At 45.4% G+C, this 142,874-nt stretch overlaps 5 protein-coding genes and 3 long non-coding RNA genes across 13 annotated transcripts in view; 5 read left to right on the forward strand and 3 right to left on the reverse strand.

Moving 5' to 3' along the window:
* The first annotated feature begins 5,361 nt into the window (after positions 1–5,361).
* On the forward strand, positions 5,362–6,061 carry LOC146207888 (uncharacterized). The gene is made up of 3 exons (XR_014703349.1): positions 5,362–5,537; positions 5,724–5,870; positions 6,020–6,061. It is a non-coding gene; the product is annotated as an uncharacterized LOC146207888 (long non-coding RNA).
* A 67-nt stretch (positions 6,062–6,128) lies between these two features.
* On the forward strand, positions 6,129–7,754 carry LOC146207889 (uncharacterized). Its single transcript, XR_014703350.1, has 3 exons — positions 6,129–6,169; positions 6,310–6,443; positions 7,567–7,754. It is a non-coding gene; the product is annotated as an uncharacterized LOC146207889 (long non-coding RNA).
* A 524-nt stretch (positions 7,755–8,278) lies between these two features.
* LOC146207890 (uncharacterized) lies at positions 8,279–37,638 on the reverse strand. 2 transcript variants are annotated; one of them, XR_014703351.1, is made up of 2 exons: positions 37,513–37,632; positions 8,279–8,425 (listed from the first exon to the last, which is right to left on the reverse strand). It is a non-coding gene; the product is annotated as an uncharacterized LOC146207890 (long non-coding RNA). The 2 variants fall into 2 exon arrangements; XR_014703352.1 differs by lacking the exon at positions 8,279–8,425 and adding an exon at positions 21,398–21,621 and having other exon boundaries at positions 37,513–37,638.
* Positions 37,639–50,668: 13,030 nt separating this feature from the next.
* Zw (glucose-6-phosphate 1-dehydrogenase Zw) lies at positions 50,669–63,757 on the forward strand. Of its 3 annotated transcripts, none has more exons than XM_084591361.1 (11): positions 50,669–51,048; positions 51,714–51,751; positions 52,139–52,247; positions 54,960–55,177; positions 55,566–55,724; positions 56,397–56,522; positions 57,350–57,443; positions 60,083–60,299; positions 61,702–61,907; positions 62,374–62,543; positions 63,479–63,757. In XM_084591361.1, exons 1-11 carry the CDS (start codon positions 50,920–50,922, stop codon positions 63,558–63,560), a joined length of 1,548 nt encoding a protein of 515 aa, XP_084447487.1. In that variant the 5' UTR covers positions 50,669–50,919; the 3' UTR covers positions 63,561–63,757. The 3 variants fall into 3 exon arrangements, with proteins under 3 accessions (XP_084447487.1, XP_084447496.1, XP_084447478.1); XM_084591370.1 differs by lacking the exon at positions 50,669–51,048 and adding an exon at positions 51,221–51,369; XM_084591352.1 differs by lacking the exon at positions 50,669–51,048 and adding an exon at positions 51,376–51,536.
* Positions 63,758–67,807: 4,050 nt separating this feature from the next.
* mip40 (Myb-interacting protein 40) lies at positions 67,808–78,990 on the forward strand. The gene is made up of 10 exons (XM_084591380.1): positions 67,808–68,013; positions 68,147–68,198; positions 68,323–68,395; positions 68,795–68,851; positions 68,931–69,007; positions 71,045–71,199; positions 72,660–72,815; positions 74,077–74,150; positions 76,249–76,320; positions 78,775–78,990. Exons 2-10 carry the CDS (start codon positions 68,171–68,173, stop codon positions 78,818–78,820), a joined length of 738 nt encoding a protein of 245 aa, XP_084447506.1. The 5' UTR covers positions 67,808–68,013; positions 68,147–68,170; the 3' UTR covers positions 78,821–78,990.
* Positions 78,991–84,999: 6,009 nt separating this feature from the next.
* LOC146207893 (exportin-T-like) lies at positions 85,000–119,859 on the reverse strand. 2 transcript variants are annotated; one of them, XM_084591389.1, is made up of 26 exons: positions 119,569–119,859; positions 117,311–117,389; positions 115,167–115,249; positions 114,502–114,558; positions 114,353–114,422; positions 113,980–114,198; positions 109,820–109,903; positions 108,691–108,966; positions 106,754–106,833; positions 104,410–104,605; positions 103,846–103,908; positions 103,425–103,496; positions 102,727–102,855; positions 102,040–102,108; positions 101,530–101,649; positions 101,075–101,169; positions 99,733–99,904; positions 95,547–95,689; positions 95,355–95,454; positions 94,688–94,873; positions 92,265–92,472; positions 90,975–91,042; positions 89,727–89,891; positions 89,100–89,147; positions 87,660–87,788; positions 85,000–85,259 (listed from the first exon to the last, which is right to left on the reverse strand). In XM_084591389.1, exons 2-26 carry the CDS (start codon positions 117,368–117,370, stop codon positions 85,230–85,232), a joined length of 2,922 nt encoding a protein of 973 aa, XP_084447515.1. In that variant the 5' UTR covers positions 117,371–117,389; positions 119,569–119,859; the 3' UTR covers positions 85,000–85,229. The 2 variants fall into 2 exon arrangements, with proteins under 2 accessions (XP_084447515.1, XP_084447526.1); XM_084591400.1 differs by having other exon boundaries at positions 92,265–92,454; positions 119,569–119,858.
* A 70-nt stretch (positions 119,860–119,929) lies between these two features.
* On the forward strand, positions 119,930–130,952 carry RpL18A (ribosomal protein L18A). Its single transcript, XM_084591409.1, has 5 exons — positions 119,930–120,075; positions 120,853–121,032; positions 124,696–124,825; positions 128,614–128,723; positions 130,809–130,952. Exons 1-5 carry the CDS (start codon positions 120,058–120,060, stop codon positions 130,899–130,901), a joined length of 531 nt encoding a protein of 176 aa, XP_084447535.1. The 5' UTR covers positions 119,930–120,057; the 3' UTR covers positions 130,902–130,952.
* A 3,551-nt stretch (positions 130,953–134,503) lies between these two features.
* The window catches only part of LOC146207895 (complex I assembly factor ACAD9, mitochondrial-like), a 28,778-nt gene continuing 20,407 nt past the window's right edge, over positions 134,504–142,874 (reverse strand). For both annotated transcript variants that reach the window (XM_084591420.1, XM_084591428.1), the window contains exons 13-18: positions 141,573–141,652; positions 141,130–141,256; positions 140,134–140,211; positions 137,862–137,990; positions 136,662–136,734; positions 134,504–134,745 (exon numbers count right to left, since the gene is read on the reverse strand). In XM_084591420.1, coding sequence (XP_084447546.1) covers positions 134,648–134,745; positions 136,662–136,734; positions 137,862–137,990; positions 140,134–140,211; positions 141,130–141,256; positions 141,573–141,652 — 585 coding nt within the window. In that variant the 3' untranslated portion in view covers positions 134,504–134,647. The remainder of the gene's footprint in view (positions 134,746–136,661; positions 136,735–137,861; positions 137,991–140,133; positions 140,212–141,129; positions 141,257–141,572; positions 141,653–142,874) is intronic.

Genomic DNA, 142,874 nt, shown 5'->3' on the forward strand with positions numbered 1-142,874 from the left:
CCTGTACAATTTAAGAGTAAATTTGGGCGAGTGGCTAAAGAGCACTGATTCCTACAGTGATAGGGACGCTGTAGTCGAGCGAATTCTTTTGGATCAGTTTTTTAGCTGCCTCCCAGAAAAAGAAAGAAATTGGTTACAGGACCGAGGCGAACTTAAGTCGGCAACTGAAGCTGCCGAACTCATTGAGGAGTACGCTTCGCGCCGACAATTCAGCAACCCAGCAGTAGATAGGCTCCGCAATCCCAAGTTCAGTGTAAATAACCGTCAGAAAAGGCACTTTGCTAGATTTGCAAACGAAGAAAGGAATGCTTCTTCAGGCAAACGCCCTAGAAAGGACGGCAGTGAGAAAAGTGAGGAAGTGACCAACGCGCAGAACACAAAGAATAAGTTTGAGGCTAGGAAGCCGCTCACATGCTTTAGGTGTAATGAGCAAGGTCACATTGCCGTCAACTGCCGGAAAGAAAAGATTGCTTTCTCGTATGTCAGTGACTGCGATGAAAATATGCAGCTTTTAGAACCCTACCTGCATGACCTAGTAGTCAACGGGAAGCCTTGCAAGGTACTGCGCGATTCTGCCGCAACGATGGATGTTGTCCATCCGGCGTATGTGTCGCCTTCCGACTATACCGGGCAGTGTGCATGGATCCGCCAGGTAGTGGAGGAACAGAGTGTGTGCTTGCCAATCGCGAACGTGGTCATCGAGGGCCCTTTCGGCAAGTTAACAACCGAGGCTGCCGTTTCAGGAAAGCTTCCTAAGTGCTATCCGTATTTGTTCTCTAACAAATCGGACATGCTACTGCGAAAGAGGGGCATCCTTTTCGGAGACAGAGTTGTGCCAGCCTTAACACGTTCAAAGGCGCGAGAACTAGCTACACTGCTCATTCCAGAAAAATCCACAGCGGAAGAAACGGCAGTTAAAACAGTGGTCGATGCGGAAGATAGCCGGTCAGAAAACTTTGAGAGCGAGGCATCTCAGATAAGTCAACTAGAAAGTGAGCTTGATAAGACACGGAATGAGGACGTTCTTGAGAGTAACCTCTTGCCGCCAGTGTCTAGTAATCTCACGAGATTTTTAAGTGGAACCCGAGAGGACTTAGCTATGGAGCAAGCCGTGGTAAATCTAACGTTAAACATTCCCGAGGAGATGGGGGACAACTTGATTTGCCTCAGCGGAAAAGGAAGCAACGCTCAGGAGCTTCTCGGAAAGACGGACCAGAGAGGAGAACTAAAGAAATCCCAGCTGTCCGATCTGGGCGAAATAATAACAGAGTTTGAGGCCTGTTTCGTGGACAGGCCAGGCAGGACTGATTTGACTGAGCACGATATTGAGCTGACTTCAGACGTGCCAGTGCGATCAAGGTGCTACCGATTTTCTCCAAGGCAAAGAGAAATTCTGGATAGGGAAGTAACTCGCATGCTGGAATTAGGAGTAATAAAACCTTCGGAAAGCGATTATGCTTCGCCTATGATCTTAGTAGAAGCTCCAGGTAAAGACCCTAGGCCTGTGGTAGACTACCGAAAGCTAAATTCTCTCACCAGGGATCAAGTGTATCCTATTCCGAATATTGAGGAGAGAGTAGAACAGGTCAGTAGAGCGGCATATGTGACTACGCTGGACCTTACTCGAGGATACTGGCAAGTACCGCTCACTGAACGCGCCAGCAGATACGCGGCTTTCGTCACTCCGACGGGCAGCTACCAGCCAACAATGATGAGTTTCGGGCTCAAAAATGCTCCATTTTGTTTTTCCCGACTCATGGATAGGGTTTTAAAGGGGTGTGAAACATTCGCAGTGCCTTATTTAGAAGACATTGCGGTTTTTTCCGACTCATGGGCGGACCATATGGTACATCTAAGAGCTGTACTGAGCCTTTTGCGTCAAGCTGGACTAACCGTAAAGGCCGAGAAATGTTGCCTGGCAAGGGCGACCGTGGACTACTTTGGTCACAATGTAGGTCAAGGTTTCAGGAAACCCAGCGAGATTAAGATTTCTGCGGTAGCAGACTACCCGCGGCCGAGCACGAAGACGGAAATTCGAGCATTCCTGGGTCTGACTGGGTACTACAATCACTACATCCCTAACTATTCAGCTTTGGCTAGCCCTCTGACCGACGCTCTCCGCAAGACAGAACCGACAAATGTAGTCTGGGACGAACAAAAGGAAGCCTCCTTCGTAAACCTGAAGGCTGTGCTGATTAGCCGTCCGGTATTGCGAGCTCCAGACTATGGCCGAGAATTCACGGTCCAGTGTGATGCCAGTGATCGAGGGTTAGGTGCTGTTCTCTGCCAGAGAGATGACGACGGTAATGAGCACCCCGTGCTCTACTTGAGCAGAAAACTGAGTTCTAGAGAGAGGGCTTATTGCGCGTCAGAGAAAGAGTGCGCTTGCATTGTATGGGCCATTCAAAAATTGCAGTGCTATCTTGGAGGGGCCAAATTCACCGTAGAGACGGACCATTGTCCCCTGGCTTGGCTGCAAACTGCGACATCGAAGAACAGTCGCCTTCTTAGGTGGAGCTTGATTTTACAGCAGTACAATTTTGAAATAAGATACGAAAAGGGGAAGTTAAATGGGAATGCGGACGCGCTTAGCCGCTCTTTCTAAGCGGTCCGAGATGTTCCTCACCATGTATCCAAATTGATAATCAGGTTTTTTTTTTTTTTTTCGTGCGCTTGTATATGTGTGGCTATGTAAAGCAGCACGTTTGGTTTTCTAGGAATACGTGGGTCCCGAACGTCTTGAGAGTGGGCTTTTCTCGAACAACAATGGCAGTTTTCTTTTAACCTGGTCTCTTCAGACGGGAGCCGAGTGCTTGCTTCGACATGTGGTTGAGTTTCAGACAGCTCGAGCAATTTGGCCTACAACAATCGAGACAACGCGACAAGCAACAGCGAGCTTCAAGCGTTCACGTGCAGGCCATTAAGTCGTCTCTTCATGCAGCAGCTGGGACTGCTGCCCTCCGAGACTCTTCTGGCGGGGGAGGAGGCTGTTACGACCAAGCATCCGCATTTGCGCGCTCTATTGTTCGCCTGTGGGCATGGATAAGTGCTGTGAATATGTGGTGATGGTCCAATGGCTCTAAGTGAGCCTGTTTCCAGGAATCCTGTTTTGTAAGCCTGTTTTGCTTTGTGGACACTCTGCAAATGCCAAATTGACCCTGCCAAGAGAACGTCTGGAAAAACACAAAGAAACGTCCCCCTGCGGGAAATGCAGGAAGTGCTTTCTTTCTTTTGTTCACCCTTCCAGTCGATAAGCCCTATCGTCCAGTGAGGAATGTCTACTTTCCAAAGGAGACGACAGAGTGACATGTCCGCTGACGTGCAGGACAAGAAAGGAGCATGACGCATACAGCCATTAAGTGATTTCCCGGGAATGCAGGAAAGATTTGCAATTGTCGAAAAGGGACAATGTTGGGAGCCCTATGCGGCGCGCACGTGTACTTGGGTTTCTGAGAAGTAAATCCTCTTGCCGGAACCAGCTGCCTATCGATTCTTGGCTGAAGAATAGAAATGTACCTCCTCTCCTCGCCGTTCCCAAGCTTTTCCCGCCAACAAGTGATCACGCCCAACGAAACAATGCCGGACCAGTCAGTGCTTCAGACCATCAGTGCAGTGATGTGTTCGATTGGATGCCGATATCTGAGGGGCGTGCCCTGGATTTGGTTGGTCAGCATCTTCAGAGAGGGGCTGGACATAGGGGGGGTTTTAAGGACGCTGCAGAGCACGAAATGTCGCTCTGAGCCTGGGTAAACGGCTCATCCAGTCGCTTCTCGCTATGAACTCTTAACGCTTGCCATTTTGCTGATGTACCCTTCTTTTTCGTGTAAATAATCTTGTAAATAAGTTTCTCAAAGTGTCATTAAACCTGCTTGTACATATTTCACCAACTTCGAAGATTCAATCCTACTTCAACCCCGAGTCTCTGCACGCTACCAAGTGAAGGCCGGGTCGACGTAGCCCCAGCGTCACGACACCGCGCGCTAATTGAGCCGCGGCGGGTATGGTACACTCTGTAGTTGATCGCGAGTTGTCATGAACTTATGCTTGAATTTGTGAACTGGTAGGCGCTGATTGTCTGTTTGAAGCATACTTAGTATTAAGTGCCTAAGATTTGCGCGGTAACTGCTATGAACCTACGAATGTAATTGTCCATTTTTTTTATGGTTAAATGGTAACCTCTGAATTTAAACAACCTCATCATAAAGTTAACCTATAACGTAACCCTAAGCAAACCCACGGTAAACCGAAGAGATCACGTGCCTTTAAGGTTTGTATGTTAACCGTCAATTACTTTTGCCAGTGCCCTCGAAACCTATCAATCCTAAACGCCCTTAAATTCGTTTCGCAGCCTCCGTGAGTTTACATTTCGTACGGGGTCAAGAAAAGAGGCGGTGAGCTTTTATGAGCTTTCATCCGGATCCGGTGCACTTTGCCCTGCGACCTTCTACTGATTTTCATGCATCCCTAAAACAAATGGACAAAATATATTTTTGTCAGAAAGTTGCAGCAGTTACTATGTTGTTCAATCGGTATTTACCAGCTTGAGCTCGAGGTCACGGGCTTTAGTCGAGATACAGAAGCCGCATTATGATGGAAACCAAACGCGAAAACGGAAATGTGGTTTGCGATTAATATGACAGCCCGAGGGGTTCTAAATAACCCACGTACTGCTTTGGGAAGTATAAATCCGCATGGACTATGTAATCTCTGCAAAAGCACTCATAATATACAGTGTTCTGCAACTTAGACGGTTCCGATAAAGTTGCTGAACACTATATACGTAGCCAGGTCTTGCTATTTTGGCTAAATGAAGCTGCAGGTGTTCTACTGCCCCACACTTGGTTTATGTGGAAGATATTCGGTTAAAAGAACATCACATACATTCACTCCAAGCCATATTTTTTTCATGCAAAGAACTACAGCCGCTGGTATCAAGACGGGGGCTCTACAGAAGCCCTAGAAAAAGGAAAAGAAAATAAACTACCTCGACGCTTCTTGAACGACGAGGGAGGGGGGGGGGGGGGGGCGTGAAAAAGAAAGAAAACTGCTTCTCGCTGCGCGGGACCCGCTGCCCCCCATCGGTCCATCTCTTCTCCCTGCGGCAAAGCGGAAAGAACCACGGGGAGGCGAAAGGCATCGAGGCACCCTACCGCGGGGGGCGACAGGAATGCCGAAGCAGAGAGAAATAGCGGCGAAAAAAAAAAAAAAAGAATTGCATGCACCGCACACAGGAGATTCTCCTTGCTTTTGCAGCTTCTCTCCCCCCCCCCTCCTCCCTTCTTGAGGTCACGTGGCCAAAAGGCGGGAAAACACATCCCGCGCGAGCTAAGATGCGCGGCACCACTCAGTCGACGGCCAGCCTCCGTGTGGGCGCGATGCCTACTGCCTAATTTTATCGTCCGCTTTTATTTCGCGCAAATTCAATCTGTCTCAACCTCCTGCAGCAGTCAGCGTTTGAAAAGAGCAGCCCATATATGCAGCTGATGATTGCAGCCGCTCTGTACAGATTCTTCGTGCCGAAGTTCACCAAAACATGCGTAAGTACATGATCTTTCGGTCTTGATCAGAGGAGCTTTTTGCTGGATTCGATATTATACTGAACATAATAATGTATTGTTTTGGAGCATATGTTGTCTTGTTATATACTCCTTGCATCTTTCTTCATATATATATATATATATATATATATATATATATAATTGGTGTGGGCGCTGATCGCGCAGGAAGACTTGCTGAGCCGTTTGGAAACAAGGCTGCGGCTGGCTGCGGTGGCAGAATTGGCTCATTTTGCTGCAGTCTGGGTCCTTGGGTATCTCCTGTCCCAAAATGCTCGCCTTTTAATATGGAGGGACACTCACTATACCGATCAGGTAAGTCCAATTAGCACATATTTTGTTCGATACGACAATATACTGCAACTGTTTCTGGAGCGCGTATATATATGCGCATCTTATTACTACGTACATATTTTTTTTTTTTTATATAATCGATGTGTGCGCATTTCGCTCTGATTGCGCAGGAAGACGTGCTGAGCCGACTTGGAAACGATGCTGCGGCGGTGGAATTAGCTCTTTTCGCTGCAGTCCGAGATCCGATCTCCTCTGCCCCAAAACGCCCGGCTTTCAATTCTTCACATCGAAGTGCATGCACTGACATGTATACCGACCAGGTAAGTCTAATTATCGCTGATTTTCTTCTATACGATAATGTACTGCAACTAATTATGTATTGTTTTGAGACTTATGCGCATCTTGTTACTGTAAATGCATATTTTGTAATTGGTGTGCGCGCCTTGCGCTGATCGTGCAGGGAGGCGATATCAGCTGATCTGGAAACTGGCTTCGACAGTGGAAGCTCGTTTCGCCGAAGCCCGAAGTCCTTGGTCTCCTCTACACTAAAACGCTGGTCTTTCGCTTCTTCATGGCGGTGCACTTGCCGGACAGGTATTAGCGCTGATTTTGTTCAGAAAATTCGATTATCCGACTCACATCGATGGGACGCATGCAACCCAGTTAAATGTCAAATGCTATCACCGATATAAATATTGCAGCACCCCTCGCCATAGGAGCGATCAGAAGCTGTACTAGCATCATCGCTACTGCCAAGCAAGCTCGTGCCAGGACTGAGTACAAGATTTATGCCGTGTTTATTATTATTTTTATTTTTTTTTTTGCTGCTGTAATGATGTATATACGTGCAAATTGATGATTGAGTGATGCGGTATGCTGGCAAGGTAAGTGAGCCAGTGCGTTCATTTTGTGGATTTTGGAATTATATATGTGATGCACACAGACCTGAGCCGTTTCACATTGATTTTGCTCTGTGCGCTTGCTTTCTGGGCAAGCAGTTGTATTTTCATCGTGCGGATTATTTCCTGGTGCTTACATGCTCATGAGGTGTTCAGCTAACTTGTTTCAAGCTTTAAAACTTTAGAACGGGTTCTATAAGCTTCTAAGAGTTGGGCTGTCTAAATAGCCGTCTTGGCTGATGAGACAATTTTTAAAATAATTCTCGGTTGTTAAATAACGAAAATAAATCAGATGACTTATCGTTAAATATCCGGTCGCTTTTGCTGTAAAAGTTCCATCTAGTTTGAGAAAATTAAGCTGTATTCTACGGAATAAACTTATTGTAGGTTTCATGTAAATATCGCGGAAACTGTTTGTTCTGCCGCGTTGGAATCCCTCATACGCGCTCTATGACAAGCGCGGACACTTGGTTTTGCTAGAATTATTAAATTGCAGCATTAGCATGCAAGAACGCGCTTCGGGAGGATAAGGTTTGAGTGCGCTACGGTTGCAAATTGCAACATCATGACTCCAGCAAAACAAAGTGATCGCGCCTTTCTCGCGGATTCACGGATCCTGATTACCTATTGCGGCTTTGCGCTAATGCGTTTTCAGTAGGGTCGCATGAAGTCAAGCGCATAAAATATATTGATGTGATAGTGCAGTTGGTGGCAGTGAGCAGACATTATTTTTTCTACCTTTTCACCCTATATTTGCCTGCAATGTAAAAGTCTAGGCGAAAAGGACATATTTAATTAACACACTTTTCTTCATACAGCTGACCAAGATGGAACCTGCCGCAGATCCGACCAGTCGCAGACATCAAGTGATCGACAGGCTGCCAAAAGAAGGAGACCAAGCCTCAAGCCCATCTTCCATATGTGGCACACGCGCAGTCATGTATCCACGCTTATTAAAAAGCAAATCGCGAGCTTTTTCTGAACGCTGCTGACAAATAAATTTTTCACCAAATACTGCAGCTTTTGTTTCTTCATGGCATCAGAAAAGCTACTGCTTTTCTTGATGCATTTATATGTGCTACCCCGTTATATATGCATGGGCCACGATATATTAAATGCATGGCATGATACCTGGACGAGGGGCGATGCCGGCCACTAACCGGCGTCGGGAAGCAACCGGCCGACGTACGGTCTTTCGTCAGCAAAATGCTAGGGCTGACGAGCGACCGACCATTCAGTAACGCTGGCAGACGGCAGGCCCACGTGCGGCAGGTGGTCGATCACGTCGGGCCAGAAGGTCGGGCCGTAGTCGATTGCCGAAAATCGGCCGACGTTAGGTCAGTGTCAATCCCCGACGCCGGCCCTCATTCGAGTGCCGAAGGTCGGCCGGCCACTTTTTGGTCGGCGAGAAAGGTCGGCCCTACCTTTTGCCACACACTTTTTTTTGCTTGGGGAGGCGCCCGACTACTGTGCCGGAGTACCCGGGTTCGAACCCGATCTCGACGGCTGCGTTTAGATGGAGGAGGAGGAGGAAAAAACTTTATTTCACGAGCGAATTAGGACCCTTCAAGGGCCCAGGGCCACCGCATGGCCCTCACATTACGCGCATGTGTCCAGGTCACGTAGGGCCATGGCACTGGCACCCCGGTCCACACAGCGAAGTTGGATGTCCAGGTCCTGCAACGTAAGGAGGGTTTCGATGGAGGCGAAACAAATAGGCATCCGTGTGCTGTGCGATATCAGCGCACATTTAAGATCCCCAGGTGGGCGAAATTACTCCGTAGCCCTCCAGTACGGGATCACGGGGAATTTGTACGCAGACAGGGTAGCCCGAGGACATACAACCTACCGTGCGCCCAACAGTCTCGCGGCAGAGGACCTGATTCCGCTTGACCTCGACTACATCATAATGCTACAGCACTACAGAGGCTTGCGGAAAGTATATCCGGAGCCACATAAAAAGCTCAGCAACGAGGAGGCCATAGATTAACCTTCATTAACCTTCATTAACCTTCATTAATTTACATATATTACATGCGATGCATCCCACTACATCCAAAGATGAATGCCCATGGTGCGGTAGGACCACAACCCTGTACCACATAACGTGGGTATGCAGTGCACATCAAATACAAACAGTTCCAAATTCAAATGAAAGGCAGTGGGAGGCTTTGCTGGCCAGCTCTGATCAACACCACTTGCACATTATTTTTAAATGTGAGGCCACTGCGGACTATTGTAAGATATTGTTATCAACATACTGATAGAACTGTTCTAATCAAACCACATGTTACTAAACTCATGCTTGTAATTCTTTTGACATAGGCTCTCTTCACATAGTTTAAAAATTGAGAGCTTCGAAAGTGGTTGACCTCATTCGAAGATCGCGTGTTAAGTGGTTAAGGGGACAGGTAGGTCAACGCCGCTTGCGGCGGGGGCTAGCCTGCCAGCGGATATTATCTGTTATAGGCCGTCATTGCACCCGCCACCGCTTCTTCGGTGGTGGACGACAGCTTTTGTTGCGGCGCGCGTCTTTCTCTCCCCTCTCCTTTTTCTTTCTTCTCTCTCTCTTTACTTCCGGGTAACTGTGGAGCCGCCCGACTGCTGGAACATGAACGAGCGTCTGCAAAATTATACGGAGATTCTCGAAAATTACAGGTTAAGCAGGAGACTGGTGCCACCACTGGATAAAAGTCTAAGCAAATCTGGGAAATTCACAAACCCGGTCTGGGCATATTATGTCCAGATTGATGGACGACAGAAAAACGGATAAATGCAAGCACAAGGGAGAGAGGGACCCTCGACCACATAATCTGGGAATGTGCTAGCTCCCCAGGGGCTGAAGCAAATATAAGCCTAGGAAGCCCTGCTACGAAGCGAGGTCCCTGCTCCATAGCAACATGCCATCCGCCTAGAAAAAGAAGCCGCGAAGAACCAAGACCTCTTTGCCTGCTTCTGAGTGCGGAGGTCCCGGCTCCCGTATCTTAGGTCTGCGTGCCGGGGGCGGGGACTAGGGGGCCTCCTTATCTGGAGGAAGAATAAAGTTATCACATCACATCACGCAAATAAGAACCTGACCCTGCCGGGCGTTCGATCCAGGCGTCCGTGCGACGCCTTTCATTTGGCGCTGCCTCGAACGCCGCACAACAGAGCATACAGAAATAGACGCAGTACAGCAGGTATCAGCGGCGTTTAAAATTTGTTGACATCAAATAAAAGGCGCAGTCTCTGTCACAATTCTGCGCGGACACCTTAACCGAGCTGTAAAGAAAATTAGAAAGATGGCAGTGAAAAAAAAAAAAGAAGAGATGCCGTAGTGGAAGGCTTTGGACGACCACAAAGCTTCCTTCATGACAGTCAAGAACTGTTAGTGGAGTGTTTCTTGAAGGATTATGTGTAAAAAATTAAAAAAGCTGTGTGTAATTGTACATGCATGTCTTGCTCTAAACATTTGCCTCAATCTATGGAAAAAGTGAAACAGCTGATCAGCTACGCTCAAATTTCACATTAGAAACCAACGTAATCGTCCAAATGTTTTTCGACTGAGATAGCTCGATCGCTCCTTAATTATTTTGCATTCTGTATTCTCGCCGTTTGCTGCACCGGTTTGCCTCGCCGTCTACTTGCGATTTTGAAAGCAAGAGTGCACGAAAAGTGAATTCATTTCAAGCTGCACAAGTTGAGCAATCAAACCCAAAGGCTGGAATATATTAAACTGCCAAACACTGTGCGCGGCGCCCTCATTGTTTTCTATTACAAATTGTCGCAGACGCGTGAGAGAGAATTGCACGCATGGCAGTTCAGCGTCCCACTCTCTCGGGTTCACAGGAGCGTTCCAATCGCCAGCTGTGTGAAACGTGCTAGGCCAGAATTAGAGAACGCATTTTAACGGCGGGAAAAGTTACAGAGAGAACGCTTTTTTATGTTCTAACTTGGTTCTAACACACGGTTGTTGACGGCGCGTGAGCTCGGGCGTTCAGCAGGAGCAAATACATACGCAACGGGCACCACGTATGCAGCCCATTGTGAACAGCAAGTCGCGCATCGGAGGTGACTGTCTTCACCGCAGGAAGCTACTGAGCAACGGGTGGGCACGCTATAGACACGAGTGAGTGTGCGGTGCGTGCAGACGGGACGTCATGCGTTGGTAGAGTCCGGAAGCGAAAGCCTGCGCAACAAAGAAAGACACATCTTACAACGCAGCAACCCGTAGCGACGTCGGCGTACCGCCAACTTCATATGGCGGGTGGCGCAGCGCCGGAGATATGCAAGATTTCTTGGAAGCCATCAGCAACAGTCTGTGCTCCGTGGACGAAGACAGCTCCTACACTGACGAAGAAAGGGTACGCGCATCTGTCTATGCTATTTATGCATACCATATCCATAGGAAATATCTGCAATGGAGAAATGCGTAGGCCTGAGCGTTGCTGTGAACTGTCCGCGAGATGTGCCAACGGGATTCCGCAAGTGACAGATACTGCGTCTTTCCTGTCCTGTAAACCAATTATATACCGGTGAACTTTGATGTGTTGAGCGGAATGCTGATTGCGTTCGATAAGAGGCGCGTGATGTACCGCGTGCAGCAGCAACGCTCAGGCTTACGCATTTCTTCACTGCAGATTCTGCAGCGCTTCTCGGAATTTTCGAGACTGCAGTTGGTTTATTACTTTCTTTACATGCTTTCTGACCATTCCAGCCATTTATGCACGCAAATAACGCCCCTTCCCGCTCGTTCACATTCAAACATTTCAAATTTCCCGTCGCCGAAAGTTAGCCTTACGTCATCGAAAATAGACTACCACGTGACCACATTTGGACGTCGCCATTTCCCGTTTCAGCTATTTCGACGTCTGAGTGGCTTAATTGGCTCTAATGAATTAGATAATCAACCCACGTGTATAAAATCTCCCCAGCGAGGTTTTTTCATCCTCTATCTAATGCAACCACTTTTTTTTTTATAACTCGATTCGTTCGAACGTAATCGCGATGACAAATTCTGGTGACATGAAACACGCGATATAGCCTGTTACGTTTCTCCACCGAGAAGTGGGACAGCTGACGCGGCCACCGCATAGCAACAGGCAGAACCGCGAGCGGATCGGCCATTTCGACGCCGTTCATCGGCCGCGCAACGCTTCCTCCCGCCGGCAAGTCTCAGCGTGTTCCTGCCACGCGCCAAATGTGTGTGCGTGCGTGTGTGTGCAAAAGCTGGCCAAGCCTGGAGCTCGAGGGAAAGTGCGTCGCCCTCTCCTGTCTGCAGGAGGTGGAGGAGATGAGGTCGGAACACCTGCGATTGAGTCATTCGTCGTGAACCAACATGTTTGGCTCTCCCTTTCCTGTGAGGGTTTACCCTTTCTCTGTGAGCGGGAAAACCTATAAAAAGCAGCGGCCGACTCCGCTGGGAGAGAGACTACTTTGACGCGCCGTTGTTACGACGCTAGACACCAGCTGTGTGAGAGTGTCTGTGTTCTGTCCGGGTCAGCTTCTCTGCCCGCTTCTTCATGATGTTGCAGTAAAGGTTGTTTCGTTAAAAGACGCCTCGTCTTTGCTGGCACCTTTGATGCCGTCCGCCGTCCACGGAGCCGCCAGGCCAACGCTACCGAGGGGCGCGCGCGCGACCCCAAATGTAACAACTGGTACGCATCGGTGGGACGACCAAGCCGTAACCGTGGTTGGAGGGACGAGCCAGGCGATAACGTCGTCCAACAACTGGTGAACAGCGGTGAGACGAGGACGACCAAGCAGTGACCGTGGTCGGTGAAACGAGCCAGGCCTGACCGAGGTGCAACATCTGGTGGGAAGAGCGGAGATGTCCGAGGCGTGACTCGTGAATCAAAGCAGCTCAGCGGAAAGGGCGGGAGCAGTGCAACGAGCCCTGTGTGATGACTGGTTGCCTGCAGCGGAACGACTGCGTTGGATTCTTGGCTGCGAGTTTGGTGAGTGCGGGACTTTCTTCTACTGAGTTTTGCCAGGCTTTTGTTAAGTAGAGAACAGAGCTGGTAATTGTGTTGTCGTTGTTGCTGGGTTAATTGCAGCAAGGCAATTGTGGGCAGTAGAGAAGGCAGCATTCGGAACAGCCATGGATTTGGATTTGAAGTCGTTGCGCAAACCGAAATTGCTGGAGCTTGCGGAGGAGTTGGGTCTGAATTTGTCAGACAAACTCAGAAAACTAGAAGTGTTAAAGGCTATTCTTGAGTTGGAAGCTGAAGATGACGAGCTTTTGGAATGCCTTGAGATCATTGACGAACGTCAAGAGGGTCGTGAACGTAGAAAACGTCACGAGAAAGATGAACGAGAACGTCACGAGAAAGAGATGCGTGAACGTAGGGAACGTTTCGAGAAAGAGGACGCCCGCGTAAGGAAACTGATGCAGCTGGAGATTTCAGCACATAGAATGAGCGTGGAAAGGATTAAAGCTCGCAATGCCATTCAGTGTAACGGTTCAATACCGCGAGATGGTCCGCCACCGTTCCTCATTGCCGAGGATATGGCCGAGTATTTGGCAGACTTTGAGAATGTCTGTAGAAGTAAACGCTTCGAGCGAGATAGTTGGGCGCAGAAGTTGGTAGCTCTTCTCTCCGCTGAAGCGTCGGAAGAAATCAAGCGATTGGTTGGCGACCGCTTGAAAAATTACGATGCACTAAAAGAGTCATTGCTGATACGATATCGGATAACGCCTCAGGATCTTCGGAAAAGATATGAGAGCGAGAAACATTGTATCACGGCGTACTTTGATTTGGCATATCAGTTGAAAGCCGCTGTAAGCGAATGGCTAGACAGTGCGGAAGTTCCGGAGCAAATGGAACTTGCACCGGAGTGTGAGAAACAGCTTGGGGAAACGGCCGAGCAATGTGACCGCAGTAGTAAGCCGACCGATTCTCGAACAGAAGACCATCGTGTTACCTTGGTCGAGACACTAGCTGAGACGGTTAGCGCAGGCTTAATCGGTGAGAAGTCCGAAGTGACGCCGTTAAGCGAGGTGAACTGCACGCCGACCCAAATAGCTGTAGGAGATACAGTTCCATCATATGAGTGTGGGGAACTGGTAATAACTGAACCGTCTCTCGAGTCGAAAGCAGAAGCTTATGTAGAGCGCGACGGAGATGGAAATGAGCTAGAAAATGAGAAACTTTCAGTTTCCGAAATCAGCTGTGTCGTAGAGCAGGGCACGCAGAAAAACGAAGTACCGATCAGCGAAACTGCGCAGCCCGCGAGCTGTGATCAGCCAGGGCAGACCGACGAGGAGTGCGCGTCCGTTGAGAGAGCGAGACTTGCGAAGGCGACAGCGAACGACCAGAGCAGAGTCAGAATAGTTCGTGCTCCGAAACCACGCTAGGTTGTATTCGCGAAAGCAACCCCAGTGCGAACGCGGACGTGGCACACATGACCCTCACGCAATCCGAAGCGCCCCAGCTGTCGAAGGAGCTTGATCGTGCGCCGGTTAACGCTGAGCGATGCGGCTCATCGGAGGACCCGTGTAACGTAAGTGGCGAGCCAGAGGAAATGCCTAGCTTGAGGGCTGGCATAAGCGGTTGTTCGGATTTGACTGAAAGTGAGTCATGCGATGCAGCCGCGGCGCCGCCAGAGGAAATGCCTAGCTTGGGGGCTGGCGTGAGCAGTTGTTGTTCGGACTGGACTGAAAATGAGTCATGTGCTGCTGGCCGCGATGCAGACGCGGCGCCGCACTTTGACCACTCAGACGACACCGGTGTCCTACTAGCTCCGGTTACCGCTAGCTTGCCAGAGCTCGCGCCAAAAGAAAGTGGGACTAGAGTGTTCAAGTGCTGCCACCGAAAAACGCGGAAAGGCAGATGCGAGAAAGAATGCTGCCATCGTAAGGAGAGCAAACGCAAACGATTGCAGAAAGGAAGCAGAAGGCTAGTATTCCAGCGCTGCCGACGTAAAGCGCGAAAGGGCAGGCGCGAGAAAGAATGCTGCCATCGTAAGGAGAGCAAACTCCAAAGATTGCGAAAAGAAAGCGCAAAGCATGTGTTTCAGTGCTGCCGTAGAAAAAAAACGGAAAGGCAGGCGCGAGAAAGAATGGAGCAAGTGGAAGCTATCGCTCAAAAGAAAGCGACTATCCCAAAGGCAGAAATGCGCCCGTGCCTAGAAAATGCGTGACTGGTGCGCCAAGCGTAAGGAGAGGGATAGGTTGTTTAGCAAAGCTAGTGACTTATGCTCATGCGTTTCTTTGCACAGAAACAGGAAGATACGGTTGTTCCGAGAAACGGACAGCCGAAGTTTCAGTGAAAAGGGTGATCTCAACGGTAACGCCGATGGCTTAAGTCGGAGCCAATAACGTGAGAAGAAGCCCCAGTTTTCACTTGTTGTTTTTCTTCCTGGCATAGGATTTTGAACATTTGTATTGTATTATCTTTGTTTGAAGTGCTGTTTTGAAAATGCGATTTTCAAATTTGTGGACGCGTTCCAAGTGCTGCTAAGCTGCCCTTTAATATAGAAGGGGGCATCAGAGGGAAATAGTCTGGCATAACTTAGTGAAGATTGTGCCGTGCTTGCTGGCTGACCGGTTGAGTTTTTAGCGTGGTTGTGATGCTGTAGGTTGTCAGAAATCTCTCCTGAAGACAAGTTGCAGAATGCCTTGGAAACCCGGACTTGCCAAGGACTTCTTCAGGCTGTTTGAGCTCAAGAGAAGCTGAGTCGGACGACCCTGGCTAGCAGCAACATCCCGATCCCTCCGGACAGCGGATGCAGTCCCCTGCCCTTCGGGATCTCCCTCCCCCGGCGGGGCAGTCTGTTACGTTTCTCCACCGAGAAGTGGGACAGCTGACGCGGCCACCGCATAGCAACAGGCAGAACCGCGAGCGGATCGGCCATTTCGACGCCGTTCATCGGCCGCGCAACGCTTCCTCCCGCCGACAAGTCTCAGCGTGTTCCTGCCACGCGCCAAATGTGTGTGCGTGCGTGTGTGTGCAAAAGCTGGCCAAGCCTGGAGCTCGAGGGAAAGTGCGTCGCCCTCTCCTGTCTGCAGGAGGTGGAGGAGATGAGGTCGGAACACCTGCGATTGAGTCATTAGTCGTGAACCAACATGTTTGGCTCTCCCTTTCCTGTGAGGGTTTACCCTTTCCCTGTGAGCGGAAAAACCTATAAAAAGCAGCGGCCGACTCCGCTGGGAGAGAGACTACTTTGACGCGCCGTTGTTACGACGCTAGACACCAGCTGTGTGAGAGTCCGTATTCTCTCCGGGTCAGCTTCTCTGCCCGCTTCTTCATGATGTTGCAGTAAAGGTTGTTTCGTTAAAAGACGCCTCGTCTTTGCTGGCACCTTTGATGCCGACCGCCGTCCACGGAGCCGCAAGGCCAACGCTACCGAGGGGCGCGCGACCCAAATGTAACAAGCCATACAATGCTTACGCATTTATCATCGGCGTGGATACAAAATCAAAATGTTAATAATAATAATCGTTTTGCATGGCGGCCATGAGCAGCAGTCCTTCACGTGCGTCATAAAGATGAAAAAAATACCCCCCAACCACCAAAGGCGCGCAGGGCGCTTCTGCGCAATTCGTGCCCTCGGCGGCCGCTAGTGATACAGCCGTTTGACTAATTAACCGAAGCGAAGTGCAGCGTTTCAATTAACGCATTCAGGAATGCGTGTCATCTGTGTAAAAAGACAGAAAGATGACAAAAGTTACTGGGCAACCATCAGGGATACAGAGAATTTCAGTGAGTTGGCCTGTGAATGAGCCGGCTTGGCCCGCCGCAGGGCTAACATTCTAAGCCGAATGGAGTCTGCACCATAGCAGCATTATCGTGGTTAGCCTGCACTTACATCTTGGTGTCTTCGGGTGGGCGGGAGTGTATGGCGGTCGGGTCCTCTAACAAAGAATTAAGTTTTTGTTTTTAAGTCGTTACTTGCGCTCGCGTTAGTGTTTCGGGTCACCTAATTTATAATCACCATCGGCTGGGCCGCCGGTGCATATCGTCTTCTTTCGCAGCAGCAACTTCTCGACTGCTGGATAAGCAATGAAGGGTTGAATGAAACGAATGAAACTGCGCTCATGGTTGTGAGCAAAATGGAGCGAGGGCACCTCGTGACTCACCTCAAATCCGCACCCGACCTCGACGGCCGCGCTTCGATGGGCATGGAGGAGGAGGATGATAAACTTTATTTTCGTCGACACGGTTAGTAACAAAATATTGTGGGATTATAGCCCCATCAAGTGGCCATGAACTCGTGGCGCTCGGCGACTTCTAGGGCTCTTGTCAAGACCCGGATCTGTGTGTCCGAGTCGTATAGCTGAGCAACGCGGCCTCCCACTGGTCTTGATTCGAGATCGGTAAACCTGTGGGATAGGGGTACTGAGGGCAAGCGCAGAGTATGTGTGAGAGATTAGCGTTTTGGCCACGTAGCATGCAGGATGAGGAGTAAACCCCAGGATATATGCGATGGGCATGGAAAGACATGAACAGACGGAACCCCGTTGCGAAGGAAAGAAGCGATGCCGCAATAATGAAGCACGGAGAATTATAGAGATACAACAGAAATTAACTACTAGATGGTACCTGGAAAGAAATAACGGTACCAGGGCTTCAATTCGGGAACGCAGTTAGGGCAGAAGTCCAGGCGTATTAGATATAAATCAGAGATCTGGGAATTAAGATTAGCACTCGGCACTCACGGTAAAACTACAAACGAACCATTACAGGGAGACATGGGCTGGGCGTTTCTTGGAGTACGAGAAGCTTATAGAGCAAAATATTCAAAAAACGCCTCAGAAAAACGGGCAATAGGTGAGCAAATACTTATCCCGAAAGTGCATTAACTCACAGTGGCAGAAATGGGCCAGAAAAATTAACCATTAAGTGCGACAGGACGGAGAAACAAAGGACGTTAAACGGCAGGTAAAAAACACAGAGGTTAAAAGACAGGTAAAAGGAATAATTAATTGGAAAAGAAGGCGACCTTATAGGTCTGTATAGAAAAAGGAAGACGCCGATTAGGAAGGAAACGTTCTATGACAACTCGACAGTTTGAAGCTAGATCAGGACGTCTTTAGAACGCGATGCTACAGAAAAAAAGTTTAATCAAGAAGATGAAACTTGAGTTATGTGATGCGCATATGGATGGATGGAAAAACATTTCGTCAGACAACATGCGCGGACTGTTCCGTGCCAGTTGGCCATCAACCCATGGCTTACGGCCCCATGGAAGGCCCACTCCACTTCCCTGGCCTGGACGACCGGGTCTAAACTGGCCAACACGGCCTCAATGAGCATCTTATATACTGGAGTATGGCAGTATCCAGATATCGATGCGGACACAGATAAATGAAACGTGAATGCATCTTTGGTAAAGGTTAGCAAGCGACGTCTGGAAGATTGATGGACAAGCAGCTGGGCGGGCACGTAAAGGTGCTAAATCAAAATTTAAAAGGAGTATTTAAGAAAAATTTTGTATGACCCTTTGGACAATTCTAAAGTGTGATGAGGGGAAAGCGTTTGTTTGAAACGCCTCTAATTCCTGCTTTACTGCATCTGCCTCTGGATCTGTATTCCGAGCTTGCGTCGTTATCGAAAGTGTTGCCGTCTTCCTGGCCTCGAGTCTTCTAATTGGAGGAAACTCCGGAACCGGAAATGGTGGCAACCAAATTGATTCTTCTCACGTTTCGTGTTTGGGGAATCAGGTGTTCGTCGCCGCTTCTCCGCACTGCTTGCAGCACAGTCACTAGGCCGCTTCGGCGCCATGCGTCTCACTCACTCGACTGCACCCAGACGTCTGTAGAAAGAGCGTCGCCGCGGACTTGAGTATCTTGACACGCAGCGAGTTCGTGGGCAGGGTCTCGACATTTTCGCGTTCTGATCAATCCGGCGCGCATTTGTGGCTGTGTCGACTTGCACACACTCAGCATTTTGAGCACTACTATCTTAACTCCTAGGCTGTATACACATGCCTTACAAAAATTAGCATTGAGTGTTCGTTTTTTTTTATTTTGTTCAGCATGTGTCGGCTCGAGAGGCCAATCAGTGAAAAGTGAAGACTCATTGAATTTACTCAATAATATTTCAACAGAATTTGAGTATTTCATGGCGAAATATTTGTCGAGTGATTCTGATCGATATTTCGTTATGAGAAAGTTGTTATTGCTGTCTTTGAACATGCATGCATATCTTATGAGAACAACACGCGTGCATTGCTCCAAATCAGAGTGGTGTGTTGTTTATTGAAAGCGCGCTGAGGTGGCTACGTACACCTCATTTACTGATTTCAATTATTTATGAGATTAATGTTATACGTGTAGCAATAATCTATAATCATTGTTCCGGCTACGTCGCGTAAAAACTTACATGCGGAAATGACTTTTCTGTACTGCCCATTGTGTAATTTTTGTAATACAGAAAGTGTAACTTTCAAAACACTATATATAGGACATGCTTTTATAGAACTAGCATTTATGCTTCGATTACCGTTAGGAGTCAGACAGAATTCATTTCTTTGAAATCCTTTCTGATTTGTTACATTGAATATACTAAAAATACTATGGTTTGAGCACATTATAATATGTTGTCCTCGCACTTATTCACGTCCGCCAGACCAACGTAACTCAGCTACAAACGGAACAGTAACAAAACCCATCAAATATTTCATCCCGAATTGCTTAATGGAAATTTTGTTCAGCATGGTCAAAGAGAATTGACTTTTCATTGAAACGCATCTGAATCAGTAAATGTTCAGCAAGAACTAATTATGGAAACAAGGTATTGGCGCCCAAACAAAATTTGATCTTATTTTTGGATTAGTTTTTGGCGTTCTTCAAGGCTTCAATGTATATTTAATTAACAGAATATATATTGTAAACCTGATTAATTATGTGAAATAATTTAATTATTAGTAAAGAGCTGCAATAATAATTACATTGACTGAATAGCGCTTCATCATCTGCAACTGTCGGGAGATCTTTGTGGAGAGGTCTGTAAGGAAGAAGCGGCCAGGTTGGTGGAGGTAAAACAGAATTACTGGATTTTCAGTCATTGCGTAGAGCTTTGGGGGTGGCTGCTCCTCGCTCTACCGGGAACATAGGGGCCCTCGCCGGTTGTCATGAGGCGCTTTGCGACAGGGGTATCACTTGTGCATGCCTTAGTGGCATTCTCCAGCCTCGGCGGCATACGACGGCTGGCTGTTGGTCGTGCGTCTCTTCCTCCGGCGTCCAGAGAAGTTGTGCGCAGAAACTGGTAGCGAGATGTGTCCGCGAGATATCGGTGGGATTCTGGTGTATAGTGACCGATAGTTGTAGTTAGATAATAATAGTCAGTAATGAGAAAGAGAGTCTCTCTCTCTCTGCTCTTCCTATACCACTTCATCCCGAGAGAGAGGAGAGCCTTCATTCTCTCTCTCCTCTCTCTCTCTCTTTCTCTCTCTCTCTCTCTCTCTCTCGAGGAATCAGGGGTGTTCCAAGGATCGTAGCAGAGGGGCCAAAATGTTTTCACCTCGTTGCACCTAAGGTGACTTAAGTGTTCCCTTCAAACTTTTCTCGCATCTATGTCTACATTCCTCTGCGCATCTTCTATACTCTTCTATACGCGCGAGACGTCGGTGATTACTTAACCAGAGCCAATTTGTAGCTCGTGCTGTACCCATGAATTTTGCCTTCTTCATTCAGTCGCAGAAACGACAGTTGTTGCGTATTTTGACCTGTAGGCCTAAACGTGTATTACATGTGCGTATATCCCGGGTGTTTAGAAGAAGCCGGCCACTAGTATTTAAAAATAGGCTTTTTGGGATCTGAAAACGGATTCTGCGGCACAATTGCACCAGTAGTGGCGGACATCATAAAGAGGGAAATAATGTCAGCTAGTAATCTGGTGCACTAATTCGTGATAACCACCTTTTTAACTATCACAATTAAGCGTCTGGTTACAATTAGCAATATATAGGCTGCCATTATGAGTAGCTTTAGAAGAACACTGACTTGGGCTAGATGGTGCATAATACCTGAGACAGGAAAGAACAGTGCCATAAAAAACGACAAACCCCGAAGAAACAGCGCAAGGCAAGTGCTAACTTCGTGTGACTTAATTTATTCGCTGAGAAGCCAGCAGATATATACGAAACCAAGGCATGCACACAAATACTATGTACGATCAATCATCTAACACTTCAATATAAGACATCTTGTTCTTAATTAAAAACGGGACCGAGGGTCACAGCTAGGGGTATGGCTTTCACAATCATTTCCTTTCTTTTTGGTTCAAAGTACTCCTACAAACCTCTCGCGCCTTGTTGTTTCTGCTCCTGCCCAGAATCCAAGATCTCTCGAATATGTAGTTAACATTTTTTGCAATGCAAGCACTTTTCACGTGACGAATGGCCGGTCTGCTGCTCCATGGCACTGAATGCATCCAGCACCATGTTACCCGACATGCACTCCTCATATGATTGTTTTATCAATCCGCGTGTTCATCTGCACGGTCATTCGCAAATCGCCCCGTTTGGTCTTCTTATGCCTCCCCATAGGTCGATGGTATCTCGTATACCACCCCGTTGCAGCACTTCACGAACTGATTTCCGTGTATGTTTTTGTTGCAACAGCCCTTTCCTATGCTCGCAGAGCGCACGCAGTTAGCTATTAGAGCTGTATATACAAGACTTCGTGGAGCCCAACACACGACTGGCACTTGATATTTATTCGCCATCTTTTTGACTGGGCACGATCCTGTCAACACAAATATAATTACCTTCTGCTTCACGGCATTCTTTTATTGGTTGAAACATGCTGCATTTGATTTTCCATATAGAAGGGCGCCAGCAACAGTTAAACAGTTCCCGGCACTCTTGCAGCGTACACGAGTGGTCTTTCAGAGACACCCACCCTTGTGTTGTTCTTCTCTGGCTTCTCCTTCTCCATCTGAGGTCAGCTAGGAAAGAAAAAAGGCGAGCATGAGGACGAGGCGAAAACGATGATGACGTCTATACAAACGAAACCGGGTTAACTGCGGTGAAGTCGACGTTGTAAAAAGAACAACAAAAAAACAAGACCAAGCGCATTTTATTTTGTGCACAGGTCTCTCCACTTGCCCCCCCCCCCCCCACACACACGTGTGTGTGTGTGTGTGTGTGTGTGTGTGTGTGTGTGTGTGTGTGTGTGTGTGTGTGTGTGTGTGTGTGTGTGTGTGTGTGTGTGTGTGTGTGTGTGTGTGTGTGTGTGTGTGTGTGTGTGTGTGTGTGTGTGTGTGTGTGTGAGACTCACCAGTAGTACGCCATCTATAAGGATTTAAATACTATAGATATGATCTACCAGAAGCGCGGAATGGTATAATCGGTAGAATATTTCGTTAAGCTGCGAAAAATCGTCCCGATGACAGGGTTTTTGTTTCACGTGAAGTACTGTCCTTGGAACATGTACGCCACCGAATATGTACTGGGGTAAGCAAGCGGACAGCCGAGCACACAGAGTTAATATAAAGGCCGAGTACGCGCGCCCAATTGGCTGCACAGCCGTAAACAGTTTTTCCTGAATCCAAGCCATCCAGCAGCGGTGCACAGGTGTTTGGACCGAACTTATATAAGCATACAACGCAACGCTACAATAATAAGCGATAATAAAAAAAGAGAGAAAAAAAAGAGACATCTGCGTGTGTAAATGTTACAGCCACTTCCTGACCCGCCGGAGATAATGCGCTCCGCAACCGCACGTTGTGTGAAGCAAGCGCCGGACGGCGCGCGCTGCTTGGGCTCGCAAAGTTGGCGCTTAAACGCCCGGAAACATTGAAGCCATTCCAGCAGCAGGAGGGGTCGGGCCACAGTCCAAGCAAGCGTGTCCCCGTTCACACCGTGCCTTGTACCAGAGTACCGGATATCCTTACCGCATAGCCCCCCCCCCCCCCCCCCCCTAATTTTCCCCTCCGAACGCTAATAAAATTGACCAGGCGCTTAGCTCCAGTTTGTTATATATTACTAGGGTCAAGGGATACTTGGACCAGCTGCCCCAATGAAGGTGCAAACTTTGAGAGAAAAGAATATTCAAACACTGTCATGCGCACTTGAACCACGCATAAGCAGACACAACTTGATCTAAAAGAGGTCCCTTTGTGTTTTACAGAGAGTCTTTTGGTGCATCAGTGTGCACTACAACATGACCCTGCATTCCATGGATTCAAAGATATGAGTGCACAAATTTACAAGGTACAAATCATGTCGCAGTTCCTCAGGAATGATTTTGACAGGCTCTTCTAGTGCAGTAAATCAAGTATTATGGAAGTTGGTAAACAGAAGTCCAAGGACGACACTGTCCAAATGGCTGGTGCACGAGGGGGGGGGGGGGGTACTTTATACCGCGGTGGGGCATTCAAAGGTATATTTTGAGTGAGGAAAAAGGAAGGAGGTTGGATGGGGTATTAGCGATGGCTTTGTGCCGGGCACATGTTCACAACGGTCGCCCCGGAATGTCTGTCATAAGACTGCTGGTTCAAGAACTGTAGCTAAGGAATGGTAGACCTGTTGCCGCGCTGCAATTACCGCCATTATTCCGACTTAACTGAATGCAAAAAATTGAAAAAGATAAATCAAATGTGTCTGAAGAGATATAATAAGAGCATGATTTGATCGAGTTATGCTTCTAGCAGCCAGAGCGCTGCAGTCAGGCATGTATCTATATCACGCTTATTGTACTGTTGAGCCCGGATATATCGAACCTGGATATTTTGAATGATTGACTATATCGAACCCGGTGTAGGTCATCCCCCTTAAAAATCCTAAATGTTTAGGAAAATCGTGCCGTATATCGAACTACAAGTCATTCGGTATTATCGAACTACATGCAGCTCCCCTGGAAGTGGCGCGTCTCATAGCGGCGCTCTTTCATCACTTTTACCGCGCTCAGGCAGGTGAGCTGCGCAGCCTAAGCCACATGTCAGCTGTGATATAGCGGCGCTCTGTAACCGGGTGTGACGAGAGCTTGGCCTTAATCGGCCCCTCGTACTCGCTTTCCAGGCAAAAGTGAAGATAACCTATTCTAACGGCGGGCCTCGCGGGACGTTTGCTGCACGTTGTGAAAACCAAACCTTAATTTTAATAATTTCCTCTTTAAATCTATTGGTGGAAGGTTATAGACATCTTAAAATGGGCTCCGACTGAGGCCTCCAATGCGGCAGGCTTTTCGCAAACGAATAACCTGGCGAGGGGTGACCTGGCACCTACGAGGGCCGCACATCGCGGCAAAAAACTTCCATCAGTGCTACAGATAAGCTCAGCAAGATTGAATTTTATTTATCAATATACTAAAATATTTCTTGATCCCCTTCAAATTCGATATATCTATGGGTATCGACTGTATTCACTAAAATTGTTGCTTTTGTCGGTCACTTGCCGGCGCATAGCTCAAAGAAAGATCACGGCTTAGTATTATGATGCCCGTTTTAATAGATTTCAGCTGCTCCGTCTGTATTCATGGACTCCAGTTCACTCATGCCAGTCAGCTTGCGAGCGGTATATTATACTTATGCGCTTTTGTTAGAGTGTTCCTTTTCATTCGGCGCCTTGACGTGCACATTAAGTATTTGTATCCGTATCCACACACAGGCGCGCGAACTTCAAAATAAAGCAGACGCAACGCACTTTCTGACTTGCCTGCGCTCTTGTTGCGTCTGTACGGTTTCCTTTGTCCCCGTGAAAGTTTCCGAGCTCGCTGTACTTGCTAACGGAAGGGGGGAGGGGGGGGGGGGTCGCTGCGGAGGTTGTGGCCTTCGTTGCATCCTGTGGCATATGCCTTCTTTTCTCCATATTTCTTTCAGCTTATATCGTCTGAATATAATCTTCCAATATTCTCGTTTTATAGAAGAAATAGGTTGTTGTTTCTAAATTGTAACTCCTGTAACTGCTGTGAACTTATGACTTCTACACACCCTTATATCCGCTGTTCATTTTCAACTAAACTATAGCAGGGACAATAAATTGATGCGGTGCAGCATAGCAATTCATTAGATTGAGAAGAAAATTGCATTCGCTGACCTACTCTAATGTAGGGAATTTCGGACCCACAACTGCGGACAGTTTGTTCACTTGTAGTACATTATAAGCTTCTAATGGCTTTGTACCAATACAGAATGCTAGAGACAGAATGTTAGAGAAGAGGCCAAGGGGATGAAGCCGAGTCATCGAGTCTTTATTTCGTCATAATCGCGGCGTTTCCCTTCCCTAATGTGCAATTCAGTTTATACCTTATTTAAGTATGTTGTTAACTCACATCCTTAAACCGATAATAATGCTAACATGTAAGGATGATAAAGCACCTGAGTGTATGTGCAATTAAGTCTTATTCAGAACAAAACTGCTAAATATATTCGCGCAAGTCTTTGTGGAGGTTCTTTAAAAAGCAAATTCTAAATTTTGGTGTTTAACGTATTGAATCCGCACATTGACCATGAAGGACTCCTCAGTGAAATGTTACGGAATAATTTTGGACTCATGAGGTTCGTTAACGGCCGCTGGCGTTTCTTGCTACACACCTAGCAACGACGCCTTGCAGTATACAGTACAGACTTGTAGTTACCACGAGCTGTGACAAAAATTTAAAGAACATATTTTTTTTTGTCGACATGCTTCAGTCGCACTGACGAGAACCTAGAAATCGATGTTTCTCGTTACCCAGTTTACTGCGTGAAAGAAAATGCGGTACGCGGTGCGCGCGGATAATTGCCGGAGCAGTCTTGCGTGTCCTTTCAAGCGGACAGCGCTTGGAGCAAGCTCTTTTTCTTGGCAGCGGGGGACATGCAGTCTGCGGCGGCCCACTGCCGGAACCGGGGGAAAATAAAGCGGCGCTCCAAAGTATCAGCGCCAGATCTCGAAGAGCTTGGGCAACGCCTTCCATTGATTGCCTTTCGTGTCGGTGGGCCGTTTGCCAACGCCGCTACTGCAGCGTACGTGTGTATATATGCATAAGATAAATGCAGCAACAGCCAGCTGGACGCACAGCACGTCGCGTGGGCAGCCCTCTCCTCTCCTCCTTGCGTGTTCAATGTGTTTCGGTCTTCCCTCTAGCACAAAAGACTGCGCGCGTACCCGCGTGAGGTCCTCGTACCACTGCATCTCAGCTGCGTGCCGTTCCTCGGCGGCCGTCGGACGACATTTGGCCTTGACAGAGTTTGCGTGTGGGCGGGTACGACACGGGAATGGCGGTGTACTACACCTGCGTGGTCCGCGTGGTCAGTCTATGTGCGACGGCCATCGTGTTTCCTTTTTCCGTGCTGAAAAAAAGCGCGCGTTAATGACGCGTGTAATTTTGTGAGCTCGGTATTATACCGCGTACGCATTTTATTATGTATAGATGGGTGTAATGTACCGTGCGTGAATGACAAGTTTGGTCGATGGCAGACGTACGCGTGCAGCCATCGGGCAGACGTTGCAAAGCCTACTCGCTCTATAGACAATCGGAGTTGTTTGGCGCATAAGAAGCAGTCGGTTTTGACGAGTTGTTCAGTTCATGTACTAACTGAGCTGAGATTAGTTGCATAGTTTTGCCATGGCGTGTTGAGGGCGCTGGTGCTTCGCTGCGTCAATCTGAAGATGGACGCGCAAACAATATGCTTTGTGCGCCGTACGTGGTCAAGCTCGGTGTGCTAACAATTGACATCACTCTAATCAGCAAGCGGTCGTAACGCTGAAATGGACCTCGAGAAAATGTGTGCCTATACTATATCTTCGTCTCCGCGCATTTACACTCAATTCCGTTAAAATGTGACCACGACCACTGTACCACGTGTGAACAGCAAACTGCACAAGAAGTTTCCTTCTAGGCTCGTGCGTCGATCGAGAGCAATCCAGGCACCTCCTAGATTATTTTGAGGACGAGAAACAAACTGCCGCACCATGTAATTTAGGACTCGCAACAATACAATGGTGTCAGTGTCGCCCCCACACGGTTCAGTGTAGCCCGGGCCCTTGGTCTCCATACTTTTCGCGAATGCTGTACATGTGTAATTTATTTCTCTGGCGAAGTTGCGCTCTGTTGCATCCAGTGCAAGACTATATTCCATATTATACTGACTTGGCACATCCCTCACGAGGGCTTCTTGACCGTTTCTTACTCCTTATATGTATTCACCTTCTGTAAGAAAGCAAGCAAATCAAGAAAAGCAAAACGGCTGTTTTGTCGACTGCCTTCTTATTTTTTCGCGCGCGTTTATTCTTGTTTATGTGAAGGAGAGAGGGAGAGCATGATATGACTCTTCTTTCTCATCGATTCAGCGACCTTCGCGGGTCACACACGTTTTCTGACTTGTTGCAGAAGAAAGAAAAAAAAAAAAAGCCGATTCAAAGTGTTCGCAGGGCTTTTCTTTCGCTCTCTTTCTCTAATCACACGTCATATGAGGACGTCAGCACTCCACATAAGCCCGAAGTAGCTCTAGGAAGTGCTGTATGTGCACAGGTCCATTTAACCAGGAAAGTTGCTGGACCCATGTTGTCTCACATTTCTGCAATGTGCATTTACTGTCAATGAGGAGGGTTGCTCCAGATAACATTTGGCAGTCCCCACCTCCCTTACCTTCCCCAGCCTCTCTCAAACGCTCCTCCCCTCCTCCTCACGTCCTGAAGCATGACCATCATTTCGCAGTTTCCGGGCCAGCGGAGAGCAAACCGCAGCACCTTTGTGTCCTTCCACGCTCAGTCGAAACCATGGGCTCGGCTACTGCGACGGACACGCTCTACCGATTTGGCGTTGTCCGTGCATGGGCGCATGCTGCTGCGGCCGAGCAATCGGAGACTTAGGCTCGACGGTGTCCAGCGGAGACTAACGGGAGCGAAATGATCCAGTATTGGAACAAAGAAGCCCGGAAGTAACGAAAATAAAAGTGGATCAGGTGATGACGAGCAAAAACTGTTAAGAGACGGCAGAAAAAAAATCCGAGAGAACCGCAGAATCTGCACTGGAGAAATGCGTAGGTCTGAGCGTTGGTGCTGCACACGGTATATCGCGCGCCCCTTGTAGAGATTTCACAGTGCGGAAATTATGGTAACAGCTGCGTCGCTGACGACATTGTGTAGCAAGCTGCGCACTAATCCCCACCAGGCGTAATGTTGCACTACACTAGGCCATCGCGATATTTTTGTACCGGTGCGCCTCCTCTTCCAACGCACCCAGAATGCTCCGCTGCTGGCTCTCCATGACGTCACCTTTGCTAGGGACATCATGGCGGCGCCAGAGGCGGTCACTATGGCAACGCCACCATATACCCGTCTCCATGTATGTTTTTTTTCTTGCTCGTCTTTGCCTAACTATATATTTTGTTAATTGACATTCAATAAACACTTTTTGATCCATCGACCATTTATATATATTAGCACTTTTTCACTTTGACGCCGAAACACACGACGCTGCGTGCCATTTAATGCTTACGCATTAGAAACAGGCACGCATCTTTTGCGAACCCACAATTTGGACATCGACATTAGCTCGCTTGGCTATTTCGACGTCTGGTTGGATTTTTGCTATAATCAACTGATTACTCCACTTCGACCACACGATTTCTCTGGCGAAATTCATTGGTCCTCTTTCGCATACGGTTGTTTTTTTTTTTTTTTTTCCTGTAACACTTTTCAGTTCCCCACAATCGTGATGGCAAAACTCTGGGAACAAGCTCCTTCGATCGAACATTGCCATTTAATCCTTACGCATTAAAAATAGGCACGCATCTTTTGCAAACCACAATTATGGCTATGGGAGGCATCTATAATGCACGGCGCGATGAAGAGGTCATGCACCGAGCACGAGGAAGCGCGTTTCGTTGCCGAAGTTAGAAAGAAAAAATTGTCTTGAGGAATGAAAGACACAGTGATCACTGCCTCAATTCCTATAGTGGGCACCTCACCCATGCCGTAAAAGATAGGGTGGAGGAAGTGAAAGAAGGTAGTAGCGGGTAGCTGCCGAAGAATTTCCACCAACAGCAGCATAGCATTTTGTTCCTCTTGGGCACAGGATTATAGTCTTATCTGCGTTCCATGCCCAAATTGAAGAAGAAGCTACTTGGCACAAAAGCCGAATGATATTATTTTTGGGCGGGCAGTTGCCTCTGTCTCGTTTTCAGTGTCTGCCAATTTCATTAATTTTGAACGAACTGTACTTGAGAAAAGGAAAATGAAAGATATTGTTTTTTGAACAATGCTCGCGGTTTATTCAATTTTATTTTTCATGTGGCTGTTTCTTATTGAGATCACCTTTCGTACATGAATTCGTCATCGGTCACTTTTCTCCGCGAAGATATTCAGACTGGGTCATCTCACTTTCAGCCCTGCATGGTATTGCTGCATTCAATTGATTGACTGTTGACTGTAGGACTACTATTGACCGCATACGCCTAGCGTTCTATGTTACCGCTTATCTCCTGCGACAGTTGCGGTCACGCGTTAATAACGTCAATTCTGAAATTGATTTCTGCCGTTGCAATAATTATCAATAATTAATAAAGAGCAAACAACAAGCATATGTTTGGCTATATGTAAAAATCTGAGTTTATGGTGCGTTTATAAAAGGCAATAATTTTTTTTTATTTTTTGTTGGAATGCATGCTGATTTTTCAAGGAATTACAGACGGAGAAGCTGTGCATGAAAAAAGCGAGCCCCCACAATAGTGTCCGAAAACCGGGTACGATTATAATTAAATTCGGTGCGGTCATTTTTGAACGCATAACCTCAAGAGTGAAAAAGGAGTGTACGACTCTGAGCATTTCAACTCCTCTAAAATTCCGACAATCGACGCTCACTTTTCTGGTTTGAGGTGATAAAAAAAAAAAAAAAAAAAAAAAAAAAAACGAAAAGCGCAATAATTTTTTCCTCTTATTTTTTATTTGCGAAGTTTATTGCCTCAGGGCATAAAATGAATGTTATGATGGATGAAGGGTGTGGTCAAATAAATGAAAAAAGGTTGGCTGATGCAATGAAATCGAGGAGTGAACGATGATGCGGTCCCAGTGTCCAAACAGCATATGACTGCGGATTATGGGGGGAGAGGCCAGCTGCCACCAGGTGCCGGATCCGCGTTGGCTTCAACGCTGGACAATCCCATATTTCTAGACTTGCAGATGGGGAACCCAGAGTGTGGATATAAATACCGAAATTGTGGCCACTTTCGGATCACTGCTGGTGTTAGGGCCACCCCAACTCTAATCCTCCGAAGCGCCACCTCCTCTGCACGGGTTAGACCGCGGGGGAGGCTTACCGTACACGGAGGTATAAGAGCACGTGTACGGCGCCGGAGGTGCTCCTTTCTTGTTAAAAGCAGGGTGGCATTGTCCAATTTTATAAGGTTTGGCGATGTCGATGTTGAGTTTGAAAGGCGGGTCGCAGAATCTACTTGGCTTTGAGCACTTAAAAGGTCACGCGGGGTCCATTCAATACGAATTGGATTTGGTATGCGAGCCGCTAGACTGTGTATGTTCTGGCAGATTTCCGGGCTACTACTAACTCGTCTAAGTAGCTTTGTCACCTGGAGAGCATCTGTACGTATGATAATATGGGCCGTGGGAAGCATGGGAATGGCGGTCACAGAGCGAAGCGCCTCTTGCACTGCAAGCAGTTCCGCACAAAAAGAAGATGGAGGTTCCGGTAATTGAAATGTTGACGTCTTGTTCAATGAAGATTTGCTAGGACAGTAAACTGCTGTTATCACTTCACAGGCTTTGATGCTTGCGTCGACGTAAATTATAATGGAACCATGTGGCAAGCGGGCGTCTTGTTCCATAATTCGGTCGCGAAGTGACGACGCCGTTTCCTGTGTTCTTGGTCGGCGTAAATCAGTTGGCTTGTTATCGCTCAGCTGTACAAAACGCCATGGAGGAAGAACTGGCAGTGGCGGTGGTAGCATTGAATGTTTCGAAGCATAAGCCTTCAGAGCGCACGTTGCGTGAGAGAGTGTGGCCTTAAGCTTGCGCGCATCACGTCGTTGCTGCACCAGTTCATCTATTGTGTTTAGTTGTGCATTTTCTTGGAGCGCCACGACTGGTGTAATGCGAGGGAGGCAGGTGATGACCCTCATTGCCTCTCGATTTATAGCCTCAAGTCGATCCCATTGGGCCCTTGTCAAATGCTGAACTTGGGCTTGATAAACAAGGCGCGGTTGCACAACTGCCCTCACCAACTGTCTCGCAACATCTGAGCGAGCGCCGCCCATTTTTGGAGCAATGCGTCTAATTAAACCCAGTGTCTGTAACGCAAATGGAAGCCGAATATAGCTATGTTGTAGGCTTTACTTCACGGTCTGGAACGCACGCAAATGTACAAACTTGGTTTGAAAATTTTATCTACATTCTTCAAACGTATCCCTAGAAACAATATCATTGTCACTCACAAAATTTATTTTCTCGTGATGCGCACGGTTGTTACTCTGGGCACGTCTAAAGGCTGGTTCACATGCAAGCGATTGAGCGAACTCGGCGGCGAGCGGCAGCGACAAAGCGAAAATTTTCCAACCTGTCGGTTGGAACTGCGTCGCTCTCGCCGCCCGAGCCGCCTCGACAGTTGAAAACAGGCTTTTGCATTGCCGCGGCAGACATCGTTTTCGCTTGCATGTGGAGAGGTTTAAACCTCCCACCGTGAGTGAAAAATTAACTCGGTTTATCCTACTACTAAATATAATGGCGGGAGCTATGCTCTGAATAACATTACACACTTACTTCTTCGCCATCAGACGTTCTAAATTTGGTTGAAAGTTTATTTAGAGCATCCGCTCTCCTGCTACTGTTCTCAAAGGTCAAATGAAGCCGGGATTTGACCTCTAAGGAAGGAATGCAGTCTGTCACATGCGCCATCGCTATGGCCGAGGTGCATTCATGGGCGCAACGTCATGTGTAAAAAAATGTATTCCTTTATGGCAAACAGAATAGCGATCTCCAAATTTGACCTGGATCACCCCCAAATCTGGCCCGGGTACAACAAAATCGATGCCCAGCCTAATTCGACTATACCGAACCCGATGACGACCTCCAATTTTGGCCTGGGTTACACCCAAAGGTGACCCGGGCCATACCCAAAATTTAGTCTTGACCGATTTGGATCAGAATTGATGTTGTGCCTAATTCAACTATGGTGAACACAATAGTGACCGCTAAATTTGGCCCGAACCACCTCCAAATTTGATTTCGGCCGATTTGGTTAAATTCTTTAGTACATCATGTGTAAAAATCGTCATTATGTAAATAATTTACTCAACCATACAACCCTCGCGTCTTCCCAAATTACTAAAAAACTTAGAGCTACTTGATATTCGGCTTCGGCAGCGTCGAATCATCACTTTTTTTTGTTAGTTTGTTTGTTTCCATTATACATACGTGCACTGTTGGATCGGCCAAGAATCAAGAGGCAGAAGGAGAGTTTGGTAATAGGATGGGAAGAGAAAGTAAAAACGGCAAAACACGAAGAAAGAAACAAGGTCGTAAGGCACAGGTGGGAGCAACACTTAGGGCTCTGCATCATCATCATTATCATCATCATCAGCCGGACTATACCCACTGCATAGTGAATACCTCTCCAATTTTCCTCCAATTAACCAAGTGCTGTGCTAGCTGCATCCACTTGACCCCTGCGAATTTCTTGACCATCATCCACGCATCTAATTTTCTGCCGCCCCCTGCTACGCTTTCTTTACCTTGGAATCCTTGGTGTCTGCAGTTAAGTATAATATAGGAAAATTTAACAAAGTCGATGCGGTTCCAGTAAGAAATTTTGAAGGACGGAACAAACAGACCGGCGGATGTACCCAGGTATAGCGGTGCCAGTAGAGAGTAAAGGAGGACTGCTCAATCTAAGGCGGATGAAAGGGTTCCTCCAACAACAGTCTTCTCTACATGGCGAACGAGGCAAGAAGTAGTCTACTGATTCCTTTCCACCACAAAATGCTCAATTCGGGAGGAAGCGCCAAACTATACGACTCAGCGGCTGAATGCGAGTGGATGCGGCTAGAGCTGGAGCGCAGTCTCGTCATAGAGACCTCAATCTGCTGAGTTTTGCGAGATTTCTTGCTCCATAGATATCTGAGGTGTTGGTAATCGACAGACCTCAAACGTTGCAATTAACGCGCTTCATAAGGTACGTCTCCGAAACCTGGCTGCTGTGATGCATGCGCTAGGCGAGATGATACGATACAAAACGAGTGATGGACGCATTTGCTATATATGGTGTTGGTAACTCCATTTAATGTCTAGATCTCTATAATTGTTAGTATGAGAAGGAAAAAAAAGCCAAAGATGTGAAAGACTGGACACACAAATAAAATACGAAAAAGAACAATGGGTGTATTAACAATTAACCATTCGATTACAAATACACTTCTTCGTTCCGCACACGCACGTTCGCACAGTTTTCCAGCGGCCGCTTTCCGCTCACTCTCTCGCACATTTATTCACGCGCCCGCTCTCATTGTCGACGCACCGCGCACTGCTGCTCGGTGTCCCGTGATCGCACTCTCTCACACCAAAACATGGACGCTGTATTCGCTGCGCACTAGGCCCATTCCAAAAGAAAGCGCCACAACCAAAGCAAGATAAACACGGACAGCACGGCGCTAGCCACCGAGGCGCCGACTCGTCGGAGGCACGCTGCAGGTGGAGGTTGTCAGTTTACATGTTCCAGAGGCGCACTCATGGGACGCTCACGTGTGGTTCAAGGTTCACACAGCCTCCGCCCAGGCGGGGATTCCCGGCGCAATAAGTAAGCCGCTAACACTATACTGTCACCTATTACATAGCTGTCACCTGGTACCCATAGCATAATATCACGCACCATCGCACAACATCGACGGAAGAAGATGAGTGGTAGGACGATCGGTTAAGGAAGAAGAATGAGGGTCAGATGGAAGTTTGTAGTCGTTGTCCTGCTTCCATCGATCCCTCTGTAAATAAACCCTCCTGTGCGTAAGCACATAGCAATATATTTAGTCATCAGCACGCATGCAGACCTTTGCAACGAGGGCCTCCTGGGCGTCACCATATTGCTCGCTGGGCTGTTGTGTGCGCCTGACGTCAACACGGTGGAGGCGGCAGCGGAACCGGTTTGCAACAGTCCAGAGAGGAGGCGTTTCGACAACCTCCTCGCCCGATGCAAAGGTCTATACGGAGCGATGGTGCTGCGGAACAAATTGAAATAATGGTTCGGTTAATTGCTCTGTAGCTATAACATAGTGTAGATTGCTGCTGGGCGAGTTGACAGAGCATAAAGGAAAACAGCGCTGGCAGACGAAGGACAACAAAAAGGAACACACACAAATGCGCAGTTGTGTGTGCTCCTTTTTGTTGTCCTTCGTCTGCCAGCGTTGTTTTCCTTTATAGTGTAGTTGTCATGGCAAAATTACACGCTTACACTTTTCGGTGTAGTGCGATCATTCATTCTACAACCAAGTGTCCGCTCAAAATATCGAAAGGGTCAAATGTGGAGGGAGTACTGATAAGGCGGATTTTAAGATGGGAGTATCGACAGGCGAAGCAACGGATGAGCACGATGAGCACAAACATAACTTTTGAAGAGGAAGTTTCAGTGCGACGGCAGCCAAATCGAGCCTTCAGCCTCAGTGTCGGCGGATGCCTGAAAGGGCGCTAACTCGGGCCTTTCCTTTCGTTTGGGAGGTGTGGCATTAGAATCAGCCTGCCATTACATTTGAATTCACGTTACCCAAGCAGGAGCTGCTAACTCGGGCTTCTCGATCCTTTCATGTGTTCAATTAGGATCTTGGTCTGAGCTAGTTTGTTCATAGATTTCAAAAAATTAACTCAGCGCGAAGAAACTGGACACAGGAAGAAGACATGCAACACACAAGACGGGAAGAAGACATGCAACACACAAGACGGGACAGCGCCCGTCCCGTCTTGTGTGTTGCATGTCTTCTTCCTGTGTCCAGTTTCTTCGGGCTATGTTAATTTCTTGAAATCCTTTCATATGGGAGGGTGATATCAGAATCAGCCTGCCAAAACCCTTTGCATTCTCGTTACCCCTATACGACACGCAGGCACGTCCATACGGTTAAAGCGGCAGTTTATATGTGGGCGGGTAGCTTACTCTCGCGTCATACCCTTAAAAGATGAGCCTAAGTGTCCCCAATAATGTAGCGCCCCACTGATATGGCATGATAGTGGAATAATGTATCAGGCAGAAGAAGCTTCCGCTTCCGTCCAGGTTTAACCAGAGCTAGACCGCAGCTAATTATTTATTCCATTGTAATAATGCTGTAGTCTTCTGGGATGTTTTGTAGCGCACAATTAAGATGGATTTCCCACTCACGTTGCATAGATTTTGTTCGGCTGTGGAAGGCGGTGCAATCCAATACGATGACATATATTCTTGCTTAGATTGGATGCAATGTGGCATATCGCAGCGGCTTTTTGGTATTGCGACCCCGGAACCTGTATATTAATATTTTGTGAGCAGCGCTGTAAAAAAAAATCATGAGACTGTAGCGTTAAAGTTTATATTGATGAGTAAGGACTTTACGCAACTGAAAACATTGGAATAGTCGCTGCCCACTAAGCGTGCCACAGTTTTGTTGTAACCTCTTTGTACTGTATTAACACGCCTTTAAAGAAACTACTGGAAAAACAAAACGAAAGCAAACGTCTCAATGGCTGTTAACCGGTAACGGACCGAACGTCTGGCCGAATTTTTCGCGTTTAGGTTTCATGGTCGTACTCTTATCTTTTTTTAATGGGAGTATTTCTATTCCTGAATAAGAGCGAGTTACCTCCTAGACTCAACCTGACTTTGAAACACGCGCTAGTTTTGAAAAAAAAAAAAAAAATAATAATAATAAAATTAAATTAACGAGCGGAATGTAGCACTAGCACGGCCTGAAATAATTGCTGGTATTCATTTTACTAGTGCAGACAAAATTAAACCATGGTCAGATAAAATTCATGACATAAAGGAAATGATTTGCGCGTTCTGTAGCTGGGTTCATGGCTGGGACTCCAGAACTCTTTGCTTGATTATAGTGAGCCGTTTCCTTCTCTTTGTTAAAACGGCTTGTGCCACGTTTAAGCACACCACTGAGACACTTAAACTACCACGCCAGTGCGTGCGAAAGTGGGCGATTAAGTCACGCAGTGTCTCCATGGTGACCCACTTTTCCGGCAGTGAGAGGCGGAAAACACTTAAATAGGCCGACCTCCAACTCAGGACACTTCAGAACAATAGTGCATTCAGAACCGCAGCCTTGCCTTGCGCCCTGAGTCGCAGCGAGGCGGCTAACAGGCCGTAGTCAAGGGATGAAAGGGGAGAGGGGGGGGGGGGGGGGGAAATCGCACTCAGCTTTACAGAAAACAAAGGCGAGCGCCCAGCGAGAGCGAATCTCGCCACCAGACCACCCGAGGGACGCGAATAGAGATAATTGTGGTAATTTTGTGGCGGGGCATTCCGTGAGGCGCGGGGCCTTGAACTTGAAGGCCGCCGGCGAAGCCTGCGCGGTGACGTCCGCGTATTGCAGAGCACATGTCTTCCTGATGCCGGCTGTGCAGTTTAGACACATTTTGTGCTCAACACAACGAGCAGATGATAGAACAAGCTGTAAACACATATCGTGCGCCGCTCTGGATCGATGCACTCGCTTCTTCGCGCAGTTAAGGAAAAGCGAATGCGTCAGAAGCATGAGATCGTTCCCGGTACTTGGTCGTCTACACCAATCAGTGATGTGCGTCTTTGCGGTCGCGAATTCAAGCCGTAAACGGTGCAAGTAACGGGAGCAACAGCAGCTCACCTCAAACCTTGTCTCCTGTCACGAACTTATCGTATCGATTTACACAGGATGCAATCCATCCTCCCAACTCCAGCAAAAGAAAAAAGAAAATATACAAGACTGCGCTTATGTCTGCTTATGGCGAAAGCCAGTTTAGAGGTCTGTTTTCACTAATCGTCATTGTCATCCCTACTGTCATCATCATCATCATCATCATCAATATCGCTACTATCATCATCACCGAATGCATCGTCATTGTGATCGCTATATCATAACATATCATCACTAACTACATCGTCATTGCCATCTCTACTATCATTCTCACGCTACACAAGGAGTATTTTACGATCAGTATCTCGCGGCGTCCGGCGTGGAGTAGTGGTTTGTGCGCACGGCTAGGGACCGGAGAGATATATAGTGGTTCGATTCCTCGTGGATCACAGATCTTTTTCTTTGTCTCAGTTCGTGCGAACATTTCCTGCGGACATTCTGTCATATTTTCCATTTACATACTTGCAGTCATGCGTGTGGCTTTGATAAAGGCATACACCCCCCCCCCCCCCCCCTTCCCTCCTCCTATTTCGCTATTTATATAGTTCTTACAAGAAGTGAAAGTGGTTCTCCTACGTTCACTAAGGCTTTAATTTAGAGCAGGTAGTATCGCCTGGGCGTGCGCGTTAGCAGCAGCCCAGCACTTTAAGATGACCTCGTCCACCTTCCGAAACTACAGGGCACCAAGCAAGGCCGCGTCCGCTGCTCGTCGTACGTCCTCCGTGCATGCACAACCACGAACAGCAGGGCCGCGGGTCCTCGCTAAACAACCGACTTTTCCTTTTTCTCTCCGCCCTGTCCCCGGCGCGCGAAGACGCTCCGTTTTTCCTCCAAACGTCACTGTATTATGTGGCGCGCGCGAGGGGCCCGTTTACATACACGTTGGTGTGCCTGCGTGTGTAGACACCACGCTGCACGACAAGTGTTCACGGCAGGGCGGCACCTCTTCCGCCGCGCTTCGCACCACCACCATTCAACGGGAAAAGAGACGAGGGCGAGAGGGAAAAAAGAGAACCGCGTAGCGTCTCTGTTCCTGTACCAGAAACTCACTTGTTTGGCGGCTGCGGAGCTTGCCACTCGAAGAAGAGCCCGGGGTATCCCGCGGAGTTCCCTCCATCGACTGAGAGCGGACCTCCGTCGCGGCGCCGGTAGCTGGTGGCCATAGCCGGAGATCTGCCAGGATGGTAAAATCCACGGGGCAGGTGAGGCCATGTGTACGTTTATTTGCGAAGAATACGTAAAACAGCTCACTTATATGCTGCAGCGCGGCCGGTGATGCCTATTTGTCGTGATTCGTTCACTTTGCATGTTTGTGTTTCGTTTCTCACGTAGTGGGCACATGTTGCCCATGTAGTGGAGTAGTGGAGGGCTAAAGAATCAAATTCAACTAGAACATAGGAAGAACAATCTTATTGTATAGCCGCATATATCAAGTTTTCAGAATATCAACTAGTGACTATCTGAAGTTTCACGTCAGTTTACATCGTACCAGTGCTGTACGTTCGTGGTGATAATGGTTTTATGTAGCCTCACTTGTAAATCCTGGCGCTATTATTTACCCGCTAGGGCTATTTCTACGCACAAATGCATCTCTTTTCTACTGTTTCTTTTGTAACCTATGCTCGGAGCAAGTTCTAACAAAAAAAAAAAAAAGAAAACCAATTTAACCCCTTATTTGACGCCCGACGGCTTCAGTTGATAGCCTAAAAAAATCCAGCGTAACTGCATGAAAACTGCGCGACATTATACGCCATTTCTGGGAAACGAAATTAAACATAATCAGGCAATGTCAGCGCGCATTAAATATTCACCCATGATGGAAATGAACTCCATGTCCTATAGATGCGTCCCTCAAAGCCCGCACGCCCCTTAAAGCCATATACACGCTATTTACGCACAACGTTTTCGTTCAGGAACTCTGCAAGATCAGCCCAAAGAGCGGCAGTGATCCACTGAGAGGAGGGAGAGGTATACAGGATCGGCCTCATTAAGGGGCGATACCCTCTCCCTCTCCCGCCGCATACCCGAAAGGTTCAAGGTCACTATTACATGCGAGCTGAATCGCTGAACAGCCTCCATGTTCCAAGGTTTTTGAACTCGCGAAAGCTCGCGTGCACAGCCATTTGGGAGGAAAACAAGCGAAGAGAAGAACAAATAAGACGCGCGGGCTTTCAGGTGTGCGGATATAAATTACCCCGTCGGCAATCGCGAAACTGAGCGCGTTGTGGTGGAGCGACGGGCTGAATTTGGGCAGCTCCTTATGCACTTCGGGCGAATGTAGACGGAAGCTTCGTACGGTTGAAGGAAACGGGAAAGAACGGATCTCTGCTCGATGCGTCGCGCAGCTCATTCGCGCGTTAATTTAGGCAAAATAGGTAAATACAAAGCCTGGCGACGTGACGTCTGCTTGTCAACGCTGACGTATATGTGCCGTTGTATGCCGTCGTCACCGCCCCACATACTGCGACGTGGTCATCGTCAAGGAACCTGGAACGCGGCTAGGTCCCTTCGCAACCCGTATGTTTTTTATGTGTGTAAATTTTTTGGTCGCGGTTAATCGGTTTTATCGTGCCGGGTTATCAAACTTGGAAGCTCAAATCGTAGGTAATCTCTCGGCTGCAAATTTAATCAGTTAATATCCGGATGATGATGATGATGATGATGATGATGATGATGATGATGTCGTCGGTCTTGAGTGCAACAAGTCGCAGATATATATGTCGGTTAGGTCGTTCTCCTTGGCACGCATATAAAGTTCATTTACAAACTATTTACGAAACAACCAGGACGGCCGCTACAGACTTAGAAATTATTTGGAACTACAGGCGAGAGCCCGCACTTGATGAAACTATAGTTAGTAATCTTACCCAGACCACGAGTCACCGCCAAGCACAGCTGTAGTCCGCGCACGGCCTACTGAAATCGTTTCCCGCGCAAATTGTGCGAAAACCAGCTGCGTACCAGTGTTCGGGTCACTAACCCATTGGAACGCGCATCAGGCAGTGGTTCCCGTCCACCTGTACTCGTTGAATGCGCCGTTTCCCCATCTACAGAAAAGTGGGGGAACAAAACAAAGCAGGCACGCGCTAGCGTGCAGCTGACTGGGCCAGTGATCGACACATCCGATGCCGATCGTCACGGTACGTCCCTCCAGTGGGAAAGTGATTATCGGTCACACACCCGCGCAGAAGTCTCATCGAGGACCAGCTTGACCACGCGAAGTAGCATCAATTCTTCCTCGTGTGGTGGCGGTTTATTGAGCAATAAAAAATGATTGAAAAGGGTGCTGCCGGCTGTCTAAAATCTGGCGGTAAGGAGAGGACATGTTGACTACAAATACGAACTGTTTCATTTCTTTGTGCAGCTGGCGGAAGCGAAAGATGTGGTTTTGATTATCGTTTTTGTTCGCTAGGATCTACCACGGTCCGAGAGATATTACTGAGGCGAGGAAGAGAGTGAGGGCTCAAATGCAGCAGCCAATATATATGTCCCTCGCTGAAACGCCCACAGACATTTTCGTCGCCTTGTATCTCCTGCGCGATTATTGCGATCAAACCTTGTTTATATTTTGCATCCAGTGCTTGATTCTGCAATGTTATCAGCGGTATGCTATAATCGGAGTGAAAAGCTGTCATCGGCATGGGCCCTTCGTTCTGCCTTACCGCGAGTACATGTTGAGAGCACTTGCAAGTGTCAAACTAAAGGTTAGTCCTGCCGATAACCGTCCCCACAATGAAGAAAGTGGAAAATGGGTTCGGTAGGCTGAGAGGGGCTTGCCCTCAGAAGCGATTCCAGTAACTCCCGTTCCCGTCGGTCCCCGTAACCCAACTCATAGCGTTCTTTTTTTTTTTTTTTTTTTCGCGCAGAGTAAGCCACCCATGCAGCTTTTTTAACACGGAGCCTTGGTTGTAAAGGGCTTGTCATGGGGCTAGTCGGTACAGGCTTATGGAATAATATTTTTGCGCAGGGAAGAGGGAAGTACTGGGAAGTAAGAGGGAAGTACTGGGCGAGTCTGATAGGTGCGCAGAATCTTTTTGGTGAGGATGCTAAATTTAAGAACTTATATTCATGGAAACACCGGGAAAATGGCAGTAACAAATTTTAATGCTGATTATACAAAAGCGCTTACAAGATTAATGGGAAGTTTACCGAAAGTTTCGAGGGGAAACGCGGTAATAAGCTTACTTCGTTCAAAAGTTTATAGGCAACTGCGCCTTTGATCGACGCCGCACATTGCCCGGCCATCGACAGCGATGTGCATGGGGTCGTCGGGTACAGTCAGAATGGAACAGGGTTATTGCAATTCGACGAAGTTTTCAACACCCAGAAGCATCGCCCTCCCGAGAAAAATAATAATGAGATCCATTTTCCAAGCTTTCAATGCGTTCGGTTCGAAGTCCGCCTGACTCTAGAGCGCGTCGGCAAACACCCGAGGATTTGCGCGGCTCTGAAATTAGGGGCGGTAAGAAGCTTATGTAAAATCCGGCCTTCACAGTTCAGGAATAAAACACGCAAAAAAGTAGACTCAATACATTAAAGCATTGTCTCTTTCTTTCGCGCAGAATCCCTCTCGAAGTTTCGTTGTGTACAAGAAAACATAAAGAAAACGTCACTGCGCGGCTTGTGACCACTCCTGTGTTCAAGAAAGTTCTGGGGAGCGGAATTCCGCGTACCGCCTTGGCAGTAATCTATATGTTAATGCGCGAACCAGCGAATCTACGTTAGCTGTCATAACATTAAATACTTGCTGAAAGCAAACATTTTCCCGGCGCCAGCATAAACACAATAAACGTATTGGAGACAAACTGTGTGCGTTGATGTAATAAAGCTTTATAGGGTGTGCAGGGAAATAGCCCACTCTATTTACCTTCGCCACACAACTAATAATGTCTCATAAGTGCATGCCGGGAAGGTCTAAGGAAGAAAAGGCGAGAGTTCGTGCTGGAGTGAAGGCTTGTGGGAGGAAGTGCGAATGCTCAGTATTCTTCAGGGTTTATGAGTCTCGCATTTAATTTTAAATTTTGCTTTTGAATCGTTTGAGTTATTTATCTTTTGATATTATTTCGTGCTCAGTGTCCTTCAGAACTGCAAATAAAAACTTTAGTCTTTCAAGCGAACAATTAATTGTACGACCTGTTGCGCAGCACTTCAATGTCTCAACCCTCCATCGATCGTGCCCTCGTAACATTGTCTGTCTGTCTGTCTGTCTGCGCGCGCGCGCGCGCGCGCGCGCGTGCGTGCGTGCGTGTGTGTGTGTGTGTGTGTGTGTTTGTGTGTGTGTGTGTGTGTGTGTGTGTGTGTGTGTGTGTGTGTGTGTGTGTGTGTGTGTGTGTGTGTGTGTGTGTGTGTGTGTGTGTGTGTGTGTGTGTGTGTGTGTGTGTGTGTGTGTGTGTGTGTGTGTGTGTGTGTGTGTGTGTGTGTGTGTGTGTGTGTGTGTGTGTGTGTGTGTGTGTGTGTGTGTGGGTGTGCGCGTGCGTGCGTGCGTGCGTGCGTGCGCGCTCGTGGGTGCGTGGGCAGAGTGTGTCTTTCAGAATGGACTTTCTGCATTTCTACACGAGATTATAGTGCGCATGCACCTCATCTCGTCGCCGTCCTTTTTGCAAGGCGAAGCTGCACCTGATCGTCCACGACATAAGCATCCACGGGCAATATAAGGCGAAATTGCGGGAAGATATATTACGCATAGTGCTAACCTCTTCTCTGATACGCTCACACATACCGGCTTGTTCCAAGAGGAGAAGCGTTCTGGTTCGTCACTGCCTTTGCGTATACATGGGATTAAGCGCTTCAAGTGCCGCTCTGGAAGCACAGTGCGTGACAGTGATCACATGGGCGAGCACCCGTGAGTTCGGTTTGTTTGGTTAATAAAGCATAACATTCCAAAGCGACTCGGGCTATGAGGCACGCCGTAGTATAGAGGGGTCCAATTTCGGCCGTTCGGGGTTCTTTAACGTGCACTAACGTCGCACAGTTCACGGCCTACTTTTCGCCTCAAGCCGCTTGCACGGTCCGTATCAAACCCGCCTCCCTGGGCTCACGTCGAGTGCGTTTTGCAGCGAATTTCACTAAAGCCTGTCGAACTTAGCGAATAACACTAAAGGCGAGTGTCAATTGTTGAAAGTGAAACTAAACTATACGTGACGTCCTTTTTACCAGCTAGTACTGGTGAAAAGCGCACGAAAAGCTCATTTCACCCGGGGAAAGTTCAACCGCGACAAAAGGTGTAATTGACCTTGCACGCGCTGTCGTGGGCCTGCCCACAGCGGCGAACCCGTTTCGTCGGCCGGGAAGAAAAAAAAAAAAAAAAAGCGCCGCTAACAAGGTCGCGCTGGTCTGCGCACAGCGCCGACAGTGATGATCGAGTGTTCTTGACAGCGGATCTGAGACTATGGATAATCTGGGGTAAAATCCTGTCGATGGCTGCCCCGTGTACATGTAAACGAATGGGCTGCATCACGCGCCTGCCGAGGCGGAGAAGAGGATTAAACTTTCTTTCTTTCTTTCTTTCTTTCTTTCTTTCTTTCTTTCTTTCTTTCTTTCTTTCTTTCTTTCTTTCTTTCTTTCTTTCTTTCTTTCTTTCTTTCTTTCTTTGTGAGGTGAGGTCGCGTGGGTGACGGAGACCTACTATCCTGGATGCCGGACGTTTCAGAGAAGCGTACCAAATTTAGAAATAGGGCCATTTGGATGTAAACGGGCTGCTTCTTCGGCGTAGTGTTGGAGGACACTTCAAAATTAGGAGGATAATATTATTAAGCTGGCCAGCATGTTTCTGATAATTAACCTTTTTTAGTATTATACAGTTAAGCGTCTGTTTGCAAACAGAGGTTTGTGCACGGCCGCTAGACGCACGCTGTTAAAAATGGCGCGCAAAGCAATGCCTTCCACCAGCACACGTGGCTCCAAGGCACGAGTGCCAACTAAGACCATACCTGTCTTGACTTCGCTGCGGTATAGCGACATGGGAAGGGGTCTGCTTCTGAGCCACTTCTTTTGTTTTTATGGCCAGACTTTGACAGACATCCAAATACATTGCGGGAAAAAAATGTAAAAGCCACCAACTCCTACGAAATATATGGCTTTGTCACACTAAATTTCTCTGAGCGCAACCAAGGGCTCTAACTTTGGTAACCAGTCTGCTTCTGAGTCACTTCGTGCGGCTTGCAATGCATTTCCTGTGTTCCGAATTTCTTAGTGGCAAGAATACTTTTTCCTCTCTCTAATGGGGAACACCTCCGCTAATGCTGATTCAGCGCCACTAATCAGAACCCCAGCTGGCTATACACTTTTGGCAAAGGCTGTACGTGTGGCAGTTAAAAGGAGCAAAAGCAGCCCGCACCGTCATTCGACACAACGGGATAGGGAAATATGGAGTGTTCCAGTGTATTTGACTACTTTTTCTTCAGTAGGCGAATGCATTCTCTGGTTAGAAGGTATATAGCGGCGCTGTACAGGGCTATGGATGGACCGGATTTATTTGCGGCCATGCAGAAAGGAGATTTTGGTCAAATAACAAACAGTTTTTTTTTTCTATTTTGCGAATGCGTTCACCGTGAACACTTGTTTTCAAAACAGGCGAGAGCGAAATGCATTGTACCTCGTGCGCCTGCCGAGCACATCGATCTGCTTGGATCCACGCTAAGCGTCACTAACGCACTTTTGAGGTTGCAAGTATCGGCAGCTGGACAATACCGATAGGGTGACAACCTTTGTAACTATCGCCTTCCAGAAAAGCAATACATGTTTTGATTGATTGATTTATAGGAAGGGAAAGGCGCGGTAACTGTCTCACTTGTTCTCTGCGGACACCACAACCGCGCCGTAAGGGAAGAGAGGAAGATGGGAGTGAAAGTGGAAAGAGAGAAAGAGGAGCCGTAGTGGAGGGCTACGGAGTAATTTCGACCACCTGGGGATCTTTAACGTGCGCTGACATCGCACAGCACACGGACGCCTCTTCGTTTCGCCTCCATCGAAACGCAGCCGCCGAGGTCGGGTTCGAACCCGGGTACTCCGGCACAGTAGTCGGGCATCTTACCACTGCACCACCCCGGCGGGGCCAATACATGCTTTGGGCAGGCCTGTTGTAGTCCTTACGCGACTAACACGTAATAATCACGTACACACTCTAAACGAGTTTTCATTCCGTACTGACACTTTCAAACATTCATACTTTCCTCGTGAAATACGCGAATGGAACACCTTGAACACATCCATTGTTAGTAATCCATCGTTAAACTCCTTCAGCACACGTGTGGGAAATCAACTACTTATATCTCAGTAATTATTGAGTTCTTACGTCACTACGAAGTTATTCCTTCCGTTTGTGTTTTCGCTTGTGGTATTATTTGTCCGCCAAAGTATTGTCACATGCTCCTTATTCTTGTTTAATTGCTATACATGCATATATCTTCTTATGTATAATCTCGTGTCATATTTTTCATATGTACTTCGATTAATTACCATTGCTACCTTTTGTGCCTCTCTCTGTTACGATCCCCGATGGACTGACTACATATATATATATATATATATATATATATATATATATATATATATATATATATATATATATATATATATATATATATATATAGATGAGGTGCAATACTCGACTCGAAATCAATACAAAACGAAAGGTAAACAGGCGGAAAGAGCAGCATCTTTCGCGACAAGTGCAGGATCATATATTCGTCCGAAAGTTGAGGAACTTCGGCCTTTCAAAATTATTTCAAATTCAAAATATTTTCATTCACTTCCTTGCTGGGACTCGCAGTAACGAAAGCGGTTCCCTTCGAATTTTACATCCACTACTGAGCCCTGATGTCCCATTTTCACGTCATGTCTCTAAATCCATAACTATTTTTTAAAGTTAGCAATAATTTTCTTCGTGGGTATGCAGACTTTAGTGTAAATACGCCGGGCCGCTAGGCCACGTACTTGAAAGGGGCATGTGGTCGACTGCAGGTTACGATCAATGCGCATGATCTGAATTCGTATGGAGAGGAATGCGTTAACCTTAACAACCTTTTCTCAGAATGTTGTGCTTAATTAGTTCCCCTGCGCAACGGAACGCGCCTTTGGGTCAAACTTTACCAATGAGGTCACGTGTTGCGCATGGGTTACGTGCACAGTAATCGTTAAAGAAAGAAAGAAAGAAAGAGCGTTGCCGCATGCATCGGGCCATCTTGCGCCGAGACAAAAAGCGCGCCTCGCTCCGTTGAGACCTCGACGCGGACCAGTTCGATAATGCAAAACACCGCCGCCTCAGTCATTTCGCGCACCTTACTTTTTATTCTTGAGCTGAGAGCGGCTTTCATCCAGACAGGGAATGGGAAAAAGAAATCTAAGAAGTAAATGAGATCGTCTGGGAGACAGGAATGCAATCTGTCTGCAGATTGAGCCATGAACCGCACGGAGAACAAAGACACAGCCTCAAGGAGCTTCGGGAGTGTAGGAAGGCAAATCTGCGCGTGGATCAAAGTGGGGCCTAGAGAAAGCTGCAACCAAGTGTTGGGAGAGGCAGACTCGAAGCAAGGTAAAGTAAAGTAATCGGTCGGGACGGAGAACCCCCGGAGAGCAAACAACGTTTCGTGTCTGCAATACCGTACAGCACTGAGAGAATTTAACCACGCTGTATCAGCGACCGATAAGGAGGTGCGAGGATTCAAAACCCAACCCTGTATGGCCGGTTTAAAAAGTGCTAAAACTTGGAAGCGTACACATTCTCATTTTCCCTATAGCTGCAATCAATATATATATATATATATATATATATATATATATATAATATCGGTTTTGGTTTTGGGGGTTTAAAGTCCCAAAGCAACTCAGGCTATGAGAAACGCCGTAGTGGAAGCGTACACATTTTCATTTCCCATATAGCTGCAATCAATCAATCAATCAATCAATCAATCAATCAATCAATCAATCAATCAATCTATGAGAAAACCGGAAATCTCGACCCCTTGGGGTTCTTTAAGCGCATTGACATCGCACAGCACACAGGCGCCTTGCTTTTCGCCTCCATCGAAAAGCGGCCTCGAATAGTGAACTGCATAGGCAACTCTGCAAAGGCTCTGTATATTAAATCGGAGTTATTGATCTGTTGAGTCTCAGGGCAGTTGATAAATAAATTGTTCATATACCTATAGCAATACTACAGTGATCATCAAGGAGACCTGTGCTATAGCGTATAAGCCTTTTTCACTCCGCATATTCGATGGTGCTGCACTCTTTTTGCGAGGCAAAGGGGCTGTTGGGAAGCAGGTGCGTTCTCTCTCTCTGGTTGGCGCGAAGTTTTGGCCTAGATTTCGCGCCGTTCGAGTGCATTGAGAGGCGGCAAACGAGGAGGCCGCTGTATAAATCACCGCTTTGCGGTCGCCGCCTATAGACAAGAAACCATACGCTCGGCCAGGCTCGGCGCGCCCCCGGGTCAGAGCGCCGGAGCGGTGAATATATGCACAGTGTTCATATATGCGTATATATAGCACAGACGTGCAGAATTCAGCTCTCACGCACATATGCGAGGGTTTGCGGAACGCCCGTCATCTTTACTGCGATCGAGGGATGCGATCGAACGTTCGGCGCTGCGCTAATAGTGCGGCAAGAGGGCGCCATACCCAAGGGCAATGAAAATAAGGAGAAACGTATACGTCTTAGAATTTCGTAGAAACGAATTGGCCAAACAATTAAGTCAGCGAACACGTCGCTTTCAGGCACTCATATTCCCGCCGCGATTATGGGGTTTGGCGTCCAAAGCTGTATTTAGTGAACGAGACCGATATAAAAGGACTCCCCACTTCATATAACTATCAAGGAAAAGAAGGAAAAGAAATGCTATAAATAAAATAAATCAAAGTTAGTGCCAAAACAGAAAAGAGAGAATAAAATTTAGAAATTAAGAGTGACAGATAAAGTTTATACCATCCGCAGTGCAGGTAAGGACACAGAGCCATTCAGCGAAGGCGTTTATAAGTACAGAAAGTAAAGTGTTTGTTAAAAATACACAGACAGAAATAAGTGGTTGATTTATAAGCCCTGTAACGGAACTCTTGGGAACACTCCAGGAATACCTAAGCAGGACAAGGGTGAGGAAGAGATTTCGCGTCACGTCATTAAGCGGGATTGCGAAGGCTGCAGATGCTCAGCAAACCCCATTAACATGGCTTGTAAGACAACCTCTTGGCTGTACGTTTTCTTTTTTTAGTATCTTTTTAACAGAAATGCACATCGACGACGCGCAAACAGCGACACTTTCTTTCTTTCTTTCTTTCTTTCTTTCTTTCTTTCTTTCTTTCTTTCTTTCTTTCTTTCTTTCCTTCTTAAATGAGTACAGGAGACATCAGTGCCAGCTGCGTAATATTACCCCATGCACTGTCGGAACGTTGTTGCGGCAACGACTGATACCACTCTCGTGCGCGTTTACTGGAGGGCTTAAAATAAACTACAGCGCTGTGCGGACATATTCCTAGATGTTTACGGCGCCGTAATCTGACTTTTAAGTCGTCTTTGCGCACGTTTAATTCGTCTGTTAAACAGCGACAGACCCAGGAACAATATGCCTGATGGCCGGGTAAATTCTAGTACGCATTCCATGCTTCGACGTGCCACATATTGACTCCGATGGCAATCGCATAAAGTGCGCCACATTCGACTTTAGCGCTTATTCGGCTTCATGGAACCAGCTTGACATTACCTAGTGCCCATTAATTCGATTGTGACGAAGTGCGCAAGCACTCGATCGCGCTTTGGTAAGTTTCATATGCAGCAGTGCACGTTGCCGAATCTGGATGTTCTAAAATAATCCTTAACCTTCTACATGTATGTATGTATGTATGTATGTATGTATGTATGTATGTATGTATGTATGTATGTATGTATGTATGTATGTATGTATGTATGTATGTATGTATGTATGTATGTATGTATGTATGTATGTATGTATGTATGTATGTATGTATGTATGTATGTATGTATGTATGTATGTATGTATGTATGTATGTATGTATGTATGTATGTATGTATGTATGTATGTATGTATGTATGTATGTATGTATGTATGTATGTATGTATGTATGTATGTATGTATGTATGTATGTATGTATGTATGATTATATTTTGGTGTTTGCCTCAGGACGGGCGGGCACGCGTTCCTCACATCTGACTGTCCTGGCAAAGGAGCTAAATTGGGACCCCATAGAGCTCAGCAAAGAAAGCGTATCAAAACAGGCCATTTTATTTACACCTATTTTTTTTTTCGATATGAAACATGTACATCGGGAATTCGGGGATGCATCAATCCATAGATATATCGATCGACTACACGTGCGGTCAAACTGGTTGCTGTTTTTGCACATACGCACGCCATGGCAACTGCAGTTGTAGGTATCCGATAATGCGACTGTGGTGGCTTATGTACGCGGGCCTCTACCCGGCCTTGCATATATGTATATATATATATATATATATATATATATATATATATATATATATATATATATATATATCACTCCACTACGGCACCCTTTTCTCTTCCCCTTTTTCTTCCCAGAACAAGTGTGACAGCTATACTGCGCCTTTCCTTTGCGGTGAACCAATTATATATATATATATATATATATATATATATATATATATATATATATATATATATTATAGGGCTGCGTCTCGATGGAGGCAAAACGCAAGCCCCCCGTATACTGCGCGATCTCAGTCAAAGTTATACCGGAGCCCTACACATCTGTGTCCGTCATATTTATTCCCTTCTAACCACCTTTGAGTTTGTTATTTGTAGAAAGGTAACAAAGGTGAAGATGTTTCTTACAAAGAGATGCAAAGTGAAATTTTTCACCTTTTCGTCGTCAAATTGTCATCGCGTTGTTTTTCTTCAGGGTGGTTGCTTGGAATATTGTTATTTTTCGACCTTAAGGGCGCTAGATATTGATCGTATTGAGAATAAGGAAAGTGTTTGTTTTTTTCGGTGAGGCCGTCTTCGAACGTTAATTGACGCGATCTTCCAGTTACTGCGTACACGCACAACAGATCCTGCTGCCGATACTAAGGCAACGCGCCGACGCGGTCAGGCCTTTATCGCTGAAACATTGATGAGGCGCGCTGGTAAGCCCCAGCGAAGCCGAGAATGTGCTGCTGCCGTCACTCAGCTAGTCGACCAGGCGAGTCGCGAATACGGATGGCGCTATTTCCCGGCCAGACGAGGGTTTTCCCTCTGCCTGCCTCGGCCTTTTTGTTCCTCTTCTTGGCTGTGCCCGTTGTAAGTAGATATCTCTCCCGCACGTAGTACGCACGCCCACTACCTACCTTAAGCGTAAACGCCCGTGCGCCCGATCAAACGCAACGCCTTCACCCTGAGAGCTGCGATCTCCAAATATACGGTTCTCAACGTTGTCTCCCGGGTTCCAGGATGTGTATCAATGTCAAGTCGCAGCTTGTTTACCCGACCAGGCGGTAGCGAAATTCAATTTCAGACGTGTCAATCACGGCAGCTAATGCAGTCAAGGATAGGGCGCGCGCGGTCGTTGCACTGACTGTCAAGACGCAAAGCACTCACGTCTCGGAAAAACTAGGGTGACACAGGATAAAAGCTGTTACATTCGTTTTATCGCAATCTCTTTGGGAGACCAGAGTCGTGCCACCCGGCTCCGTTTTTAGCTGCCTTATCTGGAGCAGGCGCTAGCCGCGTGCGCTTGGAAGAGACATCGGCCGATGCGATCACGAGTAATGAGGAGAGAAATAAAGGGAAAGCAAACGGGTCGCTCGAAACAATCTGAACGTGACACTCAAGAGTGCTCGATAACGCCGGAAAGCCTCTTATGATCGATACTGTCAAGCCGGGTTTCTGTCCCAAGGCCTGACGGAAGAGGACGCGTGCGAAGACCCGATCAATCCGTGCACCCCCGCCCCCGCCGCAGCGAGTGTGGCTAACGGATAGTGCTCTACAGAGGGCTCTCAGCCAGCTGTTGATCGACGAAAACGCCCGCTGTCTGTTCAAACGCAGCGCGCGCACGCGCAAGACGGAGATATCGCGCCAGAAGAAAAGCGACAAGCGTTTGACCAACTTTCTCTCTCAGTCGCAAACTCGCAAACCAGTTTGGAAAATCAAAGGGGTCGAAACAGGGCGTCCGGTTACGACATCACCGGTGTAAGGGGGTAAGGGAGGGCGTGACGCGCACGCAACTTGCGATCGGAGCGCTTGGCAGAAGCCAATCAGCCTCCACGCGAGACGGACGCAGGTTCCGTTGGGTTTCCAGCGGGGCACGTGCCCGTCGGCGTCAGGCAGAGCGCACTGATCATCCGCTTCCGCTCGACCGACCACCGGCAGCAGCAGCAGCGCGCAGCTACAAATAGGAGTTGTACGAGCTCGAGCCATCGCCAGCCAAGCTGGGCTGCGTTCAGAGCGGTTCAGTTAAGCCTCGTGTCGCCGTCGCCGCCGTAGACGCCGAAATGCCTCAAACATCGTATCCGCCTGACCTTTCCCCGCAGTGCATCGCTCTGCTCAAGGAATCGATACACCTGTTCGAGCAGCCCGTCCAGGAGGAGCAGCAACACATCTTCGTCGTGCTCGGCGCTTCGGTGAGTATCCTAAACATGCTCTTCGCCTACTGCGCTACTTGGTTTTGGTTTAGCACCGCCTTCTCTTCCCGCCGTGCGCGCTCCTCTCAATGTTTACCGACCAGTGCTTAGCGACGGACCCGAGCTTGGCCGTTAAAAACAAGCGGCCACGTGGGAGAGACGCGCACTTCACGTGTGGTGCCGTCAGGTTCTGTGATGGGAGTTATTCGAAAGGAAGTCGCGCTGTCTCCGGCGCCCAAGGACCGCGACGCGTTCAGCGGGCATGTAGCCTCCTCGAGCGACAGCGGCGGCTTAGCCGTCGCCGTAGTATTTTACGAACTCGTAGGTCTTGGATGCACTGCATGCGTGCGGACTCGGGATGTGTGTTGCATGGGACGTGTGGTGATCGGCCTGCACTATTCCTGCTATCGGTAGTTTGGCTGCACCGGTGTGGTGTTGAGCCATGCCCGCCGAAGCGAAGCACATCTTCCCCCTTCATTTTCCTCCATGTAGGTGCACGCCAGACGCGTATAATTTAGCCGCACTTTCCTCAACTTTCTCCTTGCTTCGCTCCCATGCCGATGTATGTGACGCACGAACTCACATGTGCACATATCGCTCGTAAAAATCTTTCATTTCTCCTACGTTTCCAGCCCGCTCGTTACCTTTTCTGTTTTGTTTCATAGGGAGACTTGGCAAAGAAAAAGATCTACCCAACATTATGGTGAGTGCTCGAAGTAGTGTTGCCTTTGTTGCGTTGTCGGCTCACGTTGTTCCTTGTATTTCTTGTACAGTACGAGGGAGCCCTGGACTAGGGGCACTGACTATCTACCTCCTGCAGATTATCTTTAATAGAGGTTTCATCTGTCTCCTTGTAATTCTTGTAAATTTCGGAGCAAAAAAACCTAACACGTGTAATCTTTCTGGCTTCATAAAAGCGAATTTCTTCAGCGTTGTAAGCTTAATTCAGCTTGTTCCGCTGTGAATAGAACCTTCACCGTGCGTTTTTGTGCCACTCTGCTTATTACTGTTAAAATCTAGCTTGCCAAAGTTGCATTAATGTGCATGTTGCCTTTTGTAGCCTTTAGTTCATCCCTTCTCTCTATCGCAGGGCACTTTACAGAGATGGGTTACTGCCAAAGAAGACAAAATTTATTGGATATGCCCGTACAAAAATGACCATACAAGAGTTGTGGGGAAAAATCACCCCCTTTCTCAAGGTAAGCTTATTATGTTTCTGTGCGTAAAACGTGCAGTAAATAAGTTATTCAGTGTGTATGGCATGCATAATGCTATAAAAACAGTGAACAAATTTAGAGCAAATAATTGATTCTTGTGTAAAAGTTTGTCGTAATTAGCAGCCTGGTAAACAATACATCATTCATGTGCTCTACCAGATAAAAATTTTTCCCATATTTGAGACTAACGCTTCGTCTTTATGCGTTACAGACTATTTATGCGGACTTGTATGTGCTTAGAGACAAACATTTCATCTTGCTCTTGAATTCGTGTGGAATACTTTTTCTCATTTTATTCTTGTCTGTCATACTTGTAATTGGGTTATGCATAAAATTAAGTAAAATAAATTGTACAAAATGATACTGCAGTGGTGTATTTCAGGTTTTGCCATACTTCATAATGCAAGATTGAGGGAAGACCAATAACGTCAGTCAGACCAATAAAGTCAAGCTTCAGGTTACTCTCTGGTAATGCTTTTCTCAACTTAGGTCCACAGAAATTGAAAAGTTAGGTTTTGAGCACTGTTGAAGGCATTCAGTTTCTATTGGTCTCTTTTAATTCTTCTAAGGGAAGATGGCAGGCTAAAGGGTCAATTTTTGCACCGATCTCGATAAAAGTTTTAGAGATGGCTTATACTTCTTATATTAGAATATATAAATCACCTTAGCACAAATAGAGAAAAGTTGTAGCTGTCATAATCAGCAATTAAGTGTGTCAGCTTAGCAAAACTACCATTTCAAAAATCTTTTAGATGTGTTAACAGTTAGTGCTTAGATAACATCTAGGTAGTTCATTGTGCACGATAAGGCCAGTTGCGGGATCTTTATGACAATTTTGTAAAAATCAGCACTTTAAAAACGAACTTCATTTTTTTTTTTTTGTTGTTGCTATGATATGCCACCTATTTGGTATTTATTTTTTCTTAGAGAATAATTAGGAATCTGAAAAGTACCTTATCTTGTTCCCAACAAAAGTTTAGTACTCCAGAATCTACCTTAAAAGCAGCATGGCGAAAGAGTTGGAAATGGGGAAATTTTCTAACGGGCGTGCTCTTGCAAAAAGTGCAAACTGAGAAAAAAAAAAGAGTTAAAAAATTTCAGAACATGCTATTCAAATATAGGGCCTAAATTAATAAATCGAAGTAGCCTGGTGTGCGCTTATGTTGGGCTGTCTTTTTCAACATGACACTGCTCAGTGGCGACTGCTTCGACTTGCTTCTTTATTTTTTTTCTTTTTCAGCTTTGCAGCTGTCCAGTGCCCTTTTCTGCGCTTGTGAAATGCTTTCTTTGATAAGCTTGCTAGGCGTGCCTCTTCGTCTAAGCTCCATATTTTATATTCAGCTTGTCGAGCACTTTTGTTAGCCAGGCTTCCTGTGGTAGTGTAAAAAGTGTTTGAAGGTTACTTGCTGTGTTTTAGTCAATCCAAGCTTCTATTTTGGGTTTACCAGGCAATGCGCCATTTTCACAGCCCAAAGATTCTTTTTTTCTTTCCATTTTTCTTTTTAGTTATCTGCTCTATTCTCAATAGCAAGCCCTTTTAGGCTAGAGAATGTGAAAAACAAGCATTCTAACTTGGGAATACACTCCGTGCTCAGTTTCTTGCTACTATGCAGCTGCGTCTTGAAACCTGCATACATATACACGATTTTACAAAGGGGTGAAGGGTGCTGCCATATTGGGGAGCTGGGCTGCTCTCGTTGCACAGGAAAGTGTTGACGACTTCCCCCCTTAACAGCCCAGTCAAACCGGTTTCTCCAAGGGTCGTACAATGGTCTATACGCTTTTGGTGATGAGTGCACCTAATTTCGCAAAAAGATTTTGATATTTCTACCAGACAGATGACAACCAAATATGGTGAAAAGTTTCTTTAATACAAGCACAATCAAAAACAACGAAAATTTCAAAAGTTCTTTTTTTTTTTTTTTTTTTCGGTGAAAAATGTGATTTTATCTCCCCGCATGTCCCTTTATCTTGGTTTCTGTATTGAAGCAACATTAGGCTTATAGGAGTTGGTGCTATAATCACTCTCAAGCTTTCTGAAAACATTTAATGGTGGAAAGATGAACATTTATATTTACTATTGTACCATTGGCAGAAATTTCTTACTGAGAAAAATGAAATGGGCCTCAGCATCAATTCTTGCTGTAAGTAAGGAGGTAAAGCAGTGCAGTTGATGAACGTGTGAAATTATTCGCTCTGTAAAGAAGCTAACGATACAGCGCCGACACTAACAACGATGAAGTCTGAATTACACCATGGTTTAGCATGTTGTGTATCTGCTCAGTAATGACACGGCGCTCCGTAGGCGAAACACTGGGTGAAGAGGGGTTTATTGGGGTTGTTCGGAGGACTGGAGACTGCGACCGGTGACACGAGATGGTCGTATTGCGAAGTATAATCTCGTCCGATCAAGACAGCCAGAGCGCCCAGTGTGCGCGCCAGCTGATCGGCCAGGAACCCAGTAGCCATCATCTCTGTTTGTGTCGGCGCTGTGTCATCTTCTTTACAATTCCTTAAATCATGTACAGTGCACTTCAGCAATCGCATTGTACAGTAGATATATAGGTATGTGATTAAGTGTAGTGTTCGGCACTCAATCCAATTTCTTTGCAGGGGTTGTCACATGGAGTTCATTATGCTAGTTAACAAGGAATGGTGGTACTAATCCTCTGACTGTTTGCTTTGCTAATGCAGGTCAAGGAAGAGGAGAAGGGTCGCTTCAAAGACTTCACCCAGGTCAACTCTTACGTGTCCGGCAGATACGATGTGGGCGATGACTTTGCTGTGCTGAACAAGGAAATGCAGAAGCTTGAGGGTGGTCCTATTGGAAACCGGATATTCTACTTGGCATTGCCACCCACCGTTTTTCAGCCTGTTGCGACAAACATCAAGCAACACTGCATGAGCAAGCAGTGAGTCAAGGCAGCAATAGCTTTTGAATGAATAGCAGTCCTATTCTCGAGTTGACTTAAAATCACCCATACTTTGCTTGTGAAATCGATTAACATAACCGCATAAACTTGATGTTTTTTACTGTTGCAAGTTGAGTGGCGATTAGCTTGTGTAACCAGTCTTGTCTTTTCTTTTTTATTGATCTGTGGAGCAAACTTACACACCTATATTGCATGCAGTTTATTGTGGCTGCACAAGTTTTGTTGTTGCTCATCGAAATTAAGTTGCTTCGCATACAGCTGTGACTTTATTGCCTATGTTGAAGTGTACTGCTTGCAAATGTTCGCATGTAGGCCAACTTTCGTTGCCTTCCTGTTTTGTTCTTTTTTTTTTTTCCCCGTTATTCAGGGGCTGGACACGGGTTGTGATCGAGAAACCTTTTGGAAGGGATTCGGACTCATCGGCAGCACTTTCCAACCACATGGCATCACTGTTTAAAGAATCTCAAATATATCGCATTGACCACTACCTTGGAAAAGAGATGGTCCAGAATCTCATGGCTATAAGGTGGGTGATAGTCACGCTATGCTATGTGGCACTGTGGGCCCAGGTGTATGTTTGCACATTGCGTTCTGTTTGATTCAACTCTTAACAGAAGTTTCGTTATCTGTTTCCTTCACCTGGACTGCATTTTTGCAGTCCCCTTTAGGCAGGTCTTGTTTGCCCCTTCATGATAGCAAAATTTTCATGAGTTAATGCCAACATCCTAAAATGTATAGGAAGAAAGCTAGAGGCAGGCACATGTTAAATATAATTCAGATAAAATGTGTATAAAAAAATGGCTTTGAATTAGAATCAGATATTCTTTAATATAAACAACAATTTTATAAAAAAGATCAGTAGGCAAACGTTCTTGTACCCCCTGCCCTCGTTTTTTTTTTTTTTTTCAGAATAAAATAGTAACAAAATGGTGGAAGCATAACTCGCAGCACAGTCCCGCAAAAGCATTTACTAACCTTAATTGAAGCCGAGGCTTCACATATGGATATTGTGGAAATTTGCACGCACCTATTTCAGTATAGTAGCCAATGCGTTTAAAGTCTTCTATAGCCAACTGTTATCTTGCATAAATGAAGTTGAACAATTCAGTTGCGACCTTCTGAGCGGAATGTCACATTTTGTTCTGCACACTGCACTGCTAGAAAGTGTAGTCATGTATTCCTTCCATTTTTTTGTTAGGTTTGCCAACCAGATTTTTGGACCCACTTGGAATAGGAACAACATTGCCAGTATTGTGATATCATTCAAGGAGCCGTTTGGAACGCAGGGCCGAGGCGGTTACTTCGACAGCTTTGGCATCATCAGGTGGGTGTCGTCATGTTGGGACAGTATGATGTCATTTCCATGCCAGCTGTCTGAAAAGGTTTGCGAACTTTCTGTTAATTAAAAGATGTTGCTCGATAATAAGCTGCTTTTATCAAATTCATTCTTAACACAATAAAAATATGCTCTTTATAGCGTAAAGCTTTATTTTTAGCAGGAAAGTCTCTCGTACGGATTTGACAGCCTTCCTTTTTCCAATACCTCAGGTTCTAAACCATGACGTGTCTTAATCCCGGCCATGGCGGCTACTTTTCGATGGAGGCAAAAAGCATGTCTTCTGTGTGCTGTGTGCTCCCATTGCACATTAAAGAAAGAAGCCCAGGTGGTCGAAATTTTCCGATTCCTTCACTTTGTCGCCTCTCATAGCCCGAGTCGTTCTGGGACGTTAAAGCCTCGTAAACCAAACCACAACCCGGCTTTGTATCTAGAAGGCTCTCTGAAAGTTCCTGACTTTGATTCTCCCTAGTTAGGATTCATAGCTGTTGCAATCTATCTTTTCCTACACAGGAAAGATGCCTTTTCTGTAGTGCTTAATCTTGTTCGAGTGGTATTAGCGGGGCAAATGTCTCATTTTAGCACCTAATTGGTGCTTAATTGTAATGCTGATTGGCCTAGAAACTCTTTGCATTGTGCACATTATTATTATTATTATTATTATTATTATTTGCGAGGCTTTTTAAGGGTTTGAGGTGCACACAATTGCCAGTGTCCTCTCTTGCTCATTGTCGTATTCTTCCTGTCCAAACCTTGTACCTGCGTGCTTCCACAGTTCAACAATATTACAACCTATTTTTTTTTTCTTTCCCTAGGGATGTCATGCAGAATCACCTGTTGCAGATCCTCTCTCTCGTGGCCATGGAGAAGCCAGTGTCTACCAACGCAGAGGACATCAGGAACGAGAAGGTTAGTGCTGTAGCCGCCTGTGCTCCTCGCCTGAGGGTGTCTCATCCGCTAATGGGTGGCAGGATGGAGCTCTCTTTCCTGCTTTCATCCGCTTGCAGGAAATCCATGCAAGATAGGTGCCTTGTTTCCTTTCATAGTGCGTGTTTGTGTGTGCGTGCGTGCACCGACCTACTGTGACCATATTTTAATCAATGAGGAGTAATATAGGCAGTCTGTTGAAGATGTTGTATTGGTTTTATGACCACATAATTTGCAAGCATGTTTCAAGGTGACAGGCATGCCAAGAAATGGCAGCTTTTTGTAAGAAATAGTGTTACAGTAGAACCTCGCTATAGTAAACTCTGATATAGTAAAGTGAAACTGAAGTCCCAGTTCATCTTCTATAGACAACTGTACATTTTCCCCCCTTTATGGTAAAGACATTTTTGGTAAAACTGTTATAGTAAGGTGCGCATGGCCACAGTGGTGACTCCCATGATATAACATCGCTGCCCGTGCACTACATAAAATCATGAGGTAAATATTTTTTTTTGTATTTGAATACAGAAAAATAACACCGAGTGGTCTTTTAGCTGGCTTTACCACCAGGCTTAGCAGCATCAGGAGTAGCCTACTTTACGGAGGCCTCGAAACTGTGAGGGAAAGCATGCAGCACGTAAGAAAAAAAAAAAGTAATGCTGTGTACAAACATAGAAAGGAGGCGCCTAGTCAGTAGTAGTGAAGCAAAGAATAGGGAAGGGGAAGAAACTGGCAAACATTCACAGCACTGTACAGCACGAAGCATGAGGTAGTGGAGGCAAGAAGTGGGGGTGCAGCGTGTGTGGCCTTGCAGCACTTGATTGCCACACACATTTATCATTTATTGCCTTTAAAAAGACAGAAATAGCAAAAAGTGACACAGTGTTCGTGCAAGGCTTTGGTTTTCACATGAAATCAAACTTAGTTGTATTCGTAGCCACATTGTCCTCATGCTATTAGGTACTTCCACAAGATGTAAAAAATTTTTATAACTAAAAAATTACACTAAGAGATAATAACAGAGAGGTGGAAGGTATTTCAGAGCATTTTTTTTTTTTTTTTAATTAAGCAACAAGACGTGTTCAGTAAGTGCCCATTTAACTACCAGAGGCATCTTAGGACCATGTCATCACCAACAACTGATATAGCTAAGACCCTGATATAGTAAAGATTTTTGCTGGTCCCAGTGACTTTACTATAAAAGGGTTTAGACCTGTATTAAGGTGAAAGCCTTTCTAGGCTCATGGAACGAAATACCATGTACAAGAGTTGTGCGCGAGATCTGCGAAATAATTTTTCCTTGTCTAGCACTCTTGCCATCTGCAATCCCACACTTGAGCGCGTGCCAAGCGACGCCACGTGACAGGAGCGATGGTGTACCATCCAAACACACACTTGTTCAAAAAAGTGTGACAGATACTGTGCCCTTCCTTTCCTGTAAACAAATTATAATTATATGTAGCGCTGCAACGAATGCCGATAAGAGGCAAACCATGAGAGGCAAATGATAAGAGAGGAAGGGTAGGCTTTCTAAGAGACATCTAAGAGACCTTCTAATTTTTTTTTACTGCTTGAACAACCTTAAGCATTCTTTTTCGCATGCGAAAGAATCGAAGCCATAAATTATGGAGAAATTAATAAATCGCTTAAAGCACTCGCAATACTTATAAAAGATTTAGACCTAACCCATTTTCAAGTGCGTTATGCATCACGATGTTGCCCGCAGTCACGGTCGTGCAAACTGCTAAGGCCTGTGATTTTGTTCTCGAAGGCTGGCTTTGCCACATCACACTCCCAGAAAGTAAAAAAAGAAAAAAGGGGGGGTCAACATTGAGTTTTTTCACAGGGTTCTTTTATAACTATCATGTTTTTCTCGGCTTATTATTTTGGGCCAGATGTGGTTTTTGTATGCAACATTTCGTTTATTTTAGTCTCATCAAAACCAAACCAAATTTGGCATGAATCATTTATGACGTATGTAGAATACAACGATACATGGTTTAATGCAATCAGTGGTATATTTAAGACTCAAAATGTCCAAATATTTCAGCACCGCCCACTGAAGTCAAGGCACTAGGACCGAAAAGCATCATGCTTTCTGAAAACTAAATACACTTTGGAAAGGGGAGTGCGACCCTTAGTCGAAAATGCTTTCTGTATTATAAAAAATTTACAGAACTGCAGGTAAGTCTGCTTAAGAACGGAAATGGCGGAAAGCACTTTACAGAACTGTTTTCACTGATTGCATAGTCATCCCCACTATCATCATCATCACTAGTACCACTATTGTCATTATCAACCTAATGCGCCATCATTTTGATTGATATAGCATTATTATCACTAAATGCAGCATGGTTGTCATCTCTACCGTCATCATTATCCCTAACTTCATCATCATTTGACGTAGAGACGGCACGAACGCTAGGCAAGGAGAAATACTACATAATGACTGTGATGGACACAGGGCACTGTGGCCTATTTTTACCTTTTCAGATCACAAAGCGGCCTCCTGTCACCAATCTTCATTGCTAATGTGGTTGCAGGAGTGTTCGTCTTCTTCTGAGGAACATTCAGAGTAGTGGCACTGGCTTGACTGTATATCCCTAACGGTGTGTGCTCAGGTGAAGGTGCTCAAGTGCGTCCCACCGGTGGTCATGGACGATGTGGTGCTGGGCCAGTATGTGGGCAAGCCTGGTGGCACTGGGGAAGAGGCCAAGGGCTACCTAGACGACCCCACGGTGCCTCCAAACTCCCGCACAGCCACCTACGCCACTGCGGTAGTCTACATCAACAACGAGCGGTGGGAAGGGGTGCCATTCATCCTGCGCTGCGGCAAGGGTAAGAGGGGAATCGTGCTCCCTGTTGCTTTCTTTTGTGCTTTCTTTGCACTCTGTACTGCTAAAACTCCTGCGCATTTTTAATGCGGTAGCACTAAAGTCCAAATTCTCCATAAAATCATGATGGGGTGCCGCCGCATACTTAAAGGCAGAGATTAAGTGGTCCCCCCCCAATCCCCACCTCGCCCGCTTCACAGTTTTTTGCTTTAGCTTTGGGTAGTCATTGCAGGCAACAAATAATGGGTTATATGCTAGATTGCCTGAATTCCTTCACATGGGACCATGAGCGCCTTAACTGCTGACAGTGCAGCCCTTGTCACATAATTTAAGCACTGCTTCTGCTTCTTTCATTGTTGCCATTTGGGGGTCAAGTTTGCCGAGAGCGTTGTTCTTTCCAATTTAAAACTTCATTTGGTTTAGCGTGCAACATTAGCGTGCTTTAGCATGCAACATTTGGTTTACTGTGCAACATGCATATTGTGCTATTCTTTTTCATGTCATGGGCATGCATGTGTTTGTGTGTGTGTGCACTTTTGCTTTGCCAAGGTGCTGGCTGAGGCCATGTTTTCAGTTGCGTATAAAGAGCAAGCTTGTTTTAAAATTCTTCAGTATGTGTGCAGTGGATTACAAATGGAAATGCCATGCTCCTGGTGAGAAATGTGCTGGCCACTCACTTCTTGAATGCTTCATTTTTAAAGTGGCTAGCCAAGTTCTTGTTACTTCTTTGACTCCTCCTCCAGGCTCCTGTGGGCTTGGGTCACCCTCACCAGGGACATGCTTATTTCCTGTGCAAAGAAGCTTACTGTTTTCGTGTGTACTGCTGAAGGTTGTTCAGGAAAAATTTATTGAGTGGAGTCGCAAACTGGATGCATTAGTTTAGCACGGTAGCTTTCGCGGACATAGAGAAGTAGTAGTGTCGTGCTTCTACGAGGACAAACACAAAGGTGAAAGGGCGTGGCACAGACGTTCTGATTGGTGTACTAGTTCTACTTCCTGAACCTATAAACCAGTTAAGCCATGTGTTAAACCAGTCTTTGCAAAATTCACTCTAGGCCGTTAATTGTGGAACTGGAAGCTAGCCTTCATCGGCAACTTCTTTTTCAGCCTAAAGGTTGCAATTGGACAACTAAGATCTGGCAGACGTCCCGAGCTTGTCTTTTCGGCACCTCTCAGTGCCACAGTGGCGCAGTGGTCTTGACTGCTGTGCCCAAGGACGCAGGATTGAATTGCGGCCGCGGCAGCCTTTTTTCGATGGAGGCGAGAAGCTAGGCGCTTGTGTGCTGTGCGATGTCAGTTAAAGAACCCCAGGTGGTCGAAATTTCCGGAGCCATCCACTACGGCATCTTTTACAGCCATAGTCGCTTTGGGACGTTGCTGCATTGCTGTTGTAATGTGTCGTGCAGCGCTGAATGAACGCAAGGCGGAGGTGCGCATCCAGTACAAGGAGGTGCCGGGTGACATCTTTGGTGGCGAGAGCAAGCGTAACGAGCTCGTACTGAGGGTGCAGCCTGGTGAGGCCATCTATATCAAGTGCATGACCAAGAAGCCCGGCATGGCTTTCGACATTGAGGAGACTGAACTGGACCTCACCTACGGCAGTCGCTACAAGGTTCCCGCCCCCTTTTTCTCGATAGTCTTTTGCTTTCTGTTTCTTGAGTGTCATGATTGGAGGACGAAGAAAAGATGCCCGCAGTCAAGAGCAGTGCCATAAGTGTGGTATACTTGCCTAGGCTACATGCTTGTAACTCGGTGAATGATTAACTTGCGATATCCACATTTTGTGTAATTGTAGAACTTTGCCCCTCTCTTCTGACCTCCTGTCTTGAAATGGCTGGGTGGAAAGGAAGGCAGTGGCCACCACTCATATTGTTTAGTCAGTTTAAATTTGACTAGTCTCTGTTTCTTCTATTGATCACTAGCATACTCCAATGCTTGAAATCCTTTGCATTTGACTTTTATTTATTTCTTTAGTTGCGTGCCAACTTAAATGTGAGAATGTTTCGTTTTGGAGAAGTTTTCCCGGTCATCTAACTGAGGATGGGGGGGACCGTGGCACGTCCCACTTGTTCCTGCAGGGGATGACCATGCCGGACGCCTATGAACGGCTCATCCTTGACGTTTTCTACGGCAGCCAGGTGCATTTCGTGCGCAGCGACGAGCTTGCAGAGGCGTGGAGGATTTTCACTCCCCTCCTGCACCAGATAGAAAAGGAAAAGCCCAAGCCAGTGCCTTATGAATATGGCAGGTATGTGGGCGGGCAATTAAATTCAATTTAATAAATTATGTTATGTAATTATATATTAATAATCTATCTTTAATTAATTATTATTAGTTAATTGTGATGATTAATTTTCAGTTGCAAATTTTTGTTTTTGTTAATGACGCATAAGACTTCGTGCATATGGGTCGTCACGTGGTTTTTACGTGCAAGCGGTAAAAGGTTTTCAATTTAATTTTCTTTTCTTACCAGTTTCGGTCTCTGCAGCTGATCAGCCGACAGATCGCTGCGCCGTCGCAATATTATCTTTCCTGCCCCTATTCTTGAGCAATGCTGGCTTTAGAGTTGTAGTGAATTCAAACGTCGGAGGAATGATTATATTGCTGTGTTTTTTTGTTGTTTTTTTGTTGTTGTTGTTCTCATCTCTCACGTGACGTAGACTTGACATCACAGCCATCGCTTGGCTGTTGAAACCGAAACAGGTGAGAAAAGAAATTTGAGTATAAATTATTCAGCAGTCCGAGTCAAATGTTACGTGGTGATCCATGTACAGTAATGTCTAGCGCATCATTACAAAAGATAAAACGCAAACCCAAAAACTGGGTGTCTATACCTTTTAAGGTGTAAGTAGATCAGTTGTTAAGAGGTGCCTTTTCAGTTTATCATTGTTGACGGAGAGTGTTTTTGATGAGGTGCCATTACCGACATGAAGCAGCTGGTACTGCCGTGAATTTTTCTAGCTTTGCAAGCCCTGTATGATAAGTTTTTGAGCCATGATGCTTTGTATTCCTTCACACAACCACCTTGCTCAAGTGTGGAGTTCTTGTCTGTGTAGCCAGCGAGATATACGGAGAGTTTAATTGGGGCTGACTGCTTGATAGCAACTGGGGCTACTTTCTTGGCAGAGTTCTGTCACTGTGTCATCCGGGCTAAGTGTTCTGTGCTTACTTTTTATCTTTCAGCCGAGGCTTCAAAGAGGCTGATGATCTCTGGAAGAGAGTGGGCTTCAAGTTCTATGGCACATATCGTTGGACTAAAACTTAAATTCCGTCCCTGTTTTATTTATAATTATTGGATACAGGTGAAAAAAAGAAAAAAATAATTGTCTACAATAAAAGCAGTGAAAGAGAAAAAAAATTACTGCTTTAAATGTTTTTCAAAATAAACATTCAAACATTCAGTTCTGGCTTTCTTCACCAAAGCCACTAGCCGTCATGTTTCAATAAAATGTTCACAAACCATGTCTGATCCATCATTCTGCTTCATTTCATACAGAACATCCAGAATTTAAGGCTCAATGGTTCGGCGCTTGGATACTGAACCGGAGTACCTGGGTTCAAACCAAACTGTGACGACCGCATTTCAATGGAGGCAGGGTGCTGTACTTTGCCAGTGTATGTTAAGGATCTCCAGGCGGTCTAATTACTCTGGAGTCCTCCACTGCAACACCCCTCCTAACAAAGGTTACTTTGGAACATTGAGCCCTACCTGCCACAACTACTCATTAGAGTTTGGCTCGGTTTATAGGGTTTTAACGTCCTGAAGCAACTTAGGCAATGAGGGATACCATAGTGGAGAGCTTCAGAAATTCGACCACCTGGAATTATTTAATGTGCTTAAAGGAATCCCCAGAGGAGGAATGTCTCCAATCCAACGGATGTCTTCAAGCGGGCACCTCGTCAGCAGCAACATTGTTTTATTGCAAAAACTATACTCCGATAGCCAAAGCGAGACCTCGGGTGGCCGCAGCTACGCCGAAGAGGCGAGCTATGGTCTCCTCATAGAAAAATCAACCTGCCATGACATTTGAATTCACGTTACTTCTATGCCACGGGCAGGAGCTGCCAACTCTGGTCGCTCCATTCATATGGCAGGGTGATATCGGAACCTGCCTGCCAGAACCATTTGCATTCTCGTTACCCCTAAGACACGCAGGCAGGTCTATACGGCTTGGTTGAAGCGTGACATAAGTGGGCTGGTAGCTTACGCTCTCGCATCATACCCTTAAAGGATAGGCTGAAGTGTCCCTAATAATGTAGCACCTTAAAGTGATAGAGCGTGACAGGGGACTAATGTAGCTGGCAAAAGAAGCTTCCGCTGTTGCTTTCGTAATTCAACTAGGGTTAACTAGAGCTACACCACAACTAATTTTTTTTAATCTCAACATGGGAGGGCGAAGATGGGTGCAGATGGTATGGCGAGAGTAATGTTTGTCCTTTTGAATGAGATTTATGATTTTAAGTTCAACTCGCTAATGGCGGATGGTGTGGTGAATGTCATTTGTGGGCTGTGGTAGTTTGCTGGAACACACGAGGGGACGAAAGACGTGCTGGACACACTTTCAATTTGTGAAGAATCTGTGTGGTCGTCACTTGCAAAATGCACACAAGCAAAGATCACTGACATCTTTGCTGGAAGATAAATTGTACTTCCCTGAGGCTCTTTCTAATCGGGTAACAATTTCTCTTGTCTTTCATATACGCTAGTTGCATAGCTTGTTTCCGCAGGCTGCAATTTTATTTTCGAAGTAGTTTCGCTTTTCCAAAATGTCTCTGCAGTAGCTTTCCGGTTGCCGCTACATCGCATAACCAAGGCGAGAAACGTGTCTCAATTTAATGAAATTCCAGATTTAACGAAAAAATTTATAAGCCCCGCCGGGGTGGTGCAGTGGTAAGACGCCCGACTACTGTGCCGGAGTTCCCGGGATCGAATCCCGGCCTCGGCGGCTGCGTTTCGATGGAGGCGAAACGAAGTGGCGTCCGTGTGCTGTGCGATGTCAGCGCACGTTAAAGATCCCCAGGTGGTCGAAATTACTCCGAAGCCCTCCACTACGGCCCCCCTTTCTCTCTATCCACTTTCACTCCCACCTTCATCCCTTCCCTTACGGCGCGGTTCAGGTGTCCACAGAGCAAGTGTGACAGATACTGCGCCTTTCCTTTCCTATGAACCAACCAACGAAAAAATTTATAGGTACTCTCAACTTCATTAAGTCAAGGTATAACTGTACTCCAGATCAATATGATGGCAAGTTCTTCTCTAGCCATATGATTGGTTGTGTAAATACTAATGAGTATGCCCTCGACTTAATTGGGCCTTTTTTGCCCACCTTTTCATGTAAAATTGGAAGTGTATGAGCTGTGTTAACTGCCAGATGTGTTAACTGGTGTAAAATGTCTGCCATGCCATAGGTGCATCATAGAAAAAAGTGGATCGTAGATGTAGGGATTTTCTATAAGGTGAATGGCATTGCTTAGTGCGATGTAATGGGGCACTGCCAATGTGTATTTTGCGGCATTGCATATTTTTCAGGTGGATCGGCAATTAAAACGACTGTAATACTGTATTTACAGGTTTGGTTTATTGAGTGTATTTGTAAACTCCATATATGTCTCTGCCATAAAAATAGAAACTTTCTTTTAAAAAGCAGTGCAGTTATACCAATAGATAATCAAATAAGAAGGCTATATGCCTTAAACTTTCATCTATTGTTTTGCACATTGTTGTAAATATTTCGCTAAGGGTACCTAATTGTACTTCATGAAATGTGTTCCCAGCAGTATATACTATATATGCAGGGAATGCCATTGCTTGTGCATTGTTTCAAATTTGCTGTTAGGTCTATATATAATTGGTCCACAGGAAGGTAAAAAGCGCAGTATCTGTCATACTAGTTGTCTCTGTGGGCACTTGAATCCCTGAATCCCACAGTAAGGGAAGGGAGTGAAAGTGGAAAGAGAAAAAGGAGCCATAGTGGATGGCTGGAGTAATTTCGACCACCTGGGGATCTTTAACAACGCACAGCACACGGGCGCCTCTCCGTTTTGCCTCCATCGAAACGCGCGGCTGCGTTTTTAATTATGTTGCTATCTTGTATGTTTTAGTAAGTGATATGTAATGAAAGTTATCTTGATATCAAGCCTGGAATTTTGCAGTTTTGTCAAGCTAAAATTATGTATAAACGTATGGGTGTGCGAGATTGGAGGGCGACCCACAAAAAAACATGTATGTAAACACAACTTACCGCAACATTTTTCTCGGTTCAGCAGTGTTGAACTCTTCTCATTTTTTAGTGAACGTCTTGTATCACGCCCCGACATCATGTTGAATAGCACACTGCATTCCCTTGCAAGTACTGCAAGTCTGACGACTTGCGGGACCGTTCACAGCACGATAAACTGACCGCGCACAGTTGTAAACGGCAATGCACCACCGGCGCTGTCGCTAGCAGACGCTCCTCGGAGCTGGAGGCGGCCGCGGTGGGTATCGTCAGTATCGTCAGCTGCTGCGCTGTCGTCTGCTGCAATGCGCGGCTCGCGTTCGGTCCGTACTGTCGTATAGCGTTTGACAACTGCATTTTAAATGTAATTTTGTCTAGGATGTATCACTTGAGGACGTAATATCATGCTAATTTGCTCCATGCGGCAGCATATCAGACTGAACAAAACTACGTGATTCGCTACATGAGCATTTTGGGGGTGTCCGGAATTTCAATATCGATTATTCGGGGAGTTTTAAAAGTAGACCGCCTCCGCAGTGACGCAGCATACTTCTTCAAAGCGCAGGCCAATGTTTAACAACCGCGGCCACCACTTACTGGTGCTCTGCGAAACGAGAAAAATGTTGCGGTAAGTTGCGTTTATTTGTGTTTTTATGGGTGCCCTCCCAACTCGCACTCCCACATATTTCGCGGTGTTTCAAAAATACTTAGCCTCGGTAATGAGATTTCATAGTTTCACGATCTGTTCTACGATCTTCATAGTTGTTGTACTGAATAACCACATCATAAATACACCGTGAAATGAGAAAACTGCTTTGGAATCTTTCGGTTCCATGTATTCGTATGGGCGCTAGCCCTACTTTTTCCCCCCAGGCGGCTGCGGCGCAGCGAGCGTCTCCTTTGTTTGTAAAGCAAGAAGGGAAAATGTATCAGGCGGTGCACTCGCTTTCGTTATTTACGTTGAGCTAATATCGAATCACCATATTTATCATTATATCGCCAATAATGTTGTATAAGGAATATATATGCTGATTTAGTCCTGAAGTCTCTTATCTGCGAAATTTCCTGGAAGATGACCGGTGTTGGCGGATTAACCAAACGAATATACTTGAAAGCTTTTATGCAGTGGAGTAACCATTAAGTCGAGAAAATGATGGCTAATAAGATTGCCTATGCTTTGTTTTGTCTTAGAAAGGATAATTATTATTACTATCCGAACGCGACACGAGCGTTTTCGGCGCTCGCGCGAAAGCAATAACAAGGAGTGATGACGTCAAAACTCTACGTGGCCTACGTCATCACTGTTTACAGGAGCGCCATCTTGCCTTGCAGAAATTAAAAGGTTCAGCGGCGCGACGCTTGATCTGCTGTTCGAAGCTAATTAGGACCGGAACGCATCCCTTGCGTCTACATATGTTGGCTGCTTAATACAGATGGAAAAGGTCAAGAGAGCTTCTTTGGGCATCATCTCTTAAAGCAGTAGGTTTTACGACGCCAAAGGTAGGTACCTTCGGGCTTGCCGTCGCTACCAGGGCCTAGCAGCGTTCCTCATTTTTGCAGTTCGCCGCCGTTTCTTTGTTGTTAACAGCTTGCATACACTGCGCATTTCGACGATATTGTTTTGAAAACGCAGATCTTACCACTGGCTTGAAGTACAATGGCGCGGAACAAGCAGGAAAAACGAGGTTAGCACATTTTGCATGTTTTTGTTTCGGAGCGTTTCCCGAGGGGCGGGGATGGTGCCTGTTGGGGATGTTCGATAAATATACATTTTCTGAAAGCTGCGCGCTTCAACTTCTCATTTTGCAGTGGCGGAGCTCGACCAGGCCAGGTCGAAGCTTGAAGGCGTGCTACAGAGCCTCATGGAGAAAACCGAAGAAAGGTGAATGCGTCGAGCTAGGAATATCCCGTATCTCACACGTGCGCATATTGAGATGCGCTGTAGGGTTTGTGCCGTCCCTAAACGAATCTTTAAAGTCTTAGAAACGCACAGCTTTTTAACGTTTCCAAAACGTCGCTGTTGCTAGCACATTTTTTACAGTGCGATAGAGCGAGCGCACGCAACTGCAACTGCGGTACCGCAATGGCGTTTATAGATCGAAATAGGCTCATCCAGACGGTATCAGCCCGGCTGGTCATCCTGTGATCACTTCTCATTAAAGAAGGTTGTAATGTTCACAGCACTGTAATTGAGATCTGAACCTGAATTAGTGTCATTTATGTGCTATCAAAACTTGTCATGTCTGTACATTTCTTCCTTTCTTTTTTTTTTTTTTTTTAGTCAAAGCTCATCATCTCAATCAGATGATGAAGCGAAAGCATTGGATGCTGCTGCTAAGTAAGTGCTTTAGTAGCAGTTTGGATGGTTTGCGTATGACGGTTCGTTGTGCCATAACACGTGCAATTTTATGTTGAAGGGATTCGTCACCTAAAAAGGTACAGAAGACTCAAAGGAAGCGTCGCCGAAAAGATGACTCTGCCATTCAAAATTCCAGTAAGTTTCGCCTACAGAACAGACATCCTGGCCCTGTTTGAATACTATTACTACCTCAGTTAAGTATGTACACAGTATCACACAAGATATCATTACAAGTGTGTACACACTGATCTTCATATTGGATTGTTCTGCCCTGTGCTTGGCTCAGCTAGAGTTACTGGTGCACCTCACTTGCTGCGTGCATTGGCTTGCATTGGAGCTGGCACGAAACGCTGAGAGCGCCATTTTCCTGTACAATGCAGCAGTCGACCGTGGAGCGGGCCGCGCATATAATACCAGAGTGATGTCTTACTTTGTGGTCGTCGGCTGTAACAGCTGAATGTAGACTTAAGTGCAAAAGGGGAATTCCAGACAAGACGACTGTGGGTTTTCCAAAATACCAAAGGTACGCCTGCACGAATGCGACAAGACCAATGAGCAATCGGAACGTTGCAGACAGGGTGGCTTGCATGCATCAACAGACTGTTTCTTTGTTTTTATGCGTGCACCTTAGGTGCAACGATGGGGCCCAGTCATGATTACAGTCATTGAAAAGTTTAGATGGCCGACCTGCGAAATAAACATGTGAAGCTAGAAAGGTGAGCTCCTGCAGCAATTCGTGCCTCATATGCACAACATTTGAGGTGCACGCATAAAAACAAAGCAACTGCGGGGCTGCTGCAGACCAGTGCGACATACGTGCTGCTGTACATCGAGAATGTACCTGACACGAAATGACCTGCACACACTTGGTCCCGACTGCTATGAATGCCACGTTTGTTGATGTGTGCAAGCTACTCTCGTCTGTGGTGTTCCAATCGCTCCTGGCCTTGTCGCATTCGTGCAAGCGTAGCTTTGGTATTTTGAAAAACTCACAGTCGTCTTGTCTGAACTTCACCTTTTGTTCTTTAATCTGCGTTCGGCTGTTACAGCCCACGACCGCACGGTAAACCATTGCTTTGACACTATTTGCGCGACCTGTTCCTCGATCGAATACTGAACTGTACAGGAAAATGGCGGACTTCCCTAGATTACCCAAAATGCACAGCGCTTCCAGCGTTCGTGCAAGCTCCCTATAAAGAACATGAAATATGCATCTTCTCTCTGGTCTACTTCCGCTTGCGTGACATCACATCATCTACCTCACATTAGGGCCATTTGTTTAACCTACACCAGTGCAGCAAAAATCCATTGTAGGTATTATGCTTAAAGTAGCTTTTTTAGGAAGCACTATGCTACTTCAAAAAGAGCCTTTTTCTTGTTTATAGAGCAGTGCTATAGGTAGTGTTACAGCCCCTTTCATTTTGGCCTAGAAAAGGACAACCTGTGTATATAAGAGCATTGAACCATGTATGGGGGTTTTTAATAGCACTGTATACTGTGGACAGCGCTATTATTGGCAACATTAGCCATTTTAAGACAAAGAAGGAGAGCAAAGGCAACATTCCATGGTGCTGCGCCTTTCAACCATGTCAAATATTTGCTTGAACGAATGTGATAGCACACTTTATAATGCTGTGAGGCATTTGCTGTAGTCCTGCATGCTGGTGGCAAACACTTAGCCAGAAAAGCTCACATGTATTGCCCGTACACAGCAGTGGTGGTACCCCGCAGCATAGGTTAAGGTGCTCAACTATTCAGCCAAAGTATGTGGTATCGAATCCCCTCCATGGCAGCTGCTTTTCGTTGGAGGCAGAAAGCAAGGCGCTACGTGTGCTATGCAATGTCGGTGCATGTCAAAGGAAACTAAGTGGTCAAAATTTCCAGTGTCCCCCACTACGGCGTTTCTCACAGCCTGAGGCGCTTTGGGATGTTAGACCATATAAACCAAACCAAACAACAATGGTCTTACTTGGGTGAGGCCAGAAGCTATGCTTGAGAGACCATTGTGGTCATGCAGTCTCTAGAACCTTCCTATATTATTGTCGGAACTGTTAGTGCACACAAATCCTAGCATCAAGCAGACAGTCATTCGTGTATTCAACCTTGAGGCCAGTTTTCAGTAACAGTGAAATCATTCATGTCTGTCTCTGTTTTTTTTTTTTTTTTTTCCAGATACGTACATCACTAAAATATATGGCTGCAGTGTCGATCTCGCCCAGTTTGATGAAAATTCCCCGTTATACTCCATGTGTCGTAGCTGGATACAAAATAAGCCCCTGCAGAGTGCTGAGAAGAATCACAGCGGTGATGAAGGTGACAAGAAAAAGGTAAGCATCCTTCTTCCTTTGCTTTGTGGTGATGTATGTACTGTTTCCAGTGAAATCCTATGGCCGCCTGCAATGTTGCGCTCTTGTCGGAAGCACAAAAGGTGAAATGTTGTTTTCAGTGTTACTGGTGGTTTCAATGTTCTCAAATTTTGCACCAAGGTGAAGGGAAGTCAAAATCTTGCATTTTTTTTTTTTGTGCCATGTTTTCAGTACGGTTTTCCCTGATGTGTGTAAAAAAAAAAAACTTGAAATATCTTGTCTGTAGCTGCGGCTTATTGTATTTAAAAACAGCATTGTTTGGGTACTAAGTGACAGCGCCATGTATTGCTATGAAGGTGCTGTTTCTTTATATGCTGCAAGATTTGGCTTTTCTGGTCTAGCGCTGCCACCATAGGCAGTGTACTTCAGTTCATTCAGACAGGACACGAAGGTGATAAACTTAATAAAAGCAATAACGAAAACGGATCATATTTTGTGGCTTGATGCAATTCAGAGCATGAACCAGTCCGATTTAGGATTAAAACATTTGTACTTGTTTGTGAAAGTGACACAACTATAAACACACTCTCTTCATATGGTCTTGTTGGCTGTCCTCATACGGTCATGTACAATTTATATAAGCATCTGATGGATAACTGTGCTGGTTTATATCCCTTTGCTATACTTTTGCATGGAATTTTGTGGCTCTACAGCAAAGGCTAGGTAGGAAGGGAGAGAGACAGGCTTTTGTCACTGTCCCACGGAGAATGGCCTATGTCATTCAACTTCGCCCCACTGCAACCCTACTCTGAACAGTACACTCCAAAGCACAGTGACGGAGATGTCTCTGTCCCTCCTCTTGTCCTCTTCTTCCCTTTCCTGTTTAACTTCCAAGAGCCACAAAAAGCTGTCTACGAGTATAGATGTTAGTCTAGACAAAATCATGAAATGGAACTCATGGGCGGGAAGCAAGTGGAACGTTGGAAGATGTGGCGGACGCCGCTCATATTCCAGTTTATCAGATTGCGCTCTCTTTGTAGGCCGCCTTGATGACAGTGAAAAGCGTACTGCTATTGTCACTAATTAAAATGACAACGAACAGATACCTAAGCTAGTTCGTCTGAATTACATCATTCAGCTCTTAGATAGCGCCTTTCACGGCCATGCAGATCCAGTTCGTAGTGACAACAATGCCCTCTTGTGTCTATATCGTGCTGGAAAAAAAAAAAGCTTTAAGCTGAAATCTCCGCTGTATTGCTGGCGTCTATATTAGTCTGAAAAGTCGAGCTTCGACTCCGTACAGTTCGAAATATCAGTCAAGAAAATGTACACATGTTGTGCGTGACTGTTTCTGAATGAAGTCCGAATGATTGGAGTTTGAGAAATTGGTCAGCTTGTATAGATGTTAAGCGTCGTCATTCTTTAATCCACTCATATAGCTTTTTCTGTCTCCTCTACTTTTTTTTTTTTTTTTTATTCAGAGCACCAGTGAAATGACAGATGATGAAGAGGATGTAAAGGGCATTTTTGCGCTGCCTGCGCCAGTGCCTCCTCCAAAGGACAGTAGTAGCAATGTCAAAGACTTGCGGATACCTTCACCAGTTCCACAGCCATCTGAGAAGTTTTTCATGGCATCGGTGAGCTTTTTGTGACTGTCTCATGTGATGTAGAGTCGCAGTCATATTGTCAAGCATGCTTCTGCAATTAAACTCCTTGCACATCACCATCAATCCATCTTATTCAGTGAGTATTGGGAAGTATATTGCACAAGCGAGGAACTGCTGCTGATGTGTTTGCACGTAAACCAGAGACACCTTCACAATTTTTCGCCCAAAATTCTCGAGAAAAACTGAAATGCCAAGATGTGTTTTATATTATTTTGGCCACACCTGCTGTAAAGGGAACGAGCACACATACAAATGACGTGTACACTGTGCATGCAGTTTATTGTCATGCCACCTGTCTTTTTCAGCCCTCCTTTTTTCTGCCACTGAAAAGAAGCATGCTCCTTTTCACGTTACAGCTTTCTCTCTTCCCCTTGCTTGCTTAATTGAACTGCATTGTGTTTTTGTATGGCACTGCTGCTTATGCTGGCTAGTGTTCAGGGTTCTGCTTAGCAACACAATTGGTATCTTCTTGTCTCCTTGCTTTCCTCTCATTTTTTATGCAAAAATGCCCTTAACCCCATCCTGGCCTCCCTGGATCCAGAGATCTTTAGCAGCCTTCACTGTGTCACAAGTGGGACCGTCACACTGGACAGTTGTACTGCCACTGAAGGCTGCTGGCATGGAAAAGATTAGTGCCAGAAGCTTACCTAGTGAGGCTATATTGGCTCTGCTGTCCGAAGCGCTGTTGGGCATTAAATGGGTAGTGCTGTGTTCAGTGAGTTTAGTACTGGCGTACATAGCGATATGCATCAGGGACATAATCTGTTATTCGGACCTACCTGGCAGGAGAGGATGCTGTGTACATACAGATTAGTAAAGGTATGGTGGCTAAATAGGCAAACCTCAAGTCATAATCATTGTATAACATTCGGTAATGATACAAAGATGGTCGACAGGTTTTGCAAATTAGAATTTGGGCGAATAAACATGTATCACAGTGTGCTGATCAGCACAGTGAACAGTGAGAGATTTTATAAATGGCACAGGGGATATGCTCGTAGAATTCACAGAAAAGAATGACCTAAGAATAATGACCATCTTCCTCTGCAGACGTAAAAAGTGGGATACTGAAAAGCCCAGATGAGAAAATTAAAAATTAATTTCACTGAATAATGTACATTCTTCTCAGTGGCATGCAAGATGTAGTATAAGTGTAGTGGACATAAGACTGTGAGGTCTCTCTCAATCAGATCATCTCCTTTCCATGTTGTGACAATAACCTCTTTTTCAGGATGATGCTGAAATTGTACCAGTAAGTGTCCTCTTGGCAGGTCATCAAACACGCTGGAAGACGGTGAGACAAAAGTAAGCTTGGTTTTATTGCAATAGCATCCAAGAGATAGGTGTGTTTTATTGCAATAGCATCCAAGAGATAGGTGTGTTGTCGACCGAGTGAAATTCTATCATTCAACTGCAGTGCGGAAGCAGTTAACTGAAATAACTGCTGGAGTGAAAATGCATGCTGGGTCCACTAACACTGCCACACAGTGGCCTTTTCAATATAGCTTTGATTTTCAAAAGGATAATTGTGTTTTGTTCCCATTACAGCTGTCCTGTTCATGGTTGATTTGACACTGAAATTGCATGCTAAACATTTTTGAGGATATGATTTGACACTGAAATTGCGTGCTAAACATTTTTGAGGCTATATAAAACAGTACTTGCATATTGGCACCAGTGGCCACTTGTATCATTTTATGTCATGAGAAAAATTGTAAAATAGTAAATTGCAGACTAGGTACAGAATGCTTGCCTTTCTCTGCAAGGCTGCATGTCAGAGCAGTTATGTTATTTCTGTTTTAGATTTATTTCTGCCACCGCTAGTAAACAAGTAGGAGGGGGTCATTTTATTTTCAGAGCAAAACTGTCTTTGCAAACATGGCCGGGAAATGAATTTGGGCCTCCTAGGTGAGAGCATAGGTCCACATCTTTAGATTTTATCCTAGAAACTTATGCCGTGCTGTTCGCGACGTGATGTCAAAAGTAAATAACACAAATCTGACATCGGAATAACCCGATGAGTGATGTCGTGGAGATGAACGATAGAGTGCAGCACCCTTGTGCAAACATACTGCACCCCCAAATATCTTATGCAGTACATTTTTTGTACCTGGCAGTGGCATATAGTGTACATCTTTGGTGTTTGCAGCAAAAGATCCATCAGTACCAGTAGATAAAAAACCACATACTTTACAACAAAGGGTTTCATGCAAAGGTTAGTAGAGGACAGTGTGGTTCAATAGATTGAAGGGATGTAAACAGATATTGAAGGGACTATGAGAATGGTGTCATCCAATTATTCCATCCAGTCTCCTTACAGGATTGCCGTCTGTCAGTTCCCGAGTGGAGAGGGCAAATGTAGGAAGGGGAACTGATGAAAAAAAAATTTTTTCTGTAATTGGTTCTTTTATTTTTTTCTGTGTTGATATTTATCTCTGAGCAAAAAAGATGCCATGATTGTCGAAAAATTAGTTTTAAATACCTTCTTACCAGTTTATTCAAACCCGTAATGTCCTTGCTGAAAAGGACATGTTGCCACTGTGTTGATGTGAAGTGCCCCTGGGATCTGCGACAAGCATGTCTATATGACAGTGACCCTTATATATTTGTATTTTCTAGTTTATGAAACCTCTGCTTTTGATAAGAGGGGGCTCTGTTGTTGCTAGACCGTGGTTTACTATTGATGCGGGCCAGTTTCTATTTGCCCTCAATGTTCCTTCACGGGAATCGACACCAAATTTTGGATGCATTCTTTTTCTTCTTTGGAAAAGCTCGTAAATTTCTAGTGTGCATGAATTAGGGCATGGAATTTAGCTGTGCCAGCTGAATAATGTATAACTGGATTTTTTTTTCCTCATGTCACTTTACCAGTTTATTTCAACAGCCAGAGTCCATAACATAAAAAATTGTCTTGGGGTCAAGTGAGGCAAGCGGAAATTGAAATTAAATTGCTGCATTTTCGTTTTTGTTTTTTACTCCAGCATTTGGGCAGGCTTACATAGAGTGGACTGCAGTTTTTGTACGCCTAAGATGACCTCAATTAATTTGGCAATGTTACTACATTCTGATCACAAAATACAGGAGCTGCATAGTTTTCTTATCGGAACCTGCCGTTTTCCATTTCCTTTCAGGCTACTCCATTATCAATTTATGCAATGCACAGCTAAGTATCACTTGTAATGCAGCTGCTTCCTTCTGCACTAGTAACCATTCCATATTAAATGCGGACTCTCTCAAGCAATATTGAAATCTACCCTTGTGCACTTCCTCGGAAAGCAACTCAGGAGGGGTGCCTTCAGCAGTGTTGAATGCCTAAATAACTAATAACCAGTGGTTCCTTAAACGTAAAAGCAATTCCTGCTCCGACAATTTTAATGGGTTGCTATAATACTTCTTCCACCAGGTGGAAAGAGGCAGCCATGGCGAATGAGGAGCGCTACAAAGAGAGTGCGACGATTCTTCTCAAGGCAATGAGGCAAGTTGGACACTTGCTAAATGTATGCGGGTCTGTGACTGGCTGGTGCTGCTGGACTTGGCAGGGAAAGGGAAATTCGGAGAGAGTAACCACAGTCAAGTGGATTGTGCCACACTGATCACACCATCAGCTCGCACAGTCTGAGCACGTCAGCGGTAGCGACTGGTGTGGCGACAGGTGGACAGAAGGAACTCTCCGTAGCCAACCTGATTCAATGGGTGGGGAGAGTGGTGTGTGTGATGGCGTGTTGCATTGTGGAGAGCACTTGGACTGGTACGTCACAAGCCTCGGTGGAGCGGAGAGAGGGAAATCTTGGCACTCCTTAAGCTGAGGCGAGTGAAGATGGCCGTGATGCTAACGCAGTCTCCGCTGCATGAACCGCATTGAAAGTTTGCAATTTTTTTTGTTCTGTTGCATGGGCTTTCAGTGAATACATCAGGTGGTACATCTGGAGATTAGGGTTGACGTGGCACAAGGTGAATTGCAAGGTTGGGAGGTTCTTTAGTTAGCATTGCCACACAAGGGCTGCTAAGGGGTGACGAGGGTCTTGAAAGGTTTTCTTATATTTCAAATATGCATCTATATATTAAATATCTCATCTGAAGGGGAAGATATGGCAAAATAACATCCGAATTAGGTCTTTTCTTATACGGGCCATTATGGTAATTGCTCATTAAAAAGAGCTTGTTTAGAAACATGCAAGTATTTCAAAAGGTCCACTGCACATAACAAAAGAAATTCCCACAAAGTCATTTTCTTGACGATAGATGAATAGCAGTCTGAAAGAAAGTGTGTGGCAGTAATTAGCCCTAATTTAGTCTTAATTGCTAGTATATCACAATTAAGGAGGAAAAGGAAAGCTTTAGGATATAGCTAAGCCATTGTTAAAAGCAACCATACCACATTCACTGATATTTGTTTGTGTAGTAGTAGAAGACTTTTTTGAAGTGCAGCACATGTAATTATGATAAAAACTTGGGTAAGGCAAAGGCATTTATCAGAAAAAAAAAATTTTTAAAGTTTTATGGCCTTCTCCACTTCCGTTTGCTGAACGTGCGGGAAAACCTAAAGTTTTTTTTATGTATCCCTGTTGTTGCTGAACACAAGAGCTCCAATTTTATTAAGGCAACTACCTTTATTAGCTCGTACTTGTGGCCATGACCCTGTCTGTCTGGCCACGAGAAGTGTCACACTTCTTCGAGATTTCGCGAGATGCGACGGCATCACCTGGTGACGTCATCGGCCATTCTACCGCGAAGAAGATAGTTAAAAATAAATAAATCCCGTCTCTACCGGGAATCAAACCTCCATTCCTTGAATTCTCAGCCGAGCACTTTAACCAACTGTGCCACGCCCAGGATAGTGAAACGCACATAATTCTCCTTGTCTACCCTGAGGATGATAGTAGCGGGATTCCGAGTGACAGATAAGCATTTCCTATCCTATAAACCAATTATGAACGCCAGTGAACTCTGATGTATTCAACGGAATGCTGATTGTGTTCGGCAAAAGGCGCGCGATGTACCATCACGACTGGTCATGACGTCGCAAGGCGATTCACACATACATGAAGCTGGCCCCGCTGGGCGTCTGATCCAGGCATCCGTGTGGCGCCTTTCATTTGGCGCATCGAACGCCGCACCACACAGCAAACAGAGGCAGTCCCAGTGCAGCAGGCATCAGCGGCGTTTCAAATTGGTTTACAGGAAAGGAAAGGCGCAGTACCTGTCACAATCCGCCCTTTTCACAAAATGAGTGGTTGAAAATTCGTCTGCTACTGGTTGAAAAAGTCCTTGTGGGACACAGCCTCCTACGAAATGGTAATGTAAGTTCTTGACAGCTACTGCCATCTGTCGCGTATGCCTGTCACGAATATGAACTGCGCATGGCCCTTGAGATCAGCCCCGGCTGCGCCGATTGCGGAGGCCAGGAACTGCGCATGAGGGCTGGGGGTTTGTTTTCAACCAGGGGAGAGGCGCGCATGCACATAGTGGCTTTATGAAAAAGGCGGATTCTCTATGGACACCGAGCTGTAAGGGAAAGTAAGGTAGGAGTGAAAAACGTGCCGTAGTGGAGGCCTTCAGACCACCGTGTAATAGAGCCTTTCGCCTCATCACATTTTAGTGGTCCAAAGTGCTTTCTAGAATTTTTTTAATAAGTTCAAGCAATCAAATTTCATATGCCACCCACTCACATGGTCTGAATGGTATCAGACTGGCTTTGTTGGGGAGGAACTAGTAATCTCAAGGCATACTTTGCCACATGAATCGTATTGTCTAGCAAGCTTTATTTTCTGTTAAGAAAAGGTGCAATCTTGACCCATTTTTTTTTTTTAGCTGATGAAAAAGTTGCTTACTGTCCAAGTAATGAGCTCAGAAAAGTTGCGTTTGCATCTTGTCTTGCGTGTGGTTTCTTCTTTCTGCAACTTATCCTGCGTTATTCTTTACATTCCAGCAATGACCAGGATGCGCCATCACAATGGGAGAGTGCTCCAGCGTGAGGAAGGAGCATTTCCGCATTTTTGTCTTGAGCTGGTGTGGTGGATTACACTAATCAACCTGGAGTAGCAGTGGATGAAGTTCAAAAAGTGCTTTCCTTGGTAAAATTTTGTATAGTAAATTAAGTTGGAAGAACATCTGCAGTGCAGCCAGATATTCTGCCCGATCCCAATTACTGTGCCGGATTTTGTGCATCTCCCAATAACTGCGCAGTAATCCAAAGCCCTGTGTGGTGTATTCAGCCCATTAAGAAGTGGGGACTCGATGGACTCCATCTCCCCATTACTAGCGACATTATGAGAAGATAGAAGAAATTCCATTTCTCCATTACACTGTATATATTGGCCTTCGGTAGTTCTACCCAGGCTTCCTGGTCTTTGCATGTGGTACCGCTCCATGTTGATGCTCACAGCGGTGGCATCAAAGGGACTGGTATTTTTTCATTTTTTTTTTTTAGGTGTCACATTATGTAACTGTGCAATGTGTCTGGGGTTTCTGTTACCGTCATTACACATGTACACTCCACAGGGAGGTTTGAATGCACTGCTCGGACTTGCACATAACTCATCTGTTCAGGCATCTGTAGTACTTCATTGGTGTCCAGATTGTAACTTTCGAGGTGGCTCAGATGATTATATATTAATGAAATTCCTATTGGGTTTGGTGTTGCAACATCAAAAAGAATGTGGCTGCCTACATGCAGTTTGTCGCCCACATATAAACAATCGTTTTCGAACCACCATCGAATGCAAATTTCCTTATGTTAGGTAGGACACACAGCAGTTTCGTTTTCCATTTGGTTCACATTTTTTCAATGCAAAGCAATTCCATGCCGCGTGAGCGGCATCATCAGAGGAAGTCACCACGAGCGTTTAGGGAAAGGGAAAAAATAAATATTGATAATAAATGTGAAGTAAGCATCTTAGTAGGTAATAAATATATTGAAAGAATATACAGGATAATAAAAAACATACACTAAAAGAAATGAGAAAAAATAAACACTAAAAAGCAAACTAAACTCTTACATGTCGGAAAAGCAACGAAACGCAGAACGAGCTTATTGCGAAACTAAGTGCAGAACTCTCAATGCTTTTGCATTTCCGCACATAAGGATACTAAAGCGCGCACCCCTGCAATAATTTTTTGGTAGGTGGCGACGTGGAAATATTAATTCAGGGTGCACACAAAAATTAGTTGTAGTTTAGCTCGTTAACTGTAGTTGGATTGCGAAAGCAACGGTGGAAGCTTTTTTTGCGTGCTACATTATTGGGGAAACTTAAACTCGTCCTTTAAGGGTATGACAAGAGAGCGTAAGCTACCAGCCTACATATAAAGTCGCGCTTCAACCAAGCCGTATGGACGTGCCTACGTGTCGTAGGGGTAAGGAGAATGCAAACGGTTCGGATATCACCCTCCTTCCATATGAAAGGAGCAATCTGAGTTGGCAGCACCTGCCCTTGGCATAGGGGTAACATGAATTTAAATGTCATGGCAGGCTGATTTTTTCATGAGGAGACCGTAGTTACTCCATTTCATGGTCATCCGAGGTCTTGCTTTGGCTGTTGGAGTATTTCTTTCGCAATAAAAATGGTGCCGGGCTTATATTGGGAATCGCTACTGATTCGGCACACTTAACAAGATTCTACTGCATCAACTGGAACTTTAGACCGACAGCTCTACTGCTCCAGGTACAGTCTAGAGTTTCACCTCTCTTTGCACTATGTACTAGCCTATTTTAGCCCGACCAAGGTCAAACCAAGCACGCGCACACCCAGGACTAACAATGCTTGAATATATGGTGCCAGATTTGTCCTCTTTCATATCAAAATTCTGACGCAATGGGTGGTGTCATACCATTTCATGCATCTGCTAGTCTAGTTGGAGACAGGGATTTGAACCGACTAATGTGCCTCTTTAGCTCTATGCTCCATTACCTTGCTACGCCAGTGACAGCACAGCAGGTATTTTCGAATCTGATCGTGCTGTGTGAATGAGCCTTCAACTTCAGACCTTAGTGGCTCGAAATTTTTGTTTTATGACCTCACTTCAGCTGGAATGGTGAATCGGGCAAATACCTGCGCGGAACTTTAACTAGGAGCCCAAAGAAAGCACTTTCCATTTTAACTCGCTCTTAACCAGTTACATGTCTTTACTCTGCATATGCATACCCACTTTATTTTCATTCGATAGAGTGTCGGCAGCCTGTGGTAGTGTATCAGCAACGGAATGATCAGGCACATGAAATAGCTCCTCTAGAACATCACCTAGTGCAAAGCTCTCTCAGTAACATCAGTGTTGTTTGATATGTTTAATGCTTAAAGGGCCCGTGAAAAGCTATTTACTAAAGCTAGAAAATGCTTATGAGCTATAAGGTATTGTCTGTCATCTCTACAACGCAAGAATTTTTAAGCTAGCTTCACTAACACCGAAGATATCTGAGATCGAAAACGGTACTCCTTCCATCCCTCAACTCTGCGGAAGCTGGCGAGCAAAAAAAAAAATAATACAAAAGACGCGACTACGCCTTACTATGCTCCGTCCTGCCCTCGTCACTGATGAGTGGGCGCACCCTGAAAGCCTAGATGACGCTATCGGGGAGGTTTGGCCTAATCTGTTGCAAGCGGCCGGCTAATTTAAATTACTTGTAAATCATAGGTTCCATACTGAGCTTTTATATTTGGCTCCAATACTCGCAAAGACCACCTCTATGGATTTCTTGCATGAGACCATCATTATTAGCTTCTTTAAGCTATTGTTCGGTATATGTTGCACCAGGATTGTTTAAATACAGTGAACTCTCGTTAATTCAGTCACCAAGGGGCCAGGCAAAATGTTCGCATTATCAAATAGGCGTGAAAAAAAAAAAAAGGTGCCGTAAACGGTTATATAAAGCGCTTTGCTGTGTGCACAGTGTCGGGAATGTCGAAATCGTAAATGCCTTTGCTATAACTTTTTGCAGCACGATGCAGTAGCAGTGCTTCACTGCATAATCTACATAGTGAAGCATTGCAGTGACACTGTGCCTGACCAGTGCGCATCTTCAATGTACTGAAAGCAGCATGTGGATGCACATGAGAGATATATGCGTAGAACAGCTTGACACCATCCCCCCATCCCCCCAAAGTTGCACGTTGAGCTAGTTGGTCACACATCCCTTGGAAGAAGGCAGCAGAGCAGGTAACAACACAAAACATAAGAAGCACACACAAACACGAGGACAAAGCTGCATTGACAACTGTAGTTGTCAGTGCAGCATTATCCTTGTGTTTGTGTGTGCTTATGTTTTGTGTTGTTACCCATATAATTGTCAGTGCAGCATTATCCTTGTTTGTGTGTGCTTATGTTTTGTGTTGTTACCTGCTCTGCTGCCTTCTTCCAAGAGATACTTAAGTGCAATTAGGCGAAAGACTTTATATAGCGTGGTGGTCCATAGCCATCCAGTACGGCACCTTTCTCACTCCCACTCCTTTTCCTTACGGCTCGGTTCAAGTGTCCGCAGAGAATTGTGACAGATACTGCGCCTTTTCTTTCCTGTAAACCAATTTGAAACATCGCTGATGCCTGCTGTACTGTCTGGTGCGGCCTTCAAGGAAGCGCCAAATGAAAGGCGCTGCACAGACACCCCGCCGGGGTCAGCTTCATATATGCTTGAACCGCCTGGTGACGCTAGTCTCGTGGAATCTCATGATGTGGGACACTACTAGATGCACATGCTGGCGAGTCATGAGTCCTTGCGCCTTAAAAAATGTGCCAAAGCGTGGTCGGACAGCCGGCGGCGGTTGTGTTCGAACCCAGCTACACTGGCACAGTACTAGTCGGTATTCTTAACCACTGCGCCACCGCGGCAGGGCCTTCGGGATGTTGAAGGGGCATAGAAATGTGCTTCTGAAAGTGAGTATAATGCACTGAGTGTGCATGCCAAGTAAAGCCCACAGAAGTGAGCCGATCATTTGCTCATCGCGGTGGTTCAGTGGTTTGGGACGTTGGTTCGCTCCTGGTCGCGGCGGCTGCTGTTCTATGAAGGTGAGAAGCAAGGTGCTCGTGTACCGCATGTTGTCGGTGCACGCTAAGGATCCCCAGGTGGTCGAAACCCTCCACTCGGGCACCACCTTTTTCCATTGTCGCTCCCACCTTCCTCCCATCACGGCGAGGTTCAAGTGTCCAGAGAGAAGTGGCAGATACTGCACTTTTTTACACAGCAGTGACCAAAAAGTGCACAGGTTACTGAATTGCCTTGGCAGCGCATTCCCGAGTGCCGTCACACTGTTAATATTTTGTGCACTTCAGTGCAAGAGCTGAAAGTGAAAACGTGGAGCCCATTTTTAGTCCCGAATATTTCTGGTGCTACACATAAGCTACATGAGACTTTTGTGGGAGAATGATAGGCGATTGGATAACTATCACTTGGATTTAACCTCATAAGACACCCTTTCAGTTTACCTTCAAGGCGATTGGATAACTATCAGCACCACTTGGATTTAACCTCATAAGACACCCTTTCAGTTTACCTTCATCCCTTCCTTTACACTTCGTCGATAACGTGTCCGAGAAATGTGTTACTATGCCCTTTCTATTTCCCAAAACCAGCGGCCATTTTTTTTTTTTTTTAATCTTGCACATTGTGCATGACTCGCAAGGGCCACTTGCCTTCATTGCTACTAGAAGCATGTCACCGGTGTGGGTGCAGTGTATTCTTGCTTGTAGCTGCTGATAGGCTTCTTAGCCGTTGCCACTTTTATACATCAAACTGTTTTCTGATCCCCTTCAAGTTCGATGATTCTGCTTTTGATTTGAGAATATTCTCACCAAACCGAAATTCACGTTGGGATATTGCGACCATTAGTTCAATCACTTGTCAATTTTTCTGCCCCGACCTTCGACAGAATCCAGTGGCGTAGATCACCAGTAGCTGGTACCGAGAAAGACTTCCCATGTAAAATGTAAACTGAATTGTCGCATACATATCCACGTTTGCATTTGTGCAGTCACAAATGATGTCAGTTGCATGCTGCACTGCCTGTACATGTTTCCAACTTTTCTGTTTGCAGCAAGAAAAGAAGTGAATACAGCTACAGGGATTTATGTAGCACTACAAAACTAAAATAGACATAGCAGGAAACTGCTCTGCCTAGCCTGCGTAAGCTACCAGCCACACTGCTCCATAGTGGTCAGTGGAATCTACTATCAAAACTCAGACATCTTGTGCGCTGCTGGGTGACCACTCACAAAGGTACCTGTCAAGCTCAGCTCCCAGGCAAGACGTGTTCACAGCTTTGGCGCCTGGTCAATGTAGCCCCTTCTTAATGTGCGCGAGATGGACAAATCCCTGACCTAAACCCGAATTGCATGTAGTCAGTTATTTGGGGGCTGTCCAGTGGTAAAAGTAGTGCTCTAATGACGCATTCCATCAGCAGAACAGGAACAGAGTGCAGTTGCTTATCTCCCATTGCAACGTTCCTTGCTCTCTGAGACCAGACTCGATGATGGTGTATCACGTGACCGAATCGTTCCTTCCCACATCTTTATCGACGCATGCGCTTGCAACATGCGGCTGGTACGACTGAGTAAATGCCCTCCAGTGACAAGAACAGTTCTTCAAACATTTCAGTGTATGCTTCGGAGTCTTCATCACTGGCAGAACAGCGCGATGAGCTGTTTGACTATGAACTCGAACTTCGCAACTATCTCTGTTGTCATCGTTCGGAGTCTGAAGCGTTTCTGCGACTCACTTCGGCAAAAATGAACATCCGATGTGGAGTCACTCATGCCTTCACTGCTTTCAGTGGCAAAATTTGTGTTGATAACCACGAAAACTTTGGTCTTGAGCCTCTGTTGCTGCTACACACAGAGCAAAAATGATGAAAACATGACAAAAAAAAAAATACAATGTAATTTCCTTCGCATTCCACCTTTCATGCGGGAGAAGCTCCAACTGCTCTCAGCGTCTCCAAACTGCTTCTGTTCTGCCATTGAAATGCAGCTACTTCTGATCTGCCAGTGGAATGCACCATAAGTTAACATTAGTACCTTGTAAATAAGAAGTGAAATTATTAAATGATGTACTGTGAATGCATTCACAGTACAGTTTGAATGTCTCATTTGAAAGCATCACTTTTGAGATCGTTTGGACTGCAACCTGCAATGAGGCCGTTCTTGCTTGCTAACAAAGGCATTCAAATACTTTTGTTACATAGAGCTTCACAAGCCCCTCTAAATCACCATTTATTTTGCTCTGCATCATTATGGCCTGTACAAAAAAATTCCATAGAAAGCATGCATAGAAATACCCAAGGTAGGGTGCAATATACACAAAGTCCATTGATAATTGCTGTACAAGATCTGCAGATGGGAAAACAAAAAAAAAAGGTCTCGTCATGTAGGTAAAACGGGAGCAAAGCCCTGCTCCAAGTGTCAAGATGTCCTCAGCCTTTGGAAGAATGCCTGGAATAAGGGAAGCAAAGAGAAAGCATTTTTGTGACCCTGTTGCTGCACAGAATACGCACATGCAAGAGGCAAAAACCTGCAACATAATTGTTCATACACCGTTTAAATACACTATACAGTCGAACCTCGATATATCGAACAGCGCGGTGATTGCAAAATAGTTCGATATAGCCGGAATTCGATATAAAAAATCACGTAGAAAACGCGTCAAAAACTAGTACAAATCAATCAATGAACCAATCGTGGCACAGTGGCGCAATAAATACTCACTTCAAGTTTCAAACAAAGTATTTATTCCTTTGGCTTAAAGTACAGTAGCAGCGTAGCTTGCTTCAAATTGGCAACCGCGTGCTTAACCACGGCGTCCTCAACGTAGTCTGAACGGTCCACAAGCGATAGTCCAGCGCCTTCTATTGCGCCGCAGTAGCGGCGTACAAGGTCCAAAGCAGCTACAGCCTCAGTTGCAGTCGGGAGCGGGGCAGCGCTTACGGGATCAACCTCGGCAGCGTCTTCGTTTGGCCGCTCAGCAGTAACTTCCGCCGCAATCTCTACATCTGTCAACTCCGCCACTGTTCCGGTGCTGTCATCACCGCCAACGAAGTTCTTGTTCCATGCGTATGTCACCGGAACACTGGGGCAGTTGCGCATGCATCTCGGGGTTTGGAACTTGCCTATGACAAGTGGCCGCAGCTTCGTGCTGCCGTCCATATTCGCAGCCAACAGAACTGTAATACGAGCCTTGCCTTGCTTGCCGCCGTGGCACTTGTCTCCGCGCGTGTCGAGCGTTTGTCGCGGAAGCATTTGCCAGAACAGGCCCGTCTCGTCAGCATTGAATATCTGATTGGGCTCATACTTGACGAGAATCTTAGGCCACTCTTCTTCAAGCCACTTCTTGATCTCGCCTTCATTGGCGTCCTCACTTTCCCCCGAGACTGTCTTCCCGACAATGTTAAAGCAGGCCTTAAAACGTTGCAGCCAACCGCTGCTGGCATTGAAGTTCTCGGCACCGAGAATGAACGCAAAGTTCTTGGCCTTCTGTTGTATCATCGGTCCCGATACAGGAATATTCCGGGCCCTTGCGTTGATGAACCATTTGTGCAGCGCCTTCTCAATGTCTTCAAAGGCAGCTTTGCGCACCCGCCGCGCGCCTGAGTGCTGGTTTTGTTCCGCCTTGGCCTTTATGTCACTCTTGTTTTTCAGCAGAGTGCTCAAAGTGCTCCTCGGTATGCTGAAAGCTTCGGCGACGCTTGACTTTTTTTCACCATTTTCAACGTGGCGGATCACTTCCAATTTCGCAGCAAATGTCAGGGTCGTCCGCTTCTTCGCGTTTGCAGCCATCATAACACCGAACACGCCGTGACAGGCCTAGGCCACACACGATAACGACTGGCGCAGCACAAGTGGTGGCACCGAGACGCGGTTAGTCGTTGACAAACCAGGCTAGCCACCCTAGCCCGGCCAAGCCGCCGCGTGCATACGCCGCTACGTTCAAATGGCGCCCTCGGCGCGACCGATGTATGCAGCGATCGTGCGCAGCAGTCGGGAACGCCCATCGCGCCGCCGCTATCTTCGAGGGCGTTGAGGGAAAGCTCGCCTCCTGTCAACAGAGTGCACATGGTTTGGGGTGGCGGAGTTCGATTTATCCATTTGGCAACCGACGCCGTTTGAAATAAAAAATTAAAAATGCATGCGATTTTCCGCGTGATATAGAAAGTGTTCGATATAATCAATAATTCGATATATCCGTGTCCGATATATCGAGGTTCGACTGTAACACACTTAAGCTAGACTACTTCAGCAGCAGGAATGACGTAAACTCGTACTATATACCACAGCCATTGTTTGACTCAATGATGGTGTGACCGAGCTGTGGATGCTAAGGAGTTGCACAACCAGAGTGGTTACATTCCCCTAAAATATTTGATCAACGCCGTTCTCACTTCGTGCTATTTATCAATTTTCTCTTGCCCTAACATCTGATCTGCTGACCGTCCTGGCTGGCTCAGCTGGTGGAGTGACTGCCACGAAAAGGCGATGGTCCCGGGTTCGATCCTTGGGTCAGGACGAATTTTTCGACTCTTCGAAGTTGCTGAGAAAGCAGTACAGCTTTCCTTTGTAGCCATATGGCTAGACTTGGGTGGATGTCAATGAGTAATTACTGCCCTATTACAGATCTACTCCACCTGGGGAGATTCCCCTAAAATATTCGATCACCATGGTTACATTTACGACTGTGGGATGGGGTTTACTGTAATCATGTCGGTGTGATTTCGCCACATTTATTATTTCAGTTTCTGTTCTGAACGATTAAAATCTGAATGTAATGAAAAAAGGGGACTTCATTTCAATTTCATTGTCATATTGATGACAGAGAGAGAGAGAATGGTAACTGCCCACCTTGACATAGTTCTTGAAAACTTTGGGATCACCCTGCAGATGCATGCAGTAGTCTTGAATCTGCTCTGGTGACAGCCTCAGCAGTGTGGGAAGGTACTGGGTGCGCAAGTACTCCATGAACTCCTCACCCTGTGAAACATCAAGTTCGAACCACATCTGTGCGATATATTTCACATGTGCTAGCCCTTCTCCCTAAGCCGATTATGCCCATCTCAATTTTCCAGAATGCAAGGTACAAAACAACATGATGCATGCTTTTGCTATGGTAGGATATAACTTAAAAAAATAAACAGCTTTCGAAACTTGACCACGCAAAAGATGACCCAGGCATTGAAATTCTTGAGCTTGTAATCTGATTTGTAGCGAAGTTCTTTAGGTAACCAAACAAGTTTTGACAACAGGCTAGTTTCTGTCACGGAGGAATGCGTGACCGTGATCACACCAGCCAGCAAATCTTCAGGTATGCAGCAAATAATTTGCCAGGAGCAAGGGACGACACCCAAATATGCTATCAAAATCTAATTAACAGCATTTCGTGACATTGTCGCCCCATATCCAGCAGCAAGAAATCGAACTATTGCCGAGATATTGCGATAAAAAATTAAGTTTGTATTTTTTGTTCCCGCCGGTCAAATTCAAACTGGTTTTCTCCTACTACGCAGTAGGGTAGAATGATGCACACTATGACGCTAGAAGGGACTCCCGTGATTGTTGGCGCGCGGGGAGCAGAGAATACTTTGCAGGTGCGTGCCGAGTTATGATCTTCATTCGATACGCACTTAGGGTAGGCACATCTGGTGCTCCGAGCTCGTATTTCAGGCGCCGCAGGCCCAACCCAAACTATCCGAGCACGCACGAAGTGCCTAAGCCGAAACATAACCGAATTCTGAAGTGGACGCCTGTAGCGCCGTGTTAGCTGAGAGACTAGCGGCATCTACCGGCAAGCGGACGAAATTAGTATATTTTTATATTTTCCTTGCAACATTTACGCTGTCTTTTCCCCGTCGTTTACATGTGATAAAAGCATATTTGAGACAAAACCTACTACCGCATTCAAACGGTCAACATAATTTGCATTTGTCAGCCTCCAGGATCCCTTGCGCGTCACGTCATTTGTAGTTATGAAGCCTCGGCCGTTTCTGCTGTGGCGGCTTCCTGTATTCCTGTTCTTCCTCTTTACTACCTTATAACAGCTCTGTTTTCAGTAAAAGTGGCTTTTTTGTAACCAGGAACTGGCATTCTATCGATGCAAGCCCACTTCATTTTTCTCTTCTGTCCCTTTAAGTTGTATTTGACTATAAGAGCAGCACAGGAAACTGTTCAAGAAGTTGCATTTCACAATTTTTAGCTTGTAGTACACACTCTGGCCTCTAAAAGCTGCAATAGAGTTGGTACAAAAAGGGGGGAAGCAAATGAGTAAAACAATGCAATGGTACGCACCCTCCCAGCAAGGATGGTCTTCATGCAGAGAGCACTTTCAGATAAGGCCTGGAAAGGAAAAAGACAGGCATACGTGTCAGGAATCGCACCCCTTAAGTTTGCAGCTCAGCAATCGGGATGCTTAAACCCACCGAGACATCAGACACAAATTAGAGCAATAATGAAGAGCAAGCACGGGAACAGGTAAATTTAGCCAAGAATCATTTCACAGTTAACTACTACACCAACACTGGGAGATGCTGCTTAATAATACATTCTCGCATTTTTGTCACAAGAACGCACCTAAATTTCGGAAATTTTTCAGTCATTCATTAGCTGCGTTATGGCTAAGGTTCCAGTTTGACCTCTCAAGTGTAAACAAACATTACAGGCACCAAAAAAGCTCTCACCTGCTGACGGCAACAGACAAAACTGCCCCAGAGTATGCACTGGTCATCATTCACTTCTGGTAAGCTGCCATCAAGGGAGCGCACATGCGTGACCGTGATCACACCAGCCAGCAAATCTTCAGGTACGCAGCAAATAATTTGCCAGGAGCATCTCCAATGTGAAGGGTAGGCTCAATAAGGCTAGCAGTGGATGCTCGCGAGGCCAGACAAGTGTCCTCACAGGTAGGGTAGTACGCACCAAGATGGTCTGAGCGTCTGTCAGGTCAAAGGTGTTCTTGAGTGGCGCGTGGAAGCACGCTGGCACGACCGACTTGTACACAAAGTCCACAAAGTGCGGCTCGGCGTTTTTACCGCCCCACAGCTCCACCATCTTGCGCAGGATAGTGAAGCACGTTTTCTGAGCCTGCAAGAAAAACACACGGCAGAGAATCGGTATGAAAGACTACTGACGTGCCTGCCGGTCATCAAGAATAAAAAAAAAAATTATGCCAACGCATGCATTTACTTGTGTGATGAAACCAACATTTGTCGCTGAAAATAAAAAAAAAAAAAAGCACCAAGGTCTATGCGGTGCATTGCACTTTACTAAATGACATCCACATCCACCATATCCACTTATCAATAAGTGCCAGGCTTCTTTTCTTTGAGACTTTAACTACGCGGTTACTTTAGGAGTTAAAACTGCAGCGTTTTCTTAAGCTCGATCTGCATCCAACGCACAATGAATAAACATTGTTGTACTTAAGCTTGCCACGAACACAAACATAGGGTGGGTTCTTCACAGCCCATGCAGCCGCACTGATCGTTTGAGCTGGGGTATATATACTATATGGCATCCATCTGGCAAATCATGCATGATGGATTTGACAGTACACACGAGCTTGCGCTGAAATAGGCACTTAAGGCTTATGAGGCCAGTTTCATGCTTTTTCTATATCTGCACTCATAGAGCACTTAAAAAAAAAAAAAAGAGCACTGTGGAATTTGCACTGCAGAAACGCAAAAGCCGGAGCGTTGTTACTGCACACGGTGCATCACATGTTTTTATTATGAACTAAATACGCCGTCAATATCATTGTTACTGTCATCACTGCCGTCATCGTTAATTGCAGCATCATTGTCATCGCTACATCATCCTCACGGTAGACAAGGAGAATTATGAAGTGCGTTTCACGATCTCAGGCGTGGCGCAGTTGGTTAAAGCGCTCGGCTGGGGATCTGAGGGATGGAGGCTCGATTCCTGGTGGAGACAGGATTTTTATTTTTCCGATGACATCATCAGGATGATTGACAAGTGACCCATCAGCGCACAGATTCCGCGCACAACTCTCACACACGGGATTTCTTTCCATGAGCCTGGCAATAATGGTGCTGTGAATGAAACAGATCTGCTTCGTGACGGACCGTCGTCACAATTTTCTCTACGCATTGTTAACGGCATGCACAGGCTCAATTGCTAAGCGTATGGGTGCAGTTTACAACTTACCACTGGATCTGGGAACTCGACAGCGCCTTGGATGATTGTTGTGAACACCTGCTCCAAGCTCTGCGCATCTGAACAATGAGGACAAGCAAGCAGTATACAGCATGAAAAACAAGCAGGCACACAGGAACAGTTCAAACGATGCTGACACCTTTCGAATAATGGGTCTTGGCACAGTGTGAGGATCGGAACTAATACTAACACCAAACCTTGTTATAATGAACACAAATATATCATAGTATGGTAAAAAAAAGTGATGTGAAAGCAAAGTTTGGTTGGTTCATGTTTTATTTTTATGGGAGTGGTATCTTTATAGGCACCTCGTGCATTCACGTGGCTAAAGATGTGTAAATGAGCTCAAAAGTGGTTTAAGACAAATAATATTTCGGTCCTTTGAGTCACCCATTGCGTGTTAACTGTACGCATGCTATACTGAGTACTTAAGACTCTGTTGTGCAAAGCTGCAACGATGAATAGTGGATATGACAAATGAATTTATGTGCCAAATCCAACTCTTCTACAATGAGGTTTTTCTGTACCAGGAACAACTTGTGTTTCTCAAATTTAATACAATATCTTTAGGAGAAGCTCCTAAACTAGGAAAGATCTGAGAGGAAGCGATTAGTAGACGCTCATTTCCCTAATAAAAATGGAGTAATAACAGAGCAGTGGGCTGTGACAAGACAGTGGCCCCCATCTAATGAGGCCCCCGCAACTTTAGGTTCCGCATGGTGTCTCAGTTGAGTACAATAATGCAGTCTGTTCCTACTAAACAGAAGTGCTTTTACCAGGCTAATGCTGTACCGATCACCAAGTACTCTGGTGAGCACCGGAAATGATCCCCCTGCCTAGCACCCTGTTGCTTACCCTTCAGAGTTTTTATATCATACCCAGTTGGGAAACTCCGCTTCAAAAAGTGATTAGTTCTAATAAGCACTTCTCAGGTGCCTATCGCGCCATCTAGAAGTGGTCAATAAGAGCTTTCTGTTACTGCCGTCAATGCCTTCTGGAAACCAGTTTTTTTTTCTTTTCTTCTTTACCATATTAAATAACTCTACGGCATGTCTAAGAATTTCTGCTACTGCAACTATTGAACTCATTTCATTTCCCATGTGGTCGTGCATTTTTCGACAATATGAAAATTTGCAACTTAAGACACAGTTTCCTTTAATGGCCGCGTGCACTGCCACTATTCATAAACATCCAAATTTGGACCAATCAAAACCGCCATTTTTTTTTTAAACTGCGCCTCACGGGAAGTTTTGCAGCTGGTAATAAAGAGCTCTGACTCACCTTGGGAAGCGACCACCTCGACTACGTTGTTTGTGATAATGGCAGCCACGAAGAGGAAATAGGCACGCTGCAGCAGCTGCCGGTCACGCAATGCCTGCTCATCCCCGGGCTCCACAGGGGCGGCCAGGGCACCAAAGATGACCCCGACCAAGGGCATGAACATCCGTTGCAGGAAGGGCACCACTTCTTTCTGGAACACCCAAGAAAGCTGCCCCCCTTGCAACCTCAGGTGGCCTAACCTGGAGGAGAACCTGTCTCCAGGGCTTGCATCCTAGCTAACTATGACCTCATTACTACATAACTATTACTATGACCCTTTAACCTGGAGGAGAGCCCGCCCCAGGGCTTGCATTCTAACTATTACTATGCCCTTTAACCAGGAGGGGAGCCTGTCTTCAGAGCTTACATTCTCTTACTATGTCCCTTTAAACCAGGAGGGAAGCCTGTCTCCAGGGCTTGAATTTTAACTATTACTAACAATGACCCCTCATTACTACATGACCCAGCATCACTGTTACGACCTCTCTAATAAATGGCCGAAGCAGTGAAAGCGAGTTGCAATGAAAAGTGCTGTGGTGTGCAGTTGTAGAGTATGAATTTGTGGGAATCCCTTGCCACAGCTGGGATTTAAGCGCTTTTCTAAACTAGAAGAATAACAAAGTTGACGCCATTCCGGTTGATGCAGCTAAACTTGTTGTCAGATTGCCTGTCAAATGCGACGTCCAAATATACCGCCAAGTTTGACAGACACAGTGTAGCTGTTCTCGCATTCGCATGGTCTGAAGACCAGGATTGCCACAACAGAACGCTTGCTTGCTCGGCCGCCTCTACAGCTGTGAATTTACATAGCTACTGCACAACTGCGATAGACTATAGCGACTATAGCTATCTCAATGTGTAAAGTTATTCCATTATGCAAGATACTTTGGTTGATGGAATTTTTGGCTCATCAATGAAGCACATCCTTCAGTGCTCAGTTCTGTGTGAGAACTGCATTTATCACTTTTATGTGAAACTGCATAAGTCAGGTAACTCAACAATCGCTCCTTTACACTTTTTTTTTTGCACTTTGGGTACTCACGCTTTTCTGAAGGGATGCAGAGCCAAACGCTGAGCTTAAAATATTAGACTGGAGAGGTGGCATAGGTAAGAAGTTATGGGTGACCCAAGAGAGGGTTCGAGCAGAGCGGACAGTGACGGTTCTGCCTAGTCACCTCCAGGTGGCTCGGATAGGAGCAGGTTAAAAAATGGTGACAGTGGGTGCTGCCACTGAAGCCGGCATGCCTGACCGCCGACTTGGTTATCCTTACCATGAAAAAAAAGGGGGTGTTTAGAATCGAGTAAACACGGCAATATTAAATCGGCTAGTTCGAATCATTTTATTGCGAAGATTTTGGAAAGACTCGTTATCTTCAGTAGCAACATGTGATGGCAGTCTAGTCCAGCATCTTGCATGTCACGCTATATTCGGAAGCGAAAATTCCTTAGTGCAGTAACTATAAAAATTCGCAGCCGCAGAGGTGACCAGAAGTGCGGTTGAGGCACTGTTAACACCAGCCAGAAAAACAGGTGTGTCAGGTTAATGGCCGCAATTAGCCATGCATGGTTTGAATGGGACATGAGAGTATGTGTAGCCGAAACCGCTCAGTGGTCAGCGCGCTCAGCTGCTGAACCCGAGTAACCAGTTTCCAATCTGCCCCGCTCCAATGGCTTTTTTTGTGTGTGTGATAGCGCTACATGGCTGTCAGAAACGCGGGTAAGGCTGCGCGATGCCAGCCGGAGAAACAGTCTTGCCGCTACCGCGAGGAATGGGCACAATGAGAAGGCAACGCTTGCTCGCTCACATTCTGTAGCGGCAATCGCAGTACTTGAGAGGAGGAAAGCCTCTGAGGAAGAGTCAGGCAACTCTGCACGAAGCAGGAGCAGCAACACTGTGTCCATCAAACTTGGCGATGCAAATTTGGACATCTAATTTGGCAGGGAGCCTGGCAATAGGTCAAGCTACGCCGATCGGAATGGTGCCATAAGCTTCAGCACAACTTACACATTACTCGTTTCAGAACGAGCGCAGCTTTACAGCTTGACACTGTTGCTCCATCTAAGAAACAGCACATGGTCGAATCAAGTGCGTTTCAGCATCGAAGTGTGTCTATCTTCACGGCCGGCCACCAATACAGCAGCTGTTTCCATTGCTTCAGCCAATCGGCAAACGTTTTGAAGGCTAGAAACAGCATTGTGGTAAGTGAGCGAGCTCAAGGCGGTGAAACGATTCACCATGAGCTTTTGTGACATACCGAGATGCATTAGGTCACTGCCATTGGCTGCTTGAAATGGTGCAATGTAAGTACGGTCTTGAACAAACTGTCCTGCCAATTCAAACCACTGTGCTGACATAACAAACTAAGAGAAAGATGGCTGCCTACCTTGAATTTGCAGACGATCTGGTTGATGAGAGGGATGAGCTCCTGCACCGAGCGCACGTCCGGGTTGCGCAGGAGCTGCTCGCAGGCTCGTGGCACCAGGGGCAGCACTTCCTCCTCCAGGCACACCACCATGCGGTGTAGGAACTGCCGCACACCTGCCTGGAGCAGCGGCTGCTCGTATGGAAGCTGTACACACGAACAAAAAAAAAGAAGGAAAAAAAAAAAACATCGCCTGTGGTCCCAGCCTACAGTTGCATCCGCTCTGTTAACTATGCATGCGGAAATGACGGCGCTGCAAAAATAGGAATCCGCAGGCTTCCCTGGCGAGCCAACAATGACATCCAAGCTTGTGTGTAACTAAGGTGTGGTAAGAAATTGGTAACACTCAAATTCAGCCCTCTGCGAGCGATACGGAAATCTGCTCCGATCTTTAGAATTTTAGAAACTTCCACGTTCTAATTTCCTGAATTTTTTCGCATTGTTCTTTGCAATGAGCGATGAATAATAAATAAAGACAAACTTGCAACAGCTTCTTTTCCTTTTTCCTCCTTTTTTTTTTTTTTTTTTTTTTTTCAGCGTGCACGAATGCTTGGCAGCTGCTGTATTAAGAGCACTCTTTTGCACCAAACTTCCCTCACTTGGTCAAGAAAAGGGTGCCAGCACTTACGTCTAAGGCCTGCAGAAATACTTGGAGTGCTTCCAGGTAAATAGAAACACAGTTGCAGGCTTTCATGGTTTGCTGGTTTGAGAATGCCTTGCTGGTCCGACTGGAACGAAACAATAAAACAACCAAGGTCAAAAAAAGGCCTCGGGACGTACATATCCAGCCACTCCGATTTGGTCAAGCAACCACATGTACCTGGTCACCGCCATGGCATGGTTCATGCACTCCGCAATGTCTCGCCGTTTCTCCTCCACAGGCTCCAGAGGCAATCGCTGGGCCAAGGACTCAAACTTGCGCATGACAGGGGTCAGCTGATTCTTCATAAGCAGCTGCTTTTTCTGAAAGCACAGTATGTGTGCAATAGTACAAGTCCAACATTAAAAAAAGAAAAGAGAGAGAGAGAGTGTTAAGCTTTTAGAGCATCACACCCACTCATTGAAGGTCTAAAAATAGAAAAAGCTACATCATGCAGCAGAAGAAAGCACACTGTCAGTCTCTGATGGAACTGCTGTTGAGTTTCACGAGTGTGAAGGGCAGCACAGGTTTCAAGCTTGGGAAGCACCACTTTTATTGAAAGAGAAAGTGGAACAGAACACGTTTCCTCCCTTTGCTTCGTGCGTCAGTTCTGAGAATAATGCTGCCCAGTTTGCCCAATTATCCATCCCACCAGCGTCCGGTTCCACCGTTAACGCACCTTTACTGAGACTTTCTGCAGAGATTTTTTTTTTCCCATGCAGTCAAACCTCGATACAATAAAGTTAACAATGCAAGAAGGTTTTTTTTCACTCCAGTTTTTTACTTCCACTGAAATGCATGCCCCCCCCCCCCCCCCCCCCCCCCCAAACGGGCAAAATAAAGAACAAGAAGGTAGCATGAACATGCCATGTTATTTGCAAAACTGAAAGACAAAAACCTTCATGCAATGAGGTTTGCAATTTAACGAAGTTTTCTTTTGGAAAAATACTGTCTCATTACACTGAGACTTAAGGGGGGACACCCCTCTTAAAACTTTTTTCCTTATTTATGGGTGGATCTGACTGAAACTTGCACCATTAATGTACTTTTGCATGCTGATTTCAAATATCTGATTAGTTTTCTTGTAGATGAAATAGCTTTCAAAATAATCCCTAATTCATGTTCTTCGTTTGGAGGTGAGTTAATTACTAAACACTTTATGGCATGAGGAGAATAGCCCTGCCAGAGTGATCTAGAAGGATCATAGAGTGCCGCTAGTCATGAATTAACGTGGTAGAAGAATTTGAACCAAAGTTACAATAAGTCAAACTTTTATGAATAAAAGCCCAGGTTGGCACCTAAGATTGATAATTAATTCGGTAAATGTTGCCGCACAATAACTGTACATATTTTTGTCCTACGGCACTGTCGAAGGTTTTCTCTTTCTAACAAGACAAGAATGAGAGCTATAGCACAAATAGACTAAGAGATATCTCTCCTCCAAAATTGCAGCACCCTCAAAATTGCAGTTTTGAGAAAACGAGGAAAAACACTTCACAGCATGTAGGTGTAAATTATGTCAATGATTGATATGTCAACAAGATCAGAAACAGGTGGAAAGTGATCTGAAGCGAAAATTAATGGCCTATGCCAATTTGAGCCAAAGTTACGCAATAGGAAACGCTTGAAAGGAAAATTCCATTTGGGTACCGAAGACAACATAACCTTCTCAGCAAATTTTCTTTTGTCGTCACTGCATTTACCTTGGTTTCATGAGACTCGCAGGATTCCCTTTCTAGAAAAAAAAATTTTAAAGCAATAGCAAGAACAGGACCAGAGATATTGATCTTTAAAAAATGCAACACTACCAAAATTGGGGGATTGTCGGAAGCACTCAAGCCTCACGGCATTTAATCAGGAAGGGCAACCCCAAAGACCTCATGCTATTAAAATGCACCAGGAGCATAGTCGGGGTGCATGCTGTCGCGGTGTTTTCTTTTTTCTGTTTTAGCAACGCCAAGCGAAGCCGCCCGCTTCTTTGCAGAACGTACGCTACGGTGCAAGTCCTTTTCTTCAGCTCTCCTGGACCCAGTTGCTGTCACATTTGTACTGCATTCTTGCAGAATTGCTGCTGCTGTATGCTTGCAGCCGGCATTGAAGCGCAGCACAGCTTCTGCTGTGGCTGCTTCCACAGCAAACAGTGATGAGTGCCGCTCTTTGTGGATCAAGGTCCAGATGACCGAGTGGAAGCTTTCGTTCGAGTTCTGGGTCTTCCCCCGAATGCACCTCTGCAGCAGGCTCTTCTCTGATAAACGACTATAAACAGGCAAAAGAGCATCAGCCACATCTCTTGGCAGACTGTAATTGTGCTTTGGTGCAGGCTCCTCTTTTGCCTTTGCAGCGTTGTGGCGGCACCATGACTTCTCACCGGTAGGACACAAACTGTGTTTGGGGCAGTCATCAGTAGATGTGATGTGGTAATATGTCGCCATCACAGCTCGCTGCATGGCATCCACATCACCTACATTTGATCGAAGCGCTCGGCCATAATATATTGCCAGCTTGTCAACTAGATCAGCTGTCAGCCTTCCTCTGCCGCCAAGACTTTGCTTCCCTGCACCCTTGTGTCTCTGCAAGAGGTTGCGCAAAGCTGCTCCCATACGCTTGTGCACGTGATTTATGCAGTCCTCTTTGACTATTTCAATGTAGCCATAGATTGCAGCATCTTTAAGAGCACTGAACGTGCGACTGTCCCCATCGCATAGCATGGTTGTGTAGCGCATGTTGTGGCGCTGCAGAGATCTTTCAAACAGAATTTTGCCAGCCTCTACTTCCATTTGACCAGCCTTGGAGTTGGTGTTTTTTTGGCACTGGTGGCGTGATTTCCAAAGTTCGTAGCCGTCAGTGTTTGGCTTGGGACCAATTTCGCAGCCCAGACAAAAGTTTGACAACACCACATAATCAAGCACGTAACCAGTGAAGAGTTCCACCACGGCACCGACGCCTATATGTGATGAGTGTCCGCGCGTCATCCATGTGCCGTCGTAGCACACGGCAATGTTCCCCCTATGCCCAAAACACAAGTCATCGTAGACCTTCGCCACTGCCTGCGCGGCTTGTGCCATAGCGGTCGTGGCGGCTCGGGTAGCAGCGGGTTGCAGTGTGTTCTTCAGATGCCGTTGAAACGTCCTGTTGTGCATCCCGCGCCGCGACAACCCCATCGCCGAAAAGATATCGTTCATTGCTGTCTGGCCGTTACCGGTCGACAGCATTGCTCGACTAGCCAGAATATTCAGCTCAAAAGGATTGCACCTTTTCTCGCCGTCAACCCTCCGCGAGTTCCACTCGGCCGCAATCTCACCGCAGTTGTCGCACAGCACGATCAGTTTTACGGCGAGGCCATAGCTCCGGTCGCTGGTAATTAAACGCACGCATCCACGACACGCTTTGCACCGCACGGCATCCAGAAGGATATTCACAATGCTGAGGTCAATTACCGCATAGGAGGCTGTTCCGTCCGCATCTGACTCTGCGGACGCACCACTTGCATCGGCGAACAGCGCGGTCTTTCGTGCCGTCGCCGGCGTCGATACCAGTCTATCAAGCGTAGCCTGCTCACGGGCACTCACTTGAGTTATGTCACTGTTAGTGACAGGCGCGGTATCAATACGTACACGACTGCAGTCGGCACGAAGAACGGCGCCGTTGTCCAGCGGAATCGGAGAAGCGTCGCCGCCCGCAACGTGATCGTCACACAATCCCGCAGCACTGGCACTTGCTTCTTGCACAGTATGCAACGAAGTCGCATTCTTAACGCGTTTCTTTGGTTGCTTTCGCCCGAACTTGTGCAAAGAGCGGTACTTCTTCGCGCCTGGCATGACTCTCGCGTTGCACTAGCGTGGTCGGCAGAAAGACAAAATGGCGTCACTGGGAGTCCGCATTTCAGGGCTAGCTTGCCGGAACCAACCAAACGACGCCATTTTAATCACGTGCCTTAACCGGCCAATAGTAGCGCGCGCTGCATGCTATCTTTTTGTTTGTTTTTTATGGGGAAGGCGGAGCGCACAGGGTTGCTTTCCGAAAGAAAAAATAAGCCGAAAACGCGCGCTTTCGAACGAGACCAAAATCGCCGCGGTGGAGCGCGTAGTTCTCATGCGCCGGGCGATCGAAATTGGGTGTCGTTTGTCCACAATTTAAAGGGCAGTGGGTGTGGTACTGCATTTTTTAATCGCTATAACTTCATAAATACGCGGGGTATAAGGATGAAAATTTGCGTGCAGATGCGGAATAGTGCGAGGAATACGAAAATGAAAAAATTGAAAATCCGATTTTCAGGCCGATTTTCGGTGCCAAAGAGCCGTGTCCCCCCTTAACTGTACCCTTCGTCTGTCACCACTAGAAGAACAGGAGACTGCGTCATTCTCACCTCGGCACTGAACTGTCCAGACACTATGAGCATGGCGGCCGCTTCGAAAAGGTACAGCTGGTCGTCGGGCGACAGGAGGGAGGCCATTGTGACCCCGTTCTGAGTGGGGCACAGCACCAGCAGGTCCTGCAGTTGCTTCAGGATGTCCTCGGTGAAGTTCAGCATGTGCACCCTGTGTACAAGTGACAACGAGCCAATCGTGGCACACAGAAGCATGAAAACGGGCCACTCGCATATGAGCCTGCATATGATAGCTGAAATACTTGGAAGGCTTAAAGAAAGACCTTTGTTATCATGGTTTTACAGGGTTTAACATCTCAATGCAACTCGGGCTGTGAGGCATGCCATAGGAGAGGGTTTAGTGCAATTTCAACGCCCGCGGTTCTTTAATGTGCATCGATATATATGGCTTAGTAAACGAGCACCTTCTGTTTCGCCTCCATTTATATGCAGCTTCTAAGGCCGGTTATCAAAGCCACTACCCCGAGCAATTACTGTCTCGCTTGCTTGTGAAATAGCTGCACAGCAACGCTATTACAAGTAGCCAAGCACACAGCCATTATGCTGCGCCTGTACATGATAGCCACGACCAGGAAATGTCATGACAAGGAGGACCATGCCCTTGACCTTTGATCGTGGCAGAGTGGAACTGCCTCTGATGCTAGCGTCGACACAGAGGCAAACAGCAAGTCCTACAGTCTAACGCTGCAGTAGCCATAAAAAAAAGCATATGTTTATTTGGTGACATGTACCTCATTTCAGCCAACTACGAAGAGCAAAACCTGTGCACCACTACTCTTAAACATTATTAGCATTTTAGGCAAAGTTCTCTGCATTAATGTGCATGTTTGATAAACTTCTAGCATAGTCAAAATGCTTTTGATTTAATTTGTGTGTGTGGGGGTTTAACGACGTGTCAAAGCGACTCAGGCTATGAGAGACACTGTAGCGGAGGGCTTCGAAAATTTGGACCCCTTGGAGTTCATTAGCGTACATTGACATCGCACAGCACATGGGAGACACCTCAAATTTTCACCTCCATCGAAAAACGGCCACTGTGGGACTAGGATTCGACCCCGCATCCTTCGGTAAAACAGACGACAAAATGCTTTCGTATCGGATGTTTGCTAAGTGCTTGACAAAACAAACTTTGATAAATGCTTTTTTTTTAAATTCCCACAATCCACATTGGCTTTCGTATCGGATGTTTGCTAAGTGCTTGACAAAACAAACTTTGATAAATGCTTTTTTTTTTAAATTCCCACAATCCACATTGGCAATCGAAAAAAATTGCGCGCGTCGCGAGGGAAAGGTGCAAGTGTTGACAGTTAGTGAGACTCACTTGTGTGACTTGATGAACTTGGAGAACAGATAGGACACCCGGCTCCGCACACTGGGACTTGGATGGCGCAGACCCCTCTCGTCCATGAAGGCAACCTAACCAGGGACAACCCGGTCTTTAAGAACATCTTTGCACCGCACTAAAGGTGGAGAGTGCCTCGTGAAATGCCCCACGCAGTGTGCAATTGCTTGCCAAGCCAAAAGCAAACCCACTAGACTGCACCCTTGTGGCTCTGCTAGTGTTGCGGTGTAAATAGAACCATTCCACTTATGCACATCCGTTCATAAAGAATCTTCAGCCCATCTCCATTAAAAAAAGGTGAAAATTAGCAAGACCTACACTGCCAGTCAAAACTAGTCAGGTTTCTGCATGACTGAGGTCCATGTTAATAAGGTTTTACCGTAAAGCACTGATGAACATGCAGACAGGAAAGAATAAGCAAGAACCATGCTTACAAGAACATCTGGAATGGTTTCTGGGTCCTGATTGAAGAACTTCTCGTACCGCACAATGGCCTCAAAGAACTGCAGTGTCACCGCCGGATGCCCATAGGAGCTGACACCACTAGATATAAGCTAGAAGCAAAAACACCCGATTAAGACAATTGCAATTTAACACATGGTACTTAGCATAAAACGCTTTATAAACAAAGTCAGAAGATGACAGCTTCCGAGTACTCTCTTAAACTGCTACGGATGGTACGAGCATGTGGGCTGTGACCACAACCCCAAGCACTTATGTGCTGCCCGCACATGATCGATTCTTCGATCACCAGTTCCAGGTGATGCGAGTTTTTCTGCAACCCTGTGAGGTTTATATTATTGTTTATAGGTTTATACTATTAGGTTTATATTATTGATATTCTTTTGTAACTCACTTCACTAACTTCCGGTTCAAGCAGTGATAAAACAAAAACTCCAATCGCTTATAGATCGCAAACAACGGAGTTGAATGCTGGAACAGACCTGTCGCATGATGATGACGATTGGTGCAACAGCATCAGGGCTTCCAGGTATTTGGACGTTGTGGAACCCCTAAAAACAGGAGATGGAAGATGAAAAGTAGTGGATCCACTGTAGTGGACCCACTGGGCAGCTCTCAAGGAATTATACAGCCATTTCATTAAAATGCAAATCCACATGCAACATTCACAAGCTGCAGATTGGCTGCTGCATAATACTTGCTGGCACGCATCGTACTCAATGGTATGCATGAAAAGGTAGTGTCTACACTGCGCATGACAAAAAAATTCCAGAATACACTCCCCTACCATTGTCCTTGTGAGCAGAAGCCAGTCTTGCCCACTATAAAATTGCAGAGTCCACTGCTACTTTCAGAACTAACCCTGATAAATGATGCTTCTGCTAGATCAATATGTACATGTTTCAAACCTGAAACATACAGGTGCCCTAAGAAACATATGATCCAAATGATACCGCAGTTCACAAGAACATTAGCGCTTTCAGTAACATCAAAGAATGCTTCTTTGACAGCTGCCAACACAGGATGCCACAGTTACCAGCAGTTCTAGTACATAACCTCAGGCTCTTGTGATTGACCGGGAAGCTTTAGGATGGTAGTCACACACAGCAAGACACAGTCGACGGGCGAGCAGCACACGTCAAAAACGTGCCTCTGAGCTCGAGACTCACCGGAATGGCCTCGCCGAGCAGATACAAAAAGGAAATGGCAACTTCCACATCTTGGAATGGAAGGCTGCTCCAGTTCTGCAGTGTTGTGCTTATCATGCCCTGTGTCAGTGACAGCGTCAGGTCCCTGTCCTAAGGAAAAATGGAACAAAACATAATGTAAAGGAAAGGCATGGCAATGCATGCACGCAGACTAAAAAACCAAGCAATTAAGCATGCCAACGAGAATGACTTGCACGGCTGCTATGTCCTCATATAAAAGGTGAAAAGAATTTGCTTTAACCTTCACAACCACCCTCTCCACGCTGCAAGCAAACACATCGAAAGGCAATGGTCATTGTACATATTCAAACAAATAACGTTCTATCATGCTTTACACAGTTGTTTCTAAACAGCAAGGCAGCAAGAGAAAGAAGGAAAGGAGGTTCCTCCAAAGCAATTAGCCACTACTCTTCACTACTCCCTTGCGGACAAACTGCAGTGAACAATTCTTGTTTGTACTACTTTCCTCTTGAGCGATAACGGTAAGTCCCTCCACATCCCCTGCTGCTTCGTGGTATTCACTAACTTGACTGCTGAAAGACCTGATGCAGACCTGATGCAACAATAATCATCCTCAGTAATACTCCTAAAGACAGCCTCTCGCACTGCAGTATGCAGAATGGTGATATACTAGATTTGAAAATGTCTGTGAGACTCACCAGCTGAGCAATGTTGTCAAAGAGCACTTTCAAAGTTTTTCTATACTCTAAGAATAAGGCCTCGTCTTCCCCCTAGACAGGAAAAAGAAAGAAAAAAAAAAAGTAGAGGACACAAAAAAATGGTCCATCTAATCATCAGATAAACAGCACTTCAGATTAATTACAATACATACAAGGGGTCATGAAGATCTGCCTTAAAATGTATAAGCCTTTCACAAAAATTCAGGTGTTTAATTTTGCGCTAATGATTCCTACAAAGACTAATTCAGTTGCCAGCAAAGAGCCTTTGCCTGACTTCTTTCATTATACTAGTTATCAGCTTGCAATGCCATTGCGCAAAGAATTAGATCACCGTAGTAATCCACTACATAATCAAATGCCTATGACGGCCTTTAGGGTAGATAAACAAAAGTAAACTCACCTGGCGTTCAAATAAATAAGAGCTGTCATATTTGTATTTGTTAATTACTATGTACAACACCGCCTGGAGAGGGAGAAAAGAAAAATCACAGTTAGTTGCTGCAAGAAACGAAAACTGCACAAAGGGGTATTTTCACTTTGTCTCCTATAACGGATTGCACAATGGAACAATGGAAATAACCGGGCATGGTTAGTGTAATCAGTGCTGCACCCGAAGACAGAGAAGCGGCCCAGCCATATCAAGTTCACTATTAATTGCACAAAATGGCAGTTTTAATCACCAAAACCCCCCAGGAACGTTCACTTGCACAAGATTATCTGCCAATGGCAATTCTTTAGGAACAACTGAAATCTCTGTCCATTATTATAATCACAATGATTTAAAATCATTCTTTTAAGGAATGAAAGAATCTTGTAGGGACCACAAATCACTCCAGTACCAGCTCATGAGGACACTGGATTGAGAAGAATGCATTCTTCATTGTACACAAGTTGTCACAGGGTTGCACTTTGGATCCCTTGCAAACAACACACGCGGACAGAGAACTGGGGCCAAAGGAAGCACCTCAATGCTAGCCTTGTCCGGCTGTGTGTAGTTCCCTGCCTGCTTGAGGTACTGGATGTACTCGCGGGCAAACTCGGCCACTCCCTGGGACACGTCGTCGTCCTCGTGGCCCAGAAACTGCAGCATCAGCGGAATCTTGGAGGCCAGCTCCGTCTGCACCAGCTGCCGGCTGGCTGCGTCCCCTTTCTTCTGCAACCTGCACAGACAGCGTAGACAAAAAGAATTAAATAATAATAATGTCACGACTGAAGTCACAGGAAGCCGTGAAAGTACACGTAGCCGAGGACCAGAGAATAAGGTCGGCTTGTCGTTCCGATCGCAGAGTCCAGCACCAGCGCGCCGCTCGTGCCAACAACAACCGCTTCGTCATCGTAGGCACCAAACACTGCTGTCGCGCGGCGCTAGGCACGTGGCATTAATAATTAAAAATGCCAACGTCGCAATCTATATGACCAGAAGAAAAAAAAAAGTAGTGGGCCGAAAAAGCAGCAGGCACCTCTCGCACCCAATCATTCAGGGAAGCAAAACCGCTACACACCTTAAGGAGAGAACACGCAGTGCCGTACAGCAAATAACGATACTGCATTTCTCAGCCGGTACTTCATAACATTAGGGAAGCACTTTTATGTTCAAAGAAATCGACTGAAGAAGAACCTAGATGTGTTCTTGTCATTCGCCCTTGTTTCGCGTTAATACTACAGTCGAACCCGGTTATATCGAATCCGGATATATCGAATTTTGGTTATATCGAACTCACGAAATATCCCCTTGAAAATCCCATGTAAAAGTATAGGAAAGCCGCGTCATATATCGAACTCAATTTCAACGGTCGTTCGATATATCGAACTCCGCACCACGTACTGGAAAGCGTGCCTTCCCCAAAGACGGTCGCATTACCCTTGGCCGTTTGTTGCGTGACGCTTTCAAGCCACGCGCGGAAGGAATGAGAGGGGACAGTTCGGCGACAGCTGGTCTGGGCAGCGCCGCGCCCATTCCCCAAAGGCGCGCGCATCTGCAGTTGTCGTTTCCCGAGCGCCAACACATGACGTTTGCAAGCCATGTGCGTGGGTGTGCCCATTCTTTTGCTGAACTATCTCTCTCCTTCAGCACGCGCAACGCATGCACCAAGCCAGCTCAGCCCGTTTTCAGACAGCCATCGGACGCTTTCTCCAGCGTGTGTTGCGAACCCTCTACGTGCGGCGGCGGACGTGGCTATGGCGCCTGCGGATGTTAAGAAGCGCCAGCTCTCTGGTTCTTTTTTTATTTTTTTTTTTATTTCCGAGTGTCATCCTTTCCTATTGTTGGGCTGTACGCGCGGCGTAGCGTAAGATATGGCGGCTGCGGACGTTAAAAAGCGGCAGGGATTTTTTTTTTTGCGGATTGTTTATTTTATTATTATTATTATTTTTTAATCGTTTATCCTTGCATGTATGAATCAGCGAAAGCACGCGGTCAGCTGTTCCGATCATGACGCCCGCCCCGAGCGTGGCGTGATAAATCGAACCAGGCTTGTGCAATCAAGCCATCACGGGCACTCTGCCAAGTTCACTCCCCGCCACCGCAGGAGCTATAAAAAGATAAACGCGCCCTGACGTTATCACTGCGCAGTATCTTGGCACGCTGCCAGTGAGCTGCGGATGAGACGACCGAAACAGAGTGATGCGCGCCATCGACATGCAACACAGAAACCTTGTGTTGAGCTGCCGCGGTGGCTCGAGCGGCGAGAGGGACGCAGTTCCAATAAGTTTGAAAATTTTCGCTCTGTCGTTGCCGCTCGTCGCTTGCATGTGAGCGAGCTAGCCTTAACGCATTTTTTTTTTTTTTTTTTCAAATTCTCGGGTGCAAAAGTGGAGGGTGGGTTCATTATGAGAGTGGGTCGATTACGCGACAAATACGGTATCGTTTTTTTGCATCGTAAGTGCCGTCACAAGCCGATTTCTGTATATCGAATTATCGATATATCGAACTATTTCGCGGTCCCCTTCGAGTTCGATATATCCGGGTTCGACTGTATGTCTTTGGCAAGCGGATATGCCTCCCCCCCTACGGGCCCCTACACGATGCCAATCATGTCATGCCCTGTCACACTTGCCAACTACCCTCAGCCTGAGGCGCAAAGACATGCCACCTCTGAGCCTGAAATCCATGTCACCAGCCAGGCATCACCTGACGGGTAGACTCGTGATGTTTTGTACCATATACGACTTTTCTTGTAATATGGTTAGCAATGCTTTCGCATTTAAGAAACGAGTATGAAGGTCACGCAATAACAAGCCACTACAGCAGAAAATGCTGCCATATATTTTTTTCTTACTCCAGACAAATGTGTGGTAATCCAACTTACTTTGAGTAAGCGTCAAAGAGCTGAATCCCAATTGCATTGACAAGCTTGGCAAGCTTGATGAGGAAGTCAACGTCTTCTCCCTGGAACAAGATGAAAGAGAAGCAATTCCCTTCACTCACTGAATAACCAATGGCTTTCTCCCTTCTTGCACGAAAAAATTTCATTACACTGCATATGTACGAAATGAGAGGACAGCAATGTCTCAACCAGCTTTCACAGAAATGCAGGATCCTGAAGACAGAATCACTGTGACGAGCAAATACAGCCCAAAGGTCCACCAGATGCCCAGAAGGAAGCACGGTGCATGCTCTCGTAAGGCTCTGTAAGGCTCTGGTTTTCACATGAAATCAAACTCTGTTGTATTCGTAGCCACGTTGCTCTCATGCTTAACAGGTACTTTAACAAAAAAATATTATAGCTGAAAAAAGAAAATGACATGAAAAGGTGATATAAGAGAGAGAAATGAAAGGTATTTTAGATTTTTTTTTTTTTTTCCATTAAGCAACAAGACGTGTTCAGTAAGTAGCCATTTAATCAGCATAAAGCATTTTCAGGACCATGTCATCACCAACTGATATAAAAAGTAAAAGCTTGTTAATTGGAACTTCACGGCGGGACCGGAAAAAAAAGTTCAATTATCTGATGTTGGAATTATCGAACGGCCTCGAAAATTGCCAAGAATCATTTGCATTACGATAAATTTACCATATTTACCCGCGTAACCAACCCACTTGCATAATGAACCCACCCACCCTGATTTTTGCCTAAGAATTTGAAATAAAAAAAAATAAAGGCGTTAATCGTTAGCGCGTCCATCCGTTTTGCACAATGTATTTATGCTGCCCAGCGATAACATCGATAACATCACATTGTGTTTTAGCCGGGGGGGGGGGGGGGGGGGGGGGGGGGGGGGAAGGGGGTAGTGAACTTGGCAGAGTGCCAGCGGTTGTCCGGTTGCGCAGGCCTGTTCACATTATCCTGCCATGCTTGATTGGGGCGGGCGCTGTTTACTGACACTCAATCATTGGAACGCGCAAAAACAGCAAACGCCTTCTGAAGCGAACGATGCTAAACGCTGGTGTCAAGATTGCGGCTAACTGCATGCTCTTCGTTGACGACTGATGGGTGGAAGGATAGAAGACTCCCGCAAAAACAAACAAATGTTTTCTTGCTAAACCTGTGGCCACCCATAGCCTTTCATGGCCGTTGGCTGGGACCGCGTCGACAGTATTTATCTGCATCTCCGAATTAACAGGGCTCGAAGTAATGAGTATTTAGTAGTTGCAAGTGTCGGGGGTTGTGCGGAAGTGAGAGCAGGCCACCAACCCCTACCCTCTGGCGCCGCCAGCCGCCGCACTGGTCATGGCGCCATTTAGGCTTTATCAACTTTTACATGGTTTTACTTGATTTCACATTCTGTCCCCGTTTTGGACGTGCGCAGCACTAACTATTCCGCTCTTTTGCGAAGGGTTTTTTTTTTTTTTTTTTTTTTTTTTTTTTTTTTTTTATGTGCTGGTGTGCCAAGCCACTTGCCCAGATGTGGCGGCGCGTAGGTATAATTATCCGTAGCAGAATCGACTCGTGTTCAAATTAACCTGCTTTTTTTTTATACACAGATCTCTATGAAGCTTGGCCGCGCCAAGTAGTTTAGTTCGAATTATCCGAAAATTCGAATTATCGAGGTTCAAATTAATGCACTTTCAAAAGACCTTGATATAGTAAAGATTTTTTCCGGTCCCAGTGACCCTATAAAGGGGTTCTACTATGATGTCTCAAAGTTTCACTGCCGAAATCTGTGGGGAAGTATACCAACATAAAAATTGTTTTCCCCAGTTAAGGCATTTTTACAGGACTGCAACTGAGCAGCGCTCTCTTTGGCTCAGCCAAAAGCTTATTAACTGTGCCAGCCTACATCGAGTAATGCTGCCAGCTCTCACCTCAGACACGGTGAGCACCCCTGCCCTCTGGAGGACTATGGAGAGCGACTCGACAAGGCGCAGCTTGTCGACTGGCTCCATGCCCTTGGCTAGAATCTCGCACACGCAGTCACAGGCCGACTCCCGCAGAGTGGGCAGGGACAGGAAGTGCACCAGGGCATCGACGAAACGGTCATTGGCCACCAGACCGATGTCGATCCAGGCCACGTATGCACCCACAACTTCCAGGCACAGCCGACACAGCTCCACTCCAGCGGGACTTTGGCACTGGCTGGTCTGGTGATTGCAGTGGGAGAAAAATTGCAACCAGAAATTAATCGCAAGGGTGCGGTTGCTTCGTACACCATATAAGCACCGCATGTACGTGGGTACAATGAAGAGACGTTTAAGCCCCAGAGTGATACTGTCTGGGTTGCTACAAGGCAAGCATATGCCGGTTCCAAGAAATAATTCAAGTAGAGTGCTCTCTGAATCAATGCAAGACATGAAGCATGCATGTACTCGACTGTGTTTCTGGACTGTGGCATAAAGGTTTTATTGCCCTAGGGAGGCGATACAGATAAGAAGCTGCACCCTCCAGCTCTTTCAAACTGCATTACTTGCAGTTTGGAGGAAAAAAAAAAATAAAAAAAAAACCCTGCCCTGCAGTTTGCTCATTAGATAAAATTACCATAATACATATGGTTTTCAGCAGTTTTTTTTCCGGCCAATTATTTTTCAGACTTTTGTCCAGACCCTTGAAGGCCAAATGAACGAGACTTCACTGTAACAATATGAATCCTGCAAAGCGAAATTTACATTGGGAAGGTCTGAAAGTTTTGCTCACTTTGGAGAGCGCATGACCATACAGTCAACATGTGCCTGCCAAGACATATGCATCGAGTCTTCAACCATGCAGTCTGCTGGTGCGAGCAGAGTCTCCTCACAGCATGAGCACACATGCTTCTTACTCACACAACTGAATCAGTGCACAACTATGTACGCAATTTCTTACTGCACTTGGATGGCTTTGATAGTTCTCGATGAAGAAAACGAATTCTATGATACAGTAAAAAAAAGCGGTCTAGAGTCTCATATGTGGCCAAAAAAAAAAAAAAGAATGCAAGACAGGAAACGTCTGCGGTCTTACCAGAATGCTGTACCAGGAGTTAACCAGGTCAACAACGTGCGTTTCTCGGATGTTGTCCTTTAGCAGTCGGTTTCGATCTTGCTCCTGTTGAAACCGAGCAGTAGTAGTATTAGCTGAAGGCCGCCACACACGCGAATCCTCGCCCACACTTTGCAAAGAGTGTCACAGTTCAAAACCAGCAAAAGCATCATTATTTTAATAAGAGCCCTCTGCATAAACCACCAGTAAACACAAGCACGTTTAGTTTCTAAATAAATGCAATACAGCTGAATCCCTTTATTAGGGACACGCACTAGGGAGCAGTTTCTCTTATAAGCACGGTAGAACGTTTACATTTTCTAACCAGACCTTATTTCAGCGCAGGCATCCTATGGCTAAAATACGCAAAAAAAGAAGGGTACACCATATCGCAAAAGCGTTATTATAGCTTTCATTTACATATTGCATTTGCTTAGCCACCACACTGACCACACCTTGCAACTTTCTTACATTTATTTAATGCTGCAACAGTTGCAAATCTTGGTCTGCTTCAAGGCTGCATTGATGCTGTTCAACACAGCCTCTCCCAGCTTGAAAATCAAGCCAAGAGCCTCATGGCCGATGTGCCAAAGCTGCATATGTTGGCAAACTACGTTTGCAGTGATTGCAATGAGTGATCGCGATGTGACGTGGCACAGCAACTAGCGATTCACAACTAAGCTATGTGTCTGGTAACAACACAAGAATTCAAGTAAAAAATGCGCCCCGAAATCGTAAAAGTAACCAGCTTACTATCAAGGTGCTAGAAGCGGCCAAAACTATAAAACATCACCAGCAGAAATATCCCTCGGAAATTTATGCTTGTTTGACAAAGGGTAACAGAGGCTGTGAGTAACAAGTCTGTGAATGTCGCTACTCAGACGAAAAATAAATGAAAAGCAAACGAGGCATTTCTGTGTGTTTTAAGTTTAATGGCACATAAGCAACTAAAGCTATCATGCGCCAAACACAGGGTTAAGTATCTCCCGCTCCCTCCGTGAGGGAGCGCTACAGCCGGAGTGACGTCATCCCATCTGCTGCAAAAACAGGGGCCCCAACTCGCGCCGTCAACTTGCGAGGCGGTAGCTACTAACCGCGGCCTAATTCCCGCTCCTTCCACGAGGGGCCGCTACAGCCAGAGTGACGTCATCCCATCTGCGGCAAAAACAGGGGCACCAACTCGCGCCGTCAACTTGCGAGGCGGTAGCTACTAACCGCGGCCTAACTCCCGCTCCTTCCACAAAGGGCCGCTACAGCCGGAGTGACGTCATCCCAACTGCGGCAAAAACAGGGGCCCCAACTCGCGCCGTCAACTCACGAGGCGGTAGCTACTAACCACGGCCTAACTCCCGCTCTCTCTCCGTGGGGGAGAGCCGCGGTTGGGGGTGACGTCATACAGTAGGATAAATTCGGGCCCCGGCTCGCGGTATCAACCAGACGTTGCAATGTCGCCTACGGCCAAGGCAGTTCGTCAGAATGCAAAGAGGAAGCAACAGCGAGCTACCGAGACAGAAGAAGAACGAGAAGAGCAACTTTCTAAGCGGTGTGCATACTATGCAGCTTGCCGGCGACGTACAATCTCTTTTACTACGGAAACAACCGAAGAGTTGGATTTGATGAGTCTGCTCAACAACAAGGACAACGAGACCCAAGACGACGCAGTACCATATGCCGTGGCCAGGGTGAATCACTGCATAACCATAACCACAAGCACCACAACCAGCTACACCACCAGCTGAACCTAGGCGTAGCCATAGCTATTGCTTTCGCAATTACCAGGCTTAACCAAGCTAAGCCACTGCCATTTTTTTTTAAAGTTGGCTGTTTCGTCAGTGCGCCCTCTTTTCGAAAGACGATTTGTTGAAAGGGAAGAAGCAGTCATAAAATTAGATTGTTGTTCGGCCATGGTGCCAGCCACCCACCATGGAGTCCAACAAGGGGACGGGACAGAAACTTGCGCACAAGTCCTGCCCACGCCAGCTGTACACCGCAACATTAACCGTATATGGTATAACTCAGGGTGATTAACCACAAAAGGTTAACCCTCGCCACCTGGAAGTAGGAAGAGACTAAGAAGGTAGGAGAAGACAGGACAGTTGTAAGAAAGAGGATAGGAAAGTGAAAGATAAAGGGGAGGACAGGAAAAGGCAACTGCCGATTCCCTCCGGGTTGGTCAGCCAGGAAGTGCCGTGTATGGGAAGCGTGGGCTAAAGTGAAAGCAAGTAAGAACCAAACTTTAAGGCTAATTTGTCTTTTATGGCCAACTGTCTTCTACATCACACAAGAGGTCCAATTAATGAAAGTCATAGTGCGGCCAACCATTTGGGTGAATGATGTCTCTTATACCAGACTGTCTGTTACATACATGCCTCTTATAACAGGGGTTTAGCTGTATAATCAACTTTGGCTATTGCATAGTGCCTTGCTCAATCTAAATTACCCTCGAGAAAAAAAAAAAAAAAAAAGTCCAATACCTTCGATTGTAATTGCAGAAGATTTTCATGTAGTAAATTAGCTCAATAATATTTCAGCTAAATCTTTGCCAGGGTGCAATTGACATCCAAATGGCCGGCTCGCTTGTGTTTCAGGGTTGGTTTTTTTTACTAATAATAACCCCTTCAGGCGCTGCGTCCATATATGTGGACGCGACCCAAATGTCGTAGCTTGCTCGCAAGGCGTGTTCCCACCTTTGAATTTGGCGCACAAAACAACTGGCCCCTCCCTGTCAAGTATGTGGCGCCATCTGTTACAGGTACATCGAAATGTGTTTGTAAACAAGAAGTCAAGATGGACGTCTCCACGTTTTACGGCGGGGCGAGTAAGTTGATCTTATTTTCGCGTGCTCTCTTTCCAAACGGTGGTGAAAAACGGAATTTGTCATGTGAAATATGCCAGTAAGGTAATGTAGAAGGGGCATGCTGGATTTCATTACCGTACGAAAAGAAGGAATGCTTCGGTGGGCTCTCAGAATTGCGCGTCCACAAACGTGGACACGACGCCTTAGTGCCGAAAATATTGTTATGAGACACTGTTCTGTGCGCACGAGAAAAACGAGGACAAGGAACAAGAAAACGAGGCATGCGTGCTCGCTCGAGTAAGAAACCATTGACGTGGTTCGTGTTGTCCTCGTGCTTCTCGTGCGCAGAGAACGGTGGCTCATAACAATATCAAAGAGCCGCATTCTATCCTCGATGCTCTGTTTTTTTTTTGCGCTCAGACAGCGCCAGATTGGCTCATTCCACGCAGATGTTCAAAACCATGCATCCACAAGGAGAAAGTTGGAGGATTCGAGCGCTGAAACATTGCTTAGAAAAATCTCCAATGGAGATGTCTCCGACGCCGACCTCTCCGATGATGAAACAGAGTAATGGCAAGGTGAAAACAAGGTAACATAAACATTGGTAAATGTTGTACTGAAGCAATGAAGGTCCACAGGAGATCAAAAAGAAGCCTCACAATGCAGAGCCATTGCCAACAAGCACAACGCGCTATGATGGCACCAACCACTGGCCCCAGGTTATGAGCATACCAAACGCACAACGATGCAGGGCTGCACTTCGAAAAGCCGCGTTCGCTGCCGCAAATGCGGAATTTTTCTTTGCCTGTCGTCACAGAATGACTGTTTTTATCTATTTCATAAGCCTTGAACAAGTGGCTACTCTTCTGTACCTTAGGTATTTTCAGAGTAAAACATTTATTCATTTCTCATACTTAGTAGAGAATACAAGAAAATGTTGTAGTGTTTGCACTCATGTAGGAGCTTTGAGGCGCCATGTCCACAAACGTGGACGCAAATAAAATGGGCTCAAATATGAAAATTTTGGCGTAATTTCTTGCACTTGACTTCTGTCTGGTGTACTGATCATGAATAACACAAGGAAAAAATTTTCCTTTCAGAAAATTTAATTCGCGCCTGAAGGGGATAAGTGGTTTGCGGCTACACATCTGCATGTGCTCAACTGCATTAAACAAAACTTATTTTTACTTATCAATGTTTTTCTGGCAAAAGAACAAAAAACAGAAAAGGTGAGTATTAGGCTCAAGTAAAAACACAGCAGTCCTGGCCCTTTTTCTGCAACTTGTACAGACTCCAAGACACCAGCACACATTGTAAGAGCACACGAGGATGATACAACGCCCACCTTAACAGTGCGAGGTATCTCGCAGTCTGCAATGTCGCTGTTTATGGCAAGCAGGATCCGCAGGTAGGCATCGACTGCAGGTGGGCCGAGGGACAGAGTGTTCAGTACGTCGGTGAAAAAGCTGGGCCAACGAGCTGGATAGTCCCAGAGGAACACCCAGCACACCAGCTGTGCCACTTTGTTCCGGATGAACACCTTCTCAGGCACTGGGGCATACACCTGTGGGAAAAAAAAAAAAAAAAGTTCACAACACACCTGCATGTTTAGATTTGAACCCTCAAAACAGTATGTAGCAGTACTTTGATTTCATTAATAACTTTCACCACATATCACCATATATACACCCTAGAAGGTAGTTGGGCATCCAACTGACCTGCATCTGTATCCATTGGCTAATAAAGGTCCGCACCGCCTGCTGATCTCCCTCCTTTGCAGTCTCATACCTGCGAGGAATAGGAGTGTTCAAATACACTTCCGCAGCTTGCGTGTTTAAAAACCAAGAAATGGTAAAGCCAAACTTACCCTGTCTTTATGTAGTGTTCCAGGACACTCAGGCAGAAAAACTTTACTGAGTCGTCCCTAAAAGCAGAATGAGAAATGTTTTGTGAGAGAGAGAGAGAGAGAGAGAAAAAAGAAAAAAAAAAAAGAAAAGTAGGGGGCACTCTTCCAAGCATGCCTAGCATACATCGTCAAATTAATTGCTGTTTAGCATAAATTCAATTGTGCAAGCTAATGTTTGCTGCATGTTTCATCAGACACTTGCTAAGACTACTCCAAGATTATGACAAACCTTGCCAATCAGAGTGTGAAAGCGAACGAAAATGTTTAACACAGTTTTAAGGATTATTCAAGCCCAAGTAAAGTTGAAACAAGCATTCTCTGAAAATGTGCTCTGAAATAACACTCTTGCAACTAAATAAAGCTCCAAGATCTGGTAAACTACTTACAATCAGGAATATGAAAATAACTATAGGTTAGCTTCTTCACTTTGTTGCCATGAACCTGTCAAATAGAAATTGAGTGCTCGATAATCTTTGCCTGAGATGGCAGAAAGAGCAAAACTGGTCCGCAAAATCTTATCACCATAAAAGCGTAACCTTCCCCTTCTCAATCCTGGAGAGGATCTAGAATGGAATGCAGCCCTGGGTTTACTAATTTGAACTATAACAGGAGAACACGATGCTCACTGAACAGAAGGCTGCAGGAGCATCTGCACGGACAGCTGCCAGCCATTTGGAGCACTCTTCAGCTGCTCAAAGTACTGCAGCGCCTGCATTGATGACCAAAGAGAAGGAATGATCAACACAGAGCTGCTCTTCAGTGGCCAAAGTTGCAAACTTTTGTCTTTCTACAATTGTTTCTTCCCGTGATGCAGATAGCTACAGCTACACCTGGCAGCCTTATGAAGGGAGAAGATAGGGATGAAAAATTAAATTAAGCACTTGATACCGCCAGCTCCGCCATGCTATATGGGAATTCCCGATTGCATTTGCATCAACAGAGAGCCACAAATTGTCAAGTAAAAACTGCCTGTCAGGCACAACGAAACCTTCTGTTGAGCCATGCAATTTTCAAAGCACCCAAATGGCATTTCATGACATCAACTACCCTTTGTCACTTCTGGTCAACGAAAAAAAATGCAGACAAATTTAGGTAGCAGTCTGTTGTGAGCTGGCTATGATGGATGTATCTGTAAGGCACAAAAAGAAATTATGAACTTTGCATTTCAGTTGACATTAAAAGCCCAGCTTCATGCAAATCGAGAGACTCATTGATTAAGCATAAACTATATTGCGATATGACTGTTGCAATGACCTTTAATTACCTCTACGCCAGTACAGCCATTAATTGCGCATAACTGGTACCCCGATTTAATTCTACTTTTTTTTTTTCCAGAATATAATTTCCTTTCTTTGATGACCACTCTATCATTCTAATAGACAATCATCTCATCTGTACCTGGCATACCCTTAAAGCTAAGCAACAATACCAACTACAGTAACTAGTAGTGCTAAAATGAGGGCCAGTTGGCTGATCACCATTTCAAGTGTGCTACCATCAATATAAATTGGGTTTTATAAAAACATTGGTAAAATTACAAAGATTACAACTAAAGGAACAGACTCAATTGCAGCAGGGCATTAGCAATTTCTAAAAACAGCCTAATATCAGTTAGTTAACTAGATTTTACTAATTATCCTTATAATCAGCACTGTCTAGTGGTTAGGGCCACCGACAATTTTGTAGCCACTGACACAAGAATGCCATATCAGCTTAAGAAACAACAAAAAAGTTCTTTAAAGGAGTATAGACATCTAATTCTTGGTTTAATGTTTATTTTTTGTAATTATGCATAGGACGTTACTGTACACATGTCACTATACGCTATTTTCCTACGGCCACCAAATAATTTATCAAATTTCTTTTCTCATCTGTTTTGTTTCTAGTTTCTACAGACGAATGATGGCTATGACAACAAAGTCTAGGTCACGCGAGGGCTGAAAAAACTGCAATACGATCATTCCTCTGATGTTTTAGTTCGCTACACCACTAGAACATGAACCACTACAAGAGAGGAAGAAGAGATCATACAGCCGCTTTTTGTCATCCATCACATGACCTAGACTTCGTTCCACTGTCACAAACATCACTAGGCTGTTGAAACCGAAACAGATTAGAAAAAAAAATTCAATTATACAGTATCTTGCAGCCACAAGTGAAAGCAATGTGGCAATCCATACACAGGAATGTCTTTCAACATCCTTAGCAAGAAGATAAGTGCCACCCAAAATCTGGTGTCTCCACTTCTTTAAAGAAAGGAGCGCAAGAAAATTTTGCACCATGCACAAAGTTCGGTGCGAACTAATTAAAGTTCGATGCTGCATCGCCTACGATGACCATGTAGTTGGCAATGACTATTTTCTTGGACAAAGCAGTGAGGCATTTTGCACCAAACTTTCTGCCCACCTCATACAAGATGAGGAAATGGGGCTAAGCTAGAAGCTCTTGTGTTTAAGCAATGTGCTGCAAGTGTACCGAATACAATTTATTAACAGGCTGAACAGGATACTTGTAATGTTTTGAACACAGCAATGCCCTCTTAAAAGAGTTGACACAAAAATTTTGAAGGAACTTTTTTTTCTTCTGGGATTGTGCGTACATGAGGACGTGGAATTTACGTACACAACTGAATAATTTTGAAATAAAATCTGTCATACAGTTTCAGTTTCAACCGCTGTGACAATGATGCTATGTGTTATGCATCATATATATAAAAAAAATATGCAAATAAAATTCGTGTCCCTACCCCTTTAAAGGCAATTTTTCTTACCCTGGCGTGAGCAGCCTGGTCCCCGTGTGCAAGGAATCCTTGAATCACCTGAACATCCATAGCGTTGGAATGTGAAGTTCTGGAATGACCAAAGATGGCAATGCACAACTTAAATGTCATCATGTCACCTGCTAAAGGTCTCTAACACTGCAAGATGGCAGGCATTCTTCAGGAATGCAGTCATCCTGATGATCTTGTCGCTATCTCTAATCCAAAGTTTTAAATGAAAGAACTGTGCAAATGAGCCTCTCTGTTTATTCAGCACGACAAAACACTGCTTACCAGCTGGAAGCAAGCCTAATTAGAACAAAAACAAGGCGATTTCAAAGCCTTACTCTTGGCTAAGATGCGGAGGCTGCAATTTATTGTGACTGTTCAATATACCCTGAACGAGTACAGGTGCATAAATAAATCTTACTGGGAAAAGGAGCAGCTAAAAATCTGACTTTTTTGGTAGTGTGGAATTGCACTTAAGCCTGACTACATGGTCAAACCATGCAAAAATTCAGTTTTCCTTCACCTTGTAACAGTAATACGTAGGTATTAGGTGTCTTGTATTCATATGTGAGGTGAAGCAAAAGTGTATGAAGGGAAAGGGCGATGGGAAAAGGGGAAGTGGCAAGCAGGTTGGTCGGCTCCCTTCAAAACATGATTTATCTGGTGCTGTTATGAGGCTGAGTATACTAGTACCCTTAACCTTAAAGACGAAACATGCAACCCTTCCAATATGAAAGTAGATTTCACTTTAAATTTTGTTTATACATGGCAAGATTTCTCATTGCAAAATGCAACAGATGTAGCACGGGCCTCATAGTAAGTGCCCACAGGCTTGTTACGTCGCAACACCTCAGTTAATGTGCTTACTTCTTTTGGCCATGTTGGAAGTGGTAAATAAATTTTGAACATACAAGAACACCAACCCTAATGCACTCTTGTGAAGGTAGCAAACAGTTTATTTGCTTTTTCAATAACAACACTACATTCTTTGAAAGTTGGCATGCTCTCTATATCATTGTCGATGAAAATTGTTATGCAGAACTCTTGTGCGCCATCAATGCACAGCTATCAGCTCACCCCACAATGAACAAGGGGTGAACACCCAAGTGCTCCTGGGTGCCAAACAAGATCTGCGTCCACGGCTCCAGAGAGCCCTGCTATCCATGCATGCACTATAGTCCTCCGAAATAGTGTGTACGTATATGTGGGCATGGCACAATCAGCCTGTTCATCTAATTTTCATGTTGCCATTACTGACGTATGATTCCATTATTGAAATATCATCAACACTTTTTATATCAAGCATGCAAAAAAAATTATGGAGTTGTCATTCTTTTCTGTCCTAGATACCTGCCATACACTTCACGAAAAATTAGACTGGAAAACATTGTACGTGACTGCCATCCAATGGGTGGAATGTGAAATAAATGCCAGCATGCAGTGAAATTTTGACATTTTGCTTCTTCACATTTTGAAAACTTGCGGGATGAGTGACCCATCTTAGACAACAAGACCAATACATTCATGTCGACTAGATCGATGCGGCGACCGTAGCTGGTACTCTTCGTTCAGGTGCGAGGACAACGCGCACCTACGGTATGTATGCTTGCGCTGAACATATATTTTCCAGTGCCTTGTGACGGCGCAGAGAATGCCCAGCTCATCACAACGTGCTAAAAATGAGCCGTGATGGAGGAATTTCACTCCCCTTTTACGCGCTTTAGAGTGCAATAGATAGGCTCAGTTGAAGCACTCCAACGAGTTTTCCCGGAGAACCGCTGCCGTGGCTAGCACGCTCTGCTGATAACACTTCCCAACGGTCACTGCTGGCACATAGCACTGATCGAAGAAAACGTCGCTCGAGCTTTGCGGCCGACCGCTTAACGCGATATAAACTTGTTTGTATGAATGGAGTCTGTAACGCTGAATTGATTAGGAAAAATAAAAAAACAAAACAGGGCAAATTAAATGTATTTCCGTCAAAACTAAAGCCGGTCGTGGTCAAAACTAACTCAAAATATACCCCATACAGCGCCCGTGTCAGCGATCTGAGGCGAGATCAATGGCACAGCTGTCGACTTGCGTGATGAAACATTGCCCGAAGGCATGGCATGCCGCACACATCCAAATTCCAGGTTGAGTCCACGTGCAAGCCGCATGGACTTAGCGCAAGAGAACGCTGATACCAATATGCTTTAAACATACGTAAAAATAGCAGTGGCCGTGAGGAATGCTTTGTTTTCACCACGGCGCATACTTACGGTCATTTTTTCATTACGAAGTCAGCAAAGGGCTCCGGCATCTTCACTGCCGACGAGGCACATGCGATATATCTTTGATACCATATACAGGCACAATACCTTCACTCAAAAAATCCCCAGTGGAGTATTAGGACGTCCGCTGGTGCCACACCTTCTGACAAATATATATACTTATATTAACTAGCTGTTAACAGTCGGGCTCACTTCGGTCAATGAATTAAATTCCATGATCCGTCGCCACCTCAATAATAAAACGCCATGACTCGTTGACAGGTTCGTTAATACCGCAGCTAAGGAAAATAATACTGTAACATTGCTTTGAAATTAAATTACGCATACTCATAATGTAAAATTGAAAAACTTATTTATTTGTTTTAAATGTATATAACGTATTTATATTACTATAAATTGCGTTGCTGCGGAGGTACTCTCGACATTTTTCTTTCTATTGTTTGTTGATTAAGCCTCTTTGCGTTAACTGCGAGCAAGATGAAGGCAAGCGGCTTGGTGAGCATCAATTTTTTGCGAGTTTTGTGATAATTCTTGAATTATGAAGTGAAATCTAGCTACTGTATGCAGTGTAAAGCGAAGGAAATTGAGTGATATACGAAAATTTTTGCCGTGAGATTGTATTATCAGCCAAACTTTACAGGATGTGTCCACGTGTTGCCATACGAATGCTAAGCCTAGATACACCGATATTTGTTTCCAAGCAGACTTCGTTTCCTTCCTTTTGGTTTATTTCAGAAATTTCTATTTCATTGCGGTGCCGTATGTGTGAGGTAACAGAAAAGAGCATCTGTGCACGGCTGGGAAACATCGTATCTGCACCTCATTGACGCCGGTTTAGATGAGCGCTTTCGTACTCTTAGTCTTGAGCAAAGTTAAATAAGACCCACGAGGTCATTTGCAACAGTTGCATGCAGTTTTTGTGAAACGACACATCTTTTTCTAGCATTGTTAAAGTAGTGCGGCGATTTCACTGACAGCCGAGCGTGGTTTGTCCAGCTGTGCCTAAGAGTTGGGCAACGCATTGGCACAACTGATACCCGTGCGAAGGTTAGTTATAAGCAACATCCGTTATGCTGGTAGCCGGAAGGATCACTCGTTTAAAATCCCGCCACTTGAATCCATCGCGTGTGTAACCCGTTGTTCTCTTTGCTTGTTGTGTGCTTACAAATGGAAGGATCAGAAACAGGTACTGTCTGTTAGCAGTTACTATTTACGCTTCCGTAGGCCATATTTTATTTGTATATAGACTTTTACCTTTCTTATTTTTTGCAGCTCAAGCAGTATGAAATCATCGGGCGGCATCTGCCTACCGCCAAGAATAAGTACCCCTCGCTGTACAAGATGATGATATTTGCACCCGACAAAGTAGTCGCAAAGTCCCGGTACTGGTACTTCACTCGGAAGTTGAAGAAGATGAAGAAAACCAACTCCGAGATCGTGTCCCTGCGTCGGGTGAGTCTCAAATCATTTTACATCAGACCGTGTGTCTAACTTACGATTGCGCTGTGCGCCACCTAAACCCATTCGAGGCCAGCAAATGCCTCGATTGGTCAGAAGTGACGCTAGAGCAACACAGCAAAAGTCGCATGCATTTCCGCGCTTCATTCTACGGCTTAAGCTTTGAACTCTTTGCGCACATCTTGCTTTACTCTTTCTGTACGAGCCTGGCAACGCTGTTGGTTAAAGGGACAGTCTACTGTACTGCTTCTTCGGAAAGCTCCTTCCCCATATAAACGAGTATCTGGCTATGGAATTCAGAAACATGGCAGAAACTCATTTATATCTTAGTCTTATTTCTCTTCAGCAGTAGTTCACATCTGCAAAAACTTAACATTGCGTACATGACATACAATTAGTATAGTAACTCAACTCAGTGCCATGAATGCAACTGCCGCTCCGATTAGGTCGTGTGCAGAAAGTGTCTATAACTAAGATGCACAGATTTTGTTCAGAATAGCTTGAACTAGAATATAAATAAACTCTGTGGTACAACTACTGCAGACACTAACAACCGCCTATTCTCATAGCAGTGCTGCTACAAGTATGGCAGCATCTTTGGTTGCGTGGTTTTTTGTTTTGAATGCATTTCAAAAGCGAATGAAGATTAAAGAATAAAAGTAGCTGTAATTTATTGAAAGAGAAACGGAGTAGACTGAACAGCAGTACCTGTTCATATGATGCTGTGGCATAGCCATAAAATGTATATTCATTTCAGAGGATCCAAACAGTTAATGTGTTAGTAGCAATGAAAGGACACAATATGGCGTCACCATCTGCTAAAACCCGACTTTGCTGGTTAATTTAAAATATAAATTCCTGATTAAACCGTGAGTTCTTTCCCGAGTACTGCCACCAAGTGGCATGATTTACCAGAATACGGCAAAATTTGTATACTAGTCTCCAGAAGTAGACTACCCCTTTAAGTTGCATGCTTCTTGCTGCTGCTTGCAATGCTCAGCTGGCGTGCGCGGTTGGACTCATTACTGCACAACGTCCATGCTTTGCTGCCATTTCTCCCAATGATTTTTTTTTTTTTTTATTGCAAAAGCAATACTATGCCACGTCTAACCGCTCGTCGCTGTGTGCCGTGTCCGTGGTCCCTCATAAAAAAGTCAGCCTGCCATGACGTTTGAATTCACGTTACCCCTATGCCACGGGCAGGAGCTGCCAACATGGGTTGCTCCTTTTATACGGGAAGGTGATATCAGGATCAGCCTGCCAGAACACTTTGCATTCTCGTTACCCCTACGACACGCAGGCACGTATTGGAATAATGTAGCAGGCAAAAGAAGCTTTCGCAATTCAGCTAGGGTTAACCAGAGCTAAACCACAAATAATTTTTTTGTTCCTCCATCTTCATACTGGAAACGCCGAAATACTGCCTTAAGTCTTCACAAATTGGTGTTGGCACAAGCAGCATGGCAGGGAACTAATGTAGTACGTAAACACGTATAACAACTCTGGCACAGGTTTTGGCAATAGGAAGCTTTGTGTGCAGGTGCCTAAACTAGTTCCCTTGTCACACTAGCAAATTAAATGTCATTTGAATCGAATAGCGTTATTCGGCTGCTACAGCACATTTAATATCATTCGGTTTGAATGATTCATTTTCTAATGAGTTTGGGAAACTTGGTCAATCTAGAGTTGAATGCATACTCTGACAGAAACAAGTAACATGGAAAAGCAAAGTATACACTAGCTAAGCTTAAGTGTAAACATTCTGGCATGAAACTTCATATCGCAGGCTGTTATGGAATGCCATTGATGTTATTCACAGCAGCGACTGTGCTATGTCTGCGAGTGTTGATCATTCTTGGTCCTGTGTTCCTTGCTGGCCTCTTCTTCACTAGCATTTATCTCAGAAGTATTTAAATCTGTAACTGAGTACTTAACCTTTTGGGCACTTAGCCCTCCACTACGTTGTCTCATAGGCTCCATCGCTTTGGGACGGTAAACCCTAGATCAAACCAAAACATTAGAGGGTCCCTTCAGATGTGTCTTAAGAGGGGAATGGCAAAAGCCTACCCTTCCTCTCCTATCGTTTGTCTCTTATCGGCGTTCGTTTCAGTGCTACATATAATTGGCTTACAGGAAAGGAAAGGTGCAGTGTCACACTATCTCTGGCAAGTGTGAGTTTGGACGGTACACCATCGTTCCTGTCGTGTGGCGTTCCTTGGTGTGCCTTCGAGTGTGGGATTGCAGATGGCAGGAACGCTAGACAAGAACATATATATTGGAATATGACAGATCTCGCACACGGGATTTCGTTCCATGAGCCTAGAAAGGCTTTTGCCTGAAAACAGCTTTACGAACCCTGCCCATTAGTGGTAAGATTTAAAGGGAAAAAGGTCATTTCTGCCTCTCCTGTAATCGAGAGTAGGTGTAAGGATCACATGGTTATAAGCATAGAACATTGGTTGTAGATGGTACAAGCCACGATCTTGAAATGGGTATAGTGCACACCACAGCCCAAGTTCCTGCTAACAAGCAGCGCGCTCATTTGTTCTCCTAGGTGCTTCTTTTCAAGTCAAAGTGATTGCCTGCCCTTGTGTGGCCTCAGGTAGGCAGTTGCGCTCCGTGGCAGCCTTGTTACCTTCTTGAGCACCCATATAATCGTGGCATTGTTGACGGGCGGGCAATTTTCTGCTGTGGCTTAAAATTTGCAAAGCGATCGCTTTCCGCAAGTCGTTTCCTACCTCTCCTTTCAATAGGCTCCATTGCTCGGCTTTAACAGTTCTGGCGACGGTGGCAATAAGGTGCAGGAATTGTGCAGATGTGTACGCTGCCACAGCATGAAACGCTGGCCGGACTAGAGCGCACTAGAAGCAGCCTGTTCGAATGTTTGCCAAGAGTCAGCCGTTCACTAAAGAGAGAAACACCATGAGTTGACAGTGCCAGTATTGACTGCAAATACCTGAACGCTTCTCGAGCTGCTGCGTGCTGCCTCGACCGCCGGTATCTGGTGGTGTTTACGCGCCTGTTTAGCACTGTGGGGGAGTCCACGGAAGCTCGAGAGACCGAACTCATCTAGTGAAATGTCATTCGGTGCCCGGATGATGGCTCAAGTTTTATTTCGACGTCAGCTAAAGGTTGCCGAAGAACGGGACCTAAAAGCATGTTGGTTCTGGTCCTTATTTGGTAGAATTGCTCAAGCTCTTTTAACCTTCCAGCCTTTTTTTTTAGCATTCCTTTCAAAAGTTTTCTACTTTGCATGCGAATGCTCTTTTGCGGGGTGCTCTCTGAAGTGTCTTGCTTATTGATGGTGCCTTCGACTGGTTGCTCTGACCCTGTGTCTTGAAAGTGCCTCCCACCTGCAAGCATTCTTCGATAACTATCTAATCTCTGGCCCATATTAAAAACAAATTCTATGACATGAACTGATTGTCTTGTAGCTGAAGCTTTGTACTGTTCTTGCATGGCTTAGCCAGGCCATATTACAGCTGCTGTAACTCCAATATGCTTTCTGTAGGCAACATCTGCTTGTTTAGATTTTCATGAATATTGAGCATCGCAGGTATTAAAGTGATGTTGATATATCTTCATATATTGAACTTGAATTGCTGCATGTTCTACACGGAACATTTTGTAAATGTTGTCTTCCTGTTCCTTGGCCAGATTTATGACAAGACTCCGACAAAGGTGAAGAACTTTGGCGTGTGGCTGCGCTACAACTCGCGCAGTGGCACCCACAACATGTACCGGGAGTACCGGGACATGACTGTGTCAGCTGCTGTCACGCAGTGCTGTGAGTACTCCTGCACAACTTGCTTGAGGGGGAAGTGTTGCATCTGGCCTTCTATCTCTTTTTTTTTTTTTTTTCTCATCCTTATGTGTGCTACTGTCACATTGAAAGCTAGCTGGGATAGCAGACCAATTCTGGACCACTGGAGTGCTGTCCTGCTACTGTTCCCTTGAATGTGTTCTCCATTGTTCTGTTTAAGAACAGGGCAGAGGCTGATTTCAGCAACACTGCCAATTTATTTGAATACATTATAAGCTACAAAAGGGAAACGCAGGCAGTGTGTTGAAGCTGAATGCAGAAAGGGTTTAGCCATTAAAAGCTTGCAATGTGGGGGTAACTTCTGAGGAAGGTTTCGGAGTGCATGGTGTTGCTTAGGTTCACTAAATCTGTCTTAACCAGCCAACATGAAATTTTGCCTAAAAAAAGTTACCTTGTATGGCTGAATCTTGGTGCTACTCGATGATTGGGCAGCACAGAACATATTCCTGGTTGGGGAGCTTTCTGCTGTGCCATTTCTTAACCGCTTCATTTGAAATTTGAATCCTCTTGAACGGCCAGGACCGTTGTCAGCGAATGTGTACCGCCAGCCTTTCATTTTCTTTTTGAGGTTTATTGGCATTAAGCTAAGACATTCGATATCATATGTGTTCTCCTTGTAGTGCGCCATGTACCGTTTACCAGCCTGGGCCCTGACATCAGTCCGGGCTGGTCAGAAATGTGCGCTAAAGGCAATGAAGCCCTCATCGCGTGCACGTTCACCAGCAATGCGAACACTGCACTGAACAGTGGGCTCACAAAGGCAGCATGTTTGGCTTTGTCAGAGTTGCAAGAGTTGTTCGAAGTATACATAGAGGTCACACAAAGTTCTTTAAAGGGCAACTGTGGTAGTTCTATTTCTTGTTTGAGCCCCTTCTCGTCGCCTCAATAGACCACTTTCAAATGCCAAGTGAAACCAGTTAAAAAAAGAGACGATAGCAAACCATAACCCACTCCGCAGTCAAGGACAGTGCTTTATATGGTAGTGGCGACAATGAGCATTACTAGGATAGAATTTATAATGAGGGACCAACTACAAATGGTGACAAAATTATAAGTCCCTTCATGACATGCCCGTGATTGAACGCATTTTGTTGATGAAATCGCACAGGGTAGCGAGTAATACAGCATAGACTTCTTATAACATAGTTGGCGACAAACGGTGTGCGCGTGGAGTGTTCACTTGTGTTGTGCCCTATATACCGAATGTGCTGTGCCATGCAGGCAAGCCCAGTGCGCCACAGGAAAGTGCACTCACTTGCTGTTATGTGCTTTCAGCGAGTTCAAAACTGTACTATAGATGGTACTTCGCTTCACTTGACCGCATAAGTGGTGCAACTTTACATGAGTTCTATGGAGGTAGGCAGACCGGTGGCCGGCAAAAATAGCGTTGTATTTGGTCCCACACTGTAAGTGGTTACGTAGCAAGTGGTCTCCACTGTACTTGTGAGGGAGGTTCATTGCGTCAACATGCCGCATTACGCATAGCAGCCATATAAACTGATGCCACTGAAATAGCAAGCTTTAATATCTATGAGAGAATGAGTGAAGAACCTTCAGTACGTTTTATTAGATCATGGTTACTTCGAAAAATTTGGCATTTAATGTGTCTACTCTGAAGTATGAAGCTGGGATACCACTGTGTGATATCCTTCTGCTCTACATGCATTTATGCGAGAATTCATAGAGGTATTCTTTGCAACTCAAGCTGGGATGCTCTCAATTCATAAGTCATGGGGGCTGAGTAAATATTTGGTTACACTCACCACAGCCGATTTATGTTTGCTTGAATGTAGAGCCCCAATTTAGAGTTTGTTCCTTTGTTGCTAATGCATTACCATATTTGCGCAATTTTTAACGCGCCCCCGATTGTAAACGCGCAGTAATATTTCACGCTTGGAAACTGCGAAAATAACTTGGCGCTGATTCTACCGCACACAAGAAATAATGCAGCGGACAAGCATCTGGAAGTTTCTTAAAACATTTAATGGAGCAAAATGGAACGCACAAACGCAACCACAAGGCGTGGGCGTCATAAGCTACTTGCCGTCAGAGTCAGAAGAATGCTTTTTCTCACTGTCCATCGACCACAAAAGGTTGTCTTCAGTATTGGAAATCGCACACGCCTTGAATTCATCTTGCTGTGTTCCCGAGCGTCGCTCTTTTGAGACCGCGTGAGGGCCCGCTCACGATCAGTCAGTCTCTGCATGTTGTGCGTACGGTGCGCATGTAATCCTTTACGGGCTTATTTAAGCCATGATACCATGGTTTAAGCACACATCGAGCTTCTGGACAAACCCATAACAGAAAAACGGAGGCGGCGCACCGGAACACAGTGGAGTGCACCGGAAGCTCTTGGATTGGATTGGTACTGAGGCTTGCCTTCTTTACCAGGTGATGGGAGTCTGTCCCGCCACCTCACCGGATGGCTGATACCGATGGCAATGTGGCTGGCCATGGTTTGAGCTGCCTTGTTTCAGGTTTTGAGGCTTTTCAGTTTTGAGTCCAGTTGTAACGCGCATGTATTTTTAAATGGCTATTTTTGGAAAAAAAGGCGCGTGTTAGAACAGTGCAAATATGGTAACAACGTTGCTGATGTACATTCTAGTGCAGGATTCAGCAGGCAGTTGCCTTTTGAAGACCTCGACAGTATGAATCGTACAGGGTTGAGAAAAGGTTTGCATTTGAAAATTCGTGCAGATCTCTTTACGACTGAAGGTATTTGTTTTTGACTACGCGGCGCACTAGCCACAGTTGTGCTTCTTTGCTCACTGGCAATTGTGTAGTTAACGATGTATGGGCAGTTTTTGAGGTTGCGGCTCATGCATTTGTATCGTTCATAGTAGCACAGGATTATCTGGAACATTCAAACGTTTGCACAGTGTACTCCAGCCAAGAAGCTTATCCTATTCATATCGTCTCGAAATTGATGTCGCCAAGACTTGCTTGTGTTATCAAGATTTTGTTTATCAAGTTGTTTACCGATGCCTAAATGTTCCTTGTGCTTTTAGCGGAACCATTAGTGGTCTCAGTTCAGCATTTTAAAGTTGTGGTCTCTCTCATATAGGATCAAGCAGTGCACAAGTCAGCAACTGCAACAAATACAGTACAGTGTCAGCTGTACGAATCTCAAGTGATAGCAGGGAAGTTTGTCTTTAAAACGAACAAAAATAGGGAGGTAGAACATAAGGAAGGCATTTGCATGGGTCTGTTTACAGTCACATGACCTCAACTAGCGACATTAGTGGTATGCGGGCCGCGTGTTTCCGCTAACTTCTCGCGGCACGTATAGCATGGCAGAAGACTGCAATGTCAGCGAAATGTTGACTGCACACGACCGCGGACTGCTCCATATGCATACAGCGCGACTATCGATGGGGGATTAAACGATGTGCAGGTCATGCACTGCTGCCAGTTGGTCGCGGTGTGTACAATGCGACTGGTAATTGTCACGCTGGCAACGTGTGGGCCACGTGCGCCGCAAACCGCTTGTGCATACAGCATGGCTAGTGATGGTGGAATCAAACTTGTGCGGGCAGTGCATAGTGCTCAAGACTGTGGTCGCGGTTTGCGCGTTCGTGTTATCCGTAGTGTTTAACGTCCGCTGACCTAGCGCGAGTGGTTCATCCAGTACCACTGCCTGTTCCATCACTTTCTACTTGGTCACAATATATTACTGAAATTCCTAATGGGAAGTGCTGCTGCTAGTGGTGCATAGAATGAAGTTTTCACTGTGGTGCCATTTTTGGTTGCAGATCGTGACATGGGTGCTCGACACAGTGCACGGGCTTCTTCAATTCAAATTATCCGCGTTGAGGAGATCCCAGCCGCCAAGTGCCGTAGGCCACATGTCAAACAGTTCCATGTAAGCATCATTGGCACAGAACTGTTCTTGCCAATTTCATTGGGTTCTCTCTTCTGCAGTGTGAAATACGCTATGAGAGCATTTTCACAAGGGTTGGTTATGCATGTTGTTGATTTCATTGGATATACTAAGTTGTGGAAACTTGGATTACGATGCAGAGAACGGCCTGTAATCAAAGGAGACAAAATTATTTTTCTGGCTCGAATGTCTCTAACATCTAGTTATCTAGTTTGCCTTGCTTCAGACATAGCTTACACGGGAAAGGATTTATTGAGCTGCAGAAATCATTCTTCGTGCAGTATGTGAACTTTCCATGTTAATGCACTAAAGTTGCTGCAGTGGAATTGCTGTGTAGCGACCCATTATGTGTTGAATTGCGCCATGTACCGTTTGCCAGCTTGGACCTTTCCTCAGTCCTGGTTGGCCAGAAATGGGCGCTAAAGGAAGCAAGCTCTTGTCGCATGCACGTTCACTGTTATCGTGAACATAGCACTGAACCATGTAGCTTACAAAGGCTGTGTGATTTCAAAAACTTCTTGAATGTACGGTCGCTCGTGGTGCAGATTTAGGTTGTAGTGAATGGTTTGTGCTTGGTCAGAGACGGCAGTGGTTAGTAGTCACACCCATCTGTGATGAACATGCATGTTGCCAAGTGCCAATTTTTTTTGTTTCAAAGTATGCTGCGCTGTGAGTGGATTAAGCACGCCTGTCTGTCTCGCATAAAGCTGACTTCTGTGTTATGCTCATATTAGCCTCAGCTAGAAGCATGAACACTGCAGTACAGGTGGCGGCTACAGTCACATCTCGATATAACAGTCTCGTGGGACCGTTAAAAACCATTCATTATGTTGAAATATGCCGTTGTGAGCCAGTGGTTCAACATAGGTATGAAAATGACTTACCTTGGCATTAGGCGCATGTGCAGACTAGCAAAATCTCAAATGAAAATGTTACACTAACTTCAAATCTACTTTATTTGAAAAAAAAATTACTTTCTTCTGCTGCGTGCTGCACATCGACAGACTAAAAGCTATCGACAGCTTCCACTTTGCAGAACACGTCATCTGGTAGTTACTGCACCGAACTATGAACATGCGGACTTTGTTCATGCACAATAAAACATCAGAGTTCGCTGCGACCTCATCTTTAGTGTTCACTGAAGTTTGACAATTTTCCTGTGGGCAGAGACTGATTTGCCTTTTTCCTGCGTCGATTTATTCTTGAATGTGGCCACTTATTCCTGCAGCGAAAACTGCTTTAGCTTTTTGGTGCCATCGCTGCCTGCTTTCATTGCTGGATCTCTCAAGATCATGTGCGACAGAAATGCCTGCCCACATGCACAAATGGAATAAGGGACGCGAATTATAAAAAAAAGGCAGGTGGCCAAGCCTGCTGGCTACCGCGTATTAAACCACAGATTTCTGGCGACACTGTAGTTATAGCCCACAGCATTCACTCAGAAATGGCGGTTTCAGTTTCACGCAAGAGTTGCGGCGCTGTTCATTTTAGCCGAATTCGTAATACTACTAATGTATATGTTATTCTGAAATATGCACTGTATTGCAATTCATAGTTCTGAAATATTTTTTAATTGAGAATTCGTTTAGCAACGAGGTTGACTATTTGTAAAAAATCGCTAATTTGGTCTTGCATTTCTGCAGCGCTCGGCAATTGTCAGAATGTTGCCTTCGCCAACAAGCACAAATGTCCAGTGGAGGTCCAGTGGTGAAGTGTTCATAATTTTCACCAAGATTACCAAGCTTCCGAAGTGCTGCGTAGCCATTTGCAGTGCTTCTGAAGTGTAGAGAAAACATGGGGCTAAACAAATTAGTCTATGTTAGTGGGTGGCATTCGTTTGTGTTGGTGTAAAAATGGTAAGAGCGGCTTTCACGTCCTTCACAATGCTTGTATATAACACGTGCCCACTCTGAAGTTTTTGCAACTGGCAGAAAGCTGGGTGATGGCCACTACTTCATTGCCAGAGGGTTCAGTGGTGGCCCTTTTCGTCACTGCCTGTGTGGTGACGCGGATTGCCAGCACATAAGAAAGCCGAGCTGATTTGGTTTTGTTATATATTATTTGCAGGATAGCAAGCTGAAGTTCCCCATGCCGTCGAGGATCAGCCGGAACTTCCACTCGCCCCGGTTCACAACTGTGCGACCGCAGGCGAAGTTCTAAAAACTGGCAGCATCTGCAAGGACAAAATACACTGTTGCTCTGTCTGTCTCATTTGTGTGATTTGTTGAACCACCTATCCATCTGGCCACCTTGGCTGTTGCCTCCCTCACACTCGCTTCTGAATGGCCGATGACAAAAGTTCTGCTGTAAACCAAGCTGCACACATACTGTGTCCCCAATGCTGCAGCTACACACGTGTGTGAGGCGGTTCATTTCAATAAATTTGGTGGTTGGCCCTTGCTGTACAGAATTTGTATCGTGGCAACGCCAGGCCTCTGATGTACGATTCCTGTAGAGCCCTGCCATAACCTAATTGGAGGCGAGAGATGTTTTTCATTTCATTTTTGAAATTTTGAAAGGTTGATATTCTTGACATGCATGCACAACTGATTGGTCTGGAGAGGGAGGACGTGGCAGGAGCTGCACTCATTGGAGGAAACTGACAAATTGTGAGGTTTAAGTTCCGCAGTTTAGAATATTTTTATGCTACCTTCTCTGTTTTTGCGAATTTAGAGGCTCTACGTCGTCACCAAATGTCTGTTAGCATCGCTATTCACTATCACCACCCACTGCATTGTGAGGGCACTTGCAACCATGCATAAAGTTATTGTTCTGGCTGCAAAATGCATATCCATCGCGTCAACACGCAGACCGCATGATGCCCCGTCCTTTTGCTCAGTCTGGTGCTACAACATAGGAAAAAACTCGGTCGAATCCCTGCTGCAGCGTCCACTTTTTGATGGATGTGAAAAGCGAAGCGTCTGTGCATTGTACTACGTCAGTGCAATTTCCGGAGCTCTTCACTGCGGCAACTGTCTTTTTGAAATTTTAAACTGTACAGACAAAACAACATGGAAATATCATTGTAACCTTTAAAATCTGTCTACAGTTGCGTTTTTGCCTAATGGTTTCATAACTTGCCTTCGGCTATGTTTTTTTACAGACTAGCATTCCTTTGCAAGCACTCATTTTAGTGGTGTACCTGTATTTGTGAAATGTGTGCATAACTGCTGATAAGTCATGCTCAGGTATACATAAGTGGCAAAACTGATTAACAGTGTAATACTGCAAAAAAAAAAAAAAAAACTTCTGCAAAATGTACCTAAACAACTGTGCTGAAATTGAAGTTCATAGACTTCAGCTCTTTATATGAGGTGCAAGGATTGCATTATCGTCAAATTAATCTTACTGTGGATGCACATGATTAATCATGTCTACATCATGAAACCCTTGAGTACAAAAGAAAGTGCTCAATTTTTCAACATTTATGGCATTTTTGGAAATCGAGGGTTATAGAATCCTGCCCAAAACATCATCTAGCGTGTTAATACATAGAAGAGCTAGTGAGGCAAGATGACTGGCCTACATGAGTGAAATGTCTGCACTGTCAATCATGGGGCAGCTAGAAGTGCCGAAAGACTTCCAACACTACTTCAAATGGTTCCAGCTCTGCATTAGACTAGATATTGGTAACCAAGGAGCTTGCGCAAAAAAAAAAGGTTCGCTGCTGCTTCACTGTAAGTGGGTAGCGCATTTGTGTGAAGTACAGTGCAGCAATTAGTATGAACATGGCCAGTACTTTGTGTGTTCATTCCACATTTAAATTTGTGTTAACATGTAGGTCGTACATTCATGGTAGGCATGCTACATATTGGAGTGCTGCAGGAGGTATGCGATGGCTTTGAAAGTAAAGCGGCACTCTTGAGCGAGTTCTTATTTCACCGTCTCTGTGATGCTGTTACGGTGCATAATTCACAATGGCCCTGCTGCAATGCTAGAGTGGTTTGGGCACTATTGAATCCATGTACTTGAGATCGAATCCCGGCTGTTTATCAATGGAGGCAGAAAGCTAGCTGACCATCTATTGTGCGATGCAGTGCACAAAAGAACCCCAGGTGGTCGAAATTTCTCAAGTATACTGTAGGGCCAGTCGGTCAGACATTAGCTCAACGAACAATGTAGCGTTTTTTGTTGAGCTAAGGTTGAAATTTCCGGAGCCCTCCACTAAGGCATATTTCATAGCCAGAGTTTCTTGGGACGTTAAACCCCATAAACCAAACCAACGTAATTCACAATGATAAAAATGGTACACAACGGCTATGATGGGCACTAAGTGCTTGGTGGGTTATTTGGAAACTAGTTGCAACAGATGTTCCACTCTTTGCCCTCTGGGCTGTTGTGTGCTCACGACGTCGGAACGCGTGGAAGCTGCAGCATAATCGGTTTGCAACAGCCCAGAGAGGAGGTGTTTTGACATCCTTCTCGCCCGATGAGTGGAGGTGTTCATACAACAAATTGTGGGTGTGCGCACATATGAAATAACTCCGAACTAGCACAATGCATAAACCGGTGGGGAAACACCACTCCTTTGCTTCAGTCGCAAACTTAATATTTTTGCATTATAAGTTGCCCAAATTATATGCATAATAAAATGCACATTTCTGTAATGGTATATTTATGAGGTATGTTTACTTAGTAAAGTTTTCTCGTTTAAATTTCTGTGGCGAATATAAGGGGCTCATTTTTAGTCTAGAGGTGTGCGACTGAAATTTCAAATACGAACTGAATATGTTTACTTGGAAAAATTAATACTATGCAGAATTTTCCCAATTCACCGCAGTTTCACCACACTGTGCGCTTCACTGCAGTAATTGATTGCATGTACTGCGCAGTGAAGCACCCTCAAAATGCTGCGAGGCCATTTTGTGAATAGAAACCAATTGCACTGTGAAAAGGGCAGTGGAGGCCTTCTCGACAGTGTTTCCAAATAAAACACTTGAATCTCCGAAAAATCATCTCAAGTGCAGACAACCATCGTGCAGGTGTTCATCATATAAAATTGCTGCGATAGAAACTGCTTTGGGTAGTTTTTGAGACCCGTATGATAATTCGAGCTTTCAATCTTTTTTCCTGTCCCTCTACGGCCGAATTCACTAAAGTTTCTTTTCAGCAGCGATATGACAGCTCTACATTTAATTTTAATCGAATGCGCATCATGACATAAGATGAACGCTGTTTGCTATTTTTAAATCTCAGCACTGATCAGCTATTCGATTCAATATTCAAAGATATTTTTGTAGCGAAAGGGTAATGAAAACAATTTCGCAGTGCCTGTTCAAGGCCACAACTGTGCATGCACTGTAACCACTGCAACCAGCTGTGCTATTCCACAGGTGTTCTACTGTTTTGCAGACTCGTTGCATCACGTGAAAGGAGGGTAGAGACATCCCAGCAGATCTGTGCTGGATGGAAGGGTATTTTCTGACTGAGTGAAGCAGGAAAACATCTGCCGGCCTCGCGTGCGCAAGGAATGAAAGTGGGTTCTGCCTAGAACGCCGGTGAACTTTGATGCATTCAACAGAATGTTAGTTGTACGTATTCGATGCAATGCTTGGCCGCCCGCACCCAAAGCTTTCGCTCCACATTCGGTTCAGCAACATTGAACCCCTCAGTTTTTTCCCATGGTATTCGATTCACATTATAAAGTTTCAATATTCGCACAAGTGCATTGGTTAGGCAAACAGTGCACATGGATGGCAGGCAAAAAAGAAAGCAGTCAAATTATGTGCATGCTCGGCAGTGTAATAAGCAACATCAGTGGGTAATTTATTAAACGACATTTATTTTGCATGTGATATAAACAACCCTTTGTCTCTTCTAAAATTGTCAGAAACAACATGATGGATTTGGTTTTTCAGCAATGAGAATGGCTGGACTATACAATCACAATTCCTAGGCTCGCTGCATCAATTCTTTGTGAGTGGGTGCACTGGGAAGTAGGCCTTTTCTTCAAACACCTTGTCGGCTATCTGGCGTTTCGTGACGTGCATCAAATTATCCATCTCTGAAAAGAAAGCCCGCAGCAAATTGATGTTCATAAGTGAGGAATAGCATTAAGAAGTAAATATGCCATCTAGGCACAGTGACGTGCATGCAAAGATGCTTCACATCATCACTTGCATTGGTTCAACCTCTGTTTGAACAATACTGTCGTTACCAAGCAGAAGGTGTAGAGTCGAGCTTGCTTTAACGAGCGTTTTTACAGCTAAAGCTAAATTTACTGGCCCCATTATGCGAAAATTCGGTCATGGGCGATGGTACCCCAAAACTACTTCTGTTGACCACAGAAACAAGTGTGACAGATACTGCTTCCTAAAGCCTTTCTAGGCTCATGGTGAAAATCTCGGGTCAGAGAGGTGTCGGCGAGATTCCGTGAGTGACTGCGCCTTTCCTTTCCTGTAAACCAATTATAGAATGCCAGTGAACTTTGATGAGTTCAGCAACAGTGGTTGTGTTCAACAAGGGGTGCGTGATGTACCCTGTGCAGCAGCAACGCTCGGGCTTTCGCATTTCTCCAGTGCAGATTCCGCAGTACTCTCGGAACTTTTATCACCCGCTACCACTACTTTTAAGAGAAGTGCTAGATTGCAAACATTGCCTTTGTAATACAAAGCCTGAAAATGCTTTTGGCATAGACTCTTCCTTAGGTAGAGGTGAAATTAATGGTGAAAATTTGTACACTAGATAATGACACAATAAAGCAAACTGGAACAGACAATGCATGCACACATACACAAAAACATGAGTTCATGGTTGCAGTAATGGTACAATACAGTTAAATATTAAGTTTGTGTCACATACCAACTTAGCAACAAAAATACACCGCGCTTCAATGGAAACATTGTGAGATAACAGCTGCTGGTACGTGTCTGCCTTTTCATGTATTCAGAACGGACAGACTTGGCACAGATTAGTACCGCGAGCTTTCGCTAATTTTGCGAGAGCTTTTACTAGATTATACTGCAGCCAGAGTCCAAGAACACTAGGAACTCGCAATTGCATATGTTTGGTCTATCAACCCCGCCACACTCTTTTCTAGCCGTAATCCCATTTTGTTGATCAAGTTTTCAATCTCCCTTGAAGTATGAATGACCGTGGTTCTACTGTACGCATTATTATACGGTGACTTGACTGTTGCTACTCATTCCGTAGCGAGCGCAAAGAAGGTCCGAAAAGCGGACAAATCAGTTGCAATGCGACCAAAATATTAGGAGCCCATACCCACTTAACTTTATGAAGTCCGAATAATCAAGCATGCACCAAAGAAAAATAAAAGGGCAGCCAATTGGAATTTATGTAGAGGAAATATAGTAGCATACATCTTTTTGACTCTAGTAGTGTGGGAATGAGGAGCACATAGGGACTTTTATTTCGTTTGTCTCTCCCTACAAGAGTAAAAGGGGTGGATCTCTCTTTCCCCATTTTGCCATTTGCCAACCGTGGTAGAGGGGCAGAGACATCATGGCCGACTGTTTTCGCCTTCATGACACTCCCTATGCTTTCACAAAATGTGATCTGAATTTTAGATTGGCGATTTGTGCAGTGCTATATTATAGCAAGCAGTATTCATATGAACAGACCTTGTTTAGTTTTGATGTCAGCTAACATATATGAATATAGTACTATTGTGTCTGCTGCAATGTACTGTGTCTACTGCGGTTTTATTTTCCTTACGTCTCACCAACTGGCCTACACATCTACCCTGCTAAGTACTATTGCACTTCCATGCTAAGAAAATGATCACACAGCATACACTCTCATTCCTGTAATGCAGGGTTTTGTATGCAAGCCTGTAGTGCTCAATATGTGTGTTTATGTCAGCAAAGGTAGAAAGCATAACACAACAGATGAAGCAATGAGAAAACAAAGTCCTTCTAAAACCCATCAAACCAGGAAGACATCTAATGCTGCACAACTCACCATCAAAGATTTCGTCTTCGCAGAATTTCACTTTCTTCTTGGCATCGTGACAGAAGCAAAGGGCAAGGTCGACCTGCAAAACAATTCACCAAAGACTTTACTACAGTAAAGATACAGAATAAGAAAATTTGGCAGAAAAAAAGGTGTCCGTCCAGGCAGAACATACAGATGCAGTTGGTGATGCAAAACACGAGCATGTTGTGATGTCTTTTTTAGTGACTGCAAAACCAGCCAACAGACATTGTAATTGTCTTTCAGGTGTCTAAGTACAGACCACTGCCATTTCAATATTTGTTGTGCAGTGCCAAGGTCATCGAGCACATGACCTACCAGACTTAAAAATTTCTACCTTTGTTCTGGTGACACCCTGCTCGGCACTACTGAATATTTTTTTCTCCTTTAAGTGTTGTGTACCTTCATTGCTGTTTTAAAGTTTGACACCGGTTGGTTGCTCATCATGCCTTATTTGAAATAGAGGGATAGTAGTTATACCTTCAAACTACGAACTCCTGTAAGGAGTTGCTGCCTAGTGTTCGCCACATCTGGGGCATAATATAGTATATTACTACATGTAATACATTATCATGAGTAAAAAATGTAGCTGCCTGGAGGGTACTGCACAGAGCTTGCACAAGACATGGTTGGCCTGCCTTAAGAAACAGCCAGACTATGATGTTCTATTTATACAGTTATATCCGAGACTGTGATTTTATTAGGCTCTTCTTTCTCATCACGTCCCCCCTCCAATTGACTACTAGGCTGTAGGAGGCAGAAACTTCTAAATTTGGCGCCAAGTTTAGAGACGTCTGTCCCACGCAGTTCCATGCATTGGCCCAGCAAGCATGCCCCCAAGTTAAGTAAGTTAGCTTTTAATTGTCATGCATTAAATGTTGTTGCATTATATAGTTTGCTACAACGCATGATTATTCCACAATTACAAACATCACTCCACAGCTTCCATATTACTTCCTAACTTCACTAAAATACATTAAGGCAAACTTGACTTCCTGCTATACTGTTACTTTCTCTTTCCAATATTTTAACAGGCTTTATATATTTTTTAGAGCGATGATTCCAATAAAAGAGCTCCTGGAGAGCTCCTGTATAAAGAGTGCAGCATGTGTAGGCACTGCATAATAACAAAGCATCACTGGTGCGGAGAAGAAAAAAAAAAAAAAAAAAAAAAAAAAAAGAACCAACCTCTTTCTCGGCAAATGGCAGGCCGATGCAGTAAGACCGGGATGCACGGGCAAGAACACATGCCATAGCATAGACCTGAATCACCATGTCGGCCAAGTTGGACAGCACCATCTGGCGCTCGACCACTTCCTGCAAAATGTGGGACATCTTGCTCCAATTTTGCAGAAAGCATGCACATACTAAAACTAACACGTACACCCTCAAGCAAACAACAAGCAACAACAAGGGGTTTAACAACTAAGGCTATCAGAGATGTCACGGCTCCAGAAACTTCGACCACCTGATTCTTTTTTAATGCGCACTGACATCACACCGGTGCCTTTCTTTTCACCTCCACCGAAAAGCCACCGCTGCAGCCGGGATTCGATCCTGCAGCCTTGGAGAAAATGAAAATGAGCAGCTAACCTTGAGCACTTTCATTAGCGGCCATCATCCGAACACACAAGCTACATAGATTCTTCCTCGTATGTTCCTGGGTGCTGCATTTTCGTGGGTACTAAGTTTTCACGAGCCAGTTCCCTTCTAGTTCCCACAAAAAAAATGTTAATGTTAATGGCTGCTATCTGCAGCTGCCCCTGGAGATCCTTGTTCGTGTACATGCACTTCACAACTTGCTTCATCACTAGTCCCTTAATTTATGCTTCAATTATGTTACACATACATACTCATATTCATTAGAAAACAGTTGTGAGCTACCGCATTATGTGTAAGAGCGAGCCTTGATTTAACCAAGTCCTAGGAATAAGGGGTTCCATGTCCAACCCCCTAGTTACCCTCTGTAAACCTGCCACCAACTCGGTCATGTCAAGCGGTCTCGTGACATTTCACAACCTGCCGACCAATCAGAGTATGGCCATGCCAGTGACCCCAACCAACGGCTGATTTTCTGCAGAACGGGGACCTAAGCGTCGTCATGTAAACATGTGCAACACAAACCTGGCTGTTAAATCACAGCGGTAATGGTGTTCTGGGGGGCGATGTATATGAAAACAACTGTGTAGTCCGTGCCTACGGATAATGTGCAAATGGCAAAATTTCAGCTTTTAAACAGATACAGCCCACGTACTGTGCACCAGAAATTACGGTAATCACAAAGACCACCAAAATTTATCCTTGACCTCTTACAGCACCAAAAGCTTGGACTATTTCAGCTGAAGTAGTCCTGGAAAAGTTGAACTTAAGGCTGCAGATAAGACTGACTATCCTGCCATCTAAGTCATTGGAAGATATAAAATTTTCCCTACGGCCTTACATAAAAAAAAGCAATGGGTTCCAATGTGGTCAACAGAAAATAAGAAAAGTAAATGACAAGCAGAAATGACAATCGAGCTGAGAACTGGAAGCTAGCCTTTAACTTTTAGTTTGTATTAGTAGTACTACTTTTTGCAGCATTGCATGCGAAAATGAGAAGGAATGAGAAAGTGGCCTTAACTGGAAACTTTGGGGCCTTTTTGAACTGCTATGAATTAATGACTACAGAATCGAGCTCCCTTTTCAATGCAATGTGTCATTTTTTGCAACATATCGCGACAAATAATTTTAGAACAGTGAAAAAACATAAAAGCCTTGGTTCGGCCAACGTGGTTAATGTGTGGGTAATGTTTACGACTTCACAAATGCCACGCTGCTGCCAAATTTGTGAACGGAAGGATAGCTTGCAACAAAAGTTTTACTAAGATAAGAGAACATCAAAAAGCTCCCAAAGTTTCCCTTTACTGATGAACAAAAGTGGTACCAGCATGTAGATAGGAAGGAAGACTTGGAGAAAGGGAAAGAAAAGGATAGAGAGAGAAAAAAAAAGTGGCTTAAGAGATAAAAATGAGAAGTCTACATTGATTCTATGAGATGCACGCGAAAAAAGAAACATGTCTGAAGTTTTTTGGTTTGGTTTGTGGGGTTTAAAGTCCCAAATCGACTCGGGCTATGAGAGACGCTGTAGTGGAGGACGCCGGGAATTTCGACCACTTGTGGTTCTGTAACGTGCACTGACATCGCACAGTACACGGGCGCCTGGCTTTTCGCCTCTATTAAAAAGCGGCCGTCGAGGCCGGGATTCGATCCCGCATACTTGGGAACATCAAACACCCTAATCACTGCGCCACCCCGGTAGGGTTAAAGGTTTTCCTAGTAACCGAATAATCAAAGTTTCATAGCTAGTTGCTCCTTCAGATGTGAGGCATAAAGCCAAATGTAATTTGATCTGTCCTGTTTAATAGCAGATTACAGCACAGATAATGCACAGAGCGATCCAATGCACACATTTATAACATACCTTGCCATAGCGCTGAAGCACCATTTCTACTGCATACTTGACGCGCTTCACGCAGTACTCAAGCGTGTCCGCTCCTCCCTGCAGAAAGAAAGCAGCTTAAGAATATTAAAAGGCCAGCATTGCATCCCAGTGACCTCTGCAATGCATGCTCTCATCACTCCACCGGTTATGAGTCATACATAAGCACTCCTACAGCACAGATGATCTAATGATGTAATGTTTGTGCCGAGTTGCAGTATTCCACTCTCTTTACACAAGAAAGAAAGAGCGATCTTACAAACCATCTACACTACTTGACCTTGAAAAACGAAGATAGGCTGTATCAAGAGCATGACTTCTTCTATATGTACGCATTCAAACAACAGCACACTCCTCAGTGCATTATCACACTACGACTACAACCTATGGACTCCATCTCTGCAGTTAAATACAGACCCCTCAAAATTGTATTCCTGTCTGTTCAGAGCAGAAAAGCTTTGGCTGGGGAATCGACAATTGAACGAACATGCCTGTCCGTATTCCTGTACGACAGCATAAATGGTGACATTTATTGTCATATACATGTTGTCCACCTTGCACTGAACTTTTCATACATAGCTTTGTAAAGTAGCTTATTTTATCGCACTCTGAGTGTTGTTATTATTCAAGGAAGAGCTTATGAAGCTCAGCTAGTATGTCAAGGCACTACTAACTACCTGACACTAGGGCAATTTTTATTTAACAATGCAGTTCTTGTTGGCGAGATCTACACAAAGAATCTTACTGGAAAGTAACCTCTTAACCTAAGCTGCAGATCCTAGGTTTCAAAACAGTGCAGGTTACGACTCCTGGATCACTAATGGGCGCTATTTCAGGCGCTATGGGAGTGCCTGAAGCCAGCTGTGTAGAACTGCATCCCTGAGCTTATGCCTTCACCCTGCCTTTAGTTGACTGTGCCCTCAGCAACGGGCTATGGCAGACCATATGTCCCCATATGGATAGATGCCAGCAGCTAACCTTCAGTGATGGATGCAGGGCGCCGTAGAGGTGCAGGTCAAGTACTGGCTCGTCTGCGGCATCACGACGACTCTCCCACATCTTTTTCAACGCCAGCGTTGGAAAAGCCAGGGGATTCCTCAGCTTCCTGCAATTCAAACAAATTCTTGTCCATTGTTCACATTTGGCCCAAGGCCTCATTTTTTGTTTGTCACAGATCAAGTTAACCCCGACACTGTCGAGAATTTCCGGATGTTCTGCCGCCATGCCTGGCTTAGGGAGCACCGCCAAATTAAAGAAGCGAAAATTACTACAGCAGCAGCCTTTTGCTGGACACGTGCAAATTTGCGGAATTTCTCAGAAAGTGCGCTGGTAACACACTGATTACACACTGAGTTAGTGCCAAGTTCATGGACGGACTTCGCCCGTTTACACAGTGTTGGACAGCAATAAGTTGTACTCACGAAACAAGCTCTGCCAGCTGCTTCCCAGCATACTGCACTCCCATCAGAGAAATAAATAGCCGCAGAATTTCGTTTGTTCCCTGAATGAAATGGAAAAACAACATCACATTAACCCACAGAACTACTGCACAAATGCCTGTGACGCATGCAGCAACAGTGGCATATGTAGTAAATCAATTATAACTACATGTACTGTCAGGGGTGAAGCATTAGAGAAGGAGCATTATGGTATTGTAATTGCTTTAACTCTTTCGTTACCACGGCACTCTTGATTCGATCACCAGTGATCGAAAAACTCGAAGTTCAAAATTCATGCCCCCCACTGCCGTAACGGACCTGCTGTGCCATATTGCTTGTACTTCAGACACAAAATTTTTGTTTTCGGCGTGGTTTGTAATTTTTTTCGCGTGGCGGCTATTTTTCAACGCCTCTGTAGTTCCAGTTACAGTGTGGAACGCTTCCAACATAGCATCGACCTCGGGTACAGCGCTCGCTCACAGAAAAAACTGTTTCGAGGCGAATTTGTTGCCTCCGGAGCAGAGTTGTTGGATGCTATTATCAGCAGCGGTTTAAAAGATGACGTTGCATCCTCGGATTTTAATCCAAATATTATTTCTCAGGAACTACACCACGGAACGTTGGCGGCTGCGCGCACATACGTGTCAGTTTTTGCCTATCATTTGTTTGTTCTTCCTTGCAGGCCGTTCATCCTATGAAAATATGTCACGACTGACATTTCTGTCTACTGTAGTGCCTTGGCAACATATCGGAAGACGTCGTTCCGCTATCGCAAACAAGGATTTTGGCTGAGTATGACTCCGGGTATCGACCTTAGATTGACGCTCTGTAGCAGGCCTTCTGGCTGTTGGGGAGCGTAATGGATGCAGCAGCAGACTTTTTCTCTGCAGTAGTTCCAAATGCCACACGCTTGTACGCCAACAAGTATGCATTTACTATCACCGAACCACAATTTGGATTGCTCATTTTTCAGATGCTCGATTTGTCAGTCTTTTTCGAGGCACCACAATATGCCTCTTAGAGCGAAGGTATATGAGCACCTGAAAGTTCGGATGGATTGTGACTGATTGCTCGATTTTTCCAATTTTATTCACCCCGGCAGTATAGTCATTGAATGCTTTCTGAACAGACTTTTGATAAACGGAAAGCTCTGCATATTTTATTTCATTTTGTTTCTAATTTTCATATTAAGAGCTCATCACGAATATTTAGGGTAGCTATAGCTTTTTGTTTCTGAATTTTTTTCCGGCATTCTCAAAAGTGATCTCAGTTAAAACGAGGAAT

Source organism: Amblyomma maculatum, chromosome 1 (assembly GCF_055883805.1).
Source record: "Amblyomma maculatum isolate TAMU_Amacu chromosome 1, ASM5588380v1, whole genome shotgun sequence".
NCBI classification, from domain to species: Eukaryota; Metazoa; Arthropoda; class Arachnida; order Ixodida; family Ixodidae; genus Amblyomma; species Amblyomma maculatum.

Bases quoted from the DNA above. Each gene is read 5' to 3' on its own strand.
- RpL18A (XM_084591409.1), top strand. The intron at 121,033-124,695 runs GTGAGTCTCAAA...TTCCTTGGCCAG, and splicing joins AGATCGTGTCCCTGCGTCGG to ATTTATGACAAGACTCCGAC. The intron at 128,724-130,808 runs GTAAGCATCATT...TATTATTTGCAG, and splicing joins CACATGTCAAACAGTTCCAT to GATAGCAAGCTGAAGTTCCC.
- Zw (XM_084591352.1), top strand. From the start codon at position 51,381: ATGCACTGCATGCGTGCGGACTCGGGATGTGTGTTGCATGGGACGTGT. The intron at 51,752-52,138 runs GTGAGTGCTCGA...TCTCTATCGCAG, and splicing joins AAGATCTACCCAACATTATG to GGCACTTTACAGAGATGGGT. The intron at 56,523-57,349 runs GTGGGTGTCGTC...TTCTTTCCCTAG, and splicing joins GACAGCTTTGGCATCATCAG to GGATGTCATGCAGAATCACC.
- mip40 (XM_084591380.1), top strand. From the start codon at position 68,171: ATGGCGCGGAACAAGCAGGAAAAACGAG. The intron at 68,852-68,930 runs GTAAGTGCTTTA...TTTATGTTGAAG, and splicing joins GCATTGGATGCTGCTGCTAA to GGATTCGTCACCTAAAAAGG. The intron at 71,200-72,659 runs GTAAGCATCCTT...TTTTTTATTCAG, and splicing joins ATGAAGGTGACAAGAAAAAG to AGCACCAGTGAAATGACAGA.
- LOC146207893 (XM_084591389.1), bottom strand. From the start codon at position 117,370: ATGGATGTTCAGGTGATTCAAGGATTCCTTGCACACGGGGACCAGGCT. The intron at 92,473-94,687 runs GTAGGCAGCCAT...CAAGGGGGGCAG, and splicing joins AGATCGTCTGCAAATTCAAG to CTTTCTTGGGTGTTCCAGAA. The intron at 89,148-89,726 runs GTGCGTACTACC...TTTCCTTTCCAG, and splicing joins CAGACGCTCAGACCATCTTG to GCCTTATCTGAAAGTGCTCT.